The sequence below is a fragment of the Erpetoichthys calabaricus genome, chromosome 4 (genome assembly GCF_900747795.2).
Source record: "Erpetoichthys calabaricus chromosome 4, fErpCal1.3, whole genome shotgun sequence".
Lineage (NCBI taxonomy): Eukaryota > Metazoa > Chordata > Cladistia > Polypteriformes > Polypteridae > Erpetoichthys > Erpetoichthys calabaricus.
In genome coordinates, this window is record NC_041397.2 from 122303845 (window position 1) to 122448023 (window position 144179).

General features: G+C 38.7%; 3 protein-coding genes and 1 pseudogene across 6 annotated transcripts in view; 2 read left to right on the forward strand and 2 right to left on the reverse strand.

Annotated features, from left to right (window-relative positions):
* Positions 1-12528: 12528 nt before the first annotated feature.
* On the reverse strand, positions 12529-80552 carry atg3 (autophagy related 3). The gene is made up of 12 exons (XM_028799743.2): positions 80311-80552; positions 60259-60300; positions 50061-50110; positions 49728-49798; positions 32813-32920; positions 27356-27405; positions 24125-24203; positions 21855-21889; positions 20173-20328; positions 19662-19789; positions 16770-16838; positions 12529-14276 (listed from the first exon to the last, which is right to left on the reverse strand). Exons 1-12 carry the CDS (start codon positions 80380-80382, stop codon positions 14195-14197), a joined length of 942 nt encoding a protein of 313 aa, XP_028655576.1. The 5' UTR covers positions 80383-80552; the 3' UTR covers positions 12529-14194.
* A 12550-nt stretch (positions 80553-93102) lies between these two features.
* slc35a5 (solute carrier family 35 member A5) lies at positions 93103-115638 on the forward strand. 4 transcript variants are annotated; one of them, XM_028799745.2, is made up of 8 exons: positions 93103-93160; positions 95839-95926; positions 98080-98239; positions 99393-99491; positions 100958-101091; positions 106659-106726; positions 110231-111002; positions 113759-115637. In XM_028799745.2, the coding sequence occupies exons 3-8, from the start codon at positions 98110-98112 to the stop codon at positions 113819-113821; spliced, it is 1266 nt and encodes a 421-aa protein (XP_028655578.2). In that variant the 5' UTR covers positions 93103-93160; positions 95839-95926; positions 98080-98109; the 3' UTR covers positions 113822-115637. The 4 variants fall into 4 exon arrangements, with proteins under 4 accessions (XP_028655578.2, XP_028655577.2, XP_051782088.1 ...); XM_028799744.2 differs by having other exon boundaries at positions 93112-93260; XM_051926128.1 differs by having other exon boundaries at positions 93118-93260; positions 100961-101091; positions 113759-115638.
* Positions 96123-96269, forward strand: LOC114651493 (uncharacterized; annotated as a pseudogene).
* Positions 115639-143551: 27913 nt separating the features above from the next.
* The window catches only part of ccdc80 (coiled-coil domain containing 80), a 63018-nt gene continuing 62390 nt past the window's right edge, over positions 143552-144179 (reverse strand). Inside the window, exon 7 of the mRNA XM_028799748.2 lies at positions 143552-144179. This exon is cut by the window's right edge and continues 148 nt beyond it. Coding sequence (XP_028655581.1) covers positions 143984-144179 — 196 coding nt within the window. The 3' untranslated portion in view covers positions 143552-143983.

Consider the following 144179-nt stretch of genomic DNA (forward strand, 5'->3'; position numbering starts at 1 on the left):
TACAGGTCCTTGAAATTGATGCTGTGTAGATGTGTTGTGGGTTATTGGTACACACACTGATACAGAATAGCACAAACTGATCTTCACAACTTAGGTGACTGCACGCCTGGTCTTTGTAAAGCTATAGTATGTTAATAAACTACTGGATCATGCTGCCTCTGAATAACTTTTTGCCAATGTTGAGTCGCCTAAGCTAGTGTTTCTCAATCACAGGTCCGTGATCCAGGTTGCCACTGGTGGGTCATGGGTTGCCATTATTGGTTTACGTGTCGGTCACTTAAGTGGTCTGGAGCACTGCACAATATGATTCCCCGTATCTAAGTGTACTGATTCACCAAGGGAGATTCTCAATCACACTCCAAGAGGGTAGTTAGCAATTTTTGCTAGTGGGTCATCAAAGAATTTAAAATGGCAAAACTGGGGTGAGGGACCATAAAGCTTGAGAAACACTGGTGTAAGGAAATGTGATAGAAACTAGGGCATCAGTGAGCCCCAAACCCCTAACAGGAACACACCAGAGTCTCAGGTTCAAATACTGATATTTATTCAACACAATGCCTCCAAAAGTAACAAAAGCACAATAACTTCTCTCTCTCTATATATATAAATCTTCTCACAACCCCACTACCCTCATCCAGCTGAGTGTTGCTCCATGTCCTCCCAGCTCCGACTTGCCTGGGTAATAATAATAATAATTCTTTGCATTTATATAGCTCTTTTCTCACTAATCAAAGCACTCAGCAATTGCAGGTTAAGGGCCTTGCTTAAGGGCCCAACAGAGCAGAGTCCCTTTTGGCATTTACGGGATTCGAACCAGCAACCTTCCGATTGCCAGTGCAGATCCCTAGCCTCAGAGCCACCACTCCACCGATAAGGGGGTAAGGGAGCGAGGTCCCTTTTATTGAGAACCCAGGAGTACTGATGGAAGTACTTCCGGATCATACAGAAGTCCAATGAATTGGGGAGTGCATCTCCCTGCAGCGCCTCCTTGCATCACCCATGGACCCCAGCAGGGCTGTGCTGCCGGACTATAATTCCTAGCATTCCCTGCTGGTTCCTGAATGGGTGGAGATATAAAAGGCTGCTGCCATCTAACACTTGGGGAATTAAATACCCATCTGCAACAATCCTCCACTGTTTCTCTCCTGGTCAGGAAGGTATTATGTACATGTCCGGTCGGGATGCCTGTCCACTTGTTTGGAACTTCCAACCCAGACAGGGAATCTTGTCCATCCATCCCTTAGGATAATCTTGGCCGGGACACCTTTCTGTTTATTCGGGCCCTCCTGTCCAGGTAAGGGACCTTCCCGACTTCTTGCCAGGATGCCTTTCCATCCCATGTTGCTCCTACAGAAGGCAGTGCAAGCCAAATGCATAACAATTAGCTATATGGAGCAGCACAATCAAATCAAACCTTTACGAGCCTTCCAAGAATCAGAAAACATGAGACTCTGTGAAATAATAATAAAAGACTGATTACTTCGGCAGGTTTTGTCAGTTTCTAAAACATTTTTCCCTTATTGTTTTCCTATGACCCACAGGCCATAATTACAAATTGCCTCAACTCGGTTGGCCATAAATTGGCGCATGACTGCACTGTTATGTTATCAGTGTAAATTTGCATGTATTTCATATTATATTTTTATTTTTGTTCATTTCAAGTTATTACTTTTCATGTCTTTTTTATTTCTTATGATTTAATTTGTAATTCTATAATTATGTCCTGTCTCTTTAAATGTACAGCTTTTCCTTGTTTTTGTGTGTGAAGCCACAGAGGGCAGGGCCACTCAGTCATCACCACTCCCGAGCCATTGTGCCTCTCTTTGCATTTTTGAGCTCTTACTTATGTTTTCTATTTTTTGCAAACAAAATCCTCGACTTCTAAAAGATATTTTTGTCTCAAATTTATCACAGGCTGAGTGTTTACAGTTATCTCTCGTCTTGTGAAGTTTTTGTTATTGAAATCAGGTGAGCCTCTGCTAGACAGACTAGGAAGGATTCTGGCCTGATCCCAGTCTTATTTTTAGAAGTCTCACACCCTTTTTGCCTTGGGGAAAACTGCACATCATAACGTGTACTTGTAAAAAATCTACAGAGATATGGGAATAATATATGAGCTCAAGCTCTAAACAAAAAGTGGCCAGGTCAGGATTTGAACTTCGTTTTCATGGAGATACACAATGGAAGCCACTGTGTTACCTTTGTGAGTGTGTCATTTTATACTGCAAGCATCAGTGACAACGTAAGAATCTTAAATTATTTATTTTATTTAAATACTAACACTAATAATAAAAAACAGACTAGATGGTTATATGGCCATTGTGGTGGTGGGTTGGGGTTAATACGGTATATTGTTGTGATTGATCTGTAAAATTTACCCAAGAGGCTTCAATACGTTTTTATTTAAAAAAAAGCATGGTATTCAATATAAACAGTGCAATTTTTATATCATTTCACTCCCTGGAGTAGCCTATAAGTATGTCCACAAACAGCTTATAATTGAGAATTAAACAACTATCTTTTGAAACAATGCCTTGCTAATTGTCTTCTACAAGTTTTCTGACTCTCCTTTATCATGTGCCTTAAAATCAAAATGAGTCTAAACTGTAGAAGTTATGCTTGAGATGCTGAAATAATATCAAACCTCAACGTGTTATTGAATGGAGTTTCCCCCAAGGCAAAATGGTGGGAAAGTCTTCTAAAGCAAGCAAGCAAGGAAGGAAGTAGGCCATAATCCTAACTAGTCTGCCCAGCAGAGTCTAACTTGAACTTAGCCAGGGCTCAAATACACCAGCTGGCTTTAGCGGCAGCAGGCCCAAAAGCAGGCCCAAAAATTGGGAGTTGGCAGAACAACTATAAATATCACTAAAAACGTAACAAACGCCACAGAATAGGTCCTTGGCTTGTATTAAAAAAAGCAAATGAATAATCTTTATGAGTGAAACAACTCAAATACAAAGAAAGACTCAAACAGAAAGAGTTGCCTAAAAGGCAATCCACAGCAAACAAGTCTCAATACAATATCCAAAGATTAATTTTCACAGCTTTGGGAAGCTTGCAGAGTGACAACACAACTTTGTTCATCCTGATTGCTCCATCCAGGTAGTCCCAGTGATGCTACTGGGTTGATTAGTGTTTTAGTGTTTGAATTCTTTATACCCCTGTTCACCTTTGAAATTGACATTTTAATTGCATGGATTGCCCTCTCAGGGTTGGGAGCGAGATCCTGCCCCAAGTGGAAGAGTTCAAGTATCTTGGGGTCTTGTTCACGAGTGAGGGAAGAATGGAGCGGGAGATCAACAGGCAGATCGGTGCGGCGTACGCAGTGATGCAGACTCTGCATAGGTCTGTCGTGGTGAAAAAGGAGCTGAGCCGAAAGGCAAAGCTCTCAATTTACCGGTCGATCTACATTCCTACCCTCACCTATGGTCATGAGCTGTGGGCAGTGACCGAAAGAACGAGATCGCGAATACAAGAGGCTGAAATGAATTTCATCCGCAGGGTGTCTTGGCTTTCCCTTAAAGATAGGGTGAGAAGCTCGGTCATCCGGGAGGATCTGATCAGGATGCCTCCTGGACGCCTCCCTGGTGAGGTGTTCCAGGCATGTCTAACTGGGAGGAGGCCCCAGGGAAGACCCAGGACATGCTGAAGGGAGTATGTCTCTCAGCTGGAATTCCCCCGGAAGAGCTAGTAGAAGTGGCCAGGGAGAGGATGGATGGATGGATTGCTACAACTTTATTAAATTTTACCAATGCAGGGTACTCCGATTAACTTCCAGCATCAAAAATGTTTACATTAATAAGAGCCACATCACTGCAGTTAACCATCTACCGGCAGAGGCCAACCTCACATAACTGATTTTCATGAGCAGGGCTGCTTTTCTTTTTTGTTCTTATCATTTTGCATCAGTCTTTTAGGGTGTACCCACACTGGTTATTTGTTCCGTGCCTGACCATGTTTGTCTGTGTGTAACCCCGACAAGTCTAGTTAGTTTGACTAGTGTGATCGCTCTGTGCCGGGCCAACCACACCGTGCCCTGGCCCGCTTGGAACAGGTGGGCCCAAACTTTCAGGAACAGTGTGATTACTAAATGTGCCCAAGCAGGGAAAACAACAACAACATTTATTTATATAGCACATTTTCATACAAAAACGTAGCTCAAAGTGCTTTACATAATGAAGAAAAGAAAAATAAAAGACAAAATAAGAAATTAAAATAAGACAACATTAGTTAACATAGAGAAAGAGTAAGGTCCGATGGCCAGGGGGGACAGAAAAAAACAAAAAAAAAAACTCCAGACGGCTGGAGAAAAAAATAAAATCTGCAGGTGTTCCAGGCCACGAGACCGCCCAGTCCCCTCTGGGCATTCTACCTAACATAAATGAAATAGTCCTCTTTGTATTTAGGGTTCTCACGGAAGGACTTGATGATGATGGTCATACAGACTTCTGGCTTTTAATCATTCAATGTAGGGACATCACGATGCTTTGAGTAGATGGTGGTGGCTTGTGCCACCACCAAAAGAACACCGGAAAAGGAAACAGAAGAAAGAGTAGGGGTTAGTACAGATTTTAGAGCCACCATAAATAGTTATTATAATGAATTGGCTATACAGAGTATCAGGATTAAATTACAGTGAAGTTATTAGAAGGCTATGTTAAAGTAATGTGTTTTCAGCAGTTTTTTAAAGTGTTCCGCTGTATTAGCCTGGCGAATTCCTATTGGCAGGCTATTCCAGATTTTAGGTGCATAACAGCAGAAGGCCGCCTCACCACTTCTTTTAAGTTTTGCTCTTGGAATTCTAAGGAGACACTCATTTGAGGATCTGAGGTTACGATTTGGAATATAAGGTGTCAGACATTCCGATATACAGTATAAGATGGGGAGAGATTATTTAAGGCTTTATAAACCATAAGCAGAATTTTAAAGTCAATCCTGAATGACACAGGTAACCAGTGTAGTGACATCAAAACTGAAGAGATGTGCTCGGATTTTCTTTTCCTGGTTAGGATTCTAGCAGCTGCATTCTGCACTAGTTGCAAACGATTTATGTCTTTTTTGGGTATTCCTCAGAGGATTGTGTTACAGTAATCTAGCTGACTGAAAACAAACGCATGAACTAATTTCTCAGCATCTTTCAATGATATAAGAGGTCTAACTTTTGCTATGTTTCTTAAGTGAAAAAATGCTGTCCTAGTGATCTGATTAATATGTGATTTAAAATTCAGATTACAGTCAACAGTTACCCCTAAGCTTTTTACCTCCGTCTTGACTTTTAATCCTAATGTATCCAGTTTATTTCTAATAGCCTCATTGTATCCATTATTGCCAATCACTAAGATTTCAGTTTTCTCTTTATTTAGCTTGAGAAAGTTACTATTCATTCATTCAGAAATACAAGTCAGACATTGTGTTAGTGAATCAAGAGAATCGGGGTCATCAGGAGCTATTGATAAATACAGCTGTGTGTCATCAGCATAGCTGTGGTAGCTCACGTTGTGCCCTGAGATAATCTGACCTAATGGAAGTGTGTAGATTGAGAAAAGCGCGGACCCAGGATAAAGCCTTGTGGAACACCATATAGGATATCATGTGTCTTTGAGTTGTAATTACCACAACTTAACAAAGAATTTTCTCCCTGCTAGGTAGGATTCAAACCAATTTAAGACACTGTCAGAGAGGCCCACTCATTGACTAAGGCGAATTCTAAGAATATTATGATCAATGGTGTCAAATGCGGCACTCAGATCTAAGAGGATGAGAACAGATAAATGACCTCTGTCTGCATTTACCCGCAAGTCATTTACTACTTTAACGAGTGCAGTTTCTGTGCTGTGATTTGTTCTAAAACCTGACTGAAATTTATCAAGAATAGCATGTTTATTGAGGTGGTCATTTAACTGCATAATGACTGCCTTCTCCAGAATTTTACTTAAGAAAGGCAGGTTAGAGATGGGTCTAAAATTTTCAAGAGCAGAGGGGTCAAGATTATTTTTCTTAAGTAGGGGTTTAACTACAGCAGTCTTAAGACAATCTGGGAAGACCCCCGTATCTAATGACGAATTTACTAATGTCAAGAATATTATCAATTAGCACACCCGATACTTCTTTGAAAAAATTTGTTGGTATTGGGTCAAGGACGCAGGTGGAGGGTTTCAGTTGAGAAATTATTTTATGTAAATCAGGTAAATCTATCCTAGTGAAAGAGTTTAATTTGTTTATAACGGAGTACTGGGGTTTAGGAGGATCCTTAGTGTTGGGGAGATATACTAGGTTATTTCTAATATCATTAATTTTTTGATTGAAAAATACAGCAATAGCCTCCCAGGTCAATGATGCGACAAGTCAGATAGTGCAATTCTCATTTCATTCAATACTATTCCTGTTAAAAATGGCGGATGGAGGGGGATGAACTGGCGGCAAGGAAGGGAATGGACTATATATTGGTGTGGTGTTGGTGGTTTGTGCACTTTTAATTATAAATAAACACAGGTGTTGAATTGTGTCCTGCCTGTCTGTGTCGGGGGTTAGGGTGGTGGTATGCCCCCTAGTGGCTTACACATCAAAACGCTGCGCTGCGCACTCAATAAATCTGTAAGAGGGTAGAGCGTTATCCTTCCCTACACGTCTCCAAAACAACTACAAAATAAGTAAAATCATTTTGGTATGCATGTTCTCACAGTGTTTGGATCTTGTTTCGGCTTTACACAAAGTCACATGGTCATGATGAAACCTTGCCCGGGCCCGGAATGTTAAGCACAATGTGAGTGCAGGCCAATGAGGGAATAGGAAAGGGGAACAATTGCACTTTGGCATTGTACAGAACAAATGTGCCTAGTGTGATTGCACCCTTATATAACATTTTCAGAGAAATTGCGTTTTACAGCTGCAGGACACACTTACATATACAATATAACTATTTAACATACAACCAAATTAGAGACAGAGAAAATTAATGTAACACATTTCTTTGGGATGTAGGAAGAAAACCAGAGTACTCCCGAGAAAAAATGGAAAGAATGTGCTTTAGATCTCTAGATATGTGTTGAAGGAGCTCCAACAATGTGTTATTGTGCCTCAGGGTTATATTGCATTTAGCACTCAAGGAAAAACAGTCAAATTTGGGGTCATCCGATCCTGAGATATGGCTCCATATAATCTGAATCCTTGATTAACTGAAATGCATCCTCTTCCTCTTGTCTCCATTTGCATAACAAGTGTGGAAGATAGATGTTGCTATAATGTGCTAACCCGACACAGACAGACACTAGAGGCACAAGCCCAAAAAGCACCCGTGAATTTATTTATATACAGTGTCCCCAATAGCCCAATCACACACTTTTCTTTCTTTACTTCACTTTCTTTATCTCTCAGTTTTTTTCTTTTTTCCTCCACTCCTCCTCAGGAAGCCTTGTCCTCCTCCTCCCGACTCTGGCTCCTGGTGTAATGACTGCTGGTTCCTTTTATTACACCCACCGGAAGTGCTCCAGTTGCTCGTTGACCTACTTCCGGGTGTGGAGGAAAACCCGCCCAAGAGGGCTCAGCAGCCGTTGAAGCACCCCCTGGCGGCACCCCCAGATCCCAGCAGGGCTGTAGATAACTCTAACTCCCATGAAGCCCTGTGGGAGTCCGAGGCACCGCAGCATCCTAGGGGAGCTACCATCTAGCGTTCCGGGGAAGGTAATGTTCTGACCACATTTGCTCCACCTCCAGCATGGAGGTGTCCCGGCTGTCCGCCAGACAAGGGTCCGTCACCCCAAATAAGCCCTAACACAGTTTCATGTTTCTTCTCTTGGGACGTTTGATTCAGTGGTAAATACTCTACCAGTTATCGAAAACAATGGGATAATCTCAAGACAAAAGCTTCCTTCTGTGTTCAAATCCTAAACAGAAACAACTCCTCCTGGGTTTTCATGGCTTTCCCGCTGATAAACCACAGTGAGGAAAATTTAGGCTTGAACAACTTTGGTGTACTTATGGACAAAGGAATCAGCTTTCGGAAGGGCAGATGTGTAACTGATGGAGAACAGCAGGCCAGGTCCCCTCTCAATGGAATATGACTATATTATACGTAAACGAGATTTAAGCTTTTTTCAGACTAATAATATTCACATAAATCTGTGTATGTTCACGTTACAGGGTTAGGATCACTAACCTAGGAAATAAACTCTTTTAGGGCTGATTATTTTTCCCAAAAATTCAATATTCTGAAAAGCGCATAAAGCAATAGTTTTTCACGTGTCAATATAAAACGTCTGTTGCTGCATGCAGTGCCTTATTTCAGCACGTTAGCCATCTCTGGCAACAGTGTCAGCAGCTGCATGAAGGTGGTGTCAGCAGAACGGAGCACAGCTGATACCGGTACCTCACTTTTGTTTTAGTTCTCGATCTCCAGACCACCTCCACCAAAACAGGAGTCCGACAAGTCAGAGTCCAATTCAAAATAATAAAATATGCGTAAAACATCACCCACTGAGTATTTTGCTTTGCGCATTCACTTTGCTCTCTCGAAAGATGTTGATGCCATTCTAAGGATTGTTTATGCTACTCACACACATGCAGGGATTAAACATTCCTCCTAGCAAGGACGGTCTACTTAGAAAGCAATGGTGAGTTTTAAAGATAAATCATCATTAGGAAAACAGTCAATTTCTAAAATTACAGCAAACGTATTACAACTTATTATTGTATTATAGATCTGTGAAAACCAAGGTGGTCAACATGAATAATAACAAACTGGTCAGCTGAAACTATTACCATACTGGAACAAGAAAGTTTAACTTACTTTGGTAATTATGAAGAAATTCATCCACGTAAACATGTATAGCCTTTGTCCAGTTTTGTTGCTTTTCAGCTACACTTCTTACATCGCTGAAATTAATTTTGGAAGTGAAGGAAAAGAGATGGAATAAACACAATCTATTGCTGGCTAACTGGAAGTAGGTTTAATCCTTAATACGTCACTTCTGAATTTTGTGAAATGGGCTTTTCTGCCTGGTTTAGGTGCTCCTGAAAGTGCTTTTTCCTCCACTCACCAATATCCCCAGTAATGATCAACATTTGCTAAAAACTGTGTGAATGATAGTCTGACTACCCTTCCTGTACCATCATACAGTTTCAGTTTAATTCTGGCTTTCCTGGTGAGTGTTATAACACGAGAACAATTTTAAAAAGAACAGGCCATTCAGCCCAACAATCGTATACACCTCACTTCTCCAAAATAAAATTCAGTCACTTTTTGAAGGTCCTTGAAGTCCTGCTATCTATCCCAATACTTTATAACGTATCTTTATATGCGGATGGTGCCCATGATTAGTTGGCTAACACCCTGTCAAGTTGTTGAAGTCTTTTTGTTACCTGTGAACTGGACAGGCCTGGTCACACTTGGATTTTCCATTGGAACAGGTGGGATTTTTCCTAGTGAAGGCTGCATGAGCTGTAAACTGTACGATTATGCACACGGTAGCAGCTTTTATTTGGGCTGCATATTGTCATCAAGCCCATAGAGGTATATATTTTTCTTTTTACTTATTTAACCGTTTATTCGTAATGTGTATGGTTGAAATTATGTCACCACTTGTGTGAACTGACTTCTCACCACATGTATGAGTTTTCATGGTATTTGGTTTGTCAAACATGTTGTCCATGTCGACTGTTTGTGTGTCATGGTACATGGACAGATATCGATTTCTGCACATGCAGCTTAGAATATGCCAGGAGTCCACCAGAATGCTTAAATTCCTGGTAAAATATAGCATCCCAGTTTGATTCTGGACCAGGTCACCATACCCTCAGAAGTTTTTTTTTTTTAAGCTCTAGTTTCAAGTTCAGAGATCTAAACTCTCCAGCAGATCCTGCAAACCAGTTACATGTCTAAACCAAACCACAGAAGTGGCAGATGTACACTAAAATCCTTCTGTATTGCTTTCTTAACCCTGTCACGGCAAGTGAGACCAACAACCCTTCAAAGGAATTTCATTCATTACATGCTATCTTTTTTATGTACAGTAGATGGCCAGATAAAATGAAAATTTCAACCAGGAACTTATCTTTTAGGATGTTTGTGGAATATGTGGTCTTGATAGAGTTGCCCACACTACAATTCAAAAAACACAACTTTCATGATAGTTCTATGTGAATGCTCAACAGATCAACCCAATAACATGCTCCACAGAGCCACCAGGAAGCCTCACCATCTACCACACAGAAAATGAGTGTCAAGTGCAATGCTAGTCTGGTAAACAGACAAGAGTGGGACAGATCCAGTTGTAGTAGAACATAAGATGTTCGATACACTTAAGAGGAAACCATGCAGAGCACCATGCCCTTTTGTTCAGCTAATAGCTGAGATGTCCTGATACTTTTTATAACTTGTCAATGTTTCCACTATGGCCACATCACTCAGGAATCCAAACTGCTAAGTTTCGATAATATAGTTTGACATTTTATTTGCCTTTTGAATTGCTTCAGCACACTGCATAGACATTTTGAATGTTCTGTCAAGTTAAAACCATATGTTTTACAAAGACTGGATCCTGTAGAACAGCATCATTCATCTTGTGTTTATATTAGGGTTCATTTTGCTTTTGTGAAGTGCTTTGTACCTTTACATTAAAGTGCACAAATTTTGTAGTTTTTTTTTATTCTTTTCACTGTCCACTTTGTATCTCTCTCCAGTTCTTGGCATTGTTTGCAAAATTCACAATTTACTAATTATTCCAGGACCTGTATAATTAATATGAAGAATAGTCGTAAAAGGATAAACCCCCAAGAGAACTCCACTAATGACTTCTTCTCCAGGGTTGGCTCTAGCTTTTTTCCTGCCCAAGGTAAAAGTGAAGGATGGTGTGGTATTCACCTTTGGGGATTTGCACAAGCTGCACACAGATGTCAGAATGAAGAGCGGGTTCACGGCAGTCATACATGGACGTCAGACCAAAGAGTGGTTGCTTGTCATCCCATTTATGGTTTCACGTAAGTTGAACATCAATGTCGGATCAAAGAGGTGGGGTGGGTCGGGGTTTTCAACATTTTGAGATTCATGCGAGTCAAAGAATAATGCAGGTTGACAAACAGTTATTTACTGCATTTTTTTTTCTAACAAGTGGTTTCATTATTTATTTTAGATTACAGATGGCACAATATTACATATGACACAAGTAAATATTGTATTTACTACGTTCCATTATCAAGTACTTCTTCCATATCTTAAATGATCATCTGGAATGTGCTTAGCAGGTTTATAAAAAAACGTCTTATTTCTTTCAACACTACTGCTAAAATCCCAACAGTGCAAAAGTTTATTTAATGTTTAATTGAGAAGAGAATAAAGCACATTTGACCGTTCTGTTCTGAAAAATGCAATATCTGAGCTTGCTTTTGTTTAACACCGAGGTCTACCATTCATTTTTTTTTTTACAATTGCAACAATATATATTTGTATAGCACATTTTGATACAAGGCACGTATTTCAAAGTACTTTAGAAGAAGTTAAAGAAAATGCATGTAACAAAAGAAATACAGTAGGTATATAATGAATGAAACATCAAAAATAGTAAGAATACAACAATAATTCACTTAAATATCAATGTAATAGAACTCTTAATTACAAATTAATTTGTAATTTAAAAATGCATTGGTGAAATAGTTTCATTCATTTGCTATCTACAGCTCATTTTTGATGATTATTCCTTCCACCTCCAAGGCCCCCTGAACTCTTTTACTTCTGTTTTACCGGAGTAAATAGTTGCCTAAGCTTCAGTATCAACTCTTTTTTTCAGTTTCTTCCTTTTATCGTTCAAATGTTTTGTTTTTTTTTAACCATTGTTACAGTTTCAATTATGTTTTCAAGTCGGAATTTGTTTTGGCTTTAGTACAGAATTATTTTTCTTGGCTAATAATTTTTGTCAATTTAGGCCACTTGACTGGTATTTTTCTTGGTTTCTGAAATAGACCGATTTTGACAATGTAAATCAAGTGATACCATCTATGGTTTATAACTGCATTGTTTTCGTTTTGCTACTTCAGATTTTATATTTCCTCATCCCCCTAAAAATTGTACTACTTCTGCAATTCATGCAAGTCTTTATATTTGCTTTGAGTTGTGTTTTCAAAGGAAATGTCAAACGTACCCATGCTGTGATACCATCTGCTTCTTTTGTTGCCCTCTGTTGGGCTTCGAGTGAATTGAGTTTGGATTTCCTACGGGCACCCTTTCAACATTCTCATCCATTTTTCCCCAAGAAGAGGTTTCCCAATCACTGATTGAAAAGTTGAAAATCCCCATAATCTTATTTGACAAACCTCTTAAATAACATTCCACTTTAGAGCGTACCAAACTGCCTCCACTAAATTGATGGACTTCTTCCTTAGTAATTACAGAATCACCACTCATGTCAGTGACCGTGACATGTTCCCTCCTTAAGTGCAGGTCTTTTGTGTCTGAAAAGGACTTTGATAAATGTCACAACGTCTAGAGAGCAGCAGCAGAAATTATAAAGTATCAAAATGAGAAATAAAAAGGAGAGTCATTTTTATTTTTATTGTGATGTTTAAACACATTCAAAATTTAAGACAATGTTACAGATTCCGTCAAAGTAATAGTCATGTATTAGGTAAAGATTGATTTGTTAAAACCAGAACTGCAGATTACCTTTTGACAGCTAGATGAATATGGAAACTGTTCCTCTTTAATTTCAAAGATGCCTTGGATGATATAATCATCACCACAAAAAACTGTTTCACTCCAATCTTCATCAAATGCACTATGCAAGATGTTGTTTTGTATGATAGCCAAATTAATACATTGTCAAGCTATGAAGCAGCTTTCTCTGTTCCAATAAATTCAATTTTTCTTTGGTTTTAACTGGTGATAAAACCTGTGGTAGGTACCATCAATTACAGGAACTCATGTGCTGGAAAGCCTAGAACAGGTTTAAAAGCTGGCTAAACCCTACCTTGAAAGTAATAAGATCATATTTCAAATCAGGTTTTGTACCATATCTATCATAAGTTAGTTTACACCACTTACTTATTGTGTACCAAACATTATTAGTGGTGTTACTGTCACTGATTAAAAAGATACTTTAGATCTGAAACTGTACAGTATTTTAAAATGGCTCAATTTAAAGTGTTTAAAACACTTACAAAAATAGCATTTTACTTTATAGATATGTTAACAAAATGGACAGATAAACAACCATGCAAAAACCAACTGTTCACAGATTAGGTTTCTCCAATCATTTTAATAGAATCCATATTTCATCTGCCTGAGAAGTCTAGAGGAGTGCTGGTTTCAGCAGGTATCTTTCATTTTATTTCTATTGACTTATTGCTTAGCATCTTGCTTTTGCTAAACTGTATGAGACAGTCCTGACTTGCTGATGGACTATAATTTACATCGGTCTCCAAGTCCTTTCTATTAACGCTTAAATTTGTAATTGATGGCTAAAATTCCTATAGGGGTAAATCTCGAACTGTCAAAATAACTATCATATGAATAACATATTCATCCAGTAAGCTTAACCCAGAATATGAACATTGCACTAAAGATTGGCCAAAGGTTTGGATTCGACCATCAAACAAAAGTTCAACACTGGTAAGCACACATAGGACCTAAAGATACTTACATTAAACAAAATGCTCCACTGTACAATTTTCAGATTTGGATATTTTATACATTATATAATTAGGGATATTACTGAATAAAAAAAACTTGATTAAGAACAGTCTTTCAATTTAATGAATGTTTAAACAAAACAATTGTAATAAAGCAAAGACAACCGACAGTTACACAGTTTAGAAAAAGTATAAATGGCTTTTAATTCATGTTGATCAATTTATGATGAAGTATGGTTCTTTACCTAGAACATTAACTGGTCATTCCATGTTTTAACCTGATTATCCTCCTGTTTTAGGGACAAAGAAGATTTAACAAACATCTAATAATTCTTTGCAAGTGCTGAAGCTGCAGTACAGGTAAGCCTGTCCTGGGAAATGAAATAAGAAAACAAACAGTTGTGCAGATACTTGGATTATTTAAAGATGAGTTTGTTAGTGAAGTCTTATTTACTGAATGAGACAGAATAGAAGTCCTGACCACAATAATACACCACGCAGCCAGCCAGCCAGCCATGAATATTCCAGCTCAGTAAAAGTCTTAAAGGGTTTTTGTACCCTGTGTAGTCACTTGAAATTACATGGTGAAGTGCCTTGTATAGTCATATTCTATAGTTGGAATGACAGCCTGCACAAATTTCAAGAAAATAAGAAGGTACCTGAAAGTAAAAAATTAAGGAAAATGTATCGATTATCATAGAAGAATATAAAATGTATGTCTTAAGCGTAATTTGAAACAATACAAGGTAACTATAATCTTGAAAAAGGCTGCAAACAATACTACAACTAGAATATGTTAAACATTATGCTGTAGGCGGAGAAGAGGGTTGGGAATATATGCTGATACAGTGGGTTGCTGCACCCACCACACGACAAACCACCTCGCCTGGGACCCGAGTGCAGCTGTGCAACAGGTGACACCTCAGCACCACACTGGAACAGTGTAAGAGGGTTTTTGTTTTTTTACGGTGGAAATTGCTTTTACACTGAAGAACAGGAGCAAATGAACTTTTTACATAATAAGATGGAATGTTGTTTTATAAAACCAGAAATACTCTACATTCTAAATACTCTGAAACATATTTAAAAGATGTGAATCCTACTACACAGGAGTATGTTCTCATTTTTTTATTCTTAATGAACAACTTTATTTGGGTATGTCCAATAATTAACCATTGAATTTAATAAACTGATAAAAACAAGCATTATGTACAGTAGCAAGTAATACACTTGACAAATAATTTGTTAACTTGCACTCTTTTGTGTTTCACATCAATCAGTTAATGTTACACTGGATGTATCCAAGAGAATGGTGAATACTGTAATAAAAAACATTTATTTTTGGATTTTAAAGCCGTTTAATCCAAATCAGGGTAGCAGAGGCTGGAGGCTAACCTGGTAGCATTGTGACAGGCATCCTGCCAAGAACAGTATCCACTCAAACTCATAGCCTTTCATGCACTCAGGAGTCCAATTTGGAAATGCCAATTAACATAACACTTGTGGCTTTGGGGATGTAAGAGGAACCCAGAGAAAATCCCATGCAGATATGAGGAGAACGTGCAAACTCAATACAGAATGACCAGGTATCAGGTACAAACCCAGGCTGCTGGATCCGTAAGGCAACAGAGATAACCACTATACCACCCTGCTCAAGATTATGTTAAACAAACATGGAAGCCTTATTTTAATTTTTTTTTTTTTTTTTTTTTTTTACAGAGATTGAACCTTTTTTTCCCTCTATGCTATGCAGAAGCTTAGTTACACCATGTTATTTCATATTAAGATTGCATTTTTTTTTTTCCATCGTCATAACTCTTTGCAACTGGTAATACAGTGGTACCTCTGGTCACAACCGTAATTTGTTCCAAAACTCTGGATGCGACCCGAACGTAATTTCCCCATAAAATTATATGTAAATACAATTAATCTGTTCCTGACCGTACGAACTGTATGTAAATATATATATATTTTTTTAAGTACAAAACTAGTTAATTATACCATAGAATCCACAGTGTAATAGTACACTAAACGTAAAAAACATTGAATAACACTGAGAAAACCTTGAACACCACAGAAAACTAACATTGTAAGAGTTCACGCTACACCCTTTACAAACCGCTCACTGTAAACACTTTTTTTTTTTTTTTTTTTTTTTTTTTTTAATGAGTTTTAAGCACAGGGAAAAAAAAATTAAATGCCACTTCTCTTATGAAACTTTTCAAACCATCCTCTACTGGCTTTAAACTCCTCACCTTCGCACTCGAAGGATTTTTTTTTTCAGCAAATCGCCATGAATCTTCCTGGCTTTCTCACATATGATCGGCTCACTTACGCTATCCCCTGCAAGTTGCTTCTCGTTCAACCACACTAGCAACAGTTTTTCCACCTCTTCTAGCAATTGAGGCCTCTGCTTGGTTAACATTATAACTCCTTTTGCGAAATCAGCTGCTTTGTTAGGCCTTGTATACGCAAACAAAAGAAAATGGGAAACGGAGAATGGGAAATCATTGGCGCACGTAGGGAAACTGGCCGCCAGTGTTTTTGTTCGCCACCAGAGCATGTGGTCCTGAACAGATGCAAAATTTTGGTAAACATTTTGATCGTAACCCGATTTGTACGTGTTCGGAAACGTTCGTGACCAGAGGTTCTACTGTACTGTGTTTTGATATGCATTTCTCTACTAGGGAGGAGCAAAAAAAGATTTAACAAGGATGTTGTGGCCAATACAGAAACATAAATTTGTATATAAAGTATTTGTTGAAGTTGTATTTACTATTTTAATTCAAATGTCAACATAATATGGCTACTAGTGTCTAAACTTTTACCTGGGACACAAATCTTATCAAACATCAAAGAAAGTAAGATCTATAGAGAAACAACTTGCAGATTCTTTCTAACACACACTAGTTTAAATTAATTTGTTACATCACACTCTGCAATTATCGTCTTAGAAAAGATTAATCAACCCTTCTCTGTCCTGCACGCAATGTAACCCTTTTTCAGGAAATATACAGCTTTGACTTTTCACAGTGTTAAAGAGAACACAAGAATGCAGGTTTCAGGTAAGCACAATTTGTGTGTCTCATGACAGACTGCCAAAAATCTTAGGTCATTTTTTTGAATTTTAAAGTATGTTTTGTAAAGGATACATGTGAACTCCCAGTTCTCCGCCACCTTCTGCTACAGTTTCAATGATCTTTTTCATTACTTCAGCATGTCTGCAAATACAAAGAAAAAATGACCAAACAATGGACAGAAAAAGAAAAATGCTTATGCAAAGAAAGACATTAGTAATTTGTATGAATACAGACTAAAAAAAATACTACTGTAACTGGTAAGATAGCCAATCTTTCACTAAGTTGCAATGCAATGATTTTAGATAATTTGAAAAATGACTTTCAGGTATATAAACTCTCTTTTAGCACTAAACACACTCTAGAATTACAAAAATCATTTAAAGCCTTGTAATTGTTACACTATATAATACAGTACTTGGTAAGTTATCTGTTTTAAAATATTTTATTATGAATCTAAAATTGCTAGTTATCTGTTAGTCAATCCCAACATGACTTCTACAAAGGGTGAAACATGAATATAGTAACCTTCCTCTTGAAAACATCTCTAAAATATTGTTTTTCTGCAATTCCAAGGAATGCACACCAAGTATCTAAAAAAAGCAGCCTTCATCTGAATCAAAGATACATTTGCCTGTTGGAAGCAGAGGCAAGTACTTCCAAGGTAAATCAAAATATGGAACAGAAGGAACAATCACATCGGTAACAGATAAAAATAATGAAGTGTGTTGTGTATCAAATATAACTGTAACCTGCTTATTATCAATTCTGATTTCCTTTAATAACTAAGCCCAGGAGGAGGCATGTTCCTACCTCAGGCTTAAGCTAAAATCGTTCCAGCAAAATGGAAAAACTTGACGTGCAACCATGGGCAGAGAAGCTATAGCAACAGTCTAGCAGTCTGAACAAATTTACTCTTCACATCTGTGAGGGACGCCACATGAAGACTGGCACCTCAGCCATAGCTGTACTGAGATCCTTACCTGCTCGGGGCACCCATGGCCTGGAAGGACAGGGGAAGACAATTTGCGTGGAGCTTTGACACAATACCCCCACCCCCGACAATGGTAGGTGGCAGCCCTCCTTAGTTACAGTACCACCACTGATTCCCACAGGGCAGTTGGAAACTGGTGTTCATTGGCTCAGCCCAGACGGGTTCCATAGATGCCGCCAGGGATGCTTAGGAGACTAGCGTAGAAGCGTAGTACTCCCAAAACCACAGTCTCTATAGAAACCAGAAGAACTTCTGGGTTTTGGATAAAAGGAATTGCCTGCCTCAGCTCGGAGAGCCAAAGTCGGAAGGAGGAGGAAAAGGCTTGTTGAAAGGAGTGGAGGAAGAAATGACAGTTATTTGGAGCAACAGAGAATTGCTGAGAGTTAGTGTTTCGCACACCACAACCACTACTCCAAGTGTTTCCTACAATAAAGATCTTTTGTTATAGCGAGCTTGTGTCTTAGCCTATGTGTCAGGAGCTGCAGCGCCCCCTAGGGACCAAACAGCAATACAAGAAAATGTATTTGACTTTGGAAAGGATAGGGGGCTCCTCATCTGCCTGGGTTATCTTGGTTACAGTACAGAGGGTGGCAGGTTCAAGAGGCTCCCAGAAGAGTCAGATAGCACGGATCCATCCCGTACAGTCACAGTATGCTTAAAATGAAAAGGTTCAATTGCATCAGTCTTTGCACACAGCTTACATATTACATTCCTGGAATGTTCTGGTTGATCTTCTCTAGACACTCTTTAATGCTGTTACGTCTACTTTGTAATATAGAGATCAAAACTGCAAACAGTATTATAGAAAATGTTTCACAAGTGTGTTACACAACTTAACTAAGCATAACCTCCCTTCATTCACAATCCACACATCTGGGTATTTAACCCAGCATCCTATTTGCCTTTTTAAATCACTTCTGTTCACTGCCAGGATGAACAGTAGATAGTGAAGACATCACAGAGACTCCCAGGTTTTTCCCATAATGCATATTTTATGTTTCAAACATTCCATTATATATTGAAATACTAACACTCTTAGTTCCTATGTGTAACCGTATACATTTACTTCCATTAAATTTCATCTTTCAAAAAAATCTTTACCTAGAAACAGAATTGTTTCAGATGGATGTTTCAGATGATCTGAAATTCCACTTAGTTTATCTTCTGCTACATTATTACAGTATGTATTAAGATCATTTACAGTATGTACATTAAAATGAAAAGCGGACCCAATATTGATGACCAAGGGTCACCATTTTCAACATCGCCCAATTCTGAAAATATTCCTCTCACCATAACCCTTTGTTCCTAGTATTCAGGCTGATTTTGCACCCATCTACACACTACATCATGAATTTCAACTTCTTTTAGTTTGATCAGTAGCTTATTATGTCAGACCTTCTTAAAAGCTGAAAAAAATAATAACCGCAATTGCTTTTGTTGTTTCCATATAAAATTCGAGGAAATGTTTAAATCAAGGGCAAACCTATCAAAGCCAACTCTCCTTTGTTTCTGTAAGCTAACCAGTTACAGCAGTAAGAAGCAATGGCAATCTTACAAAGCTCCTCACCAGCCACACACACTTTTCTGATCATATACTTCTCGTTCCTTCCTCATGTAATTCCAGCATATTAATAAAATAAAAATCCTTTTGTGATCAGTGATCATTTCATCTTTTGCTCTCTTAACTATTTAAAGTAACAGACATTTTAAGCAATGGTGTCCAAACTTTTGCATACTGATGTAAGTAAAGAAGTACATTAAGTAAAGAAATATGTCATTACCACAGAAAAATATTTATACTTCTATACTTTAAAGTAGTCAGATGATTATACATATAAATGGAAAGTGGGCAGAGCACAGTAAAAATACTCCTGAAAATGATGACTACCCTGCTACATCCTAGACTGAACTGACTGATTTTATATATTAATTTCAAATTTGGAGTTAAACTGAACTCAGTATCAGGATACCTGCATGGATGCACTGAACACATAGCTGGAGGTGGAAGATGAGGATGGTTCTCAATTGTCACAGTTTTTTTGACGTGGTCCTGGCTAATATCTTCATACATCTGATCTACTGTCAGAGGATGTCTATTCTGGAAAAGAATATAAAAAAAAAAAAAAAAAAGTAACCTGACGATGAAATTACATTAACTGTACATACAAATTTAAAGTATCATTTTTATCAACAATGTGCAGTTTCTTTCTTAAGTAAAACTGTTGGATATTGTGCTAAATAAAAATTAACAATTAACAGTATAGAGTGTAAACATTTCATAGCTGCATCAAACAAACTATAAATATAAGCAATAAAATAATCCAAAACAAGGTCAGGGTACTTTTCCTTAAAGAGCAAACATCATCTGTACTTGTTTGAAACGTCACTGCTTTTTAAGAGTACTGAACAAAGTTAATATTCTTACATTAAACATTAGAATAATTTCAGCAATTAGAAGCAAACAGATTTTCATACGTTTACCTCATCATAGCCAAATAACCAAAGCCGTGGAGTTTGATAATACTTGTCATAGGTAATGTACAAGTCATAAGTTCGAGTTTGCAAAATGGCATCTTCTCCTCCAGCATCTGCTTTAGGTTTGCAGGCCTCTACAATTTTACTTGTGTCTACTGCATCCTGAAATAACAAGAATTTACTATTTTACAGTGTAATTGATATTTCCTAAATTCAAAATTTTAATTCCAGTTGATATAACATATGCAAAAAGTTTTGTATTAATAATAAATCATATGTAAATACTGAAAATTCTTAGTAAAGTACTTACTAACAAGCTCTGTTTATGTCATGGTTTAAAAACGTCTACTGTCTTAAGATTTTTTGCAATGGGCATTTTAGAACATAATACACTAATTTATATTATCAGAAATAAAATGACAATAACATGAATTTCATTACCCAAACACTATATATTTTAAAAAGATGTGAAAGGTTTGCTGTACCCAAAAGAACAAGGTCTTAAATACTGTAAATTATTGTGTAATGCCCATATATAGTGCAATTTGGAAATTAAATTTTAGAAAAAACAATCTTTAAAAAAATTCCCTAAATAAACATATTTTTAATTATTTAATTAATAATAGCAGACTTATAATCTAAGCACATAATAAAAATGAACTACTTTTTCTAAAGACACAATTCTCACTTTACATGTTGATGTACATCCCCGTCCTCAACTATGGTCATGAGCTGTGGGTAAGTTGGGCTGATGCTCTGTGATATGGTGAGAAGCTAAGCGATTCGTGAGAGCCTCAGAGTAGAGTTGCTGCTCCTTCAGATCAACAGGAGCCACTGGGGGTGGTTTCGGCATTTTGTAAGGATGCTCCTGGGTGACTCCTCCTAGAGCTGCTCCTGGAGCATTATACTAGAGCTGTACTAAATTAGGATACAAGTTAGGTCCTGTATCTCAGTGGTCTTAAAAGATCATTGGGCATCCTTGTTAAAGAGTAGGGTGTATCCCAAAGTCCATGCTAAATTGTCCATCACGGCCTAATCATTCTGGCCCCCTAATCATCACCTGTCACTAATTGGATCTCTCTCTTACCACCAAACAGCTAATAAGTGGTGAGCATAATGGCGCAAAAATGGCTGCCATTGCATCATCCAGGTGGTTGCTATATATTAGTGGTGGTTGAAGTGGTTCCCCACTCACTGAAGCACTTTGAGTATTGAGAAAAGCGCTATATAAATGTAAAGAATCACTATAATTATTGTTATTTTTTAAAAAAATGATGTTTATGAATTCTGAATTAACGGTTTTTTCTTTTAAACTGCTTGCAGATAGTTGCAGTACTTGTATACCAGAGATGATCAATGTCTAGTGCTTTGTTGTTAACTATGCTAATGACACTATATCGATGGATAAGATGAAAGCAATTATTTTAAAGTATTTATCAAAGGACTGTTTCAAAATAATGTAAATTTGTTTTCCTTTATAAATGTTTTTGTCTATATGGATACAGTTGAGAATATAAAATTACAAGAATCCTTTTGTAAAAATGACTGCATAAAAAAAAAAAAAAAAAAAAAAAAAACCAAGAAACTCTTAAATTTGTATATTGCAACAAAAGTGAATCTTTTCTTTTGTTGGCAAACCGTCACAATAATATGTCATACACAACAGAGCACCTCAAAAATTAACATACCTCATCAGTTTCCAATAGCCCACTCTCTTCATATTCTGAAAAAAATATAATTTAAAAACTCAGTAGGTATAATTCCTGCGCTAATTAAACATATAGTAATTGAAGTCTGGATCATTAAAGCCTAAATGTCTAACCAGTAAGGCACATTAGATACTTTTAACCACTTTATATTAAAGATATAGATATAACTACAACAGTAAAAAGTATGCTCATTTGTCATTTTAATATCAGGCATACAGTACCATCTGTATTGAATATGATTTATTTCTACATATGAATATATACTGCTCCACAGTAACTGAAACTTGTTTGTTAAATCTACAGGTGCTGGTCATAAAATTAGAATATCATGACAAAGTTGATTTATTTCAGTAATTCCATTCAAAAAGTGAAACTTGTATATTAGATTCATTCATTACACACAGACTGATGTATTTCTAAATTTATTTCTTTTAATGTTGATGATTATAACTGACAACTAATGAAAGTCCCAAATTCAGTATCTCGGAAAATTAGAATATTGTGAAAAGGTTCAATATTGAAGACACCTGGTGCCACACTCTAATCAGCTAATTAACTCAAAACATCTGCAAAAGCATTTAAATGGTCTCTCAGTCTAGTTCTGTAGGCTACACAATCATGGGGAAGACTGCTGACTTGACAGTTGTCCAAAAGACGACCATTGACACCTTGCACAAGGAGGGCAAGACACAAAAGGTCATTGCTAAAGAGGCTGGCTGTTCACAGAGCTCTGTGTCCAAGCACATTAATATAGAGGCGAAGGGAAGGACAAGACGTGGTAGAAAAAAGTGTACAAGCAATAGGGATAACCGCACCCTGGAGAGGATTGTGAAACAAAACCCATTCAAAAATGTGGGGGAGATTCACAAAGATTGGACTGCAGCTGGAGTCAGTGCTTCAAGAACCACCACACACAGAAGTATGCAAGACATGGGTTTCAGCTGTCGCATTCCTTGTGTCAAGACACTCTTGAACAAGAGACAGCGTCAGAAGCGTCTCGCCTGAGCTAAAGACAAAAAGGACTGGACTGCTGCTCAGTGGTCCAAAGTTATGTTCTCTGATGAAAGTAAATTTTGCATTTCCTTTGGAAATCAAGGTCCCAGAGTCTGCAGGAAGAGAGGAGAGGCACAGAGTCCACGTTGCGTGAGGTCCAGTGTAAAGTTTCCACAGTCAGTGATGGTTTGGGGTGCCATGTCATCTGCTGGTATTGGTCCATTGTGTTTTCTGAGGTCCAAGGTCAAAGCAGCCGTCTACCAGGAAGTTTTACAGCACTTCATAAAGTTCCTCAGCAGCAGGAAGCATGGAGATGCAGATTTCATTTTCCAACAAGACCTGGCACCTGCACACAGTGCCAAAGCTACCAGTACCTGGTTTAAGGACCATGGTATTCCTATTCTTGATTGGCCAGCAAACTCGCCTGACCTTAACCTCATAGAAAATCTATGGGGTATTGTGAAGAGGAAGATGCAATACGCCAGACCCAACATTTCAGAAGAGCTGAAGGCCACTACCAGAGTAACATGGGCTCTCATAACACCTGAGCAGTGCCACAGACTGATCGACTCCATGCCATGCCGCATAGCTGCAGTAATCCAGGCCAAAGGAGCCCCAACTAAATATTGAGTGCTGTACATGCTCATACTTTTCATGTTCATACCTTTCAGTTGGCCAACATTTCTAAAAATCCTTTTTTTGCATTGGTCTTAATCGATATTCTAATTTTCCAAGATACTGAATTTGGGACTTTCATTAGTTGTCAGTTATATTCATCAACATTAAAAGAAATAAACATTTGAAATACATCAGTCTGTGTGTAATGAATGATTCTAATATACAAGTTTCACTTTTTGAATGGAATTACTGAAATAAATAAACTTTGTCATGATATTCTAATTTTATGACCAGCACCTGTATGTAAAATTCTTACAAAAAACAAAATTCTATCATACATTATTCTTTGTACTTAGAGGATAGAATTAAAACATAACTACATTATAAGGAAAAATTTTTGCCTTGGATGAAACACACTATATATAGTTTGTGAAAACAGAAAGAAAAATTGCAAACTGCAGCAGAATACAAAACTCTTGTTCTGCTTGGCTAATTCAATTCTATAAAAATATTGAGATAACAATTGTCATTTAATGAAGTGTCATTTAAATGAACTCTCTCTGCAGGCCAAAAATGTTCATGCATGACAGGTTGTGTGTAACCAACGATCTAAAAATCTAATACATACAAACACTTACCTTCCATATCAGCTGCTTCACCCTCTTCCTCATCATCTTCATCATCTAGACAAGCTGTAGAACTAACTTTGAGATTATCCTGAAAATGAATAAAACGCAACAACAAAAGAGTATAATCCTTGCATTAGATGAATAAAATTATGCAGTGCAAAAACCAACAATTATTCTACGTTGGCATTACAATGATTTCAAGAAGAATAAGAAGAAGAAGAAGAAAAAGACTGACTAGATACACTGCCTGGCCAAAAAAAAAAAAAGTCGCCACCTGGATTTAATTAGGCAAATAGGTACGAGCCTCCTATTGGATAATTACTGCATGGGCGATTATCTTTCAGTTGGCAACAAGTTATTTAACCCCAACTGGTGCAATGAGTTTCTTCTCATTTCTTAAACAACCATGTCGAAAGACACATCTCGTGGTCGTGGAAAAGATGTTAGTCTGTTTGAGAAGGGTCATATCATTGGCATGCGTCAAGCAGAGAAAACATCTAAGGAGATTGCAGAAACTACTAAAATTGGGTTAAGAACTGTCCAACGCATTATTAAAAACTGGAAAAATAGTGGGGACCCATTGTCTTTGAGGAAGAAATGTGGCCGGAAAAAAATCCTGAATGATCGTGATCGGCGATCACTTAAACGTTTGGTGAAATCAAATCGAAGAAAAACAACAGTAGAACTCAGGTCTATGTTTAATAGTGAAAGTAAGAGCATTTCCACAAGCACAATGTGAAGGGAACTCAAGGGATTGGGACTGAACAGCTGTGTAGCCGTACGAAAACCACTAATCAGTGAGGCAAACTGGAAAAAAAGGCTTCAATTTGCTAGGGAGCATAAAGATTGGACTCTGGAGCAATGGAAGAAGGTCATGTGGTCTGATGAGTCCAGATTTAACCTGTTCCAGAGTGATGGGCGCATTAGGGTAAGAAGAGAGGCAGATGAAGTGATGCACCCATCATGCAAGATCTTGGTGAAAAATTAATGCAACACTGGATGGAACTAAATCTTGTGACATTGCAGAAGCTTATCGAAACAACGCCACAGCGAATGCGTGCCGTAATCAAAGCTAAAGGCGGTCCAACGAAATATTAGAGTGTGAGAGCTTTTTTTTTGGTGGCGACTTTTTTTTTGGCCAGGCAGTGTATTTCAAAGCGGAGAGAATGTACATTGCACTGATGTATGTGTGAACTAGAACAGTTATTAACCTAATAATTGCAAAATGCAAAGAGATGAATGGGGAAAGCTGGGGACTAAATAAATTTAGTGTGTTATTGGTTAGGATAATTAAAAACAGACCTTCAAAGTTTCTTTATAAAGAAAACCAGAAGTAAATAAACAATATTTTACTTTACATTTCTGCCAAATTTAAATCATAAGTACTTTTCACTGATTTTGAGACACTAAAGATGTTTAATACTATTTCAATGTTTCTCCAAAGTCATCTTAATAAATACAGTAACTAGAGAGTGAGTGAGAATGAGAAGAGAGGAAAAAGGTAAGGAATATACACTATTCACTTTGCATTCTCATACAAAGCAAATGAAATGTGGAGCTGTACCTTTATAGATGCAGATAAAGGATTTTTTATAGTCTCATTTTATGTGAAAGTAAAAGGTTGTACTTCCATGTTAAGGAGTGAGGATACATGCTCTATGCAGTTACTTACATATTGATCTAGCTCTAGGTAATGTGGTTTATGTGCAGAACAAAGTAACAGAAAACACTGCTTCTCACATTATTGAATTTCCTCTTTTATCTGTATTGTTTGCCGTTTTACACACTACTTGTGATTTTCAAAATCACATAACTTGCCTGATCCAACAGGACTATACTACATCAGGCAATTTATACCAGTACTACTACAAAATTTTTGGCACTAACAAATTCTTTAAACTGATTGTTTTTCTTTTTAAATTCCTGATCAAGGGCATTTTATATTCAATTTCTACAGTATTTTTGATCATGTCGTTTTTCTGAAATACTAGGGGTTAACATTCATAGCATGCACTCATAAAGCAGTTTCCCAGACCCCAATTATAACTTTAGAAAATGGAGCAGGACACGTTGTAGTCCTGCATCATTAAAAGCAAGTAAAAAACAACTCTTGCACCCACTGCTTCCTGTAAGGTCCAATATTAGACCATTACTCTATATTAAATCTAAGATATGACACCAACAAAGAAGAGGGCTGCGGAAAACTCTGTTTAATCTCACTTCTTCTCAGTTTCAAAAGATTTCAATCCACTGCTGCATAGAACCAACTTCGGTTTCACCTACAGCACTGTGTTGATGATGCATCTGATGCTAAGCTAGGGAACGTCATCAGTAGTGTTACCTGGGGTCACTGAGCATTTCCGATCTTTCGAACATCAGACACTCTCACTTATGTGATTAAGTTAAGGGTAATCAAGCCTGAGCTTGTGCCTTAGCTGCAATCTCCAACGGATCTGCTCCCATTTCCATGGTCACAGTAAGGTCATCCATGAAGGTGCAGATGTGTGGTTGGCACATCCCAGATTTGGTCTTGGGGATTCAGACTTTGGTTTAACTGAATTTATTACCAAGTAAATTGCAAGTGCAAACGAGATCAGTGAAATGGTGTAGCCCATGATGATTTCTACATCCAATCTTTGCCACTCTGATGTTTCAGGCCTATGCCACAAACAATTAATTCTGGGCTACTACTGTAATGTACAGGTTTCCATCACACTTTACCTAAAGTAAAGGTTCACATAGTTGACAGTATAAGAAAGCAGTAATTACCATGAAAAGTAGAAATGAGTGAGTTTGAGATTATATTTAAATGGCCAGTGACTTCTTGATAAATCTAAAGTGTTCAAACAAATGTGCCTATCCTGTGATAAGCTACAGTATTACATGACATGGTAAAGCAGAAAAGGTAAAACACTTTTTATTGCATGTTAGAGATTGAAAGTGATCCCCCCCGAACTGAACTGATGGCTGGTTCTTCAGCTTGCTTGAAAGTAAATATATTCAGTAAAACAATCAAAGAAAAAAAATATAGATTTTTTTTTCTTAATTTTGACATGATCTACAACTATTACAGTTATTACACAGACAGAAAAATTACAATGAGCAACAGAACTGGGTGGTCAACTAGCCCCTATTGAGAATTACATTATACCCAATATCATGGGCACCCAGTTCTAAACTGCATTGTGTACTCTGAATAGTACTGAACATCATAAAAGATAACCAAAATATTAAACATACTTTACTGTCCAGTGTTATCTCTCGCACTGCTTCTGTCACTCCAGACACCCCTGAAAAAATAACAAACAATTAAATATTTAATTACAATTAAACGATTAAATATAATGCGTTGTACCTGGGCACTTACTGGTGAAATCCTAAAACCAGGATTAATTCTGTTAAACTACACAGTACTTCAAATATCTGAACAACTGCATTAAACTGGTTAATATGTAATATATAACCCCAATTCCAAAAAAGTTGGGATGCTGTGTAAAATGTAAATAAACACAGAAAACAATGACTTGCAAATCTCACAAACCCATATTTTATTCACAATAGAACATAGAAAACATTAAATGCTAAAAACAGACATTTAACTAGAGTATTTTATGAAAAAACATTAGCTCATTTTAAATTTTATGGCAGCAACACATCTCAAAAATGTTGGGGCAGAGCAACAAAAGGCTGGAAAAGTTAAGTGGTACTTAAAAGAAACATCTGAAAGAACATTTTGCAACTAATTAGTCTAACATGGTAACAGGTCAGTAACATGACTGGGTATAAAATGAGCACCTTAGAGAGACAGAGTCTCTCTGAGGTAAAGATATAAAGAGGTTCACCAATCTGCAAAAAAAAGGTTTACAAAGTGCAGAACAATTTCAGAATAATGTTCCTTAACAAAAAATTGTGAAGACTTTGAATATCTCTTCATCTACAAAATATATCTTCATCAAAAGATTCAAAGAGACAAGGCCGAAAATCAATATTGAATGCCCGTGATTTTAGGGCCCTCAGGCGACTCGCATTAAAAATAGGAATTATTCTGTCATGGAAATTACTGCATAGGCTCAGGAACACTTCTAGAAATCACGGTCTGTGAATACAGTTCACTGTGCTATCCACAAATGCAGGCTACAGCTTTATTATGCAAAGAAGAAGCCATATGTGAACATGATCCAGAAATGCCGCCATCTTCTCTGGCTCAAAGCTCATTTAAAATGAACAGAGGCAAAGTGGAAAACTGTTCTATGGTCAGATGAATCAACATTTGAAATTCTTTTTTGGAAAACATGGATGCTACATCCTCAAGACTAAAGAGGAGGGGCACCATCCAGATTGCATCAGTGCTCAGTTCAAAAGCCTGCATCTCTCATGGTATAGGGGTACATTAGTGCTTATGGATTTGGCAGCTTGTACATCTGGAAAGGCACCATCAATGCTGAAAGGGAAATACAGGTTTTAGAGCAACATATGCTCCCATAAAGATAATGTCTTTTTCAGGGAAGGCCAGGCATATTTCAGCAAGACAATGCTAAACAGCATACTGCACCTATGACAACAGCATGGCTTCGTAGGAGGAAGAGTCCAGGTGCTGGACTGGCTGTAGTCCACACCTCTCACCTATTGAAAACATTTGGTGCATCATGAAATACAATATATGACAAATATAGGACTGTTAGAATTCTATATCAGACAAGAATGGGACAACATTCCTCTCCCAAAAGTCCAGCAACTGGTCTCCTCAGTTCTCAGATGTTTATGGACTGTTGTTAAAACAAGAGGGGCTGCTACACAGTGGTAAACATGACCCTCTCCCAACTTTTTTGAGATATGTTACTGCCATCAAATTAAAAATTACCTTATTCTTTTCTTAAAATGGTACATTTTCTCAGTTTAAACATTTGATATGTTTTCTGTGTTCTATAATGATTAACATATGGGTTTATGAGATTTGCACATCATTGCATTCTGTTTATACTTACTATAAACAATACATGTTTATATACAATAAAACAAACTTCCCTTATGAATTGTAATAAATTATAAAAAATACCTATGCACACTAAAAAGAATAAAATGAAATTGTACACCCTACAAAAATGCAGAGACAGGGCTGAAAAGATGTGCTTACAAAGGGTAGATGTACTCAGTGGTCATATTGTTAGGTAAATCTGGATGATAATGCAAAAAGCCTCCTCTTCCAAACAGCCAATCATGTGACTGTATTTCAATACAGTATATGGTTAATAGTTCAAGTTCTGGTTGTGTCCCCGATTATTGTAAAAAAAAAAGTGACGGCAAATCATCTTTTATCAGTTGTAAAGAAAAATAAAATTTCTGAGAGGGAAGAAAAAAAAAAAAACGATTTTCAAACTCACAATAGTTCAGAAACCACACTACTAAGGAGTAACAAAAAGATATGCTTTTAAGTGCAGATGTTGGTGACTGTTTTGTGTTAGTACTGTTTGATTTAAGCATAGGTTTTGATATTATTTAATAGATCAAATGGGATGGTATATCTGGATTGGCACTAAAATGATTAATCCCTAATCTGTGAAAAAGAAAATGGCTGGTTGTGATTGGGAACTATATCAGTCATCATTACAACTGAGCACTGGTGTCGTGCCTGAGGGTTCTATTCTGGGGCCAATTTGTTTTTCATTATATACAGAATGCTGTCACTCCTCCATATCATATACATTTCTACTATTATATCTTTCTAAGGCTAAAAGCTTTTTGGGAATTTTTGACTTAGATGTAAATTTTGATCAAAGTGAGGGGAAAAAAAAATAACTGGTAGTCTTTTTTATCATCTTACAACAGACCAATGGTTCTCCCTTTTGGGCACACATACAAGATTACAAATGAGATTATATGATTGTACCTGTCTAGATTAGAATATGGACTTGACTTCAGCTGGTTCAATTCTGCTGCTAGAATACTTACTAAAACAAAACTATTGCCTCTTTACCTATATTGGTTGGCAATGACTTAGAATCAATTTTATGATGTTCTTAATTACACACAAGGCTTTAAATGGCTTAGCTCCAAATTACCTTTCAAGGTTGTTGGGAAAGTCTTTGATTTTAAATCATGTTAATAATTGTATATTTTTTCATTTTATTTTCAGTCTTTTATTTGCTGTTCTTTTTTGTTTTATCATATGTGTTTACTGTTCCATTTATGTTTTATTATTGTTTAGTTTTTCTTCCTGTTTTAAACTGTGAAACACTGCGTATTTTACTGAAAGGTGTCATACAAATAAAGCTCTTACTACTGTTATATATAACAACAATAACAATAATATATTTATTATATATTATTAGATACAAATGCAAGCATGTTCTAGAGGTTTAGTTATAATTCAAACAAATATTAGAATAGAAAAACCATAGTAATTTTGCTGATGCTAAATGTCATAGCAGGTAATCTCCTAGGATTTTTCACAAACTACCCTACAGAATGGTGCAACATACACAACACATTGTTAGTGCCAGTTTGGTGGACAAAGCTCCTTGGGAATGAGAGATGGCACAGAAGAATGAAAAAACTCAAACAGTACTTTGACACTGGTGTAAACTGGGTAACTCTGAACAAAACATACAAAGTTCAAGACTGAAATGGAAGACTACAGCAGAAGACAACCACTTTAGTCAGATACATACAAAAAGATAAGGCCACAGTGATCACAAAAACTGGGCAGCTGAAGATCGGACAAATGTGACCTGGTCAGACAAATCCCTTATGTATCCTTGTGAAACAGTGAGTGATGAAGATTGTGGTGTGTGAAAGTTTTAATAATTCAAGAGTGCTCAGGCTGCAGACTGGCGCTGGTGCATGTGGTAGCGTGGTGGAGAGGCTACAAAGTTTTGATGGGGAGACGGTTAAGACAGGCATTCAATTCACAAACGTGCGGTGGCCAATTTTCTCGTTAGTGCTCAGAAGTTCAAGATGGCAGCAACTGCACCTGACTGAAGTACAAGAGATGAGCCTGAGCAGAGAATAGGGAGGAAATAAAAAGCATTCAGAGGTTAAAACGAAAACAAAATAATGGCAGGATCAGAAGGGAGCCAGTGCAATTGTGGAGCGAAGACAGGCGGTCCGGGAAGTGTGACCTGCAGATGAGTGTGTGGCCAGTGCTTGAGAGGGCAGAGAGGTTTCTCCTGCTGAGCACACCAGGGAGTGGGAGCGACCTACCACTCCAAGTGGCTCTACACAGAAGTCTGTTGGACTGTGGTTTATGGGAGAAAAGAATAAGGCTTGGTGCAATGCCTCGCAAATGTCGAAGGACTGGTGGCGAAGACCTGAGCCTGATTTGAAGATGGACTGCATCTGTTAGTGGACGACCCCCCCATGCTGGGATAATGGGAGACAGTAAGCAGAGGAGACATCCGATTTAGAGAGAAGCACTGAGGCCCATGTATGTTTTTAATGATTAGTAAGATTCTGCCTGGGATTTTAACCTTGTTTTTACTGTGACCTAACCTCCATGAGAAAACCTGTTTTCACTGGATTATTTATTTATAATTATAAAGGATGGAACACGGCATGCCTGCACTTTAAGAATTTGAACCCCTGGCTTTTTTGTTTAACTGTATTTTTGAATAAAAGAACAAATGCAGCTTGCATCAACCATTGTCTGTTAAGTGTCCTCATTGCATAACTCATCCTGGTCATGTCATTGGCAGTTCTGGGAGCAAGTAGTCTCAGGACTGCCAGAGCCAACCCTGTCATCAAAATACTGCAATATGCAAGCAACTGTGTTAGAATCCAGTACTAACAACATTAATCCAGCCTGCCTTCTGTCAGTGGCAGAGGCTGATGGTGGTATTACAATGGGGAATGTATTTTAGACATCTTAATATTAACTCAACTCAAGGCTATACATATGTCTGCCTTTTAGGGCTGTGCAATATTTTTGAAGTTCACATTGTTTCACATATGTCTGCAACTAAGCACATGTAGCAGTATTTGATAATATTATTATGATTCAAAGGTGATTTATTCCAAGTTTATTTAAAACTGCTACAAATGACAATGCCATATTGGCAAAAAAAAAAACTCTAAAATTTGATCTCCCTCATCATAAAATGGATTTGAATCACAGTCTACAACAGAAAACTAGAAGCTTTTTTTTTTTTTTTTAGGAAACAAGTTACAAATTACTTTTATTCTCTCAAAACACACTGTTCTCTGTATACCACTTTCTAAACAAAAACAGTGACTCAGCATGCTCTATAGAAAAAAAAATTGTTCTCTTTTGTGTTTGGTTGTGGCGTTGCTATAGAAAGGTATATTTTCTCTTTTCTTATGTGTGCAAACAACATGCTGCAAAAAGAACAAAGTTGATTGGTATTGCAAGTTTGCAATGTATGTGATGCAATGGGCATGCGTTAATATTATTGCCTTATCTTAATTATTTTTGTGTAAATAAATGTGGTTGTTGTAATCAGTGTGCTCTGGAGGCATAGGTAATAAAGTGGCCACTGAGTGTATGAATATGCAGCATAAAGTCATTTAACCCTTATGCACCATTTAAACAAAAATAAAGCGTACTGTAAAAATGACTTAAAAGTCATTTATACAAATTGAACATGATTATATGCATAGCTATAAAAGCTACTTTCACAATAATATCAAATGTTACACAAAAATGTGACAGAATATTTTATATTTGAGAAAAAAAAATGTCACCTGCATTATGGAAGGTGTCCACCCAGCCCCCATCTCCATCATCTTCTTCTATAATTGCTTCCTGCTCATCTGAATATTCCATTTGTTTACAACGCTTATAACATGGAACTTTAAAGAGATAAAATAAATAGGATATTCTTTCAAACATCAGTAATAGGGAAGTGGATATATTTTGTAAACCACACATCATTTACAGTGTCCACAGAAAGTAATGCTTGCAACAATAAGGAAACAAGTCAGGATTAGTTTAAAAATGTTGGCACATTCTTTACCAATTACTCCAAAAATTTAGAAGTATGGTTACTTCCTATACAATTGTGCTTAAATTAATGCTTTGTGGTATTTATATTTGCATTATTACAATTAATGTACAATTAATCTAGTTTGAAAATTAAAATGGCATAGAGGCATATTAGATTGTGTCACTTAGGTAGGTATAACTTGTTTTAGATTTGAAAGAAAAAAATCCCTTTCTTTTGGGTAAAAGATGAGGAGATAAACTTATCAGCTTCCATATGTATTTCATGACAGAATAAAATAAGAGGCATCTATCTGCATGTGGAGCTTAACAGCGCACATTCTCTATCACAGCCCGGACTGCTCACAAGCCCTAAGACATCATTAGGAACGAACATCACTGCAAATTCAGTGAAGTACAGAAGCTCTGAACCGAACAGTGAAAAAAAAAAATGGGATAACTCTTATCTCGTATAATGGAATCAATCCTTTTACATACACATGAGATATTTTCACATACATAAGGGATACTTTTACATACATGTGAGATACTTTCATTTGCGTACAAGATAAAGTCAGATTAAAAAAAAAAAATTACAAAAGTGTGTTTTGGGGCTATCCAATTATGAATTTACCAAGGCTATTGCGCTTCAGTTTGATGTCACTTCCATCTCTTATAACGCAGTGATATAAAAAGATAACGGGTGGGTTTTTATTTTTTAAAGGAGTGTGGAATGGTTTAGGTACATAGTTTATTTTTACAGTTATCAGTTTGCACACACGTACGATGAGGGGACATGGTGTATTATTTTTTTTTCTGGAAAACAATTTGGTACGTACAACTTACTATCTCATGCTCAACTCACACTAGTTCATGCCCACCATTTATATATCTTGTGCCCAGCATTACATATCCCATGCGCAGCACATAACTATCTTGTGCTTACCACTTACCATAGCCTGTGCACCAATTACTTTAAGGTCGCACCAGATAATATTGCATGTGTGCCGCATACATTCAGATTGCATTCGACACACATTTTCTGGAAACAAGGAATATCGCTTAACAGTTTGGTGTTTTACTTGCACAGTTACATTCCACCAAAATGGATATTGGCAAGTTTATAAAAGCAAGCTATACATTTAAGCCCAGGTCATTGGATCCGTGAAGCACCAGCGCTAACCACTACACTTCATGTATAGTGAAAGGAAAATACATTAGTTACAGTGCAAGTGTGTGTCTATTTTATTAATAGAACTTATTTATTAATATCTGTTTTACTGCATGTTTTAAGTTGTTATATACAAACTGTACTTTGTGTAATCCACTGTAGGAACCAAAAGTAATGGTACACCTGAAAAAAGCATGCACATGGTACCAATACCATCTTAATCTGTTTCAGTCTGCTGTGGTCCTCCCTAGAATTCTGACAATGGAGGAGGACAAGATCCTTCATTCAATGGAAACTTAAAAACACACTGGGTTTTATAGTGAAGAAGAGACGGATGACATTGAAAAACTGAAATAAAAAGGGATAGGTAATGTTAAAGACATGCATCTGTTCTTAGAAAACACATCTGACAAAAGGTTAATTGTAAATTGTAGTTTACTGTAAACAGCTAAATAAATTGTGTCCGTTGACATTCTGTTATGTCTGAATAATAAAGTTTTTCTTTTGCCATTTTAATTGAGTCAAACTATTTTTATTGAAAAGAGCATATTTGGACATATCTGCCAACTAAAATTTTTATAGAAATTTAAAATATTATCATAGATTCCTTAGAAAAAATTATGGTTTACACAGTAAAAACAGTATATTATATTTGGTCAGTATCAAAGTATGTTTTTTGTTATTAACTGGCAAAACAATTTAAATTAAGCAATTGTAGGACTATTGTTTCTTGTTATCACTATAATTATTTATATTACTAGGGGGCAACGCCCCCAGCTCACTTCGCTCACCAACCCCGGGGGCCACCTCTCACCTGCGCTGCTCGAAGGGCGTCTGGCGCTCCTCAGTTAGAGAAAGCAATTGTATTTACAGAGATGGTATATAGAAGAGTGGCACGAGACGAACACAGTTTGGTTCTTAGTTATTACAGAGAGAAAATCAGTTTTCTTGAGTATTTCACTACAACTCTCTATTTTAAATACCAATGAATAATAAAAAGTAAAAAAGCAAAAGTAGAAGTAAATAATAAAAATAAAAAAAAAATTAAATTACATTAATGTCTTGTCAAAAACAATATTGTAATGTCCCTTTCCAAGCAGGAGGAATAAACCACATAGGCAAGAGTTTGTAGCAGTCCAAAACAAAGGTTTTATCGCTCTTCCGCATTAACTGGACAATGCAAACTCAAGGGGAGGAAAAACAGTGCCCAAAAAAACAAAGCACAACCACATGTCAAACACCTCTCAAACTCGTTTTTAACCCCCTCCGTATCTTTTTTTTTTTTTTTTGCAAAAATAAACTAGCAGGACTTCCATAACTATTTCCCGCCCCCCAGCCTCCAAGTGGCTGCTTTACTTAAGAGTGGCAGATGTGGCTCCTCTGCCCAGCCCTCTCCACAATACTCTGAGCAACCCCAGAAACTTCTTTCCCAGACTGTTGCAAAACTATACTTATACGAATATTCTATAAACAATGCTTTTTCTCATTTCTGTTCGCATATTGTTTGGGATATTTTTCTCTTTTTCATTTATTGGAGGATTCTCTTTGTTCTTGATTTTTATTATATGCAGCACTTTTTTGTTCACTTTTTTTTTTCAACATTCATTTTCAACTCTTGCTGCTTTTTTTCTATCGTGATCTAAAATTTGATGTACTTAAATAGATAAGTTTCTTTTCTGCCTTGCCATTATATCCGACTGCGCTGAAGGTCGAATTAGCACTGAGAGTGTCACGGGGTGGTACGGAGAGAGGATGTGCGCAGTAGGAGTGATGATTGGGCGAGAGGTGTGAAGGGGAGTGGTCAATGCTGAATATCATGGACACGATGGAAAACTTTAATATTTATTTGACACAGCTTTAAAAGGTGATTAAAGCTAAACACGTGCTATGTTTTTATTGGTTAAAACATAAATATGTCTTATTATACTTATATAATTACGAGGTTTCATATCAGTATACTATAATACAAGGTAATAAAGTCCAAAATGGCTCTAACAGATTTATTTTGGTAAACTATAGGTCTATTTTGTTACTCAAAAATGAATGAATACTTCATATATTTTATCTTGGGAAGAAATGTACACATTTTATTAATAGCTAGGCAACGCACAATTTTTTCAAATTAATTTTAATAATATTCTAACTTAACAGTCTCCATACAAATGTTTAAATGTGGGTACTGGGGGTGGGCGGTATGACCAAAATTCTATATCACGGTATTTTACTAAATTATCCTGGTTTCACGGTATTTGACGGTGTTTTTTTCCCATGCATGAGTGGATGTTAAACACATTTTCCACTGCAATTACTGGCTAAGAATAACCTATTCCACTGTCAAGAGCATTGTACATTGTACAAAAAAAACATTTTAATGTGCACACAAGTATTAATACAGGTTTGCATTGCCCCATAAAGTGATACTTTTCAAGGGGGGTGGCACTAATGAAGAGAAGGAAATCACATTGCATGACAGATGCAGTCAAAATATAGATCCTTTTTATTTAACAAATTTTGCAAAAACTTAAATTATAATTTTGACAACATATTTTCAACCATCCAAAGAGGTATTTAGACTTAGGAAAATATCCAGAAGTGCTTGTCAAAAGTTGTATTGCACTGAACATGTCTTAGAAAAGGAATAAATAAATATTTTTTGTAAAACAACTACACTTTCTGTTAATGTTAACAATCTCTGTCCACTGACACGTTAAAGTGACTTTTTAAACAACTTTACCATCATTAAACTGCATAATATTTAAACTAATAAATAATAACAATAAAATAAATAATTGTATTATTACTGATAGTTGCACTATTACTTCAAGGCTTCAAAAGCCCAGGTGCATTACACAGTATTCACCAAATTAAAATAAAATAAAACAAGTGCAATCTTGGTGATGACATCTTTACCAACTGAACTATCATTTAGGCAAACTGCATTAATATGGACCTTGCTTCAAGCTAAGCTATATACATAAATACAGTAATCCCTCACTTATCGCGGGAGATAGGTTCCAAGGCCGACAGCGATAACTGAATTTCCGCGAAGTAGGGACACCATATTTATTTAATTATTTAACGTGTATTTGGACGTTTTTAAACCCTCCCTGTATTGTTTACAACCCACCCTTTACTCTATTAATAACAGGGACAACTGCTAAGCAATATGAAATCGGTAGATAAGTTTACACTTACTGTATAGCAGAGTACACGTAGCTATATATGACGTGATGATGGTGATGAATATGCTGCGCAGTAAAAATGATGACGATTGAAGGTGATAATCCCCTGAATGCAGTAGCAAGAGCACGTTAATGTTGAATGAGTGAGATGAGACTTCCTGGTTAATGCAGCACTCCGTCGCTGAGCCAATCAGCAGCACACAGGAACTTAACTGCGTGCTCTGATTGGGTAGCTTCTCAGCCATCCGCCAATAGCATCTCTTGTATGAAATCAACTGGGCAAACCAACTGAGGAAGCAAATACCAGAAGTAAAAAGACGCATTGTCTGCAGAAACCCGGGAAGCAGCGAAAAATCCGCGTTATATATTTAGATATGCTTACATATAAAATCCTCGAAGACGTGAATCCGCGAAAAGTGAACCGCGAAGTAGCGAGGGATTACTGTAATACAACTGCAACTTGCATTTATAATTGTATTTGTGGTATAGCCCTACGGAATCGTATTAGGGCCACGGTGAAGAAGAAAAAATACGGATACAGGGAAGAAAAAAAAACTATACGTCGAGAATAAAGTCGACATTTCCACTTTATTCTCATAGTTTACTTTATAATTAAAGTAGAATGTCGTAAACTAAACTTCATCCTAAAATCATTGTTTAATTTACTAGATGTTCTCAAACCCCGTCATAAGTTAATGCAGCACATTAAATGCTTTGTATTTTGTTCCCCGACCCAGATGTTAATCACTACGCTTCTTAAACTGACTTCCTCCGCACTAAGAGAAGACAGCGATTACCATACAGAATCCATTCACTGTATTATATTCCTGCTCTCTGAAAATTTAGAATGCTAAGATAAATACTTGATATCATTTTCATGATGAAATGCATTAAAGCAGGTATTAAACATGCACGGTAGTGTGGCGGTAGTGCTGCTCCCTCGCAGTAAGGGGTCCCCGGTGTACGTTCAGTGTAGAGAACTTTACGGAAGGTGTGATGAGGCTCCGAAAAACTAGATGTATGAATGGGTATCGCACAGGTTTAACTTAAATATTGTGTAAATGTTGGGTTTGTGATCTGGTGGTCGGAGAGACGAACACAGAATTCAATGGATGTTATTCTGAGCAGGCTTTCTTTATTGCATGCTTGCTGTCTCTATCTGACGTACCAAAACCCCAATTTCTATCCTTCCTTTTTCTTTCTCCACATAACTAATTACCACACGATAAATGTCTTTGTGAAATTAAAACTAGTTATAAACTTAGCCCACGGAGTGTTCAGAACTTTAACAATATCTTCGTTATACATGTTTAATTATGCCATCCATTCAGGGTTGTGTCCATCCCTGAACGAGTTGCCAGTACATCGCAGGATGAATACGAGCAAAACACACACTAGCAAGGTCAATATAGCATAACAAAACCCCACATCCTACATGACTTTGAAAGGAAACTGAAGCATGCCAAGTAAACCCACCAGAAAAACATGCAAATGCAAGGCAGGGTACACCCGGGACACCCTTGCTGCGAGGCAGCAGTGCAACCTCCACGCCGCCGTGCCCCCACATGATTAATACATGCTTTAATGCATTTCACCATGAAAATTATATCAAGTATTTATCTTGGCATTCTAAATGTTCAGAGAGCATGAATATCATGTGAATGGATTCTGTGTGGCGATTGCTGCCGGTGCCTCCTCTTAGTGCAGAGGAAGTCAGTTTAAGAAGCTCGGGGAACACTTAACACAAAGCATTTAATGTGCTATATAACTTATGACGAGGTTTGAGAAAATCTAGTAAATTAAATATTCATTTTACGATGAAGTTTAGTTTATGATGTTCTACTTTAATGACAAAGTACGAGAATAAAGTCAACATGTCGTCACAATATTACACAGTACCCAGGTACATTACACTGTATTGAAAACAAATAAAACAAGTACAACTTGGCTTGCAGTATTACCCAGTAGTATAGAAACAGTATTTACACATCTGACCTTTTAAAACTAAAGCATCTCCAGGCGACAGACGTGACTCCTTTTTTCCGTCTCTCTGTCCATTTTCACCGCGCGGCATACCTATGCTACCGCCCACTATTTGGTGGTGTAGCAGTGAAAAAGAGCCCTAGTGCAACAAATCTGTGTTTAGCGGTGTAGCAGTGAAAAAGGTCCCCACTTGAACAGTTTCCCACTGCGCCACGTTCCGAACGTCATTTAGGCAATTTAAACCGGTGTTGCGGTATAAGAAAAATCCATATCATAAAAAAAATAAAAAACGGTTTTCGGTATGAACCGGTATACCGCCCAGCACTAGTGGGTACCGTTGAACTATAATATTTATATAAATACAGGACAAGAAAATTAATTAAAATATACATTGGCTACAGTCTAATGCCCCACAGTAATGCCACATAACATTGTATTTACAAATTTAATTGAATTACAGTATTTTTCTGACGTATGATTCAGTCAAGGTCATAACTGACAGTAAAAACATGGCTACATCTTGAGCAGGTGACAAATACACATTATTATTTAATCATGAAGTACAGTATCAGAATAATGGCATGACAGATACAAAACAAGATTGCTTTTAGACAGTAAAAAACACAGAAAGAAGTCAAAAAGGCAGTACCAATTGCACTTACAAAATTCGAAAAAAAACATCAGACAGGTATTCCTGAGAAATGCATTATGAATATTTTCAAAAACCTCACAATTATATTACAAAAATAAACAACACAGCATCAAAAGTCTTGTGGCTTTGATGTTCGCTCTTAATGATGTCTTTGGGCTTGTGAGTGGACCAGGCACTGGGAGAGAACAAGCGCCATCAGGCCCCTCCTGCATCCAGGAACTCGTGGAAAAAATATGTATTGCAAACTAAATAGAGTGGGAAGACGGATTGAACAAACTACTGTTTTTTATACAGAATGTGCTTATTAAATATAAACAATGTTTCAAAAGTACAATTAGCTAAAGTATTCTTTTCAAGTGGGATATTTAGATTACCATTACCAAGGCCTTAAAAAGTATTCCATTCATAAATAACGATCAGAAAAAGTGTTCTTTCAGTCATTCAGTTTTTAAATTCAATCTTTTTTGCACAATTCAATCAGTTTTGCACAAATTAATATATTAATATTCAGAGGTAACCCCCATTCCCCTATATAAAAACTACTGGCATTCTTTTGTACACATTTGTCTCAAATATTCACAACTCACCATCTCATACCAAAAATTAGGCTTTGATCAACAAATGTTTGTAGGTTGTACTCTGATGTTTTAAGCCCAGCGTTGCTTCTGTGCTAGCTTTCATGTGCTTAGTAGCTTCTTCATATTCATGCACATGAGCGGCTTCCACATGTTTTAAGAGGGTAGTGGCGGTTTGACATTTAGCTAACACAGCATGACAACATAATTTAAAAATATTGTTTGTTGATAAAGTTGGAAACTCTGAAATGTGGCCAACTCCAAATAACCAAGGACCCATGTTACGAAAAAATAATACCTTGCCTTTTTAAAAAACAATTCTGCATCGTTCCTAGCCTCAGTTTTGCTTTTTTACTTTTTACTTTTGTTTACTATTCTAACCAATGAAAGGATTTATTGTGTTGTTCCCTGGTGTGCCTGAAGGAGAAAAGTGTGCTCAAAGCTTCAGCGTATAAGTGCTTTGTTCACATACCGATTTTCATTCAGCTGTAGTATTATACATGCTGAAAGGAAAAATGTGCACTCCAAACTCTGTTTATGCAGATGCAAAAACATGTCAATCGGTTAACTTTAATATTTTCTATTGTTGATAAAACAATTTATTGAAGTAATGATTTTGCAAACCTGACATGATTTCACCAATTGAAAACCTGTAACTGATTTCAGTGCAGATATAAAATTTGTTCAACTGTCCTAGTATTTTAAGGTTTATCCTAATGTGATAAAGCATTGTAAAAGAAAGAGGGAGGTATCAGGTAGAAGATTGAAGGGACAATTAAATGGAGGCAGCAAAAAAGTGATGATCAGGGCCTCATGTACAAACAGTGTGTACGCACAAAAATGTTGCGGAAGAATGTTTCCATGTTCAAATCACGATATATAAAACCTAAACTTGGCGTAAAGCCACGCATATTTCCACAGTAGCTCATACCCTGGCGTACGCAAGTTCTGTGCTCAGTTTTGCAGACTGGCGGCATCCAGCGTCAAAGCAGTGCTACTGTTCCTGTGTGGGTACCCTTTCTTTTTTAGATCCACATCCCTGACATAGCTTTATAAATACACTGAAATTAACCGCATATTGTTTATTAATTTAATGCATCTGATTGTAATTAACATGTAACAATATAATGGTCCACAGAATGGTCAAACTATTCTAAATACAATAGCTGCTTTAGTGTTGTTACTCTCACTGCACCTTCTTCTTCTTTCAGCTGTTCCCAATAGGGGTTTCCACAGCGGATCATCTTTTTCCATATTACTCTCACTGCACCACTAGGAGTATTTATATCACTGTATCAGAGTGAGGAATCACAGATCTACAACAGCTGATCAGAAAGAGAATTATACAGCATCTAGCACATGCTGCCTCAGCCATGCTGTCTATTGACCTGCTCTCATACGGCTAACGCTTCAGAGCCTTTCCCGTATTGACCTCGCAGTTCAGAAATAGTTTCATTCCAAGAACTTTAAACACAGTCAATCAGTCCATCAAGTGCTCCTTGTAGAACTGTTTATACCTATAAGTACAATTACCTCACTGTAAACTTGCGATACATTTATAGTATTGCACAACCAGAGCCACTTTATAAATCGCGTATTTACAGTACATATGATGACGATATCATTTTTAAGATGAAATGCAGCAAAGTATGTTTATTATATTATACAGATAAAACTTTAACTTCATTTAAATAATCTATATTGTTAATAATTAAACATGTGAGGACACGGTGCCACTGGCGCTCTGTTCATGGATTGTTCCTGCCTCGTGCTGTATTCTTGCTGGTGCTGGAAGGATAGATGGATAGAATAATTAAACACGTACTAGAAAGATATTTCAATTTTCCTTAAAAGTTTTGAAGAATCAGCATTCTAAGCTTACAGATGGCTTAACGTCTATTACAGAGCTGATTGTGTGGCGATTGGGTATTTGGAGAAAGAAAAGTAAGGACAGGAATTGGGGGTTAGTACGTTTGAAAGAGACCGTACTGCTGCAATAAATTATTTCATCGAAGGTCGTGCATGGTGCAGCAAGCATCTTGCGTGAGACATGAACAATCACTGCGCCACCGTGTTCCCATGTTTAATAACATGCTTTAACTCCTATCATCATGAAAATTATATCACGTATACATCTCAGTATTTTAATTATTCAGAGAGCTGTAATATTACGAATGTAATGGATTCTGTGTCCTGTCGGAGGAAGAGAAAGCCCAGAAGCACGTAGTGATTCACACACATAGAGTACATAGAAGATCAAATACAAAACAAAACATTTAACATGCTACTTTAGTTACGATGGGATTTGAGAACCTAGTAAATTAAACGATTTTATGATGAAGTTTATGATGTTCTACTTTAATGACAAAATAAATAAGTGATTAAAGTGGAAATTTCAAGATTAAAGTTGACATTTCATGCTTTTTTTCCCCCCCACCGTGTGCCTATTTTATTTCTCTGTACCCGAATAAGCTTTCATATGACACTCAGACAGTGGGCTACGACTCACCTTTTCACGGCGACTTTGATATATGACTTCTTTTTTTATTTTGGGCAATGTGCGACTTTGTGAACTTCAGCTTTCGAGTTTCTCCGACATGCTTTGTCACTCGATCAACTTCCTTTTGTTGTTTATACCACTGTTTAAACTAACAAATAGTACGTTTTTCCTTGCCTCCACTTGGTATTCGCTGAAATCTTTCTATTCCCCCCCATGCTTTTGCCATTGTCTTTTCACAGAAGGCTGATCTTAATGGCTATTTATATTGATTTACATATTCAAAGAGGCGTAATTCTGGGAGAAGTTGGGGCAGGACAGCAGGTGCGTGCACGTGCGTTACTTTTCACGCTGACTGGGATTTATGGAGCGGAAGAACGTGGAAGTTGGCGTTCGCACAGATTTATGCATCTGGATTTTTTTGTGCGTAAGCACATTTCCACTTTTGTGCTTACGTCATGTTATAGTGCAAATTCTACGCACGCCGTTATGCATGAGGCCCCAGGAGAGGCATCTGATTCAGACTCACTAATGGAATAAAACTGGCTGCTAGATTCTGGTTCAGGGCCATGCAAGACCAAAGCCTAAGGAACAAGTCACTGCAGATTCCTGAGAACTGGACACCACCAAAGTAAAAGAAGACACAGACTTGGTAAAGATATTTCATGTGTCATTTACTGCACCATTTGCATTTGCTATTGTTGCTGGTGCCTTCAATTAAGCATACATTACAGCAACATGAAATTAACTGGACTTGTTGTTGCTGTTTCTACAAACATTATGTATGTATAATTAGTTCTATGAGTAGTGCATATTTCGGTTTTGGATGCAACGCCACTGTGGGATAGAAGTTTATAAAATGATTTGCGTTTACAGAGGCACCTGTCTTGCGTGTTTTGTTTATATTCATCTTTTGTCAACATAATTTAACTCCACAATCTTCCAGTATATTACTGGCATTCAATGTGGATTTCTGTTTAAGTAGGGTAGTGCAATCTCCAAACTCAAAAAGTGCTGCCTCTCATTTTTGCTAATGGATCTTGTGCAGTGCTCCGTTCAACATAGGCAACTCAAAAGAGTGGCTTGAGTGTTGTGTGTGATATTTTTTTTTCCTTGTTGTTAGAGGATTTCTTTCTAGACATTACTTTAACACAAAAAAAGGGGTCACGGAAATATGGAACAAGCTACTGATTTACATACATTAAAAGGGTTAAGATTTCTGCTTAAAAGTATTAGAGAGAGAGAGAGAGAGAAAGAGAGATTGGAGCAACTAGCACTATACTGAATCAAACAAGAATGGTGGTCTGAATGGTGTCTCTTTTTTTGGCAAATCTATGATCTTAAGTGTTGATCATCATCATCATCATCATCATTATTATTATGACTATCCTCCTCCATTCTCAGAAACTCGTGATACTTTTTTTTTCCCCTAAGCCCTGCTTCTATTCTACAAAATGTTTTCATATTTCTCCGCTGACTTGACTGTTCTATGTGAATAGAAAAAGCATTTGTGTTAAAGGTATCTATTGCTGATGGAAATACTCCATTGTGGAATCAAAAAAAAATGAAGTAGCATTATTAACTTAGTTATAAAACAAATGTCTAATTCTGTACTTACTTTTGATTTTATTTTCAGAAATATTTAATATTATGCTTAATTTAAAAACTGAGTAGTGAGCAGCTTTTATTGTTATCAAAATATCTGAAGTGACAAATTCTGCATTTGAGTAACTACTAGTTATTATTTATGCCTACTTGTTTTATAACATGATTAAGAAATTCTGCAATTAGGTAAAATCCATCCATCCATCCATTGTCTCCCGCTTATCCGAGGTCGGGTCGCGGGGGCAGCAGCTTGAGCAGAGATGCCCAGACTTCCCTCTCCCCGGCCACTTCTTCTAGCTCTTCCGGGAGAATCCCAAGGCGTTCCCAGGCCAGTCGAGAGTCATAGTCCCTCCAGCGTGTCCTGGGTCTTCCCCGGGCCTTCCTCCCGGTTGGACGTGCCCGGAACACCTCACCAGGGAGGCGTCCAGGAGGCATCCTGATCAGATGCCCGAGCCACCTCATCTGACTCCTCTCGATGCGGAGGAGCAGTGGCTCTACTCTGAGCCCCTCCCGGATGACTGAGCTTCTCACCCTATCTTTAAGGGAAAGCCCAGACACCCTGCGGAGGAAACTCATTTCAGCCGCTTGTATTCGCGATCTCGTTCTTTCGGTCACAACCCATAGCTCATGACCATAGGTGAGGGTAGGAACATAGATCGACTGGTAAATTGAGAGCTTCGCCTTGCGGCTCAGCTCCTTTTTCACCACGACAGACTGATGCAGAGCCCGCATTACTGCGGATGCCGCACCGATCCGCCTGTCGATCTCACGCTCCATTCTTTCCTCACTCGTGAACAAGACCCCGAGATACTTGAACTCCTCCACTTGGGGCAGGATCTCGCCACCAACCCTGAGAGGGCACTCCACCCTTTTCCGGCTGAGGACCATGGTCTCGGATTTGGAGGTGCTGATTCTCATCCCAGCCGCTTCACACTCGGCTGCGAACCGATCCAGAGAGAGCTGAAGATCACGGCCTGATGAAGCAAACAGGACAACATCATCTGCAAAAAGCAGTGACCCAATCCTGAGCCCACCAAACCGGACCCTCTCAACGCCCTGGCTGCGCCTAGAAATTCTGTCCATAAAAGTTATGAACAGAATCGGTGACAAAGGGCAGCCCTGGCGGAGTCCAACTCTCACTGGAAACGGGTTCGACTTACTGCCGGCAATGCGGACCAGGCTCTGGCAACGATCGTACAGGGACCGAACAGCCCTTATCAGGGGGGCCGGTACCCCATACTCTCGGAGTACCCCCCACAGGATTCCCCGAGGGACACGGTCGAATGCCTTTTCCAAGTCCAGAAAACACATGTAGACTGGTTGGGCAAACTCCCATGCACCATCCAGGACCCTGCTAAGGGTATAGAGCTGGTCCACTGTTCCGCGACCAGGACGAAAACCACACTGTTCCTCCTGAATCCGAGGCTCGACTATCCGACGGACCCTCCTCTCCAGGACCCCTGAATAGACTTTTCCAGGGAGGCTGAGGAGTGTGATCCCTCTGTAGTTGGAACACACCCTCCGATCCCCCTTCTTAAAGAGGGGGACCACCACCCCGGTCTGCCAATCCAGAGGCACTGTCCCTGATGTCCATGCGATGTTGCAGAGGCGTGTCAGCCAAGACAGTCCTACAACATCCAGAGCCTTGAGGAACTCCGGGCATATCTCATCCACCCCCGGGGCCCTGCCACCAAGGAGCTTTTTGACCACCTCGGTGACCTCAGTCCCAGAGATGGGGGAGCCCACCTCTGAGTCCCCAGGCTCTGCTTCCTCATTGGAAGGCATGTTAATGGGATTGAGGAGGTCTTCGAAGTACTCCCCCCACCGACCCACAATGTCCCGAGTCGAGGTCAGCAGCGCACCATCCCCACCATATACAGTGTTGACACTGCACTGCTTCCCCTTCCTGAGACGCCGGATGGTGGACCAGAATCTCCTCGAAGCCGTCCGAAAGTCATTCTCCATGGCCTCCCCAAACTCCTCCCACGCCCGAGTTTTTGCCTCAGCAACCACCAAAGCCACATTCCGCTTGGCCTGCCGGTACCTATCAGCTGCCTCCAGGGTCCCACAGGACAAAAGGGTCCTGTAGGACTCCTTCTTCAGCTTGACGGCATCCTTCACCGCCGGTGTCCACCAACGGGTTCGGGGATTGCCGCCACGACAGGCACCGACCACCTTACGGCCACAGCTCCGGTCAGCTGCCTCAACAATAGAGGCACGGAACATGGCCCATTCGGACTCAATGTCCCCCACCTCCCTCGGGATCTGGTCGAAGTGCTGCCGGAGGTGGGAGTTGAAGCTACTTCTGACAGGGGGCTCTGCCAGACGTTCTCAGCAGACCCTCACAACACGTTTGGGCCTACCACGCCTGACCGGCATCCTCCCCCACCATCGAAGCCAACTCACCACCAGGTGGTGATCAGTTGACAGCTCCGCCCCTCTCTTCACCCGAGTGTCCAAGACATGTGGCCGCAAGTCCGACGACACGACCACAAAGTCGATCATCGAACTGAGGCCTAGGGTGTCCTGGTGCCAAGTGCACATATGAACACCCCCTATGCTTGAACAAGGTGTTCGTTATGGACAATCCGTGACGAGCACAGAAGTCCAATAACAAAACAGCGCTCGGGTTCAGATCGGGGGGGCCATTCCTCCCAATCACGCCCTTCCAGGTCTCACTGTCATTGCCCAAGTGAGCACTGAAGTCTCCCAGCAGAACGAGGGAGTCCCCAGAAGGTATGCCCTCTAGCACACCCTCCAGGGACTCCAAAAAGGGTGGGTACTCTGAACTGCTGTTCGGTGCATACGCACAAACAACAGTTAGGACCCGTCCCCCCACCCGAAGGCGAAGGGAGGCTACCCTCTCGTCCACCGGGGTAAACCCCAATGTACAGGCTCCAAGTTTGGGGGCAATAAGTATACCCACACCTGCTCGGCGCCTCTCACCGGGGGCAACTCCAGAGTGGTACAGAGTCCAGCCCCTCTCAAGGAGATTGGTTCCAGAGTCCAAGCTGTGCGTCGAGGTGAGTCCGACTATATCTAGCCGGAACCTCTCAACTTCGCGCACTAGCTCAGGCTCCTTCCCCTTCAGAGAGGTGACATTCCACGTCCCAAGAGCCAGCTTCTGTAGCCGAGGATCGGACCGCCAAGGTCCCCGCCTTCGGCCACCACCCAACTCACACTGCACCCGACCTCCTTGGCCCCTCCCATAGGTGGTGAGCCCATGGGAAGGGGGACCCACGTTGCCTCTTCGGGCTGTGCCCGGCCGAGCCCCATGGGTGCAGGCCCGGCCACCAGGCGCTCGCCATCGAGCCCCACCTCCAGGCCTGGCTCCAGAGTGGGGGCCCCGGTGACCCGCGTCCGGGCAAGGGAAAACGCCGTCCAAAATTGGTTTTTCTTCATAGGAGGTTTGTTTGACCGCTCTTTGTCTCATCCCTCACCTAGGACCAGTTTGCCTTGGGTGGCCCTACCAGGGGCATAAAGCCCCAGACAACAGAGCTCCTAGGATCATTGGGACACGCAAACCCCTCCACCACGATAAGGTGGCGGTTAAAGGAGGGGATTAGGTAAAATAATTTAATAAAAACATATACAGTGATCCCTCGCTATATCGCGCTTCGCCTTTCGCGGCTTCACTCCATCGCGGATTTTATATGTAAGCATATTTAAATATATATCGCGGATTTTTCGCTGCTTCGCGGGTTTCTGCGGACAATAGGTCTTTTAATTTCTGGTACATGCTTCCTCAGTTGGTTTGCCCAGTTGATTTCATACAAGGGACGCTGTTGGCAGATGGCTGAGAAGCTATCCAGCTTACTTTCTCTCTCTCTCTCCCTCTCTCTCTCTCTCTCTCTCTCTTGCCCTGACGTAGGGGGGTGTGAGCAGGGGGGCTGTGTGCAGCTGCTTCCTGAAGGACATGCTGAACGGAGCTTCGCATACTTAAAAGCTCAAAGGGCACCTATTGATTTTTTTTTTGATTGCTTGCTTTGCACTCCTTTGAAAAGGAAGATATGTTTGCATTCTTTTAATTGTGAGACAGAACTGTCATCTCTGTCTTGTCATGGAGCACAGTTTAAACTTTTGAAAAAGAGACAAATGTTTGTTTGCAGTGTTTGAATAACGTTCCTGTCTCTCTACAACCTCCTGTGTTTCTGCGCAAATCTGTGACCCAAGCATGACATTCTAAAAATAACCATATAAACATATGGTTTCTACTTCGCGGATTTTCCTATTTCGCGGGTGGCTCTGGAACGCAACCCCCGCGATGGAGGAGGGATTACTGTAGATTGTATTTTAGTAAATTAGGTAAAATAATTTAATAAAAACATATAGATTGTATTTGAAATGTCCTATTAATTTTTCCTATGCTTAATAAACAACATAGCCAGTGTGGCAGCCAAAGGAGCACATATGTTTTTGTTAATAAATGCAAGTTCATAAACAATAACTTTTATCAAGACTGCAGCAAAAGTACAAGAAAATAAATGTTTAGAGGGCCCTCACATATTTATGTGTCACACTGGGGTACCTTGGAGGAATAAAGGTTGAGAACAACTAATTTATGAGATATAAGAATGCTACTTAGTCTTGGGCACAAGGTAGAAACCATCCCAACACCAATACTGGCACAGGCTCCCTGTGACTCTGACATGGATACTGTATGTGGGTTAGATAATGGATGGATAATCAGACACTACATTTTTGCATTTTGTTTTATTCATTTCAACAGTTATGGTCTCTTCAGCAATATATCCTGTTCCATTTTTGAAGCTGACACCAGTTTCCCTGACTGCACAATTAAACTCTCATACTGTTTTTGCCTATAATTCACTCTTTTAAAAGAATACAGTGTCAAAAATAGGCAGGAAGTAAATACTGAAAAATACAAAGTAATAACATATGGTGTTACGCTGATTTACATGGAAAACAAGTAAAATGTGAAGTGTGCAGTGAAGCATGCATGTACACATATAAATGAAAGGCAAACTACAACAATACATAAATTAACTTACCATTGCGGGTCAGCAAAAACTGCTTATCCTTTGGTAAATATGCCTTGACTTTTGCTTCTTCACCAGTGGCCCTGCAATAACACATCCCAGGTCTATAACATTTTCATGATTGAATCAAACAAAATATAAATTACTTATAATGAAAAAGCTGAAATACATCAGAAAAGCACTTTACAAAGTGAAAATTTAAAACAGGATTGTTTCCTAATAAGGTGTATATTTTACAAAAATAATTTTACTGAACCAAGTACTTCTGGATTAATAAACATAATAACTCCTCATTTCTGGCTGTCTCCTAACAGTTCAGAGCTTGTCATTAAATAAAGAATTTACCATTTCCATGTAGGACAGTGATGAACCATATGATCGCCAGCTGCTACAAACTGAAAGTGAGGGAAAAAATATGTTTTAATAAGAACATTCTGGTGAAATATAAAAACATACAAGGGTTGAATAATAGACATTTCAACAGGTAAGCATTATAATCCAGAACTGAAGATATAATTCAGCTACAACACAATGTCTTGAACCTGTGGTAAAAGTGCATGCTAATTTAATTCTACACTTGCATGTGTCGCTAGTTTTCTTTTCACACTTTTTGGTCTTATTAAGAAAAAACAAATTATTACAATTGTTTTAATAGTTGGCTTATAGTATACATTTTACAGCACCTGCCTTACAATATCATGGCAGGCAAAATTTATGGGATGAATTCCTACAGCCAAATATTTTATTGTTTATAGATACAGTATCTATATTGTATAAGCAGATAAGCAGACAAATAACTGAAGCTTACTAATAGCAGTGAACAGAACAGGCCAGAGATGACAACTTTTCTTGATTAATAAGACAAGTACAAAGACATCCCAGTTAATGTTATTTGTACTAACTCAAGTTTCAGAACTCAATGATAGTAGTTTAATTGCAGCAATGTTCTGTGCGATGAATCCAAACTTTGGAAACTCTTGCAAAATTCTTTCCTACATCTAGGGATAACAGAACTAATGAGTGCTCTCACTAGGGATGGGTATCATTAGGATGTTATTGATACCGATATTGATACTGATGCTGCTTATCAATACCAAAACTTATTAATATTCTTATCAATACTACTCTCCAAAATGTGGTGAGATAATGTGTCTCTTGATGGTGGGTGGTAACTAGGCTTAAAGGATGTCGTCATCTTCATAGAGTTGAAAAAAATTAAAACTTTTTTACATCTGAGAGAACTAATTTAGTTTTTTTGCATTGCTTATGTAGCAACCCTTGGCTTTTACTGAGGGAGCTGACCCGAGTTCAGTTTTTTTTCCCCAAATAATAAATCTAAACATGACCTTCTCATTATACTCAGCACTATTTTTTAATGAACACACCTATGTTAATAATCTAATGAACTAATTAATAATTTAACTCTTATAATCTGCTCAACTCACACTATGAAAAAAAGGAAAACTAATGTTTTAACCAGTTAACTCAATAATTTACATAACTTTACCATGAATTGCACCCCATGTTACTAAACCACATTTAATAATACTTCAGCCACATGCTAAATCACTGCCCTCTCTTTCCCTTTATGGCTAAGCCAGTTATTATAAAAAACACACAAGAACTCAATTGTTTAGTTTACTACTATTCACAGTGTACACCCCACATCCCATACAAAAATCATAAATTCAATAGATTTAAGTCTAGAAAAACAATTTTAGTGTTTACTCAATAGTTCATAAAGTAAAAAAAAATAAAGTCCCCTTATTAAACCTAAACATGTTGCCTGCCTGGTACTTGCTTGAGATTACAGCTTAACTTGGTGAATGACTTCTTCGCTCCAACAGAGCATACGGAAACTGCTTGTTTCCAGCAGAAGTAAGCCAATTCTCTAATCAGTCATGGAAAGTGTCAAGTTGGGTGTAATAGTTGGTCAGCTGCAACAACAGTGACAATGAACTCCAATGCCCACCGAAATCTCCTTTGTTCAGCCTTTCATGGACAGCGCCCCAAACCTCACCAGTTTGCCGTTCTCAACACAGTACGTTCAACCACCAGCAAATCCATATTCCCTCCTGACAGTTAACACTGTGCGTGAATCAGTTCTTTGTTAAATAATCAGCCTGTGTGCATCATCCTCCACTCTTGTACGTAACCCTATGTTCCTCCCTCTTCTTAAAATATGTATTCACCACAGCCATGTCCATCCTTTTGGCAAACTCCACTATCATCTGACCTTCTTCATTCCTTTCCTTGACACCATACCTACCCATCACCTCCTCGTCTCCTGTGTTCCCTTCACCAACATGTCCATTGAAATCTGCTCCAATCACCACTTTCTGTCCCTTGGGTACACTGCTCATCACTTCATCCAACTCACTCCAAAAATCTCCTTTCTCCTCCATCACACATCCAACTTGCGGGGCATATGTGCTAACAACATTCATAATCACACCTCCAACTTCCAGCTTCATAATCATTACTCTGTCTGACACTCTTCATCTCCAAAACACTTTTGACATACTGTTCCTTCAGAATAACCCCTACTCCATTTCTCCTTCCATCCATACCATGATAGAACAATCTGAATTAGGTTTATTATTTTACAAAAATATGAACATAACTACGATACACATGAAATACCCGCAGCACTGACGAGAAAAATAATTTTGAGTCCTAAAGTATGCATAATATTAACAACAAAGTATGTTCTGTTTATGAAAAATGCACCCTGACAATGTGTTTATGCAACTTTATTATAAAGGAGTTTAAGATAAACATAAAGAAATGTGGTTCACGGAACAATGATTGCTTTTGGTAATTTTTTTTAAATTATGAGAATATGAGAATTTTCCACAGTTTATTAATTTTATAATAAGCAATTTCATTAACTGTTACTGCTTAATCCAAAGGGATTATAAAATCATTTTAGTGTTTTGGAATATTACATTTGCTAAGAAAATGATTTATTTGAATTGGATTTTTGTGATTCAAAATTAAGACAATGGCCTTGACATATTGTATTTATTTTGGCTTAGTTCTTTAATCATTTGTGTTATTAATTTTGGAAATGTAATTACACATTTTCATCATAACATATGGTGTACTAAAACTTTACTTACATCTGACCATATTCACAGCAAATAACATACATTATTGAAATAGAAATAACTTTTCCTCTTTAATAGATCAAAGTTTAAATTCAATCTGGACAGCAAGATGCTTAATGAAATACTGGATATATAGGATATATAGGCAATCTTACACATTCTTCAGATATGAAGAATACAACAGTGGACACATTTGTTGGTACCTTTTCACGAAAAAAAACAAAACAAAACAATTGTCTCTGAAATAACTTGAAAAGTAATTGACATCCACAATTGGATACTGTATTCCGTATTTAACCAAAAAAAAAAAAAAAAAAATCAGACTTTGGTTTAGAGTTTTGATTCAAAAGAATATTTTAATGGTAACACAAATGGAAAAGCATGGACAAAAATGACAGACCCTTAAACTAATATTCTGTTGCACAGCCTTTAGAGGCAATTACTGCAAACAAGTGATTCCTGTACCTCTTGATGAGAATTCTACACCTGTCAACTGATAGTCTGGCCCACCATTCATGAGCAAACTACACCAGCTATGTTAGGTTTGAAGGGTGGCTTCTCCAGGCTGCATGTTTCAGTTCTTTCCATACATGTTCGATAGGATTCAAATCAGGGCTCTGTGAAGGCCACTTCAGAATAGTCTAATATTTTGTTCTTACCCATTCTTGGGTGACTTTAGCAGTGCATTTTGTGTCATTATGTTGGAGAATCCATGATGTGTAACTCATACAGAGCTTTCCAGTATGTGTCATTCCAGAAAGTGTCGATAGTCTTCAGATTTCACTGTTCCCTGCAGGGACTCATGGCACCCCATGCCAGATGCAGCAAAGCTGTCCCAAAACGTAACTGAGCTTCCTCCATGTTTCACAGCAGGCATGGTGTTCATTCATTTAAAACTTCATTTGTATGTTGATGTAATTTGCCAAAAAACTAGTTTTGTCTCATCTGTACAAAGGACATTCTCCCAGAAGCATTGCAGCTTGGCTGCAGTATGGCTTTATGTTTTTCTTTCCACATTGGAGTTCTTCGGGGTCTTTTTCCATTGTTCCCATTGTCACTCAAAACGCAACTAATGGTGCAGTCAGACACTGATGGACCTTGATCTTGTTCAGCTAGTACAGTCAAAGTAAAAAGTATGTGAACCCCTAGGAATTATCTATATTTATGTCTAATTCCCATATAAAACATGGTCATATCTTCATATTGAATAAATCATTCAAACTGTGAAACTGAAGGTTGGAAAAAGTAAGTGAATCCTAAGCTAATGACTTTTTAAAAAGCTCATTGCAGTCAGAATTTAGCACACCTGGAGTCCATTTAATAAACAAGTTCAGAGGTGTGGCCTAGAATTACTTTGATTGATAAAAAACACTATAAAGTTTGAAATTGAGCTTTTGACAAGAAGCATATCCAGATGGGGATCATGCCTCGCACAAAATAGCTGTCTGAAGAACTACAATTAAGAATTGTTAATCTACATAAGGCTAGAAGGGTTACAAAGTCATCTCAAAGATTTTAGATATTCATCAGTCTACTGTTAGGCAATTTGTCTATAAATGGAGCCAATTTGGTATTGTGGCTACTCTGCCTAGAAGTGGGCTCCCTGTCAAGATGACCCCAAGAGCACAATGAAAAGTCAGCAATGAGGTAAAGAAGAACCCTAGAGTGACAGCAAAGGACTTGAAGAAGTCATTAAAACTGGCTAACATCTCTGTTCATGAGTCAACTATATGCAAAACATTGAACAAGAAAGGAGTCCATGGCAGGACACCAAGAAGGAAGCTATCAAAACAGAACATTGCTGAACTCCTGAAGTTTGCAAAAGAGCACTTGGACACTCCACAACGGTACTGGGAAAATGTTTTGTGGAGTGAGGAAACCAAAACTGAACTATTTGGGAGGAACAAGCAGAACTTCATTTCGCATAAAAAGGACACTGCGTATCAACATCATCCCTACAGTAAAGTATCATGGAAGGAACATCATGATTTGGGCCTGTTTTGCTGCATCAGGGCCTAGGCCGCTTGCCATCATTGAGGGGAAAATGAATTCACAAGGTTATCAGCAAATTCTCCAGGATAATGTGAGGGTGTCTGTCCGTCAACTTAAGCTCAGAAGAGGCTGGTTGATGCAACATGACAATGACCCCAAACATTGCAGCAAATCCACAGCACAATGGCTTCAGAAGAACAAACTCCACCTTTTGGAGTGGCCCAGTCAGAACCCAGATCTCAATCCTATTGAGATGCTGTGGAATGACTTGAAAGGAGCCATACACAGAAGACAACCAACGAATATGGAAGAGTTAAGGCAGTTCTGCAGGGAAGAATTGGCTAAAATTCTCCCCGCACGATGTGCAGGTCTGATCTGCAGATACACAAAGCGCCTGGTTGAGCTCATTGCTGCCAAAGGAGGTTCAACCAGTTATTAAATCCTAAGGTTCACTTACTTTTTCCACTACCACTGTGAACGTTGAATGCGTTTGTAAAATAAAGACCTGAAAGAGTAGAATTTTGTGTGTGTCATTGGCTAAAGATCATTTTGTATATCAGTACCTGTGACTTAGATGAAGATCAGATCACTTTTTATGACCAAATCATGCAGTAAACTAGATAATTCCAAAGGGTTCACATACTTTTTACTTTGACTGTATCTATTTGGAAGTTGTCCTTGTCTTTCTCTCTACCATTCTTACTACCCTTCTGTCCTTTCTGGGGTCGACAATCCTCTTCTGGTTTCATCCACACTTAACTTCTTAATATTTGCAGCTGTAGTTACAGGAACATCAAGCTGCTGGCAGATGGTCATATACCCTTTGCCTTTAACATGCTTGACTATAGTTTTCTTTCTGATATCCTCAGATCTATGTTCAGTGTGGGAAACATGATAATACCAAACAGCAGACTGACTACTTTTCTTCTGAATGACTGACTTCATGTTTTGAGTCATGTGTGATAATAATTAAAGAAAATAGCTAGTTTGAAAAAAAAAAAGACTAATCCAATTAAGTACAAACTTTTCTAGGGGTACCAACAAATGTATCCTGGCCATTTTAGTATATCTTTGTAGAATAGGCAATACTTTCTCACTTTCCATACTTGCTTTGCTTTACTCAATGTCATATCAAAGGCATGCAGGTATACATGGGACAATGGCTTTTCAATAAATCGCTTCTCACAAGGCACACAACACTTTTTCAATTAGCTATAAGGGTACCAACAAATCTGTCCATGTCTGTTACTATGTTACTCTTCCTACATTCTGTGTTCAGTGAAAAATATTTTAAATACTCAAGTATTCCTTGATAGAGATGTACAGGATGACATCAGAGGTGAACTATAAAAGAAGGAAAATGTCTGCAAAAAGAACAGAAATTATCATCTGGCATGAGGAATGAATAAAGGTTCCAATAGTCTTGATGATGAGATAGTTCATTACCAATAACTTCATCATAAGGTGTACTTGTAAAGTATGCTTGAATTCCAGATTACATGGCTGAAGAGAGGAAAGCAAATTATTATCAATAGAGTAACAAATATTTCAGATTTGACTGTTACATAATGAATGGAAAGGACCTCCATAAGTCAGACACCCCAATGTGAAAAGGTGTTTGTCCCAAGTCCGATTTGTTTTTTGGCATTATTTTATGTTTTTCCCAATGAATTTATTTGTTTTTGTGGGATGTAATAGTGTATAAAACAGAGTCTGGTTAAGGGAATCAAAAATTAAACTTAAATGTAAGAAAGGTATTTCCATTGTCAGTATTTCCCCTTAGCTGAGCCTGTAGTAGAGAAACAGCTGATGGGGAAAGTCTCCAACCACCTTATATCTCAGGTTTGCTTAAGGCAAAACAAATACAGTGGTGTGAAAAACTATTTGCCCCCTTCCTGATTTCTTATTCTTTTGCATGTTTGTCACACAAAATGTTTCTGATCATCAAACACATTTAACCATTAGTCAAATATAACACAAGTAAACACAAAATGCAGTTTTTAAATGATGGTTTTTATTATTTAGGGAGAAAAAAAATCCAAACCTACATGGCCCTGTGTGAAAAAGTAATTGCCCCCTTGTTAAAAAATAACCTAACTGTGGTGTATCACACCTGAGTTCAATTTTCGTAGCCACCCCCAGGCCTGATTACTGCCACACCTGTTTCAATCAAGAAATCACTTAAATAGGAGCTGCCTGACACAGAGAAGTAGACCAAAAGCACCTCAAAAGCTAGACATCATGCCAAGATCCAAAGAAATTCAGGAACAAATGAGAACAGAAGTAATTGAGATCTATCAGTCTGGTAAAGGTTATAAAGCCATTTCTAAAGCTTTGGGACTCCAGCGAACCACAGTGAGAGCCATTATCCACAAATGGCAAAAACATGGAACAGTGGTGAACCTTCCCAGGAGTGGCCGGCCGACCAAAATTACCCCAAGAGCGCAGAGACAACTCATCCAAGAGGTCACAAAAGACCCCAGGACAACGTCTAAAGAACTGCAGGCCTCACTTGCCTCAATTAAGGTCAGTGTTCACGACTCCACCATAAGAAAGAGACTGGGCAAAAACGGCCTGCATGGTAGATTTCCAAGACGCAAACCACTGTTAAGCAAAAAGAACATTAGGGCTCGTCTCAATTTTGCTAAGAAACATCTCAATGATTGCCAAGACTTTTGGGAAAATACCTTGTGGACTGATGAGACAAAAGTTGAACTTTTTGGAAGGCAAATGTCCTGTTACATCTGGCGTAAAAGGAACACAGCATTTCAGAAAAAGAACATCATACCAACAGTAAAATATGGTGGTGGTAGTGTGATGGTCTGGGGTTGTTTTGCTGCTTCAGGACCTGGAAGGCTTGCTGTGATAGATGGAACCATGAATTCTACTGTCTACCAAAATATCCTGAAGGAGAATGTCCGGCCATCTGTTCGTCAACTCAAGCTGAAGCGATCTTGGGTGCTGCAACAGGACAATGACCCAAAACACACCAGCAAATCCACCTCTGAATGGCTGAAGAAAAACAAAATGAAGACTTTGGAGTGGCCTAGTCAAAGTCCTGACCTGAATCCAATTGAGATGCTATGACATGACCTTAAAAAGGCGGTTCATGCTAGAAAACCCTCAAATAAAGCTGAATTACAACAATTTTGCAAAGATGAGTGGGCCAAAATTCCTCCAGAGCGCTGTAATAGACTCATTGCAAGTTATCGCAAATGCTTGATTGCAGTTATTGCTGCTAAGGGTGGCCCAACCAGTTATTAGGTTCAGGGGGCAATTACTTTTTCACACAGGGCCATGTAGGTTTGGATTTTTTTTTCTCCCTAAATAATAAAAACCACCATTTACAAACTGCATTTTGTGTTTACTTGTGTTATATTTGACTAATGGTTAAATGTGTTTGATGATCAGAAACATTTTGTGTGACAAACATGCAAAAGAATAAGAAATCAGGAAGGGGGCAAATAGTTTTTCACACCACTGTATATTTGAGAGTTCCTGTAAGGCTAAAACGAATCATGATAAATTTATGCATGCTGATGGGAGTTGAGCAGTAAAACATAACTAGCAGACAATACTTAGGGGAACTTCTAGGTATCTCCCGTCTCTCCAAAAAAATGTGAATAAGACAGGAATGCTAATCACCTACAATGCCATTTGAAATACACTTCCTCTTTATCTAATGAAACCAGAGTTCTCCAAAACAGCAACTAACAAACAACCAAAAGATACATTTTATCCTTCTGTGGAGCTCAAAATCTGGAAATCCCTTTATAACCGCTGCATATTTCTACACATTCTCCCCAATTAATATCCTTACTTATAATGCTGACGTAAAGCACCCAATTGCAGAAAAGAGTTACTTTCACCACTTTAAATATCTTAAAGAATATTCCTTCATCAGGCATAATTACATTTATAGATCTTACTAAAAATCTAACGTGTAACTTAAAATAACCAACACAGTATGTTACAGGTTGACAATCTTTAATTTTCCTCTTTCTGTCTTTTGCTACAAATAAAATATATTAATATAAGCACACTGTGCTAAAAACAAACAGACAATCCTGAAAATCACTAAGGAAGAAAAATGATCAGTCTTGAAAAGGAGTTCAAAGTTATTTTTCAGGTTCTTGGGCTCCACTAAGCTACAATAAAATCAATACTGTCCAAATTGAACCTGAATTCACTTTATAATGAATTACGTGATCATTGTGGACCACCCGTTTTATTTTAACATGCACAAATTTTTCTTACTGGCATCTTCTGCAAATAAATAACTGCTTAAATCAACGCTAACAAAATCAAAATTCAAGTATAGTTATGATATAACAGCAGCACATGCAATCATAAATAATAAACATATTCAGGATGCTTTCATTGACAGCACTTCATTTAAAAAAAACACATTAAAGCTGTTTTTGCAGTATCAGGTTTGTGAACAAGTGCCTTTCCTAGGTTTGTGACACTTGCTATAGTCAGATTAGTTTGCAACCGTACATGTAAGTAACATTAGCCATTTAATAGCAATGACTGAAAAGTAACCATTAAGTGGAAAGTCAAATGAATTCAAATTTCCACTGTCACAAAGTACTGATGCTTTATTCTTTTGCATTCGTCTACATGTTAAGCCTGGATATCTGAAATTTATCTTCAACTGAAGGCTGCAACTGAAGTTGTTAATCACATTTTAACTGTAATAATAAAACCCAAGGACCATCACAAACTTAGTGTGTGCAACATAATTTTTAGTAATGAAGTGTGTTGTTTTAGCAGACTCATGGATCTACACTTGTGCAACTATGCACTAGATCTTGTATTGAAACGGAAGTCTTCCAGTTTACCACACATTACACTGACTGACACTTAAAACCTCACATTTTCATGCTTTCTTTACCATGGTAAAAACACACCGTTAAAGTGAAAGCTTTATGTTCCCCATTGCAGAACTATGGGGCAAGCAGAAAAACAAGGCAGCACTAGTTGTGATTTTTGAAGAAGTGGATTGCAAGGTGTATAAAACATGCACAGCTATGGCAAACTGTAAACACCTTTCTGAATGTTTGGCTTAAGGAAGTGTGCTGTTATTAAGAATATCTATTTCTTTAATTCTTTGATGTTTGATAGAATTGATTTGCACAGGTAAATTTTGTCAATTTCATATGCATATTGTATTCACTGACCATAAACATTTCTTTGATTTTATTCAAATACCTTATGCCTTTTTGCTAAATTGTTATTGAATGCTCAATTTACATAAGGGATAAACAAAACTTAATATCTGACGAAGTGTTTTTACTAACACTTAGAGAAGAAAAAAAAACTGACCCATTTAGAACCGTTTCCACTTCTTATACAATCTTTGACAGTACACATTATTCTTCTTCTCTCCAATAGTTGCTGCTATTTAAAGCATACAGTATATACACAAAACGTCTTACCTCTTCTGGGGTTATGACACCTGTTTCTTTAAACTTGGATTCCTAGAAGGACAACAAAGAGGGAATAATATTTATATGATCTTACATTCTTAATATTTACCTCTGTGTTTGAGGTAAAGGCAATTAATGAAAAACAATAAAAGGCTACAATGCAAAAAACATCTATTAAATACTGGAAGCAGGATCTCAGATTGTCCAAGTAATTCTGGTTATGCTCAAATAAAACATTTCCTAAATGTATAATTTTGAAAATCTCTAGTTAGCCATTGAGATTAAAACTTATGCTTTTTATTAAATTAATCTGTTGATACTATGTAAGATTACTAAAATGATGAATTGAAGATCTTTATCATCATCCCATTTAAGACGGAGTTTCAAAAAGAATCACTTACCCTGTAGAAAGGTATTATAGTGCTCTTCTCTAGACTGCCTGTGTCATGATTTGACTCTGTGATAAGAGGTGTAACATAGAAAGCTGCTTATGTCAATCAAGACACAGATTTAACCAAGCTAATGTTTTTTATACTGATATAATAAACTGCTGAGGAACCTTTAGTTACAGCAGTGCACAAAAAATATTTGGGAGATCATGCTGGATGAATATTAAAATCTTACTCTGGTGCTATGCAATATTAAATGTATAAAATAAAATGAGATAGTGAGAGTGTTACCAGTTAGGATATGCATGTCTTAGATATGGATACACAGTCTGCAAACAAAAACCACACCAGCATTACACTGAAAAGTCACTTTACATGACATATACAGTGGTGTGAAAAACTATTTGCCCCCTTCCTGATTTCTTATTCTTTTGCATGTTTGTCACACAAAATGTTTCTGATCATCAAACACATTTAACCATTAGTCAAATATAACACAAGTAAACACAAAATGCAGTTTTTAAATGATGGTTTTTATTATTTAGGGAGAAAAAAAATCCAAACCTACATGGCCCTGTGTGAAAAAGTAATTGCCCCCTTGTTAAAAAATAACCTAACTGTGGTGTATCACACCTGAGTTCAATTTCCGTAGCCACCCCCAGGCCTGATTACTGCCACACCTGTTTCAATCAAGAAATCACTTAAATAGGAGCTGCCTGACACAGAGATGTAGACCAAAAGCACCTCAAAAAACTAGACATCATGCCAAGATCCAAAGAAATTCAGGAACAAATGAGAACAGAAGTAATTGAGATCTATCAGTCTGGTAAAGGTTATAAAGCCATTTCTAAAGCTTTGGGACTCCAGCGAACCACAGTGAGAGCCAGTATCCACAAATGGCAAAAACATGAACAGTGGTGAACCTTCCCAGGAGTGGCCGGCCGACCAAAATTACCCCAAGAGCGCAGAGACAACTCATCCAAGAGGTCACAAAAGACCCCAGGACAACGTCTAAAGAACTGCAGGCCTCACTTGCCTCAATTAAGGTCAGTGTTCACGACTCCACCATAAGAAAGAGACTGGGCAAAAACGGCCTGCATGGCAGATGTCCAAGACGCAAACCACTGTTAAGCAAAAAGAACATTAGGGCTTGTCTCAATTTTGCTAAGAAACATCTCAATGATTGCCAAGACTTTTGGGAAAATACCTTGTGGACTGATGAGACAAAAGTTGAACTTTTTGGAAGGCAAATGTCCTGTTATATCTGGCGTAAAAGGAACACAGCATTTCAGAAAAAGAACATCATACCAACAGTAAAATATGGTGGCGGTAGTGTGATGGTCTGGGGTTGTTTTGCTGCTTCAGGATCTGGAAGGCTTGCTGTGATAGATGGAACCATGAATTCTACTGTCTACCAAAAAATCCTGAAGGAGAATGTCTGGCCATCTGTTTGTCAACTCAAGCTGAAGCGATCTTGGGTGCTGCAATAGGACAATGACCCAAAACACACCAGCAAATCCACCTCTGAATGGCTGAAGAAAAACAAAATGAAGACTTTGGAGTGGCCTAGTCAAAGTCCTGACCTGAATCCAATTGAGATGCTATGGCATGACCTTAAAAAGGCGGTTCATGCTAGAAAACCCTCAAATAAAGCTGAATTACAACAATTTTGCAAAGATGAGTGGGCCAAAATTCCTCCAGAGCGCTGTAAAAGACTCATTGCAAGTTATCGCAAACGCTTGATTGCAGTTATTGCTGCTAAGGGTGGCCCAACCAGTTATTAGGTTCAGGGGGGCAATTACTTTTTCACACAGGGCCATGTAGGTTTGGATTTTTTTTTCTCCCTAAATAATAAAAACCACCATTTACAAACTGCATTTTTGTGTTTACTTGTGTTATATTTGACTAATGGTTAAATGTGTTTGATGATCAGAAACATTTTGTGTGACAAACATGCAAAAGAATAAGAAATCAGGAAGGGGGCAAATAGTTTTTCACACCACTGTACAAACTTAATATGCTGTCTGTCAACAGATCTCAACAGCTTCTCTCCAATGATTTCCTTCTAAATACCAACTTCCTTTAAAGCGTACACCAATGTCCCACTTGCCCCTTCAACCTCCAGATGACTGCTTGTAAAAGAAGTCCTCTTGGTAGCACTTGGAAAGTTTCATCCCAATAATGGGCTTGTTTACTGAAAAACAATATGCAGCCAAACTGTACTTTAAGAGCCTAACAAGATCAATTATTTCACTTTCCCATTTTTATGGGTTACAGGAAATGCCTCCAAAATTGATATGACCCTTAAACAAGATGCAGCTGGCTTACACGTTATACCACAGTATTAGCAAACACTGTTACGCTATTCAACATCACTGAGATGATCCCCGATACAAACAAGCACTTATGTCTGTGTGGAATTCCAACTTGTTTCCTAAGAAAGTCTGCCCTATTTATTAAACCTTCCTGATTTAAGGAATTCACTCTAGTTCTTTACTAGCAGGCTGGTGCCAGTCAAAAATCCAGCCATGCCATGGCATGGCATGATTGAAAAGTCTTCAGGACTCTGAACAAATCCAAATCGTATTTTATAATACCATCTACTGCTGAATTCTGCTCTGTACTTGTAATATTTCTATTGCACTATTATACAGTGATCCCCTGCCTATCACAGAAGTTACGTTCCCGACCCATCAGCGATAAGTGAAAATCCACGATATAGAAAGACCATATAAATAAACATTTTTTTTTATAGTTTAAGCCTTAAAATACCCCTCCCACACGCTTTAAACACAGGTAAACTTATTAAAAACACACTTTGTAAACAAATATGATGTGGATGTCGGGCTAAGGATATGAGTAACACCTCTCTATTATAAAAAAAAATCTTGGCAGGGAGACGAGGAGTTATCTTTTCAGAAGACAATTTGACATCCTGCGAGGGACATTTTAACGTAATGCAAGACAAGGCAGTGAGACAGAAGGACAGCTGCTGTACAGGCTTTTAAATGATCGACGCACAGAGCAACAAGCATAACAGGTATATTGGCAGAAGCAGCACAAAGCCAGTAGCTGATCAGTCCACTTCTGCTTAGCATGCGTTCAGCGCTCCCCCCACCCCCCCCCCCCCCCTTCACAACGCAAGCGGGAGAGAGGTGAAATGGCAAGAGCGCCTCCAGGGAGGTTGAGCGAAGCTATCGAGACCAGATCATCTCAGAGAGACACTTTGACGATGCGCAAGATGACATTACAACTTTAGGAAGCAAAACCTGTGAGACGGTGACTTTTGCACGTCACGCCCTATTTACAAACAATTTAAAAGAAGTTCACTTACATCTAACCTAGCAGTTGTTGGAATGCTTTTGGCAGACAAACTTCAGGTGCTTCTAAGTCTTAAAACAACAACAAGCAGAACACGCAGCTTGCCAGCAGCAGCTGCAGCAAGCCATACTTCTTCTTAGTGTGCGTACAGCCCTCACCCTAGAGAAAGAGGCAAAAGGACAGCTGCTGTACAAGCTTTTAAGTGATTGACGCAAAGTGCGACAAGCAGAACACACAGCTGACCAGCAGCAGCAAGACAGCAGCTGAACCGATCGCATCTCTTTAGCATGCGTTTAGACCCCCCCCCCCCCCCCTTCACAACGCGAGCAGCGTTATACGTCCCACGAGAAAGATTTAACCACACCCAGGGCAGGAAATAAAAGACAAACATTGTTTTCACAAAAGTTTTAAAGTAAAAATGAAAATAATGCATATGCAACAATTTCCATTAAAATAACTATCTCTTTAAATTGTTTATCCGGTAAACCAAACCTGGGGGTTGGGCGAGCGAATCGAGCAGGGGACTGAGCCCCCTAGTAATAATAATAATAATAATAATAAATCCGCGATGTAGCAGGGGCACGATAGCTGAACCGCGATATACCGGTAGATCACTGTATTGAGGATTTGTTCTGTTCTGTGTATTGCATTGACCCCCTTTTTTTGACACCCATTGCGTGCCCAATCTACCTGGAAAGGGGTCTCTCTTTGAACTGCCTTTCCCAAGATTTCTTCCATTTTTTCCCTACAAGGGTTTTTTTGGGAGTTTTTCCTTGTCTTCTTAGAGAGTCAAGGCTGGGGGGCTGTCAAAAGGCAGGGTCTGTTAAAGCCCATTGCAGCACTTCTTGTGTGATTCTCGGCTATACAAAAATAAAAATTGTACTGCACTGTATGCCCAGCCTGCTGCCACACACTCACCTCTCCCCAACCAACCTGTGAAATGAGTGCAGACAGCTTTTCAGTCATGCCAATAAAGAGCTCTCTGCACTTTATTATAACATACGCAAGAAATTGAGATAACAAAAGTGGGTTAAATACATTGGGACGTATCGCTACTTTTGACCTGAAGCATTGTGTGGGTGTTATTCTTTTATCTGAATTCGTGTGTTTCATATTATACAACCATCCTGTTTCTCCAACAGGGAACAGCAAAGGAAAGAGTAAAGGATCGAAATGAGGTGATTTATTAGATATACAGTTAGGTCCATAAATATTTGGACAGAGACAACTTTTTTCTAATTTTTGTTCTGTACATTACCACAATGAATTTTAAATGAAACAACTCAGATGCAGTTGAAGTGCACACTTTCAGCTTTAATTCAGTGGGGTGAACAAAATGATTGCATAAACAAAACCCTTTGCTGGCAATGGGTTATATATTTATATAACTATATTTATATACCTATATTTATTTATTCTTTTTGTATGGGCGCATTTATGGACGAACCTCACAAGCCCAATCGACTCTGAGTGGCTTCTGTCGAAGTTTACCTTTCACTAGTACGAGTGAAATGACAAGCACGGAAATTTTATATATTCGGGAATGATTCTATGTATTCTAACGCTGACTTTATATATTCAAAAATGAGTTTATATATACCGACGCTGACTTTATATAATCAGGTTTTGATGTTATATATAATCGGGAATGATTTTATATACAGTGCATCCGGAAAGTATTCACAGCGCATCACTTTTTCCACACTTTGTTATGTTACAGCCTTATTCCAAAATGGATTAAATTCATTTTTTTCCTCAGAATGCACTGTATTCTGACTTTATATAAAGTAATCCCTCGCTATATTGCACTTCGACTTTTGCGGCTTCACTCTATCGCGGATTTTATATGTAACCATATTTAAATATATATCGCGGATTTTTGGCTGGTTTGTGGGTTTCAGTGGACAATGGGTCTTTTAATTTCTGGTACATGCTTCCTCAGTTGGTTTGCCCGGTTGATTTCATACAAGGGACGCTATTGGCAGATGGTTGAGAAGCTACCCAATCAGAGCGCATATTACGTATTAAATAAAACTCAAATATATTGTGATCAGGGGGGCTGTTCGCACCACTAGAGGATACAGATGCTTGTCTAAAAAATGCTGAAAGACTACCTTCACATTGCTCCCTTCCTTGCTGGGCTTACTTGTGGCTGCGTTGTCAAGCGATATGCTTCCCGCAAGGTGCTTTGCATACTTAAAAGCTCGAACAGCACCAATCGGTTTTTGATTGTTTGCTTTTCTTTCTCTCTCTCTCTTTCATTCTCTGCTCCTGACGTGCAGTCCTTTGAAGAGGAAGATATGTTTGCATTCTTTTAATTGTGAGACGAACTGTCATCTCTGTCTTGTCATGGAGCACGTTTAAACTTTTGATAAAGAGACAAAATGTTTGTTTGCAGTGTTTGAATAAAGTTCCTGTCTCTCTACAACCTCCTGTGTTTCTGTGCAAATCTGTGACCCAAGCATGACAATATAAAAATAACCATATAAACATATGGTTTTTTACTTTGCGGATTTTCACCTTTCGTGGTGGGGTTCTGGAACGTAACCCCTGTGATGGAGGAGGGATCACTGTATTCAAGTTTTGACTTTATATATTCCGACGCTGACTTTATATATTCAGGAATTAATATGTTTCAGCAAGCACCTGGAGCATGAGAGTGGCAGCGTTTTCAGCAGGTCCATGTACAACTTTATTTTTCTACCTTTTATTTTTCTCTTTTTTATTATTTTTTATTGATCACTCCTATCACTTTCTTTTATGTGGATTCGTTCCCTGGACACTCTTACTTTTACAATATGAACATAGATTTTTACACGCTGAGACTCGTCTATTCAAGTACAGTGGAACCTCGGTGCACAAACGCCTCGGTACACGTACAACTCGGTTTACGACCAAAAAGCTCGCCAAACTTTTGCCTCGGTTCACAACCACACACTCGGTATACGAACAAGCCAGTTTCCCTTTCAGTTTGTGCGCGCTGATGATTTCTGCACGTGTTGCATTGTTCTCGGTCAGACGTGAACTGCTGAACTGCTGGAATGTGAGAGAGAGAGAGTGAGAGCAGGCAAGGCTCGTGTGCTGATGAGAGAGAGAGAGAGAGCAGGCAGGCTCGTGTGCTGATGAGAGAGAGAGAGCAGGCAGGCTCGTGTGCTGATATGAGAGAGAGAGAGAGAGCGCAAGCAGGCTCGTGTGCTGATGAGAGAGAGAGAGAGAGAGCGCGAGCAGGCAGGCTTGTGTGCTGATGAGAGAGAGAGAGAGAGAGAGAGAGAGAGAGAGAGAGAGAGAAAGCAGGCAGGCTCGTGTGCTGATGAGAGAGAGAGAGAGAGAGAGAGAGAGAGCAGGCAGGCTCGTGTGCTGGAGGGAGGGAGAGGGAGAGAGAGAGAGAGAGAGAGAGAGAGAGAGAGAGAGAGAGAGAGAGAGAGAGAGAGAGAGAGAGAGAGAGCAAGCAGGCTCGTGTTCTGATGAGAGAGAGAGAGAGAGAGAGAGAGAGAGAGAGCAAGCAGGCTCCTGTGCTGATGAGAGAGAGAGAGAGAGAGCAAGCAGGCTCGTGTGCTGGAGGGAGAGAGAGAGTGAGAGAGAGCAGGCAGGCAGGCTCACGTGCTAGAGAGAGAGAGAGAGAGAGAGAGAGAGAGAGAGCGTGCAGCTGAGAGCGAGCCTGTACGTGCAGCTGAGCAGGGAGCCTGGGTGTTTGTCAGTGTTATTCAATGTTTTTATATTAGTTTACTATTACACTGTGCATTCTATGGTGTAATTAACTATATTTGTGCATAAAAATATTTTAAAAAATATATTTACATACAGTTTGTACGGTCTGGAACGGATTAATTGTATTTACATACAATCCTATGGGGCAAATTGCTTCAGTTCACGACCAATTCAGTTTATGACCAGAGGTTTGGAACGAATTATGGTCATGAACCGAGGTTCCACTGTACTCAACTTTGAGCGTTGAGAACAAATGCCAGTGTCGGTGTGGTTTCCTATTTGCCTGACGAGGTAAGAAGGCGGTATCGTGGCAGCAGAGCCGGCACTAAGCTAAAAATTAAGCGGCTTGCGAGAAAGTGGTGTTTTAAGCCTTCGGTGCCTTCTGTGATCCTGGGAAATGTGAACTCAATATCAAATAAGATCGACGAACTGGCTGCACTGGTGAAAAATGTCAGAACCTACAGAGAATGCAGTTTGTTGTGCTTTTGCGAAATGTGGCCAACTACCACCATCCCAGATGCTAACGTGGAGCTACCCGGGTTTAGCACAGTTAGAGCGGATAGAGACACAAGTACCTGCGGGAAGCACAAAGGAAGAGGTCTAGCTCTCTATGTCAATACAAGGTGGTGTAACTCTGGACATGTTAACGTCAAAGTCTCCACTTGCTGCAGGGACATCAAACTGTTGGCCGTAAGTTTGCGTCCCTATTATTTGCCCAGAGAGTTTGGACAAGTCATTGTTGTTATTGTTTACATCCCTCCTCGGGCGGACATGAAGATAGTGAGTGACATCATCCATTCTGCTGTTGTTAAGTTACAAACGCAGCACCCTGAGGCGCTTGTGCTAATCGCTGGAGATTTTAACCATGTGATGCTGGACAAAACATTACCTGCCTTCTCCCAGTATGTGCACTGTAACACACGGGGAAATAAGACTATTGACTTACTGTATGCAAACGTTAAAGACACATACAGCGCCACCCCGCTGCCTGCGCTTGGGAAAGCAGATCATAACCTGATTCTGCTTCAGCCTCACTACAAACCAAGAGCGAGAGTCCTACCTACAACCACACGCTCATTCAGGAAGTGGTCCCCTGAGGCAGAGCAGGCACTGAGAGACTGCTTTGGAACTACAGACTGGGATATCCTGCAGGGATCACATAGTGAGAACATTGAGGAGGTTGTTGACTGCACCACTGACTGCATCTACTTCTGTATGGACATTGTAGTTCCAGTAAGAACTGTACACTGCTATGCTAACAACAAGCCATGGATTACAAGTGACATCAAGGGCCTTTTGAACCAGAATAAAAGGGCTTTTAAAGGCGGTGATCAGCATGAGCTCAAGCGCGTGCAGAAGGAACTCCGAGTCCAGCTCAGGGCGGAGAAGGAGCAGTACAGGAGAAAGCTGGAGCAGAAGTTGCAGAATAACAGCATGAAGGAAGTGTGGGATGGGATGAAGATCATCACTGGCTGCAGCTCGAAGTGGGGTGCCACCATCAAGAGAGACGTGAAGAGAGCAAACCAAATGAACAACTTCTTTAATAGGTTTGACCACCCTAACCTCGGACAACTGCACCCTCCACCCATCCATAGGAGAGACATTCCCCCACAATCTAACACCAACCCCCCAATTACAGCAGCGCACGTGAGCAGAGAGCTGAAGAGACTTCATGCCAGCAAAGCAGCGGGTCCAGATGGAGTATCACCACGACTGCTGAAGGTCTGTGCGTCGGAGCTGAGGAGTCCTCTACAGTGTATCTTCAACCTGAGCCTGGAACAGGGGAGAGTCCCGAGGCTTTGGAAAACATCTTGCATCACCCTAGTCCCAAAGGTATCACATCCTAGTGAGCTGAAAGACTTCCGGCCTGTCGCTCTGATGTCACATGTGATGAAGACCATGGAGAGGCCGCTGCTTCACCACCTGAGGCCACAGGTCCAACACGCCCTCAACCCTCTGCAGTTCGCATACCAGGAGAAGGTGGGAGCGGAGGATGCCATCATCTATATAATACACCGATCACTCTCCCACTTGGACAGAGGCAGCGGTGCTGTAAGAATTATGTTTCTAGACTTCTCTAGCGCCTTCAACACCATCCAACCTCTGCTCCTTAGGGACAAGCTGACAGAGATGGGAGTAGATTCATACCTAGTGGCATGGATCGTGGACTATCTTACAAACAGACCTCAGTATGTGCGTCTTGGGAACTGCAGGTCTGACATTGTGGTCAGCAACACAGGAGCGCCGCAGGCGACTGTACTTTCTCCGTTCCTGTTCAGCCTATATACATCGGACTTCCAATACAACTCGGACTCCTGCTACGTGCAAAAGTTCGCTGACGACACTGCTATCATGGGCTGCATCAGGAGTGGGCAGGAGGAGGAATATAGGAACCTAATCAAGGACTTTGTTAAATGGTGCGACTCAAACCACCTACACCTGAATACCAGCAAAACCAAGGAGTTGGTGGTGGATTTTAGGAGGCCCAGACCCCTTATGGCCCCCGTGATCGTCAGAGGTGACTGTGTGCGGAGGGTGCAGACCTATAAATATCTGGGAGTGCAGCTGGATGATAAATTGGACTGGACTGCCAATACTGATTCTCTGTGCAAGAGAGGACAGAGCCGGCTATACTTCCTTAGAAGACTGGCGTCTTTCAACATCTGCAATAAGATGCTGCAGATGTTCTATCAGACGGTTGTGGCGAGCGCCCTATTCTACACGGTGGTGTGCTGGGGAGGCAGCATTAAGAAGAAGGACGCCTCACGCCTGGACAAACTGGTGAGGAAGGCAGGCTCTATTGTAGTCATGGAGCTGGACAGTTTGACATCTGTGACAGAGCGATGGGCGCTGAGCAGGCTCCTATCAATTATGGAGAATCCACTGCATCCACTAAACAGTATCATCTCCAGACAGAGGAGCAGCTTCAGCGACAGACTGCTGTCACTGTCCTGCTTCACTGACAGACTGAGGAGATCGCTCCTCCCTCAAAACTATGCGACTCTTCAATTCCACCCAGGGGGGTAAACGTTAACATTATTCAAAGTTATTGTCCGTTTTTACCTGCATTTTTATTACTCTTTAATTTAATATTGTTTTTTATCAGTATGCTGCTGCTGGAGTATGTGAATTTCCCCTTGGGATTAATAAGCTAGCTATCTATCTATCTATCTATCTAAAAAGAGCAACCACCACTCAGGGCCAGGCAGCACAGCAGCGCGAGGTACGCGTCTGCACGAGTGGCAGGGAGCCACAGGAGAGACGCCCTGCGACAACTCCGAAGGACACCGCACTTGATGGAGGAAAAAGAAGACCGGGCGGGCTCGTATACAGGCGGCCAGGCGCGGCCACGCCGTTCAGAGCCACGGGATCTACAAGGAGGTCGGTGATGGACCCAGGGATGATCCGCCCTGGGAGAGGTATGCCTTTGTTCCGTCTGCCTGATCCCGGATCCCTGTAGGTGGCCTGCAGACGACCGTCTGTGGCGTAACGGTGAGGTGAGCTCTCCCTATTCGACTTTGGACAACGGTCGGGGGATGAGACCCTGGATGACGTTCCCAGTGTGGTTTTCCCGGTGGAGGAGCAGGAGTCCCTCCCTGTGACATGTGGGGGGTGTGGGGTTTGGGGGGGAGGGGAGGGTATGTGTCGGCTGCCCATCGACAATGGTTTCCAGACGGGGGTGACAAATCTCCACCCCGCTCCCGAAGACATCCTGGAGGCACCTGTGGAGAAAGCACAGGGCCTCGGTGACTCACGGTCGATGCTGTTATAATATGTGTTAAGTTTAATGTCACTGTTCTCTGTGCCCACTGTTATGGACTCATTCATACAGGCAGACCAAGTATGGTACACAGGGGCACAGCATCAGCATTTAAAATTGCCGAGCCAAGCACAGGACTAGAGAGCCAAAGACAACTGGACAATTGAATAGTCAGCCTAAAGTCAGATTAGTATATTTCTGTCTTCTGTCAGTACACCATCCTCTTTCCTTGTTGGGAGAATGAGAACTGTATGTAGGCATTGTGCTATTCCTGTATTTTGAAGGTGGGGTTTGAGTCCTTTCCTGTCCTTGTTTGGATCCGGAGCCAAGAGCCTGCACATGGAGCGACCAGTATATAAGAATGGACCTACGGCCAACGCTTTGAAGCTTCCGGGCGGAAGATTATGTCTTCCGTCCGAGGCAGGGCGGAAGATTATGTCTTCCGTCTGGTTAAAATCCTTTCAGCATGGTGACGAAAGATGGCAGACTGCGTAGGTCAAGATACTCACATTGCTTGATATGTCTGTCATAAGCTTCCCGTTTGTAATACCGCGTGAACCCGTCAATAAAGAGCTAGATTATCCTTTTTACTTTTCGTGTAATCTTGTAACCGTCTTATTGCATGCTAGAGGGGGGATAATGCCTTTTTTATTTATAATTATTTAAATTCAGGTTAATTAAAACGCCGCAATTGAAAAGAACACATTTCCAGAGAGCTAATGCCTCTTAAGGAAACAGGTGCAAGACGAGGTGAGTCCAAGTCTGCCACCGACTGGTGTAACTGACTTCTTCCGGTTTCGTCAGGTTTGCTGCGATTTCGGACATCTCGCAAAGTTTTGTTGAGAACGGTGTTTTCAGTTACAACCCAGGGCAACTTTCCGAGTCTGTGGTTATAAAGCTTATGGAGCCGTTTTTGGACAAAAGCAGAACTGTAACAACAGACAGCTTCTTCCTAGCGCTTTCACTGGCTAAAAGACTGCTGCATCAAACAACTCTGCTTGGCAACATAAGTAAAATAGGACTTCCACCTGCATTTAAAGTCACTTCAGTACGCAAGCAACTCTCCACACTAGTGCTTATCATTAGATCTGGCAGTGCCATGCAGATGGTGCATGTGCCAAAAAAGAAGTATGTCTGCATTTTCAGTACCATGCGGAGAGTAGTACGGAAGATCGAAAAAAAAAAAAACATGTTCAAATGACAACTCATGTTCAAATGACATAGCGTTTTCAAATAGTGATATTTTCATGTATGAATGTGTGTGTGCATGCGCGAGAGAGGCAGAAGACATATTTGACGGTGCATGTGCCCAAAAAGAAGAAGTCTTTGATTTCAGACTACTGTATAACAGCCGGTGTAAACTTTTGCTACCTGTAAAAGATGTCACTGAAGGGATTTAAACAGATACACAAATGCTGGTGAATCATGTCTTCTTGGTATCTTGTTGTCACTTGAATTTTTTGTTGTTCAGTTTTATTCTTGAATAAAAGCACACTTGTTTCATTATACCTTTACAAAAGTGTTTATTTTATTTTCTAGTAATCCCTTGAATGACATCAAGTCTGTCGCTGCCTCTGTCATGTTATAACAGCAGCTTGGTGATATCAATTACTACATGAGCTATCATTTAGCAAGTTTGGCTGCATTTCCCTACTTGATTGAGGGTTTTGTCAGTTCCTGGTTTCTCCGAAATCTTGTGTATGGATGGGTCAGAGTTGTCTCAAATATACTAACATTCTCCCTTCAACTTTTGTTTTGTAAATCCTAACTTCTGTGTGAAAAGTTGTATACACACAAAAAAGATAAAAAAATTAATCTTAGCCAGAAAAAAAAAACAAGAATAAATGCCAAAGTGTTTGGACTGCTGACTATATTAAATTATATCAAAACGCTTAAGAACAGGCATTGCAAGACTCATTATTACCCTTCACTGTAAAATCTCACTGGGAAAATATTGAATATGGACTTTAATACTGTATTAGTACTTTAAGTTAATTACCATGAACTAGTTGATCCAAAACTTTGTATTGTTGCTTCATTGAAAGAGGCACCATTATCAGAAAATCATTATCTTTAGTAAGTGCAGAAATCACAGAAAGAAAACATGAATATTTGAAGAGTAATGGGTGTATGATAATTTGAAATTAGTTACACATTACTAGAATGGAATCTACAACATTATCATCTCTTTTGTTTAATTCTTTTTCCAGTTTGGTAGATAATAAAGTAAAGCTGCTGAATTAATCAGTTTGCAAATCTATAATAATAAAAGGCAAAGCCCTCACTGACTGACTGACTCACTGACTGACTGACTGACTCACTCATCACTAATTCTCCAACTTCCCGTGTAGGTGGAAGGCTGAAATTTGGCAGGCTCATTCCTTACAGCTTACTTACAAAAGTTAGGCAGGTTTCATTTCGAAATTCAAAGCGTAATGGTCATAACTGGAACATATTTTTTGTTCATACACTGTAATGGAGGAGGCGGAGTCACGTATCGCGTCATCACGCCTCCTACGTAATCACGTGAACTAAAAACAAGGAAGACATTTACAGCACGAGTCACACGCGGGAACGAAGGTAAATGACGTTAATTTTTGACTGTCTTTTAATACTGTGTAAGCATACATATTAACACATGTGCAATTAAACGTGTGCATTTACGGTGTGATTTCTCAGGCTTAAAAGCTCACCTTTTATCAAACGCGGGAACAAAGGTAACTGACGTTGTTCACTGTCTTTTAATACTGTGTAACCATACATATTAACACATGTCCAATTAAACGTGTGCATTTACGGGTGATTTCTCAGGCTTAAAAGCTCGCCTTTTACTAAAAAGGTAAATGCAAAACTATTTTCAATCAGTTTATTGAAACGCTCCCGTTAAGGATTGCAATAACATATTCGCGAGATAAAAGAACGAAGTAGGGGGAAATGGAGGAAGAGCCGCAAACAGCGAAGAGCAAAAAATTAATTAAACAATTGAGAACGGAGCGAGTTAAGCATACAAGCATGTTCATAAGGGAAACAAAGCACGGTGTAAAACGTAAGTTTAAATTAAGTTTATAGAAACGCTCCCGCTGCGGATTGCAATAACATATTCGCGAGATAAAAGTTTAATGAGAAGACACGAGGTATAAACGAACCACACGCCGTGGCGCAACGTTAGGGGCAACAGTTTCAACCATTCTATGATCTGCTTCTCGCAACTGAAACACGGCACATGGCGGATGTTAGCCGACTTGCTGACCGCAACGTTAGGGGCTTCAACTATGGCGCTGACGCCACATCTCAGTGCCAACACTTTGCAGACTCTACTTAAAAGACACGCCCTCCTCACTGGACAGTTAAAAACACTAATCAAACTAACGATGACATCAAGTATTACCCAATCAAAAGTAGGAAAGGAGGCATCTTCATAAAATGCGTGTGGGATGATTTGCATGAGACGCTGCTTTAAAAAAAAAATGATAAAAAAAATACGGGATAAATCCCATCCAGTATTGATTCAAAACAGGACGCGCAATTTCATTCTCAAACGCGGCACGATTCCGTATTTTAAAGGACGGGTGGCAACCCTACAGTGGCAGGTAACCACCCATACAATCAGATTGTGATTCAGACTAGGAATGCAATGAATGTAATTACCCCGATCTACATACAAGGCGAAAGTCTTGCAACATTCAAAGATGATGGTTTGGGATAAGTACACCATACAACATAAAAGAGCTTATGAAGCCTTGAACCGAAAAAAGCAAGATTTCAGAGATCGTAAAAAAAAAAATAGGAGGTAATGTCGTTTTACTCGCTGTAGATTTTAGTCAAACATTACCAGTTATTCCACGAGGGAGACCAGCAGATGAACTCAACGCGTGTTTTAAATCCATGCTTCTCCCACGCTCGGTTCTATGTCGCGTGTTCTCGGGTAGGTGCACCAAAAAATGTATACATTTAAGCATGTAATGGGCAAACAAAAAATGAGGTATACCCGAAGGCACTGCAGTAGTACTTAATGTAACTTTACTTCTTAAATGTTAATGTTTTACTGTTTAATAATTTATACGCTTCTTATATGTTGTTCAAATTCTTTTATCAAAATACCACTGACAGCGCAATGCACGATAACATGGAGTGAATACACCATACGCATCCGCCCACGGCTGCCCTGCTGTGCGCAGATACGAGTTGATTCTACAATAAAATAAAATAAAGATAAAAAGAGTAAAACAATCATCACCCATAAAGCGTGTGTGTGTGTATATATGTGTATATATATATGTTGATATGTGGATGTGTATATGTATATATATATATATATATATATATATATATATATATGTAGATATGTATATATATGTGTATATGTATATGTATATATATGTTTATATGTGTGTGTGTGTATTTTATATATATATAACACAGCAACACTTATAACAATGACAACACAATTACATTGACAATCATGTTACGTTATTTTTTAAAATGTTTCCTTTTTTTTTCATAACCTCTTTAACACACTACTTCTCCGCTGCGAAGCGCGGGTATTTTGCTAGTCCTTTATAAATCTGAAACTATTTAGCTATTATGCGCAACAATTACTATAATAATGTTAATGACCTCCTGCGGTGGGTTGGCACCCTGCCCAGGATTGTTTCCTGCCTTGTGCCCTGTGTTGGCTGGGATTGGCTCCAGCGGACCCCCATGACCCTGTGTTCGGATTCAGCGGGTTGGAAAATGGATGGATGGATGGATGTTAATGACCTCCACTTCATCAAAATGTACTGTATTATAGTATAATGCAAGATGCGGGATAATAGTTATAAAGAATCCCTAACTACAGACTTAGTTACACAATACAGCACAAGTTCATTATATTAATTTAATATTAGAATCATAGAATACCCACAGAGATACTTCAGTAGTACTTTGAAATAATACAGCATAGAAGAATCACATCATTTTATTGAATCAATTAGTAGTAAATATTGAATGACTTGATTCATTACTGTTGTATACAAATCAGGGCAGATACTGTATATATGCATTTTATGGTTTACCGCTCTTGTAATTACTGAAAAATACGTTTGTGTTTTTTCATACTCGTAAAAGTTTATATGTGCATGTGGGTAATCACTAAATTACATTGCTTTGCCCAAATTAGAAATAAAGACATACAAAACATTTATCAAGTTATATGTAAAACCTCACATCACAACAGCATCCTTCTCCCAATATACCCAGCATCTCTCCTCTGCACATGTCCAAACCAACGCAATCTCACCTCTCTGACTTTGTCTCTCAACCGTCCAATGTGAACTGACCCTCTAATGTACTCATTTCTAATGCTATCCATCCTCGTCACACCCAGTGCAAATCTTAGCATCTTTAACTCTGCTAACTCCAGCTTGGTCTCCTGCTTTCTGGTCAGTGCCACAGTCTCCAACCCATATAACATAGCTGGTCTCACTACCGTCCTGTAGACCTTCCCTTTCACTCTTGCTGATACCCGTCTGTCACAAATTACTCCCGACACTCTTCTCCACCCATTCCACCCTCCCTGCACTCTCTTTTTCACCTCTCTTCCACAATCCCCATTACTCTGTACTGTTGATCCCAAGTATTTAAACTCATCCACCTTCGCCAGCTCTACTCCCTGCATCCTCACCATTCCACTGACCTCCCTCTCATTTACACACATGTATTCTGTCTTGTTCCTACTGACCTTTATTCCTCTCCTCTCTAGAGCATATCTCCACCTCTCCAGGGTCTCCTCTACCTGCTCCCTACTATCGCTACAGATCACAATGTCATTAGCAAACATCATAGTTCACGGGGACACTGTCTAATCTCGTCTGTCAACCTGTCCATCACCACTGCAAATAAGAAATGGCTCAGAGCCGATCCCTGATGTAATCCCACCTCCAACTTGAATGCATCCATCACTCCTACTGCAGACCTCACCACAGTCACACTTCCCTCGTACATATCCTGTACAACTCTTATGTACTCCTCTGCCACTCCCGACTTCCTCATACAATACCACAGCTCCTCTTGAGGCACCCTGTCATATGCTTTCTCCAGGTCCACAAAGACGCAATGCAACTCCTTCTGGCCTTCTCTAAACTTCTCCATCAACATCCTCAGAGCAAACATTGCATCTGTGGTGATCTTTCTTGGCATGAAACCATACTGCTGCTCACTAATCAACACCTCACTTCTTAACCTAGCTTCCACTACTCTTTTTCATAACTTCATGCTATGGCTCATCAATTTTATTCCCCTGTAGTTACTGCAGTCTTGCACATCTTCCTTATTCTGAAATTTTGGCACCAGTACACTTCTTCTCCACTCCTCAGGCATCCTCTCACTTTCCAAGATTCCATTAAACAATCTGGTTAAAAACTCCACTGCCATCTCTCCTAAACACCTCCATGCTTCCATAGGTATGTGATCTGGGCCAACGGCCTTTCCATTTTTCATCTTCTTCATATCTGTCCTTACTTCCTCCTTGCTAATCTGTTGCACTTCCCGATTCACTATCACCACATCATCCAACCTCTTCTCTCTCTCGTTCTCTTCATTCATCAGCTTCTCAAAGTACTCTTCCATCTGCTCAACACACTCTCCTCGCTTGTGAGTATGTTTCTATCTTTATCACCCTAACCTGCTGCACATCTTTCCCAATGTTGGGTTGGGAAACCTTGGATCCTGCCACCCATTATGTTATTTTGACACATACCACATACTGAAACTTTGTTGCAGATCACGTACACCACTTCATGCCAAGGGTTGGCTGACTGGTGTGTCAACAAGTTGATGGATGCCGTTGATTAGTAATTAGCACTGTCTGAAAGAGGTGGGGTTTACACCCTTGCTACCCGCAAAGTAGCTTTTGAGAAGAAGAGTGCAAAAAAGCCTCTCGGTTGCCATTGGGGGTAAGGAAGCTTTTTGGTTACCATTGAGGATAAGGACTCAAACTTGTTTAATCGATTTCACAGCCCTATTTCAAACTATCCTGGCAGCACTGGGCATGAAGCATGAAACAACCATAGACAAGGCATACAGGACTTACCCACACTCACCAGTACTTGGACCAATTATACTAACCTGTACATTTTTAAGATAGACAAAATATCCAGAGGCCATGACACACTGACACAGGGAAAACATTGAAACTCAACAAAGACAAAAAATAGGTCTGTTATTTTAGCCCATTATGATGATAAATGCAACAACACTAACCACTTTTTTAACTAATCCAGAGAGACAAAACAGGAAGGTTACATTATATTTACGAAAATGGTTTTGTTAAAATAACTTCACTGTTTTTCTAACAGTGAACTAAAAAAATTAAGGAAAATTAATCAATGATATTTTTTAAATAAGATGCCTTTCTAAGTGAATAACGCCATAAACAATAGATAATAAAATGGGTAAAAAGAGGAGATATGAACATTTTGAATTATGTGAATATGAAACTGAGGCAAAAATTGTAATAAGAATATAGGAAAAATACTTTAGATCATTTTAAAGCGTGTATACTACATATTCAAGAACAAATAAAACCCACTGCATATAAACGATCACTGCCCATACACCTTTATAGTAGAAGCTATTCAATGACAAGTATAATGCTCCTCAAGTGAGAAAGGTGTGACCACCTTCTTAATAATCTGCCTTCACTGCCCAAAATATTAAATTACAATACAATTTATATCTTCTTCTGCTACTTCTAAACATTGTGTACACCATCGACAAAAAAGATTTCTCTGAAAATGATTAATGCATTGTTTTCTTATTGCACATTAATCGGACAACTAAACTGTACAATTTTATTCAAAAATTAAAGTGTATGCGTGTCAGTCCGGTTGCTGTGGCTCTGTCATTTCAAAAGATGGCATTTTGCAATTAAGAGTTGGTCATTTCAGATGAAAATGAGATCATTTAATTTTCCATAAGCAAGAGGAAAAATGTAATGGCAACTCATAAGGTGTATAAAGCAGCATTTATTATTAGCAAATTTAGAAAACAGGATATTGCAGTGTAATTTCTTCTGCACAAGTGGCAGATTCATAATGGACATCTCCAAATACCCAAGAAAATAATGCATCCACATAGTGCACACGACTGCACAGATTAATGTAACTGCATGAAAGAGGTTATTTAAAGGTTAAAAAAGCACCTTCAAGTTTAATTAATAAAACATTAGCAGGTGAAGAATATTATGCTGTTTGCTGTACTCTACTTTCTTCAGTCTCTTTTTTATTATTACTGGAGGGTGGTGTTGCATGTTGATCAGACATGCAAGTAAGAATTTCACTGTGCAACTTCTACTACTATGTGCATATTTCAATTTCTGTATGGAAAGTCGATTTTGAAGCACCAGCTAACCCAACATACGTTTCAAAACCGCATATCATAGAAACAAGCCTCCGATTCGATGTGTTAGAGCAGCTAACTATATACGCTGCTATACTCGACTCTGTATTTTCAGCAACCACAGCTGTTAAGGGAGATACCGTTTATTGTAAAAGTTTCTGAATATACACTGACCCACAGACATTAGCTAAAGATGCATGACAATTTTAATTTCAGTCTGATATAACAACAAAGTTCATAATTTTACTCCACACACTAGTCTATCCATGCACATACTTTATACACAAATATGCATTATATGTATTTATAAAAAAAATATTACTGAAGACATATTCAAGAATTTGCCAATTTGATAATACGTCCTATGACTAAATGTCTGGACAAAACTAGTGGTGTAGGAACCATGGTGCAAAACGGGTAAAAGTACATTTGTGACATTTCTGGACAGCGATCCACGAACTAGCCTTATTTCAACATTGTTCTTTTCAGCATGTTTCCACTTACCCTGAGCACTGGAGTGAGAAACTCGGCCACCCCTAGAGCAGTCCCTTTCACGGAATTAATGACATTCTGCATCGTGCTTTCCTGAACTGAAGACTCTTCAAACCAACCCGGCAGTGGTGATTAATTTTCCTGTTACAGCCAACCCTAACGAACAGAAGGTACAACGTTTCTTCTTTACCTCTCACCCGCAGACTACTCTCTTACGACACTACCAGTGGGTCACATGACATAAGCCACCTGATTTCTAGTTTAGTCAGGCGCCTGCGCAACCCGCCTCATCCGTTCGTCTGGTTGAAGTGTTTGTCGGGTAATGACAGTGTTTCGCGCAGGGCAAGTACACGTGGATTTAGGTGGGGCATATGCTAATCAGTTTCTGACGACCATTCATTCAATTGCTAGTCACTTGTCAATCTGTTGTAGTGCGGAAAATCACTTTCCATTCTTGCGTCTTGCCGATCTAGGCCGAAAAGAAATGGATAATTCCTACTTTAACATTTGGTTATCTGTGTACGTGTGTTCTGCATGAGTTTTCGTACTTTCGAATTGCTAAGAAACTAACATCATCTTATCCGTTACTCAAAACAGCACTCTCCAAATTTAGAGCCGCAGGGTGTAAAAAAAAAACATAATTATAATAATAAACAGATGTCTGTAAAATTCAGAGTCATATTTGTTTAACAGCCCTTAAAGTTAAACTTGCTTAGTGGGGAGTGTGCGTCCACTGTACGCATATTCACTGCATAAGTTACTGCAAATCAACTTATCTTTGTTGTTTAACATCGAAGTAATCACAAAGAAAATTACAAGGAGAAAAAACAACACAAAGAAAACAATAACAAAGTATATTACTAAATGCTACTAAAAAAGAACACACTGCCCGCGTTCATAACTGTAATAACTTGGGATCTAATAAAAATTTTATTTCAAACTTCTTTAACGGAGTTTTCCGGAATACTGAGAGTAGAACACTGCAAAGTTTAAGCAAAACAAGTATATCCAAAGAAAGAGCATATGGTAAATAGCGCAAGAACGGTAACAGTCTTTAAAGTCGTTTATTAGGGCATGACTAGTTCACAATACACTTGTTTTAGTTTATTATGTTTTTTTTCCAATTGGATTACAATACATAGTGTCAGTAGCAAGATACCGCACAACCCTAGAGTTTGAGGTCCACATTGCTTATAAGTGTATCCAAGAATAGGATTTCATCTACAGTATATTTTTGTGATTGTGAGTATAAACAGCCATATAAAGACAAAGCTTCAACAGAAGAGGGTGCATGAATAAATTATATAATGATGTAGTAGTCCATAGTGAGAAAAACACCGGGTTATATAGAGATATAGAGAGATGGAATATAAAAAAATAGGAATATGAAATTGACAGGATGGACATAAATCCATTTCAGCTCTAATTAATAATATGTTTTTTTTTTTTGCTTTTTTTATTTTTCTTCCAGAATATTTTTCATATAGAATAAACTTTAACAGCAAATTAAAATACTTTTTCACCTTTATTGTTTTGCTTTCATATTATTTTATCTTCACTTTCCCAGTCCATTTCCTATATTACGAATGGTGAGAGTCACAGCATGTCTTAGCAGTGTCAGGCACAAGGCAGCACTTGTACTCCAGGTTGATAGAACATCTGTCTCATGCTGCAGCTGCAAGTGACTTAATTCCAGTGTTTGGCTCACATCTGATTTTTTGTTTGACTATTCAAATTAAGTTTAAGAATCTAATATAAGTGTGAAAAAAATATATCCAATCTGAATGTTCTCTTTTTGTGCAAGTTTAATAAAAACAAATTAATCAGACAAAGACGAGACTGATAGAAGAGCACCCTGAATCTGATCAGCATGACGGCCGCTGCTGTCCAAGTTTGCGATGTAGGATGTCTGTGAATTTGTCAGCTCAATTTGGCATAAAAAACAAATAAAAATGATGAATCATAACGACTGCTTAGCTGAACTGCAATTACCACTTTTGTATCTGTATGTTGCGGACTGTTCAGGTTTGCTAAAGAACACTTGGAGGTTCCACAGCACTATAGGAACAATAACCAGGGACAGGTTTTGGGGGACAGGGGCCCCGGACTTGAACCATCATTTACCCAAAGGTGTTTTGAGGGAACCACAGAAAAACTTGTCAAAGCTTAGGATTCACCTAAACATACATAGGCACTCCACAAAAACAGCAAATAATCTGGAAAATGGAAGGAACATTTTAAAAACATTATTCTGGCAACAATTATTTTCACAATATTAGGTATTTTCAGCTATTATAGTAAAACTAAGAAAAAAAATGAAATTCAAAAATAAAAATACATCAGCAGGCATAGTTTTTTTTTTTTTTGCCACTTTGCAGACTCTTTTGTCAAGCCACCAAAGAACTTTACCTGCTGTTCAACACAGATACATCTATGCATGATCTTTATATCAATTCATTGCCAAATGGTTTTTCCAAACTATATATGATTTGTCAACAACATTCTGTTCAAGTATGTAGTGTTTTTAGTGAATCTCTCTATCAGTGCATCAAAGAAAATTTTTATGTTCAGTATAGATTTCTTAATTTCTTCGAAGCTGACATGTAATCTGACATGCTTTTCACCTGTAAAATGCTGTCCATAAGGCAGTTCAAATGACAGTTTCATTAATCGGTTTCTCTCAACCTCTGCCTTTTAAATTACTGCATATATACTGAGTGCAAAGAAAGCCAGCAACTTGTCACACCCTACATCAGAACATAATTGCAGCTATATTTTGCTTTCCGGGAGTGCCGCTGGATCATATGCTGAACCTGTCTGTTGGGTTCAGTCTTAATTTTAATATTCCATCAGTTATAAACAGACTGAAATTCTGTGAGGGGTTGTCTACAACTAATATGTAAGATGTACCTTTTGGTTAGGAGTACACTAATGGGAATAACTTGGTTTACCTGCTTGCCTCTTACTGACTAGTAACACAATTATTACACAAACAATAGACAATGAATACAACACTGTACATTGAATGCAACGTCAAACTACAGATATCAAAAACACACATCAGAAATGCTTGTGTAGTTTTCAAAGAGATGGCAGCTGAGTAGTCTAATCACATGAGAATGAGAACTATTCTTGAAACACAGTAGCATGAATGCTAATTGTTATCTGCTTTTTGAAAGAACGGTTGGGGGGAAATGTGAATGTGCAGCATGACTAAGGTATATAATAATACTGTTTGTGTTAAGTCATTATATGTTATATGTTGCATGTAATTAACAGAAAGAAGCTGTGTGCCATCTTCAGAACCCTTGGGATGCTTTGTAATCCAGGGTTGAGAAGGTGCCATTCCAGGATATTGTAGAGTCAGGGAATGTAGACTCTACTGTGCACCTATGAAGTTAGTGATTAAGAATAGATGGGGCCATCTACAGTTAGGTCCATAAATATTTGGACAGAGACAACTTTTTTCTAATTTTGATTCTGTACATTACCACAATAAATTTTAAATGAAACAACTCAGATGCAGTTGAAGTGCAGACTTTCAGCTTTAATTCAGTGGGGTGAACAAAACGATTGCATAAAAATGTGAGGCAACTAAAGCATTTTTTTAACACAATCCCTTCATTTCAGGGGCTCAAAAGTAATTGGACAAATTAAATAACTGGAAATAAAATGTTCATTTTAATTACTTGGTTGAAAACCCTTTGCTGGCAATGACAGCCTGAAGTCTTGAACTCATGGACATCACCAGATGCTGGGTTTCCTCCTTTTTAATGCTCTGCCAGACCTTTACTGCAGCGGCTTTCAGTTGCTGTTTGTTTGTGGGCCTTTCTGTCTGAAGTTTAGTCTTCAACAAGTGAAATGCATGCTCAATTGGGTTAAGATCAGGTGACCGACTTGGCCATTCAAGAATTTTCCACTTCTTTGCTTTAATAAACTCCTGGGTTGCTTTGGCTGTATGTTTTGAGTCATTGTCCATCTGTATCATGAAACGCCGCTCAATCAATTTGACTGCATTTAGCTGGATTTGAGCAGACAGTATGTCTCTGAACACCTCAGAATTCATTCTGCTGCTTCTGTCCTGTGTCACATCATCAATAGATAGATAGATAGATAGATAGATAGATAGATAGATAGATAGATAGATAGATAGATAGATAGATAGATAGATAGATAGATAGATAGATAGATAGATAGATAGATAGATAGATAGATAGATAGATAGATAGATACTTTATTAATCCCAAGGGGAAATTCACTAAATACTAGTGTCCCAGTGCCACTGGCAGCCATGCACGCCCAAGCCATCACACTGCCTCCACCGTGTTTTACAGATGATGTGGTATGCTTTGGATAATGAGCTGTTCCACGCCTTCTCCATACTTTTTTCTTGCCATCATTCTGGAAGAGGTTGATCTTGGTTTTATCTGTCCAAAGAATGTTTTTCCAGAACTGTGCTGGCTTTTTTAGATGTTCTTTAGAAAAGTCCAGTCTAGCCTTTCTATTCTTGAGGCTTATGAGTGGCTTGCACCTTGCAGTGCACCCTCTGTATTTACTTTCATGCAGTCTTCTCCTTATGGTAGACTTGGATATTGATACGCCTACCCCCTGGAGAGTGTTGTTCACTTGGTTGGCTGTTGTGAAGGGGTTTCTCTTCACCATGGAAATGATTCTGCGATCATCCACACTGTTGTCTTCCATGGACGTCCAGGTCTTTTTGTGTTGCTGAGTTCACCAGTGCTTGCTTTCTTTCTCAGGATGTACCAAACTGTAGATTTTGCCATTCGTAATATTGTAGCAATTTCTCGGATGGGTTTTTTCTGTTTTCGCAGCTTAAGGATGGCTTCTTTCACCTGCATGGAGAGCTCCTATGACCGCATGTTGTTTGTTCACAGCAAAATCTTCCACATGCAAGCACCACACCTCAAATCAACTCAAGACCTTTTATCTGCTTAATTGATAATGACACAACGACGGACTTCCCAGACCTGCCCATGAAATAGCCTTTGAGTCAATTGTCCAATTACTTTTGAGCCCCTGAAATGAAGGGATAGTGTTAAAAAATGCTTTAGTTGCCTCACATTTTTATGCAATCGTTTTGTTCACCTCACTGAATTAAAGCTGAAAGTCTGCACTTCAACTGCATCTGAGTTGTTTCATTTAAAATTCATTGTGGTAATGTACAGAACCAAAATTAGAAAAATGTTGTCTCTGTCCAAATATTTATGGACCTAACTGCAGATTTTCTGCAGAAGTAGAGGCATTACCCTGTATATATAATCACTGCATTCACAGCCATATAGTCCTGAATCCAAATCTTGGCTATGGTGCTGACCCTGGGAATTTTGCTCAGTCCCTATAAGCCTGTGTGAGATTCTCTCCTGAATAGTCCGATTTATTCCTACATGCCAAAAACATTCATATTTGGTTGAGTGGCAATGCTAAATTATCTAGGTATCAATAAGTGTGGGTATGTGCTTGAGTAAGTGTCCCCTGCAGAGTTGGAGAAAGTAAACAACAAATCTAGAGGTATTATTACATAGATAAAAATTTCCTCAAGTAAAAGTATCTGACATGGAAACTATACTTAAGTAAAAGTAAAAATATATGTGTATATTACATGAAATGCAAAAAAAAAAAAGAAATCTAAGAAAATCTAAACAAAACAAACAGCAGCCTTCTTGATTTCAACTTGTAGTTTTTATTGTAAGCTTCTACAAAAATTAAGTCATTATCAATTGCAAAGCACATCATTCTACCCTTCACTGGAATAAAATTTAAAGATTTGGAAGCAGACCACTTATTTTTATTTCTAGTAGTTCACAATAATAATTAAAACATATTTCAATGCCTTTATTACGATTTTATATTTAAAAATGTTTTAATGTACTGTAGACAAACCAATAAGAAACCTTTTGTGCAAAACTTCAACTGCCAATTTTTCTATTAAATGTCAAAAATTGACTGATTAAGAAATGAAATTCCAAACAAAGACCAAATACGATTTAAGGATCCAGTGTTAACTGTTTCTTTGTGATTTTCTACTAGATTTCAACATATAAAAATTTTCATCATTTGCCCAGAATCTAAATAAACTGTACAGCAGTGACACAGCATTGATTTCAAACAGTCTACTGTCTACTTCTAGCAAACTGAGTCGTTTATCAACTGCAAAGTGCCTCATACTCTCTTATGAAAACAAGTCAACATATTTTTATTATTACATGTGCACTATACTAATTACAGTTTGAAATCAATAAGACTGCTACATTATTTAGTTTATAATTAAAAAGTTATTGACCACAGTCATCTCAGCCTATTACAATATAATGAAAATCAATGAAGTAAACAGTATATTTGAAATACTAAAATATGCAAACAATGACATGATGAATTGGTATAAAAGTAAGCAATTCTAATGTTCAAAACTGAATCAATTTATAAAATAAGATTAGAAAACTTGCACCTTTTGTCTTTTTTGATTGGAGCCTCCTTGGACTCTTTTATTCTATGTTAAACACAATCTATATTTTTTTAATCAACTGCTATATATTGATTTTAAATTTTGTATCTTTCACAAAAGCAGAGGACAGGAAGCTTTGGGGAAAGATGATCTGCTATGGTGACCCCTAGCAGGAGCAGCCAAAAGAAGAAGATCTTTACTGACATGAACCTTTTAGATCATTCTTTTTGAATCTTAAAGAGATTGTTAATTTATTAGACCTGGAGTAATTAGGATTGGAATGTACAAGCAGCCTGAGAAAGGCAAACACTGCTTGATTATTCTTGTAATCATTGTTACTTCCAAATTCGAAGTGAAGTTAAGCTTTTAAGTTTGGGTGCATGCTGGGCAGGGAAGGAAGGAAGGCAGGGAGAGCAAAGCAGGAGAAGGAAAAGCAAGAAGAGCAGAGAAGAAGAAAGAACAAGGTTGGGAGCATGGGTTATAGCACGTTGTCACACCCACCACATGACAAACCATGTGGAGTGGGACCTGAGTGTAGCGGGTGACACCTCACCTCCACACTGGAACAGTGTGAGGTTTTTTACAGTGACTGGAGTGTCAATCCTGCCACCAACCACCAAGTTTTCCCTGTAAATTGGAGGATCTGCTTGCTTGCAGATCTGAATACAGATTAATATCACACACAGGATGAAGCAATTGCAGGTTAAGGGCCTTACTCAAGGGCCCAGTAGAGTAGAGTCACTTCTGTCATTAACAGGATTTGAACAGACAACCTTCCAATTGCCAGTGCAGATCCCTAGCCTTAGAGCCACCACTCCACCCAAAGAAGAGCCTAAAGAAATTGATACGGACCTTTGCAGACTGAACACCAATCTGCATGCAGACTTTAAAAAATTCATCTTACATCACTTTTACTTTCGGAATAAGTATTTTCAATAAAACTCTTTATCAAATACATTTCCTAACCTTTAAAGTCTCCTTTCAAATATATTTCCTAATTTTGCTACCATCAGTTTTACTGTTGATTTTTATTAATGTTGCTTTATAATAATATTAATTATATACTGTTTGATTGGGTCAAGGTATATTGTTAAGAGCATCCAGTATGGGTTATTGCCATATTCCTACAGAGATTAGCAGCTGAGAAGAGACATCTTCAATACAAAACAGCATGGTGAGTGGGCACCTGCTTTGGTGATTGGAACGGGTGTAGCTGAACCATTTGGTCTGCTTATGCTAAGCTAGCAAGTCTCTTTGCTTAAAGCAGCTGTCCATGTGCAGGTAAGACTGTACACGTGGGATGCTATAAAGCAGCTATATTAAGGTAAAATTCCTTGATAATACACATGATAAGTAATCAAAATCATCTCTAAATACAGTAGCCCACAATGCAAAATGTACTTATCATTATAAAGTATAATTTGAAACGAGGCCTCCAGTAAAGAAAAACAGTTTTCAAATGAAGTGCATTAGCAGACAAAACGCTTTTGAATGAAGTACAATCTGTATATAACCAGCATAAAGAATTAACTTTTAAAAACTCAAACCATGCTTAATATGTTATCTCTAAGTATCAAAGTAGGATGTCAATACATCAATAAACCAGCTACAGTTAAACTGTTGTGGTTGTGATGCACAGCCTTAAATACTGTTGAAAAAATGTGTAGGGAGGTGTTGCAGAAGTTATTGGGTGTTGAAAAAAACTACTCATATTTTATCAGCTGTTCAGCTGAAATGTGCTTAGACAAATACAGAAGCCTTTCGTTTGACCAATTTTTGGGTGTCATATGCACCGTGAAAAGCAGACACTAGGGATTAGTTTTTACGATTCAAGCCCCCTTATTTTTATACAGAAATTACTGCTAAATATTACAAACTAACTAATGCACACTACGCATGTTTAATGAATGGCATATGTGCTAACTGCTCCTCACATTACGCACAGAAGTGGAACATCTTTTTAAAAATTATGCCACCTGTTATTTTGCTTATTCTTTTGGTCAACTGGGCATTGCTTCATTCGTAACAACAAGTGGTTATCAGAAATTTACCGTGGCAATTTTCAGTGCAACTATCTATGCTTTTGTAATCATTTATACTGCATTTTAGGCGCCCCCCCATGTTTCAAAATCAGGTTTTTGTAAATCTGATGAAGAGTTTTGTATAGAGAGGTAACTTCACAGTTTTTGGGGTGCAGTTTACACTGCACAATGAAGCTGTTTAGTTTTATGCACTTGGGACCGAACAGCACTTCTAAATATGACCAAACCTGTACTTTCTTTCTTTCTTTCTTTCTTTCTTTCTTTCTTTCTTTCTTTCTTTCTTTCTTTCTTTGATTCTATTCTAAAGAAGAGTGTCACTGCTGCCACTACGGATCTCCACGTGAAGAAAAAAACTATAATCACAGCTGACGAGAGGGGGAATCGGGGCAACGGTGCCCAATAAACTGCTCTATTACACCGTGACATACTGAAATATGTTACTCTGCTGGAGGAAACGCATTAACTTCATGATTAGAATATCGTTGACTAAAATTATTCGAGCTTGCAAATCAAGACCTACGACCCACAAATTTTTTGTTTGTAGTTTTTGCATGTAGCCAGTTAATTGTTGTTTGTAATGAACTTGACTTGAAAATGTAACGAAGTACAATCGGTACTAAATATACTTTTTAGGGAGTAAAGGTATTTAGATGAAAAAAAATGAAAGTAAATGTATTTCGTTACTTTCTACCTCTGACTTCCTGAGATATTGGCTGTCATCCTGTCTAGAGATGATTTCTGCCCTCCAGTCAACACTACCAAATGCTTTCCTGTGCCCAAGTGCGTTTGGAAAATCAAGTATTTCCATTTGTGCATTTTGTAACCTATCTCTAGTTCAGAATCCATATACATGAATTTATGCTATGAAGGAGATATAGTCAGGCAAATACAGAAGAACAAGGAAGAACACTGTAGGTTATTGGCACTTTTGTAGCATGTATATTTGCTGTAGACATGACTTTTAATAATCTACATTTCAAAATGAAAAACATAATTAATTTATATTGTATATTTTGTAGTTATTCCCGTAAAATTAACCTTTGTGTGCATGAATGCTGTTTAAGGGTGCTGCATAAGTAGTGATTAATGGGATTTACAAATAAACATGTTGCATATAACAACTAACACCATTCCAGCGCAGATTACAAATACATTATATCACCATTTACACAGAGCACAAGCGAGTTAGTTGACATTCTCACAGTCCCACTGTGGGTCTTTGGTATGATTTGGCCTTCTAGTGTTATAAGTGGGAATACAGATTACCATAGCAACACTGTCTGCCTAAACAGGATGTAAGTAAATATTTTATTTCTGCATTTTTAAATCCATGGAGCGTTTTGCTACTATTATATGTTTGTTTCTTGCATAACTTCCTCAAATTTGTTATTTCAATTAAGAGATTTTTAAATGTCATTGTTAAACTCCACCTATTTTTATTTTTGGAACCATTCACAGTCAACAAGATTTTACGATGTTTTATATGCATAGCAGAGGAGATTGTATATGTTAGAACAGGTAGTAGATAATATAAGGAAAGGATTGATTCTGATTCATACTTCTGAATGAGGAAGTTCTTGTAGTTAACTTGTGCAAGAGACAGGATGAGATTGTAGCAATAAGGGATGTGGTTATTTGTTTTTTGGTATATTACTGAAAGTTCAGATTAACAAATACAATGCAGAAATAAAATCACAGAGCCAGTCCTACTTATTCAAAATTATAAATAATAGTTCAGGAAATCCAGGACTCTTACTTTCAACTGTTGTATACTGTAACGCCTTTCTCTAGCAACACCATCCCAGTGCAGATTACAAATACATTGTATCACTATTGTGAAGTGTGAATAAGCAAATTTAAATAATTCCTGGTCAATTAACTCATTAATGACCTTGGTTGCAAGCATAAATATATTTAGTATTCCTTGTTGAAAGTGTAACAAGAAGCAAGAATAGGTGTACTAAAAAGCCTTTTCTTTTTCTACTTCTAGCTATTTGTCAGAGTTACAATACTGTCTTACTCACATTTTACATCAATTCCCCGAGGTATAATATGACTGATTATTCAAATCATCTAGTTAAACAAATTGTCGTGTATCACACCTTACACTTTCCTTCTCTTCATTTTGATTCTACCTGTTCCGATTATGCTTATGGTAGTAACATGCTATTAATGTGGCAACCAGAACACACTATATCCTATGCACGTTTCCCCCCCTCTCCTTGAGAATCACTTAACACTCCCAGGCCAGGAAAATTAATTTAATTTAATTAATTAATTTATTTAATTAATTAAATGTATTAATTTATTTTTACCTCTCACAGGTGCTTATTAGGAAAAAAGAATAAAAATAATCCAACAGTTAAAAAACCAAATAAATATTGAACACTGTTAATTAAATTTAAAATTTTAACAATAAAGCAGAAGGAAAATAATTTAAAAAATACTAAATTTAATAACACAAAACAAATTAAAGAAACATATTAAATGCAAATAAAAACAATAGAAAACATTATTTAAACTATACAAAATCAATTAAAAGCAAGGGTCAACAAGTATATTTTAACTGCTATATAAAAATATCAACAGTGCTAACTTCTCTAACTATTACACAGGTTTGGTGCATAGTGACAAAAAGCTTTTTCTCCAGGCATCCTAGCTTAACTTTAGCAACATTCAGTAAATCTTACCAAAGTCACAATTGAACAAAGGATATTATATTTGTGGAAATGTGTTTTGCAATTCTCCATTATCATTATCTAATTTCCCATATTTTTTAAAACTCTTATTAATCATAACCTTCAGAACATCACTTTCTAAGACTGATTTAGTTTTGAATAACAACATTTTCTGTTACTTGTCCTTTGCTGTCTAAGTTTAATTTAATTGTAATTATTTTTGTGGTTTTAAAATAACTTGTAAAATGTGGCCTCACTAGTAAGATATGAGGTCTTTTAACATTAACCACATGTCAGTTCTGCAGTGAATGAAGACATTTTTTCCTCCAAGTAAACTGTTTACATTGGGGAATATGATCTCAGGAAATGATTTACACTAAGGGTTGGAAATCTATATGGTAACATTGGGTCTTGAGATCTATCTAAACTTCACTGAAATAACTTCCAAGTATGTTTACTGATGGATATAAGTTTATAAAATATTTTATGGCATACTCAGTTTCTTCATAGCACTAGAACAACTGTTGGTTATTTATTAAGGACAGTTAACTAAGCATATCAAATTCCTTGGAACAGTGTCAAATAACTAGTGCATAGCTTGTACATATGCTATGTCCAAAAATAAGTAAAAATGTGGTATATGTACCTAAGCATTAAAATTTCACAGTATCAAAAAAGACATGCTTACAAATTCAAAATTTTGTTTTCTTTAATTGGAAGCACGAATTATATACATCAGCGTGGCATTGTTTCTGTCCTCTTAGGGGGTATTGCAACTGTACCAGTGGCATGGCTGTGATATTTGTACCCTTATAATACAGTATAGATTTTTGGTGTACAGTTGCCATACGCCATGAAAATAAACACAGCACGACAATCTGCACATCTTAACCCCCCAGATCTTATCCCCCTGCAGATTTCTCAAGTCCTTACAGGCTGCGTACTTTTGCGGCATTCCGTCAAAATCACGTTAAGACTGATGCACCCTGTTGTTGTTGACCTGTCCAAGAAGATAGCTCTGTCGAGATTGCAAGCTTATGTAGTTGTATACTGTATTTCAATAAATCAGTGTGTACACAGATAGTAAATGAGGTCAACCTTTTGGAGAGTATCGTCTTTGTATATACACATTTAGACAGTTTAATAAGTATGCTCATTATATTGTATTCACCTGAGCTAAAGGAAGCTTTATCAAAACTTAAAAGTATATAGCATCTTTCAATGGATAACTTTCAACCAATTCTTTTCTTGAAGTCTAAGAAGAGATCTAACCAAAAGGAGCCGACAAATTCACAATGAAAAATAGACATTCAATATCCCCATTACAGAACACACAGGCATCAATTCGATCACGGAACTTAAAACGTGTCTTCTTAAAATATCCGTGCAATATTTTAAACACAGGTTATCTGATTTTGTTATTGAGAGAAAAAAAAACTTTCAACAAATGGTCCATTTTTCGAAGCAGAATTACATTACACATGCAGTTGTCGCGAGCACATATTTCAAGACGACGTTTTCGCTTGACCAATCACACGTAAGTCACGAGGGCACATTTTTCAGTGAATCCTCACTCGTCTGACCAATCAAAGGTGGACCTGTCATTAATGCCGGAAGTATGCTGTGCTGCCTTCGGCACTACAGTTGTGGGGAATGTATTCGAGCATCATTTTCAATAGGTAAACTTTGTCTCCTTTCGAAATCTAAAAGTAGTTTAAGTATGCCGTGCAAAGAGGTTTAGATTAAAATGTCCTTCACTGGAATGCGTTGGCACAAAAGGTAAGGTGTAATTTAAGACTTTAATTTCAGAAGATGTCACCACTTTTAAATTTGTTTTTGCGTTTTTGAACATATGGCAAGTTTATGTTTTTCATTCCTTCATTTGTACGCCTGAATCTGAATGCAGTGGCGTCACTGGTGTTGTATCATTGATTTATATTCTTTTGTAGCAGTTTAGAAGTTTGTACTAAAACAAATGGTGTTGTTTTGTGTATTTATGAAACAGTCGAGATATTGTTTAAAAGTACACTTTTCAGTTGCAAGGTTGTCCTTTTAATTTTACTCCTGGATCCATGCTTGACTCTGAAGAAATAATAATTATTTAGTAATGCAATTCGACCGTGCCTTTTATATATATATATATATATATATATATATATATATATATATATTCTCCTGTTATAACTCTCCTGTTATGCTAAAAAAGTGGACTCACACAGTTTTTATAAAGGCATAAACCGGTAGGAATCGCATTAAAACAACGAACCCTTTATTAAAGATTTTTAGAACATTCAGAAAGATGACATATAATATGTGGAAAATACTAATTTTGATAACACTGTTTAGTTGATGTAATGCAAAGACATTTACTCCCCACCGGATGAGCACAATGTTAAGTGTGTTAATTTTGCAGATATACTTATTGCACTGTACACAAATTATGCTGTCTTTTTGAGAGGGGCAGACCTGACGTCTTCGTATATTGCTGTTACGTGAACCCGTGAGTCTGGAAATACAAGCTTGTACTTTCATCATAACAGCTGCAGCTTCAGGAGATCAAAGTGGCATGTTTCTCCTGTGGATCATTGTAGTGATAAGTGCTTTGCCAAGCTGATCCAGGAAAACCCAGCATCACTGCAGTTTGCCTATATGTCTCTGCTGGTTGGTCTCGGTCCACATGATTTATGCTTTGTAAGCAGACACATCCAAAATATTGAAAAATTAAACCAAGACAATAGGCTATCATGCACTGGCAGCTGCATGTAGCTGTAACTTTGTCCAAGTTGTCAACCCCTCCTTTACTGCAATGGTAGTCTAGGATTATTTGTGGCTTCATGCCCACTCTTTAACACAGACTTGCATCTTTATGCATTGTGATTATTCTAAGAACATTCTTTGGTTAAATTATGTATTATAAGTTAGCAGAAGATGGTGACTTGGTGCAATAGAGAAAACACACATCTCTAAACCAAGGGACTGGATTATGTCTCCATCCCTGTCTGCTACATACAATACAGACTAATCAGCCATTCTTCTACTTATCATAACAATTCACAATTCTTTTCACATGAGTCAGATGACTATATGCCACTGTCAACTTCTTTCGGCTGCTCCCGTTTGGGGTTGCCACAGTGGATCATCTTCTTCCATATCTTTCTGTCCTCTGTATCTTGTTCTGTTACACACATCACCTGCATGTCCTCTCTCTCTCCACATCCATAAACCTTCTCTTAGGCCTTCTTCTTTTCCTCTTCCCTGGCAGCTCTATCCTTAGCATCCTTCTCCCAATATACCCAGCATCTCTCTTCTGCACATGTCAACAACCCAGGCAAATGTTTTTGTTTTGGGTCTGGGCACCCTTCCCTGTACATTAAACTATCTGGGTGAAAATGACCCGCAACAACATGTTTGTATAAATTGCTTTACGGTATTTTCCCAACACATTAGGGTGATCACACGTCATATATAAAATCATGTCCCTAAATGACAAAAAGGCAAACAATTTAAGGGAGAGAAAATTACAGTAACCTGATTCTTAGGCATATCAAAAATGGGAATGCGTGACATTGACCATCAACATAAAAGAACTGAAACAATTTTACCTTGCCTCTTTAACTGTTAAACATTATTGGATATAAAGACACTACTGTATATAAAGTAAAGATTGTTTGATCTTGTGCAGTTTGTCACTATCCCTGAAACCTTGAGCTTAATGCTAAAATAGTGACTTTGGATACTCAAGGCACTGATGATACTCTCTGTTTATCCATTTTCCTTATCTGGCAGTTTCAATATTGGTTGGTCACTATATAAAGAATAAGTTAACAAATGTAAATAACAAACTGATAATAATTGATAACCACAGCCAGGAGACAAAATGTGGAAAAAAGAAGTTTCCTTCTTTTGAAGCTTTAATAAACCACTGGATTTTATTAGCACCTTCCACTAGGTACCCACTACACATGCTTGTATGTCTGTAACCACAGACAAGTCTTACAGACTGCCCCTTCAACTATTAATGAAAGGAGAAAAGTGACTGTTTTATTGAACTTTCTCAATATGAAATTTAATTACCAGCAAATTTTCCTTTCTAGCATTAGAATATATATTCCTGAAAAACACAGTGAGTAGTAATAGTAAATGATAATGACACAATTGCTAAAATAATGCAGAAAAGGGTTTGTGTATGCCATATGGGTGCATGTACCACTGGTCCAGAATGCTGTTCAGAGTTGTTTTTTTCCGATATACTTGAGACTGCTTTGTTTGACTTTTAAAGTAGATCCTGAAAATGTCTGATGGAGATACAAGTATACTATGTAATTTTCCTGGTCTTTAAAGAGTATCTTAATTGCAGGTCTTAATGTCATTTGAAGATACAATCTACCTGCTCTGGTGGCATTAACAGTTGAACAAGCTGATATCTACAGTCTTTGTGCTTTAAGGTAGGTTCATGAAATTGAGCAGCATTTCTTTTACACTCTGGTTTAGTCACTTTTATATAGCAATGAGAAAAAATGTAAGTCATAAGTCTTCCTTCCCCACCACATTTTGTTTTCAATATTTAATACTGTCCATTGGAAAAAAAAACTTGTGTTTTATTTGTTAACTTTTTATAACGGTGCAGTAGTAGGTTTGAGACTGGCTTATTAAGAGAAATAGTGTAGTATCTGTTCTTTTCAATTTAATATCTGATACGTCCCCTATCTGGGGACCACATATTAAATTGATATTTGGAACAGGGAGATGGAATAGGGGCTTGCTCTTTTATTTTTATTTAAAAAAAAAAGAGAGAGAGAAATAGTAGTTCGATCAAATAAGCTTTATTTTTTTTAGCATTATTTCCATCAACACTAATACAGTGGTTATTCCATTCTCTAATATGTCCTAGGCCACTCAAAATGATTTGTATTGCCTATGCAGCCATTCTTTTGTAGCTAACTTTATATCTTTATCATTGGGAGGGTGCATCCTATAGCTGTAGCCCTCAGATTGGAGAACAAATGGTAGTTGCACAAGTTCTGGAGAATTAAGTGGGCATGGTATCCCTTTAGTCTAAAGTTTCACACAGCAGCCTTTACAACCTATGCAGCTTGAATATAGGCATTGTTGTGAAGCAAAAGATGAATGGGTTGTTAGCATTCCTTATCAATTTTCTCTTATCGACTGCCACAATTGTCAAAATATATCCGCATAATACTAACCAGTTATGTTAATTCATCCATCCATCCATTATCCAACCCGCTATATCCTAACTACAGGGTCACAGGGGTCTGCTGGAGCCAATCCCAGCCAACACAGGGCGCAAGGCAGGAAACAAACCCCAGGCCGGGTGCCAGCCCACTGAAGGTTATGTTAATTATATTGCTAGTTTGTATTGGTCTACACTGTCAAAAATAAAAAAAAAAAAGCTCACAATCGTACTTGAAGTGATTTAGACCTTGAATTTCTTTGGAATTGGAGACTTGCCAAGTTTATACTGTTTTGATTGTTTGTGCTCTGAGTCTTAATGATGCATATGAGATTCATCCCCATTTCTGAAATGATTTTTGAATTTTTCCATGTCTGAAATTATTACCTGAAGACTTTCCTTGGAACAATGGATGAAGTGATGTTTCATTTCAGGAGTCAACCTTATGTGCGTGGTCCATGCAAGCGGAGTGCCCAGATTAGTTGTACATGAAGAATGGATTTATCTAACCCCAGACTAATTCCTATAGTGTCCTATAGACTCTTTGGTTCTTCATTACAGTTAACCCCAAGGTAGCAACTTTTTTTTTTTTTTTTTTTTTTTTGTAGCTGTTAAAGTCAAAGATCATACTTTGGGTCATCTTTGAGAAATGTCTTGCTGTGATGAAACTTCTCAATCGATATCATGGGTGTGGCAAATGAAGAGGACTGGTCCTGGTACACTTTGACTAGGCAACACTGCATAATAAATGGTTTAATAATCTCTAGCATTAGAAATTCATTGATAGCATTCTTGATTTAATTATTTTCAGCATCTGTGTTGACTTGGTTGAGAAACAAGAAATGGGACCATATGAAACAAAAATAACAAACTTTTCTTTGACATACAGTATTCTAGTACGATATGGCTATTCCTTGGCCTTTTCCAAACCTGGCACAGTAGAAGGTTTTGACAACCACTTGTATTTAGGTTTGGACAATGTATCGAATATTTGATTCGATATTTTAAGAGAAATCAAAATAAAAACACCAATATTGCGATGTTCAGTGTTTTTCCCCTGACAATTAAATAAAATCTGCAAAGTCTCCACTCCCCTTTTTAAGCATGTACATGCGTTGACTCCACCCATATCACTTGTTGTTAATGAGCATGAGAAAAAAAAATGAAGTGACGATCAGAAGAAGAAGATAAATGCTAAATGGTTTGGGTAAACTTAATGGGTGTGAGGTGTTAAAAGCAGACAAATTTAAAATTCTTAGTATTGTATCTTGTTGCTGCGCAAGACAAAAGGGAGAAGCCTGTCTTCGTTTTATAAGAATTTAGCTACTTAATGCTGTCTTAAAGGTATATTTCTTCCTTTAGAAAATATTTTGATTAGTTTATGAATTTAATGTGTTTTTGTTACAGGTGACAAGTTTCCTGGCAAAACATTGAGCCATGGCCATTTACTGTTGTCGACGCACTTGGCATTGTTCACGGTCTACCATGTGTACACTAGTGCTGGGTTGTGGATTTGTGACACTGGGCAGCAGCCGAATTCTTTTGGTCAAATTTTCTGAAAATTCAGGTATGTTGTGGTACTGAAAACCAGTGAATTCTTCCCAGCATGCTATCAGTTATTATCTGCTTTAAACAAGCACACGACTAAGGAAAGTTTATTTTAAGTTTTTCTTTTTTTAGTGTGAAAAGATATATCCTTTAATAGAAAAGTGTCAGGTATTATTTATGTTGTGTCCAAATACCCACCCAAAATCTTCTAAAACAAAAGACTTAACTTGGTTCGCATTACTAGAACATATCTAATTGCCTCCTACTTAAAAATTTCATCTGAATGACTGTTATTTAACCTGTAAATGTATTTAAATTTGGTTCACTTTAGTGTTTTTTCCATGAGTCCATAATATGCTAGTTTTGAAAACATAAATGTAAAACAAATGAACCGATTTTAATAATCCCTCTTTGAAATGGTACATTAAATTGTAAAATGTAAATAAACAGGTATGGAATTATATATGCTGAAATGGTTTGGGGTAATTTTGAAATCAATGACTGTTTGTTTGATGCTAATGAGCAAATTTGCAAGGGACAGATGTTACTTATGAGCAATTTTTTCTTTTAATGTGTTTTCCTAAACCCCTTTTATTCAGCCACTTTAAGTGTGAGCATAATGTATAACTTTGGTAACCTGCGCCTGAAATCACCAACTAAAAAATGTCATAGGTTGATTTTTAAAAGGATCATTTCATTATATATCCGTTTTTGGTTCTTTGGTGGGATGAAATAAAGTTTCTAAAAGTAACGTGAAGTAAATATGACATTATGATTAAAGAACTAAACAAGACAAAGCAGATACATTAAACAGATAATTAAATATTGATTCTGGACCTGATTTTTCCATGCTTTTGGGGCTCTATAGAAGCATTATTCCAATTATATGAATTGCATTTTCACATTTGTAATTTTTTTTTGCATGTATTTTATTATCTGTGTAACCTAAGCTTTTTTTGTTACTATTTAACACCAATGAATGGTTAATATTTACCTGTGGTTATATGTTTTGATTGTGCAATCTGTAACATCTTGGGTAATATTTGAAAGTGTTTACTGGAAATGAAATAGTGAAAAATTTCTGGCCCTGTGAATTATTTTGTTAAATATAAACTGATGTTTAAAATATATTGATAATTAACATCTAATTTTTTTCCCTCCTCCTACTGTAGAAGATAGGTATGACTACATACCTGCCACTGTGAACATATGTGCAGAAGGCCTCAAACTGTTATTTTGCTTGTTGATGTCAGTGAGAGTGATAGTACAAGGTAATTTTAAATAAATTAATCGGCACTGCCTGAGCTGTTACTAATTAGAAAAAATGTGACTGGTATATTTTAATTAAGTAAATAATTATATTATTTATAAAAATGCTTAAATACTGTGGGTACCCCCACCTTGAATAGACTAACAAAGTAGTACCATGGAACCAGTTTGTGAGTAACTGTTAACACACACCTGCAAAGATAAGGCAAGGCATTGCAGCTAGCATGTAGTGCTGAATCTGGATGCGATGGAGAACCATTTTTTTTTAATTACAGTATCTCTAGATAAAGAGCTACAGTATGTTCAGGGTTTTTGCAGATGTTAAATACATCTCATATCAATAGTTAATGTCTTGCATTTAACAGAACTTTTTTTGTATGTCATCTTCCAATACAAACAGTTAATTTACTTTTCTGTAGCTCACTACTTATTAACAAATTATGCTTAAATACTGTAAATTAGACGATCAGTAGAGCTTTTGTTAATTTTTTTTACACAAAGATATAGTGAAGGTATTGATCAGTTATAATGTTGCATTGTCTCAAATAATTTGTTGCTTGAGACCACAACTTCAAAATATTTAACTCAGCATCTGCTAGGGTACTTGTGTGCGTGCGTGCGTGCGTGCGTGCGTGTGTGTGTGTGTGTGTGTGTGTGTGTGTGTGTGTGTGTGTGTGTGTGTGTGTGTGTATGTTTTTTTGCCAACTCAAATGTGTGTGTATTAGGTTAAGATAGTACTGCTTTAAAACAATAATAAAAATTATATATATTTTCCTACCTTCAACACTGCAAAAAATGAAATCTTAACAAACCAGACAATCTTGAAAAGAAATAATAGATCTTGTTTTTTTTTATTTTAAGAATAACTGACTTGAGTAGATTTGTATGTGTAAGATATATAATCTCATTTTTAGAAAATTTAACAAGTTAAACTTTCTCACTATATTGGCAGATAATTTTGCTTGATTCTAATACCTTTTTCTTGTAATACCTTTTTCTACAAGGTATTAGTAATACCTTTTTCTTGTATTAGGTAATACAAGAAAAAGGTATTAGAATCAAGCAAAATTATCTGCCAATATAGTGAGAAAGTTTAACTTATTAACTTGTTAAATTTTCTAAAAATGAGATTATATATCTTACACATACAAATCTACTCAAGTCAGTTATTCTTAAAATTAAAAAAAAACAAGATCTATTATTTCTTTTCAAGATTGTCTGGTTTGTTAAGATTTCATTTTTTGCAGTGAAAAAGAGAAGTATTTTAGAAATATTCATTCTGGTCCAAAAACTGGATGATAAAATTAATATTGTACCTGCTAGTTGGTTTTGATTTTGATACTGATGTACTAAATAACCCGACATCACGATTTCATAGTTACTGGGGCATGTGTGTGTGTGGGTTTTTTTTATGTATTTATATTTCTTTTGATTAAAAAGTCTAATTTCTGATCTATCATTATTTCAGAAGAACGCTCCTATAGAGATTTATGTTTCTCTTCCTGGAAAGATGTGATACATTTTATGAAATGGTCTGTTCCTGCATTCCTATATTTCTTGGATAATTTAATCATCTTTTATGTAATCACCTACCTCCAGCCGGTAAGTGTCCCTTTTCTTTTTTTCTAATATAAAAATAGCTGGAAGTTTAGAAACAGAAATTGTTAAAATATTTATACATTAAACTTTTTTGCCCTGTTGGGCAAAGGTAGCATATTGAAATACTGTACAGTGGAATCAGAAAATATTCATATACCTTCTCTTTTTTCTCATTTTGCCACTTTATATACAGCCTTGTGCTAAAATCATTTAAATGAACCCCCAACATCAATCAAAACTGAAGACTCCAGAATGACAAAGCAAAAACAGGATTTTAGAATTTTTTGAAAATTTATTAAAATGAAAAAATTGAAATATCATACAGGCACAAGTATTCAGACCCGTTGCTGTAACACCTGATATTTGACTCTTGTGCATCCTATTATATTGATCATCATTGAGGAGTCTCAACACCTTGTTTAGAATCCACCTGTGGTTAATTCAGTTAATTGGAAATAATTAGGAAAGGCAAACACCGGTCAACATACAGATTGCCAACTGTGGAATTTTATCGGAGAAAAAGCCAATTCATGAGGTTGAAGGAATTGTTTATAGAGCTTAGAGACAGAATTGTGTTGAGGCACAGATCTGGGAAAGGCTACAAATAAATCCCTTAATAATTGAAGGTTTGCTAAAACACAGATGCCTGTATAAATCTTAAATAAAAGAAATTTGAAACAAACCTATTTGGGTGGGCTTCAGAAACTCAGTCTGATGAGCGATAACATTGGAGGCACTGTTGCATCTGGATTTTCTGTCTAGCCATAGTCAGAACAAAAGGGACGAGAGAGCCAAAAAAGGTTTGAGGTAGCCACCCTGTATATTGTGGTTTGCTCCTGTTCAGGCAAAGAAAACTAATTTTAACCGAGTTCGGAATGGAACTGGGGTATAGGTGACAAAATGGCGGTTTTATAGTTAGTCAGAGGAAATGAGGTCACCGGAGGTGACGTTGTCTGGGCCAGGTGGGATTTCCCATGACTGGTCTGCAGGAGAAAAAGAGAAAGGATTAATGCGCACTGCCCTCCCCTCATCTGGCATGGAATTACCCTCATTCAAGCCCTTCAGCTGCCTTGGTATCCATCAATAAGGGCGCGCACAAAAAAGGCGACCTTCAAAAGGGCGACCTCAATTGGGCGCGGCAAATAAAAGCGCACATAAATAAAAGCGATCTTCAAAAGGGCGACCTCAATTGAGCGCCGAATAAAGGCGCGCGTAAATAAAGGCGAGCTTCAAAAGGGCGACCTTAATTGAGCGCCGAATAAATGCGTGCATAAATAAAGGAGTGCTTCAAAAGGGTGACGTCAATTGGGCGCAGCGAGTAAAGGCAAACGCAACAAAATTATTACAGAAAATTTATTAGATAAAGGCAATGATTGAACGTATAAAAAGGTGAAAGCAAGAATATTAAAACATCCAATTAATTAATGCATGAACTTCTAACGAACTACTTCTAACGAACTATTTCTAAAGCTCTCTATATTTCGTTGTTTTCAAAATTACAGAAAATTAGATTAAGGCAATGACATTTTTGGTATGACAGCGAGACGAACATTTTCCAATCCTATATTCAGTGCATTTCCAGATGTGTTTCCCGTTGATAGTTTTCTCCTTTCTGAATGTATAGCCTTCGACTACGAGTAGATCTGCACCTTTGTTGCTCTTCACATATTCCAGAGCCATTTCAACTAAATTATCTACGAACGCCTTTATTTGCCGTGCTCAATTGAGGTCACCTTTTTGAAGCACTGCTTTATTTGTGCGCACATTTATTCGGCACTCAATTGAGGTCGCCCCTTTGAAGATCGCTTTTATTTATGTGCGCTTTTATTCTCCGCGCCCAATTGAGGTCGCCCTTTTGAAGGTCGCCTTTTTGTGCGTGCCCTTATTGAATAGAACCAGCTGCCTTCCATGTGCACGTACTGTATGTGACACCATTTACTGTGTATTGTATTGTAAGTGTTGTTGACATTTGTGAGTGCAAGGACATCTCATGCAGCAGTTTTACTGTATTTGCATAGTTTAACTGGCACAAACATTTTTAACCAGCATTTTTCTTATATACTGATGCGTAATTTTTTTTGTTGTTGTTGATTTGTTGAAGTTTGGCAGTGCTTTGAGATATTGAGTGGCATTTTCGAGTGTGTCAGATTCTTTTTCCATTATTTTCTTTTAGTGATTCGCAGCCTGTGGACTATCAAACTCGAATGTGTGACCTTCACAAGCACCTTTTTCTTTTTAACACTGTATTATTATTTTATTATTATTATTTTTTTGATGGGTGTTTTTCAGTGATTTATACATTTAAACATCCTGTTGTGTACTGCAGTGGTCAGAAGGTGTAAATGAAAGACAGAGGTAGTATGCATTAAAGAGAAGGAGAGCAAAGATTTACAGGTGACATGTACAGAATCATAAGATAATGTGCATGCAAATAAAAAGGAAGAAAATTATCATGTTTGCAGAAATGTTTTTTTTTCATCCCATAGTGTTGCTAAATTTATGCTTACTTCCCTCCAGCCAATTTCTGCATATGCTAGCATGATTATCATTAACCCTTTTTAGCTGCGTTACAGTGGGGGGGTGTTCCTAACGTAAAGTAACATTTGGTAGCCATTTTTATAAGACCCAGTTGCATCTTGGTTGTCTAAGCTCTTTATAGTTGGCAAAATATATACTGCTTCTTTGTTTTATATCCAAACTACAGTATATACACCATAATCTAGCTACTTTATTGGTGATTTTCATCATACCCATGTGTATAGTGTGAGAAGTTATAATGACAATGGATTTTGTGCCTTTCTGACAGTTTAAATATTGCACCATTGAGGTATTGTCCAACTGTATAAATGCCATTTTTCCCCTTTACTACTTTCCAAAATAATACTGAAATATGGCTATTCGAGTAGCTCTATTCAGCTACTGGTTGTATATATCTCTTGATTTCATTATTTTTATTTATACTGTATACTTGTAGTATTTATGTTGTTTGGACTTCTTTCTTTCTTGTAGGTAATGCATATAAAAAAATTATTTTGCATTGTTTGTTATAACTTGTGAGATCTATATTTTATTAGTTAAAGAGTAACGCTTCCACTATTTTTATAAATTTTGTTGTGTTTTAAGTTCTTGATTTTTTCACAAGATGGTTCAAATATGGTATGATAGGCCCCAGCTTTTTTGCGACCTAGCTCTGAAAAAGCAGGCTTGGAAAATGTATGAGTGGTTCAGATATGAAGGCAATGAATACTTTGTCCTTGTTTTAATGTCCCACTAGCTAGCATAAGCTTTGCACCAAATGCTTCTCCTTCTAGACTAAAGTAGTCTTGGACATCGCACACTACTGTTACTCTGTTTAGAGGAAACTGTAATATGCATAATAACAAGAAGTACTTGCTGTCTGAAGATGCTCTTTGCTGTGCTGTGAAGCAGTGGTTAGTGCAAGACTTTACAAAATGAAAGTTTACTTGCATGTAAATAAATATCTTTCTCATTGGAATTCACTCCATTTACCTTTAATTATTTTTTAATCTATGATAATGTGTACAGTACATTAAAATATACAGGTTCATCACATGATTATTTATTGTCATATAATTCAGCAACTTTATTCTTCATTCTTTGATTTTTTATGGTGCAGACAGGAAATAATGAAGTTAGAATTGTTGGCCAATATGGCATCTGACCATTGCTTAAAATTATCTTATTTTAAACATATCTTTCCTTAAAAAACAAAAAATTTCCCTGTAGTGGAAAATTGGTGGATGCATGGATGATTGAAATGAATGGCTTCTGAAGCTGTAATTGCATTGTGCAATTTAAATATACTGTTTGTAATCCAAATTTAAAAATAACCGGAAAATGTCTAAATATGAGAGCTCCATTGCAAACATCCTTGATGTTCCAGTAGTAATTCTGTCATTTTTTTATGTGCTTAATGAGGAAAAAATTAAATAAGTAATGTCTCATTTAAAGCAGAATGTATATCATTTGCCTTTTGAGTGTCATAATTACTTCATCCATCCTTTGTGTAACCTTTGCAAAATCTAATGCCAATCCTGGCAGCATCCTCTCCTGATACTTCATCATAAAACACTTTCACCCATTCTTGCCTCACACCTGGCCAGTCTGAAGTTGCCAGCTAACTTAAACACAGATCTTTTTAATGTGGGAGTGGAGGTTGGATGAGGTGTCATATGAGCATGAAATATCAGTAGAAAGAAAACTAGCATTTGAAACCATTCTTCTGGAGCTGTGAGAAAACAGTGCTTATCTCTATACTCATATTTAGCTACCATGATTATTTAGAATATGTAATAAAACAGATGGATAACAATGAATAACTTGATTTACCTATGGTTTGTGTATGAAGTTAATTATTGTATAAAAAGGAGCTTTAATAGTTATTGTAAAAATATTTTTTTGTTTGAAGGAGAGGAAGCAACAGTGGTATGGTTGGCAGATTTATTTGGTTACTCCGATTTTTCTTAAAATTAGGGACGTGTGACCTTTCTGGCATTGCTGCTGTTATATTTTTATAATCTTATAAATGCAAGCATATGCACTCTTGCTGAATTTCAAACAGAAAACCATTGTCTGCTAACTTCATTTTCTTCAATTATATATAAACCTAGGCACACATACCATCTGTGAAGTCAGTTCTAGTGGTTGGGATTAATTTTAATATTGTGGATTTGGAGCTGCTTTGTGGCTGGCCTGTCAGTTGCAGATCTCTGTTCTTTAGAATTCTTTCTTCCTTTCACCATGGTTGGGAAGCCGCTCATGGCAAAAGCACAAAACTATCTGAACTAATCAACGTTCAGAATATATTCTGTGATTTTTTTTTTTTTTTTTTTGAATAATATATTTATAGTTTTGTTGATTTGTTCATTCCACTTACCTTGGCAGTGACATTTGTGTCTCTGGTGACTCTTCCTATGAAGTCAATAGACAGATTAGGAGAGCATGGGGGGGTCATGAGGTCACTGGAAAGGGTGTGTGGCGCTCCCGATATCTATGCAAAAGGACGAAGGTCCAAGTCTTTAGAGTCCAGGTGCTTCCTGTCTTGCTATATGGTTGCGAGACATGGATGCTATCCAGTGACCTGAGACGAAGACTGGACTCCTTTGGTACTGTGTCTCTCTGTAAAAATCCTTGGGTACTGTTGGTTTGACTTTGTGTCGAATGAGTGGTTGCTCATGGAGTCCCGAATGAGACACATTACCTGCATTGTGAAGGAGCGTCAGTTATGACACTACGGCCATGTGGCGCGTTACCCAGAGGGTGATCCAGCTTGTAAGATCCTCTTTGCTGGGGACCCGAGTGGCTGGACCAGGCCAAGGGGTCACCCACGTAACACCTGGCTGCAGCAGATAGAGGGTCATTTCCGGAGGGTGGGATTGGACCGATTGTCTGCCTAGGGGATCTCGAATTGTTTCGTCATGTAGTGGGTACGGTAACGAACTGTATCAGTGCATGCTCCCCAACTTGACTTAACTTGAGTTAACTATGAGTTAGAAATTTGAAGTGTATCATATTTTATAGCAATTAATGCATATATTAATTTTTAACAGGCTATGGCTGTGTTGTTTTCGAATTTTGTCATCATTACAACTGCAGTCCTCTTCCGAGTTGTTCTAAAGTAAGTACAATGATTTATTTTCCTTGAATAAATACAAACAAAAGTGCATCATTGGAAAGTCTAATTTATTTACATGGTAAGATCAAAAATATCTTTACGGGTTATTGGTTGGTGTATTGTTAATATAAGTGTTTTTTGGCCAAATTCTTCAGTTTACTTATAATCAGTAATAATACTGTTAGCTTAAATAAAATGTTTCTTTAACTGATAAAAACATTAGGCTGAAAGAAGTGTTAAGAAGGACAACGCTTTTGTGATGGGCCTATTCTTGCTTGTTTTCACATAAAAAGTGATGTGTGAAGAGGAGTGGGGCATAATATGAATGCATGAAGATTCTTGCAAATCCAATATAACCAAACTACATCTAAGTCTTCAATGCAATGCATTACATTATGGATTGAGTGTGAACAGCTTTATCTCATTGCATAATGATAATATATTGTAATAGGTCGCAGAGGGATGCAGATGTATGTTTGCTGAGTTGTTATTTTTGGGCAGACCCATATGTTTATGTGGGGCATGTGTAGATTTTACTGCAAATTTAAAAAGAGAGAAAGGTTGTGATTGTAAGATGTTTACAGGGAAGATTGGAAATGTCCTTTCAAACAAATTTCTAGCATCATGAGCTTTTAAGTATTTACATGTTTACAATGGAACAGTCCCACTCACACTTGTGCTGCAAGTGAAGTCACAGACAAGGCTTGTAAAATATTTATTTCTTTCCCCATGGTAGATGCATACATACTTTTAATGATAGAAACCTTAAATGCATTTTCAAAATATTTTTATAAAGACATTTGTCAGTGGATATTTGTAGAGTTGTGAGTATTCATGTGTTTGAGGAAGGCAGTCCTCAATGAATCCTGAAAGGGCATTCACAAATGATCACACAAAAAGCTGCAAAAACAAAATTATGATCACACAAAAGCTGCAAACAAAAAAGTTAGCAATGTATTTTCATTTTGGTTTCATAAAGGCAGCAACTGGTACCATTTGCATGGTTTTAAATTAAATATAATTAGTACAGTAATCCCTCCTCCATCGCGGGGGTTGTGTTCCAGAGCCACCCGCGAAATAAGAAAATCCGCGAAGTAGAAACCATATGTTTATATGGTTATTTTTATATTGTCATGCTTGGGTCACAGATTTGCGCAGAAACACAGGAGGTTGTAGAGAGACAGGAACGTTATTCAAACACTGCAAACAAACATTTGTCTCTTTTTCAAAAGTTTAAACTGTGCTCCATGACAAGACAGAGATGACAGTTCTGTCTCACAATTAAAAGAATGCAAACATATCTTCCTCTTCAAAGGAAACAGAGAGTAAAGCAAACAAATCAATAGGGCTGTTTGGCTTTTAAGTATGCAAAGCACCGCCGGTGCAAAGCTGTTGAAGGTGGCAGCTCACACCCCCTCCGTCAGGAAGAGAGAGAGAGGGACAAAGTCAAAAATCAATACGTGCCCTTTGAGCTTTTAAGTATGCGAAGCACCGTGCAGCATACGTAAAAGCTGCACACAGAAGGTAGCAACGTGAAGATAATCTTTCAGCATTTTTAGATGAGCGTCCGTATCGTCTAGGTGTGCGAACAGCCCCCCTGCTCACACCCCCTACGTCAGGATCACAGATAGTCAGCGAAAGAGAGAGAGAAAGAAAAGTAAGTTGGGTAGCTTCTCAGCCATCTGCCAATAGCGTCCCTTGTATGAAATCAACTGGGCAAACCAACTGAGGAAGCATGTACCAGAAATTAAAAGACCCATTGTCCTCAGAAATCCGCGAACCAGCAAAAAATCCGCGATATATATTTAAATATGCTTACATATAAAATCCGCGATAGAGTGAAGCCGCGAAAGGCGAAGCGCGATATAGCGAGGGATCACTGTACTAATATTATTTTATATGCAATGTGAGAAACGTTATTCAGGATATCTTAAAATTTTAATGTATTAATACAGTATATATTAGTATTGGTGTATATTTTGTTGGGTAAGAGCTGCTTCTGAGTATGTAAGTTTCACTGTAGGTTAAAAATGCATAAAGGTAATATGGACTACCAAACTACAATAGAACTCTTATTTTTGAGCACTGAGAAAGGAAAACTCGGATCCAGAACATTTTTCCCCTTTACTAATTAAGATAAAAGAACACTATCCCAAATTCTACTCACTTCAGTCACATCCTACCTAACTGTGGCTTCTGGCTCTATTATCCGGCATGACACAGGCATCTCAGTCTTCTTCAGGATGTCAATTAATCTGACATCCACAGTAGTTCTAATGCAGATTCTATCAGAAGTCAAAGTGATATGGCAGAAAATGAATTGCGTGAGCACAAGAAACTAAGAGTCAGGAGTTTGTTAGTGAGCCGCAAAATGAGAAATAAAAGAGGGATTTGTTCAATATCTCAAAGCAGGTGGCAAATGGAAGGTGTGAATTGTTCAAAAAGTGCTGTTGCAAACACTGTCTTTTATAAAATTATATTAAGGATATCTGACAAAAATACCCAAAGAAGTCGTTGAATAAGGAGAACAAATGTGGTAATGATGTTCATTGTGAGAAAATAGAAGGATCAACCTTTTAAGTTTTTGAAAGAAGTGATCACATAAGCACTACAAAAAAATAAAGACAACTAAAGCATCAGGCTCAACAATGAAAGTAGCAGAAGGTCGTGGAACTGAATAGTGGACAGACCTGTGCAACATCAGTAAGTAATGAAGGTGATTGAGAAAGAGCTAGACACAAGAACTGGTGAAAAGGCGAAATTAACAAAATGTGAATTGGTTTTTTGCTTGGGAAGAAAATATCGGACGTTGTCTTTACTGTCAGGCGATGCAGGAAAAGCATCAGGCAAAGAGAAGAAAGTAGTATTATGTATTTTTAGATCTAGAGAAATTGTTTTAACAGTGTGTCATTAGAGGTTGAGGAAGTTGTTGGTAGTGAGGTGAACGTTTAGAAAGTTAGCTGCTAAGGAACAGGTTGTTTCTCCTTAAGAATCAGTGAATAAGGAATCATGAATGGTATAGTAGAAGTTCTGAGGTGAACGTTGGGCTACACTTGGGATCTGTGCTCTTAGTCTGTTACGTTTCATGGTAGTGATGGATAGTGTAACCAGAGAAGTGATGAAAGGATTGCCATGAATGCTTATATACTGATGATCCTGCACTGGGGACTAAGAAGTGAAATGCAATTGAAAGAGAAGAAGTGCAGTGCTAGTTTGGAAGCAAAGGTCTCAAGGTAAATGCAAAAAAAAAAACAAGGTGATGGTTAAAGATGTAGGGTTAGGGAGTCTAAATGAAGATATTCAATTCTTTGCAAATTTATAGGGTATAGATAGCATTTCCAGAGAAATATAGCCATTATAGACACAATATGTTTATCTTATGTAAGGCAAAACAGTACATATTTTATGAATATTGTTAAGACACTCCTGTTAGAGATAATGTAGGACCTTGTTGTATACATGGTATGATATTAAACAGCCTTGTAACCTAAGTCACTGTCATTGCAGGAGGCACTTATCTCGGGTGCAGTGGGCAGCGCTGTTCATCCTTTTTCTCTCCATTGTGGCTTTAACTAGAACTGGAGGAGACCAACACAATTCTGTCCATGCTGCTCAGAATATTTCCTTTATTCTACCCTCCAACAGTTGCCTTGCTTTTACACCTCAAGAAAGTGCTGCCTTGAATTACAAAGGCTTTAATTTTAAAATGTTTTCAAGTGTCTCATGGAATGAGGCTGCTGTAAAAGTGGGAAATTTAGGACTGGGACATTTTCTTATATTGTTGCAGTGCTTTATCTCTTCTTTGGCCAACATCTACAATGAGAAGATTTTGAAGGAAGGTGATCAGCTTTTGGAGAGCATCTTTATTCAGAACAGCAAGCTTTATATTTTTGGAGTACTTTTTAATGCCCTGACCTTGGCACTTCACTTAAACTCCAGACTGCAAATACAGCACTGTGGTTTCTTCTACGGGCACAATGCATTTTCATTGTGCCTCATTTTTGTAACAGCTGCAATGGGACTTTCTGTGGCCTTCATCTTGAAGTTCAGGGATAATATGTTCCATGTTCTTACAGGACAGATAACAACTGTCCTCATTACTGCAGCATCTCTTTTCGTCTTTGACTTTAAGCCCTCCATAGACTTCTTTTTACAGGCTCCAGTTGTGTTGCTAGCAATTTTTATATACAGTGTAAGCAAGGCAGAAGACCCAGACTCTGTATTACAACAAGAGAAGCTAAAGGTCATCAATGGTGAAATATATGAACGATCCAGGGGGGTAAGTATAAGTATGTTAAGGGTATATAGTGTTAGATATGTGCTTCATTTTCATTTTATATAGATGGAAAAGGTACAAATTATTTATATTATATGTAATATGGAATTGTAATGAGTAATAAATTAGGTAAAACAAAATGTGATTTTTCTAAGGATTTTGGAAAAGTGTAGCAAGTGCCCAGCAGAGGGCAATATTGAATTAGATTTTCCTTCCCCAAATAATTTAGATATTTGAAAGAGTTTCAAGCAAAACTTGGAAGTTTCTGTAGCTGTAATTCTTTTTAACATGTTTAGTACTGCAGTATACTTGAATAATGTGATTTTCCATAAGTATTCAGTAGTAGGCGAAGTTTAGACTACATTACACTACATTAGCACATAGATAGGCATAATTAATATTTTGCTTTTTACAACATTTCTATTAATATATTATCAAGAATAAAATAAATTTAGTATAAATCTATTATAAACTGAATAAATGAAATCTGATTCGAGTGTAAAACATAAGCTAGGTTTATTAAAGATTTCAGAATAAAAAAAAAAACTTAATCCTTAACATTTAACTGTGTGATTAGCAGTGTCTTTTTTGTAAACAAAAAAGTGATGGTATATTGCGTTTGGATCAAGTTTGTTTTGTTTATTTGGTGAAAAAACACTAAGTATTTCAATGTTTATAAATAATAATTGTTTACATTTATAATAGCGCTTTACTCACTACTCAAAGCACTTTGCAAACTCCAGAGAGTACCCGGGATTTGAGCCCATGATCTTCGTACTGTGAGGCATTGGTGCTACTACTGCGCCAACTGCGTAGGTGTACTGTACTATACAATGTTGGACTTGAAATAGTTTAAAATTATAAACACAGAAATTCAGAAATTGAAGAATATCAACCACAGGTTAATAACATGCTGTACATTCTACAAAAAAGTTATAATGTAGTCCTGCAACGCATGGGTGCTTAATTTGTTTTGAGTTTAAAGAAAATTCCAAACATTTTGTATGTTTTCATCATTTTTTGCTTTGAGTGTCAATGGCTGATTGTCGTCCTCATAACAGCCATGAATCTGCAGGATCAAAGCATGTGAGTGTAGTGGCAACCATTAGTATGAAGAGAAGTGCAGCTCCCATTGGAGTAACAATTATTCATTTGCGAAAACCCATGTTTACACTGACAATGGAATACAGCTAAGACACGGCACACAATTGATTATAGAATCGTTTAATATGAAGTTGTTGCCATGACCAGCCTTTGCAGCCGAGGTACGGTCACCAAAAAAAGAAAAGAATCACTCTATCGTAGACTATTACTACCACTTAGACACGCAACAACATGCCGTATTGTGGTTTAAATGTTGCTAGGATTATGGTCTGTTCTACTGTAAGAGTTAATGTAGGAATTTCTGAAGACTCGCAACATGTGCATTCCTGTTTTTTTTTTCACTGTTTCTGGTGGGACCATTTTTACATTGTTTACACCTGTTCATTCAGCTAGGAGTATATGGTTCACATCCAGGGAGAGGGCAAATAAATCTGGATTCATAACATAATTAATTAAATAACTACCACAGTGTTGTCACAGCAAAGTATTGTGACACATGGCATATGATATGTTAAGGTCAAAATGGTGTCGTAGCTGCTTCAAAGACAAAAGAATAAGGGTAGTATGTCTTATTATTTAAACGTGTTAATTGCACATTTCAAGGGCATTTTTAAACTCTTTAGCAAACTCATGGTGTTATATGTGATTTGTAACCATTTATATGAACATAAGAATAAAAAGCCATTCAGCACAACATGGTTCATTAATCTCTATTAATCAGACTTTTGTGATTTAAGTGTCCCTAATGTACAGCAGTCACTAATTTCTAACTAACGACTTGTTTCTGAAGTTCTTTGTAAGTAGACACTATAATGCTTGTTGTAGTATAATTTTAGATATTATAAATTCACCTCCTGAAAATATATAATAAATATCTTTTTGTGGTATAGTAATTAGCTTACTGCCTCTCAGTTCCTGTATCCTGGGTTTAAATCCCACATCAAAGATAAGCAGGTTAGGCTAATTGGCAATATCAAATTGACTCATGTGTGAGTGTAAAAATGGCAGTTTGGTGCTGTGCAGTTGCCAAGAAAATTCTAAACTACACTCTTCAATAACTATCGTGATTTCATCTCGCCACACTGGCAGATATGCAAATCACTTATAACTGACTTGAGGACCAACAAAAATGCCTTTGTTAAACATTGCTTCCACAAATAACTGATGCCCTTGTCTCAAATATCGAAATCCTTCCCTGTTCCATTGCTTTCACAAAGTTTTTTATCAGTCCAAGTTTTATATGAAGAGGATGGAAAAATTACTTTATTGGGTTGACATGTGGTTTATGTGCTCCCCTTTTCTGCTTATGGAGTGGTGAGTTCTTTTTAATGTAATGAGACTCTTTAGACTCTGTCCCACAGTACCTGGTATACCTGAGGTACATTCCTAGTAGAAGTGCCACTACTTTTAAGACCAACATAGGTGTTCCAGTTGTAGTCATCATATTTATAATATGAAAGGAAATCACAAAAATAGGCAATTACAGTAAAACGGGATGTGATATGAGAATTTAAAGGCAATTTTTGCAATCAGCAGGCTAATATCCATAAGATATACCTGAAAGTTTTTAGAAATGAAAATCTTTGTTGTCCAGTGTTGTTTTTGCTTGTCAGAGCTGTTTGAAAAGTTTTGTTTTTTTATCCCTGTTTTTGTAGGATGGAGAGGAGCTGGAACTGCTGACCAAGACAGACACTGACACTGATGAAGACTCCATTTAGCATAATACATTTTTCTATTGTTATATGAACACTGATTTCTGTGAAGCAGAAATACAATTAACAGTCCAAGCAAAACAAAAAAAATAATGTTTTTGGGTAACTTGATATTCAAGGATTGCCATGCTGGCATTATTTTAGGACACCTTGGCTCACTCAGGTAAAGACCAATGGCTGGTTAAATCAAACTGGAAACTCTTCAGAGGAAATGTATATAAAAGGCTTTTGTATATTCTGCCTGTGTGTATACCATTGGGGAAAAAAATAATTTTTTCCACTCTGTATTATTTAAGTTGTTTCCAAAGGTATTTTTTAATTTGTTAGTTAATATTCAAATCTATGTGTTGAAGCACTACAACCAAAAAAGCACAATCAATCAATCAATCAATCAATTCAATTTTATTTGTCATTTAGCAGAACATCCAAGATGTGCTGCAGAACGAAAATACGATGCACAAGACATTAATAAAAACACATGGTTAAAATCAGCCTACAATAAAATACTAAAATGCTTCATTTAAAAGACGAACGGCAGTAGGAAAAAAACTGTTTTTAAACCTGGTAGTTCTACATTTCAGGCTGCGGTACCTTCTGCTTGAGGGCATGAGGGAAAAGAGTTCAGAGGCAGGATAAGTAGGGTCTCTAGAAATCCGCACAGCTCTGGCCAGACAGCGTTGTTTTGCCAAGTCTTGTACATTAGGCAACGGGGCTCCAATGATCCTCTCCGCAGCCCTCACCACTTTCCTCAGTGCTTTCCAGTCCGAAGCGCTGCAGCTCTCCTGCCACAGAGAGCTGCTGCTGGTTAGCACGCTCTCTATGGTCCCTCTGTAAAAAGTGGTGAGGACTGACTTACTGAGATGGGCCCTCTTTAGCCTCCGCAGAAAGATCAAGCGCTGGTGAGCTTTCTTGATGACGGAGGAGGTGTGCAGGGACCAGGTGAGGTTGTTCGTCACATTAACTCCCAGGAACTTAGTAGACTGCACAATTTCCACAGCAGTGTTCTTAATGTAGACCGGGATGTGTATCAGCTGTTTCTTCCTGAAGTCGATCACCAGTTCTTTTGTTTTTTCGACATTCAGTATCAGATTGTTTTTATCACACCATTCCACAAATGACTTCACCTCCTCTCTGTAATCCCCTTCCCCGTCACCTCGAATGAGACCCACCACTGTTGTGTCGTCCGCATACTTAATAATTTGGTTTGTGCTGAACTTGGCACAACAATCGTGGGTCATGAGCGTGAAGAGGAGGGGACTTAGAACACACCCCTGTGGAGAACCTGTGCTCAAGGAGATGGTATCTGATTTATTCTTTCCTACCCGTACGTACTGTGGCCTATCCATTAGAAAGTCCAATATCCAGTTTTGCAGAGGTATGCCCAGTCCCAATGAGCCCAGTTTGCTGATCAAATTCTGAGGGATGATGGTATTAAAAGCCGAACTAAAATCAACAAACCGCATGCGGACCATAGCGTCTCTATTCTCCAGATGTTCCAATGAAAAATGGAGTGCAATAGATATGGCATCCTCTGTGGCACGGTTGGAGCGGTAGGCGAATTGGAGTGGGTCAAAAGAGAAGGGTAGGACAGAAGTAATGTGGTCCTTGATCAGCCTCTCGAAACATTTCATCACTATTGATGTTAAGGCTACAGGGCGATAGTCATTCATGGTTGTGACTATGGGTTTTTTCGGAACTGGGATGATTTCTGAGGTTTTAAAGCAAGATGGCACAACAGCTTGACACAGAGAGATGTTAAATATATCCGTAAGGACATGTGTCAGCTGCTCCGCACATCCTTTGAGTACACAACCTGGTATCTGGTCTGGTCCCGCAGCTTTCCTTGGATTAATTCTCCTCAAAGTCCGTAGAACATCATCCGGTTCCAGACACAGTGCCTTCTCATCAGGATGAGGGGTGGCCTTCACTGGTGATGTATCATTCAATGCTTCAAACCGTCCAAAGTACTTATTTAGGTCATTCAGGAAGTTGAAGCTATCATCACAGGGGTAAGAAACTGTTTTGTAATCTGTCACAGATTTAATCCCCTGCCACAATCTTCTGCACAAAATACGTGCTTCATGGTTTGCTTGGTGCACATTATTATATGTTTACTTCCAAATGTATTACATATTCTTTTGTATACAATTTACCATGGTAAAGTGTTAGACACATACAGAAGGATGTTACTGACAGGGTAAACCCTTCAGTTTTCTCATTGACTTTGGAAGCACCCATCACCATCATTCATTATGGTTCTTAAAGAAAAGTAATCTTTTAAATCGGAAATTATAGTGCAGAAATTATTGACCAGTGTTGCCTTATCTTACATTTTTGTTAATCCACTATCAAGTTACGATAGATTTTTTGTGAGCCAGTTACTGGATGTGTAAACATGTTTTAAGCTATCTTTTTAGACTCCATAAACAAAGCACAATGAGAGTATGAAAGAAGATAACTTGTTATTTTATAGACTTCAGGTACATACTATAGCAGCTATGGTATAACTTTAATTTAGAATCAAATACATTTGGCAAATACTGTAATATTTGTAAAACAGTTTACACATTTTTCACTGACATTCTGTATTACAAGATCATGTTTGTTTTAACTGCAATATGTGATTCCTGACTGGATAAACTATTGGAAGTTTAAAATTATTTCTTCTGCTTGAAAAGTGTACAAGATTTGCAGCACAATATAAACATTATGTCCATTAAGTTTTCTGGAAAATGTATTTTATTTAATCACCTATTTGTCAGATCAGACTTTTTTTTTTTTTTTCTTTTGTTTATGTTATATTTGAAGTTTTTTTTAGGGAATTCCTAGAGCCGTGTTTAAATAACATGATGAGACTTATGTAAATAGTAGTATCAACATTCTTTTTTTTTATTTTGTCTACATGTTTTTATAAAAACGTTATTCCTTCAGAATAGTAACTAAAGCAAGCCATAATATACATTTTTGTTGATTTTTGATTACCACCTTGAACCAGGCTTTCTACTCCATTACATTTGTTCTAAAGGATTCTCAAACCTTCTGTAAAATTGCATAGCTCATTTAGATCCTGTTTTGTATGTTGAGTCCACACCAGTGATATTGTGGTCATTGTTGCATCAGAAAGCTGGTTAAACTAGATTTGAAAAAAAAAATGTCATCTGCATGCTGTTTTTTTAAATACTTGCTTTAGACAGTTACATTAGCATTATATTTAGCAAAATGGCATCACAGGTGTGTACTGGATTGCTGATAATGTGCAAGCATTTAATTTGAGTATTCACTAACAATAATGTTAAATGCAAGTTGGAAACTTTAATATATAACATTGCACTTATAGATGTATCAAAAAGTTAGAAAAATGGATGTCATATGGAGTGTTTAGATGTGGCAAAACAAAACAAGGGTATAAAAATGCAACAAAAAAGAACAATGGATGTAGCAGTAAAGTCCTTTATGTGTTCCATAGTCATCAATATGCACAAGTATGTAATCACTGACAATCCTATATTATTCTTTCTTGAAATGGGCACATATCAGCAGCCTGCTTCTGGTTCCCTGTATAGTGTTTGCTTACATAACACCAGAAGAAAAAAAGTTGATTGTTGAATAATGAATTTTAGTTAATAATACAGGCTTGGATTAGAAGTGCTTATTCCTAATCCTCTGTTAATGAACAAATTCTGTCAGTGTCAGGTACAGAGTTCATGATGCTGGAATGTGGCAATATGATGCATGTTGGTTAGTATGGCAAGTTGAATTACTATTCCATCTCAAAGTGAATTTTAGATAAATTAAAATACAGTTCACCTTTTAGGATATCTGAAACACTTATCCAGCTGTCTTAAATATGTCCCTTTACTTTATCAGATACCTGCAACACATTTTGATATATGTATCTCAAATACATTTCAAATAGCTCAAATACATTTTCATATACAGTATCTAAAATTCATATTTTAAGGTATCTGAAATTCCTTTTGAGATGTTTCCAAATCACTTCCTGTAAAATTCTCTATCTTTTAATAATAATAATAATAATTCATTACATTTATATAGCGCTTTACTCAAAGCGCTGGGACTTCCTGTCTGTTTAAAGATATCTTGAAACACATTTCTGATAATCTGAAAATCCACACTAAGCTGTTTTTGAAATATGTTTAATTGCGTTGTAGATATCTGAAAGTAATATTCACATATCTAGAAATAAGTTAATGTCTTTCTAAGGACATTCTAAAATATTTTTGAGATGTCTTGAAATGACGCAGAGAATCCTCTTAAGATATCATAAAATATCATGAGTTGGATTTCAGATATCTCAAAATGCCCACAGACTTATTATAAGATACTTCAAAATGTATTTGAGATAACTTAAAATGCACTCTAATAGACCCATTTTCAGATATTTGTATTTTTAAGATATATACAGTATTTCTAGATAGTGTAAAAAAAAAAAAAAAAAGATGTGTCTAGTTAATTTGACTTGCCATACATTAGACATGCAGTAATTTCACTGTGCTCTGTATATATGACAACAGACTTGAACTTAATTTTGTGCTTTCTGGTATTAGTAGAAGTTCGCCTTTGTATTTTCCCAGTCTGACTAGCAAGACATTTATTCTTGCTCTGAATTTTAAATATGTATGCATGAATGCAAAAGCCACTTATTCTGTGGTTCGGGTGTTTTTATTTCTTAGCCCACTCCATCTTTACCACCTTTTTGTTTCCAACAGTAGGCAATTGTTAGACATACCTATTCCATGATAATGTAAGAAGTTGTCATGGAATGAGCAGTCAGCAGTGTAAAATAAGCAAATTTCCCCAAGACTGTGACCACGTAGCACAATATATTTATTCCATTGTGGGGAACAGTCCGGACACAGACAGGTAGACATGATTGATTTCAACCCACTCATGTTTATTTACACAACAGTGAAGCACACAACCCAGTGCTGCAGCACCAATCACCCCAAAGTTCAGGCCTCTTCACAATGCCTTTCCCTTCTTCTGACTGCCTCCACTCCTCTCCTCCGAGCTCCGTCCTCTTCCACCCGACTCCAGCCATCGAACGGAGGGAGGCGGCCCCTTTTATACACACCCGGATGTACTCCAGGTGCCTCCCGATTAGCTTCTGCTGGTATTCCCCAGTGTGGTGGAAGTACCGGCTGCGCACCCGGAAGCACTCCGGGTGTCCCTGGTCTTCTTCCCCCCAGCACTTCCGCCAGGCCAGGGCTCTATAGGCATTGGGTTGCCCCCTAGCGGTGACCACGGGCCCGTATAGGGTTGAGCTTCAAAGCTCTGTACCCATGGTCCCCATAGCCACCAGGGCGGTCGCCCCCACGTGGTCTGAGGGAGGCGTAAGCCCTCCTCCGGTCCTTCTGGGCATCCCGGCTGGGTACCACTCCCAGCCTCCTGTGACACTGCCCCATCGCCAGCGAAGACCCGTCAGGCAGAGTGGCATGTCTCGCGAGGGCAGATTTCCCACGAAGCGGGTCCTACTGCATATCCAGGGTCTGGTCCTGCAACACAAACAGAAACAGGGGCGGAGACGCTGCCTGGACACCATCACCTGGCGTCCTTTAGTGCCTCGCATAGGCAGCGCTCCAACCAGCACCCCGGGATTTGCCTCTTCGGCACTCCCTCTGCAGGTTCCGTGCCCCCCTAGTTGGGACATCAGATGGGACCGCTCGCACCTCAGCCGGCTTTGGGGTTTCCCTCTGCCTCCACAGAGGGCGGCCCTTCTCTGGACGTGAGCATCCTGCCACACGTCCACCTTTATTGGAGGAACCGGCTCTCTTCCCTCGATTCCTCCTTTTTCTCTGGGATGCCATGATGGTTTGGGTCTCCCTATGGGAAATGCATAGACCCTGTCCCATCTGCGTCCCTGTGGATCGGCGTGAGATTGATGCTGGCTCGGGACGTAGCGCGCTAGGACCTGTGGCACTCATCAGCCTGCGTCCTGCCTGCCCTCTCGCGCTCTCTCCCGTCACCATGTGATCAGCTTTCACCGCGTCCACTGTCGGAGGCCCCCCTCCGATCATTTACATCACGGTTCTTTTCGGTGGGATCTCCCTTATCCTTTACGGGGCGGTTTCCACTTACCTGCCCCGTCGCGTCCCTCTGGCTGAAGACTCCAGTGTAGTGCCGATCCGCCCACTGTCGCAGCGTCATCAGAGACACGACTGCCTTCACCTCCAGCTCCTTCAATCCTCTACGGAGGACACGTATCACCTGCAATAGCAACTCTGCGGGCTGAAGCATTCCACCAGCTTGCGCAGAGCCGCCAGCAAGCACAGAAAGTCAACCGACGGTGGATCTACTTGTTGATCAGTCTCACACGCCGGCTGCTTCCTGTGGGGCCTCTCCTTCAGCCCAATCGGGTCCTTCCCCAGCTCGGGATGGACATTCCTTGGTCCCGCCTCCATCCAATCATCGGCGGGCACGCAAGACACACTGTCCAATCCCTTGCCTGTCTCGGGGAGGGACTTCCGGTCTGCTGCTATCTTATCTCCCCTCCTCCTGGTGCGGTGACACGCTTCTGGGCAGCCTCGCAGCTGCCGTGGTCTCTCGAGCTGCAGTGGCTCCTTCTCCGCAGCTCCTCCTGCTGCTGCCGTGCTGACGAAGCCCTGCAGACCGCCACGCATCTGCCACCAACACGGATCGAAGCAGTCCCTGCCTGCAACAGAGAACATAACTCCAACCCCGCAGGGCTGACCGTCGTTGGGCAGGGCACTTACCTCCCGGGTCCTGTCTGTCTGAGGCGTCTGCCTCAGCATGGCCTTCCTAGACACAATGCCGTCCCAGATGTCCTCAGCCACGGCGCGCTTGTAGGAGCCTGATGCACTCCAGCAATGCCCATTGTTCTCCTTCCGCACCAGGGGGAAACAGCCCTTCCGTGGAATGGTGATGGCCCGTGGGGTGAATCGTTCCCACGGGGTTGTGCATGTGCCACTCCTGCATCGCATGTGTGGGCTTAACATGCTGGGTCCCTGCCTTGTACCAGGCAGAGAGTCCCATCTGGGATGCCATTGTGGGGAACAGCCCGGACACAGGTAGACATGGTTGATTTCAACCCACACACGTTTACACAATATTTACACAACACACAACTCCCCAGTTTGGCGGAAGTACCGGCTGTGCAACCGGAAGCACTCCGGGTGTCCCTGGTCTTCTTCCCCCCTGCACTTCCGGGTGTGGTGGAAGTGCTGAGGGCCAGGGCTCCATAGACATTGAGGCACCTCCTGGTGGTGACCACTGCCCCTATAGGGTTGAGCTTCAAAGTTCTGTACCCATGGTCCCCAAAGCCACCAGGGCAGTCGGCCCCACGTGGTCTGAGGGAGGCATAAGCCCTCCTCTGGTCCTCCTGGGCATCCCGGCTGGGTACCACCCCCAGCCTCCTGTGACACCATGTTAACATTTTTAAATGCTATTTTTGTCCTAGTGTTATCTTGATCATCACATTTTTTGAGTGCTATATTAGCATGAAATGTATTTGCACCTTCCTGATTTCCTCTGTTACGGCAAATGTTTGCCACTAAATCTTAATAGGTCTTATACCCAAAATCAGATTATTACATAAGGGGCACTTAAGTGAATAAATAAAATATTTTTACACCCGTTTCTGAAATAAACGTATCTAATAAAAAACATTAACGAATACCAACTGTCAGTATGTGAAAAAGTACTTATGATGCATATGTCCTACAAATTTCCCAAAGGAAAGCCTGGGCAGTCTTTTGGCCTTGCAACCACTAGAAGTATATTTTTCCCAATATCCTCTCACCATAGTACCATACTCTGAAATTTACAATTACAACTATTAGATACTTAAATCTGTATATATTTAATAGTAATTTAAGTTATGCTTATTTTAATTCCATTGTTATTTATTTTTAATCAAATTCTTTGTTTTGTATGAAATTATGCTATGTAAATGCATGTTGTTATTTGCTACTTAAATTTAATAACTGCTTTCACTGCAAAAACAAATTGTTGTAGTAACTACACCAAAGCACTTTCAGTTTTTCACATCAACTTGGAGAAATTTTAGCTCACCTTTCACTGCAAAACTGCTTTTATTTGGAACATCTGGCATGTTTGTGAAAATGAACTACTCTTTTCAAGTCCTGTTACATCATCTTTACTGGTTTTAGCACTTGACTAGGCCAGTCCAAAGCTTTAATTGTACAATTTTAAAATTCTAGAGATGTCCCTTTGTGAAAATTTAAATCTTCATAAGTGTTTCCAATTATACTGCTTAAAAATATGTGTTAAAAACAACATACTGTATAATTCTATAGTATCTCTCTCGTCACATGTACAGAGTACAGTGAAATTTTTTACTTCTATGTCCTAAACAACATGTAGCATGCAGCCAATCATTGGTGCCATGATTACTGAGTATAACTACCGTTCCCCAAAAAAACTAAAACAAGTAGAACACAATTTACAGGATTAAGCAGACCTGAAAAATGATATGGTATGGTGCAATTTACAACACTGTGTACCATTAAGAGCCATTAAGTTAAATACACAAGCACATATATACTGTGTTACGCAAAATTCTCCTCTATTAGTGTATCAAGTAGAAAAGAGCATATTTTATAGTTCCGGGCATTCTTTTTGCAAAAACTGAAGTAATACAATAAGATTTTGTCCTTGAAATAAGCAAACATCATAATATACTATTTTTAAGTTAAAAAAAAAAGTGAAATCATATAGCCCATTGTTTGATTAAGCAGATATATGAAACACGTGCCTATGATCAATGATATAATGTGTGGGTTAAAATAAAGTGATTAACTGACACAGAAAACAGCTGTACAGAGGGAATATTTCTGGACAAGAGACAGCCATACTAAAATAGATGAGGTTACAGTAGATGCAGCAATTTAAGCTGTATATTTTACACCATGGCAAAAGTGGGAATGGGGACAAGATGCAAGGTGGTCATTCTGCTTCCTCAGGGTCTCTCCCAAGCCAATATTTCACTTTAGTCATATGTTGCGAAATATGCTGTCCATGCTCTTTTGCAGAAGTATAAACAGGCAAGGATAAGGACCAGAAATGCAGTAGTAAGCCATAGAAACTGAATGCATCAAATAAGAAATACATCAAGCTTACTTCCATTTGTAACTGGAATATTTTCAGCACTGTTGCTGGCTAAGTACTGTCAGAAATGAATGGGACCCTGGTACATCAATACATCAATCTACTGTTCTTCTTACCAGAAGTGGTCTTCATGGAAATGTTGCAACCAGAAAGCCACACCTCCAAGGTGGAAATCAATGAGCCATGAAGCCTGGTGAATTTGAACAACCCGTCCAGAGTGGTGAATGCAGCCTCCTCTAGGGGCACCTGCCAGTACCTCTTTGTGAGAGTCAGGGTGGAAACATACGAGGCTTGCCGGAGTTTCTACAAAAGTCATCAATACGTGACATTGGGTAGACATCAGACTTGGAGATTTATTCAAGCATCTAAAATGTATACAGAACTGAACCAAGCCATCCGGTTTTGGGACCAGAATAAATGGGCTTCACCACTCACTTTTACTTTCACGGATTACACACAGCTCAAGCATCTTTTACACTTCATCACTTATTACCATCCTCGCTATTACCGGAAGATGATATAGGTGCATCTAAATTTTAATGCCAAGTTCTGTTACGATTTTGTGTTCCACAATTTCCATCTGGCCAAGCACAGCGGAAAAGACATTTCAAACAATGACAGCAACTCAGCCTTTTGGGTGTCCGTCAAATCATCACTAACAGCAACCTCTTTCTGAAAGAGTTCTGCTGACGTAGCCAATACCTCCTGGGGTTCATGCCACTCCTTCAAAAGATTCACATGCAAGATTTGTACAGGCATTCTTTGGCTGGGAATCCTGACCTTATAATTTACCGAAGACATATGTTCTTAACTACTTCCGGACCCAGCCACTTTGCCTGAACTTTATATGGGTCAGACAGGATCAAAACCAGTACCCAATCATCCTTTTGGAATTTGCAAAGTCTGCTTTTCTTGTCATAATTATGTTTTTGTGCCTCCTGTTCATGCTGCTGATGCTCCACCATGATAGAGGACAATTTAGAAATCTGTTCTTGGAGTGAAACAACCCAATTGACAAATCTCACTCCATGAGTATGAGTATGTGCAAACCATTCCATTCCTCCCAAAAACATATCCAACATCACTTATTGTTGGAGGCCAAATAACACTTTGAATAGAGTCAAGCCAGTGGATGCCTGGGGGAACTCCTGAACAGCAAACAGGAGGAAGGGCAACATAGTGTCCCAGGAGTTTGGGCTGTCATGTGCAACCCACCGAATGATCTGTTTTAAAGTCCTGTTAAATCGCTCAGTCAGGCAATTTGTCTGCGAGTGATAAACAGTGGTGCAAAGTTGTTTAATTGCAAGGTTCTCACACAACTACTTCATGATGTGAGAAGTGAAGGGCGTACCCTGGTCAGTTAAAATCTTGTGAGGAATGCCAATATGCATGACTACTTCTGATAAAGCAACAGCTTGGGTGTTGGCCTTCCGGAGAGCGGCCACCTTGGGGTACCTTGTTGCATAATCGACTAACACGAGCATGTACTAATAACTATTCTTACTCTTGAGAAGTGGGCCAACAATATCTAACCCCAACCTCTTGAAAGGGGCAGTTAAAATAGGCATTGGTGAGAGGAGAGCCCTAGAGGGTCAATGAGTGGGAACAATTTGACAGTCAGGGCAGGGTCTACAAAACTGCTCTACATCTTGGCTCATATTCAGCCAATAAAAGTGTTTTGAAATGTGAAGTCTTGTCTTCCATGTGTCAAGATGACCCCACCATGACATGGGTGTGAGCAATTTTTAAAACTGTCTAACTATGCCTGCTTGGGACCACCAACTCTTCAATCAGTCCTTCCACTATACAATCAGAATTCACCCAATATATGAAATCATCCTTAATCAAAAAGTGTGGTGTTTTGAAATTTGGGCCCTCCCATTCCATATAGTGAGCATTGTTTGCAACGTGTGCTTGTTTAAATGCAAAGTCTAGGCTGCTGTCTCCCATTGCAGGTGTGCAGACTCTTGGGGTGTCAGTCCCCACTTCCCCAGGGCCCAAAGTAGCACCCCTCTCTTCTCTAGCCATTTTTCTCCAGGGCCCATAGCTACTCTCTGGCTTGTGGAGGTTGAAGGTGCGAGTGCCTGATACGAAGAGCTCTCCAATTGTCCCAGACTCTCAGGTGAGGGGTCGTCTCCTACTTCACTGGACAAATCAGGTTCAATCCCTAAGCCGGTTTCTTGACCGAACTTGTCAGCGGTGAGCCCCTCTACAGAAAGCCCAACTACAGAAAGAAGTGCTCTGCAGGTGGCTAGGATATGTGGACATTCCTCTTTATTACTAAAAGAGGCCAGGTTGATGTATCTGATATGGCAGTCCAAACTTTAAAGTCCCTCCCTTAAATTTCAGAAGAAGTAAAATAATCTCATATTCTTTAACGTCTCCGTGGACAAATATTCACCTGGTCCATCTTTGTGTGGGAAATTGGCCAGAGCAAGTCAGGGCCAGGATTTCATGTCCGGGCAACTTAATAGAGACCTTAAAATTGTCTTTCTTCAACACCCTGGGGGGAAAATGTGACATGGAGCATTTCATCACAAAGGTCTTTGTTTATCCCTAACAAGACTGCATCAATAGTGAGATTTTCCACAATATGCTTGAAGGTGGCTTGACAAAACCAGCTATGAATCAGGTCTACTAAGACCTGGACCTGTGATGAGGTGATTTGGGGCAATCGGCCACAGCCGAAACTGATGTCCCTTGGCCAAGGTGGCACATAGCTGTATGGAGGAGGATCTGATGCTTCAGTAAGTCATAATCATCAAGCCTTTCAGGAGGAAGATTTCACATGATCTGTAGAGTCTCCCCAGCCAAAAAGGGGGCCAAAATAACTGCCCAGCCTCTCTTGTCCCACCACATCACCGTTGTTGTGCATTCAAAACAAAATAGGAAACACTCTGGGTCGTCCGAGGGAGCCATCTTTACCAGCACGTCTCTAGGACAAGGGCACCTGAAGAAGCCTCATCCGTCTCCGGTGGGAGTGAAGCGTCACATGCTTATTGAGGATCCATCAGTGGAAGACCCCACTTCTGGTACTATGTGATACTTAAGTCACTGTCTTGCACCAGAGAAAAGAGTCCGAGTCCAAAGGTTTCAGGAAAACCAACTTTATTCCAGTCAAAACAGGAATAGTCGGGGTGTTTATTCAAACGGGAGCTACCACTTCAAAATACACAAACACAACAAACAAACAGTTACGGGGCCAGGTCAGTGGCCGGGTTAGAATGTTCCCTGCATCAACCATTGGGCAGCAGACATGTTATGCAGGGAGGCTGCGAACTTGCAGTTGCCTGAGTGGCACCACAAATCTGCGGTGACAGACAAGCAACTCTCAACAGATGTGATAACCATGTTTGTGAAGCACAGTTTGGGAGGGTCTCAGAAAAGCTCAGAAATCTTACATATAAACAATGTATTCAGAAAGTATTCAGAAACCTTCACTATTTGCACAGTTTATTGTATTGTAGACTTAATGTTAAATGGATAAAATTTTCCCATCAGTCTATACTCAATAATACATAATGACAAAGTGAAAACACGTTTTCAGAAAGGTTTGCAAATGTGTTAAAAATCAAAAAGTGAACTCTGTCATTCATACAAGTTTTCAGTACCTTTGCTGTGGCACTCTAAATTCTGGTTAGGTGCACCCTGTTTGATTTAATTACACTGGTTGGCAAAAAATATTTTGTTCCTCCTGTCAAACATTTCTGGGACTCTTTATGGATGTAAAGGGGCTAAATCCAAAAATGACAAAATAATTTATTATTTCACATCCAGTTTTGAGAGATAATGGTTTAAAATGAAAAAAAAACACTTTTAGTAAAAATAATATTTTTTAAAATTAATTTACACATGAAAAAAATATAAATTATACATATAATTTTTTAAAAATATAATTAATACCTACTAATAAGTACGCACTTTGTAGTTTTTTTCTCTTACAATCCTCTGAAGGTGTTTCACAGTGGACTGACCAACACATGTCTGCTAACATAGACTTGCCCAACTTTCCACTATAATGTCTCACAATTTGTGCAATGTCCTGGTGAAATCACTCCCCATGTTCTTTAAAGAAAAAAATAAAAGTAAGAAATGAAACTGTAAAGACTTTGCCATCAGCTGCTGCGTAGGAAGAGATGAGCTTCTCATCTAGTTCCTCATAGGTTTATGCATTTGTATTGTTTTTCCTCAGTAAAAGAAGGGTATGTACTGTATTCTTTTACTATTTGCTTACCTGTTATCTGTAAAGACAACGGAGGTCTGTAGAAACAAAAACATTTAAATAACAACTTTCTCTCTTCTGGGCGGTATAAAGGCATATTTCTATCTATAAAATGTTGCCTGGTCTGATGAGTCTCGATTTCTAGTGTGACATTCAGATGGTAGGGTCAGAATTTGGTGTCAACAACATGAAAGTATGGATCAATTCTCCATCCATCCATCCATCCATCCATCCATCCATCCATCCATTGTCTCCCGCTTATCCGAGGTCGGGTCGCGGGGGCAGCAGCTTGAGCAGAGATGCCCAGACTTCCCTCTCCCCGGCCACTTCTTCTAGCTCTTCTGGGAGAATCCCAAGGCGTTCCCAGGCCAGTCGAGAGACATAGTCCCTCCAGCGTGTCCTGGGTCTTCCCCGGGGCCTCCTCCCGGTTGGACGTGCCTGGAACACCTCACCAGGGAGGTGTCCAGGAGGCATCCTGATCAGATGCCCGAGCCACCTCATCTGACTCCTCTCGATGCGGAGGAGCAGCGGCTCTACTCTGAGCCCCTCCCGGATGACTGAGCTTCTCACCCTATCTTTAAGGGAAAGCCCAGACACCCTGCGGAGGAAACTCATTTCAGCCGCTTGTATTTGCGATCTCGTTCTTTCGGTCACTACCCATAGCTCATGACCATAGGTGAGGGTAGGAACATAGATCGACTGGTAAATTGAGAGCTTCGCCTTGCGGCTCAGCTCCTTTTTCACCACGACAGACCGATGCAACGCCCGCATTACTGCGGATGCCGCACCGATCCGCCTGTCGATCTCACGCTCCATTCTTCCCTCACTCGTGAACAAGACCCCGAGATACTTGAACTCCTCCACTTGGGGCAGGATCTCGCTACCAACCCTGAGAGGGCACTCCACCCTTTTCCGGTTGAGGACCATGGTCTCGGATTTGGAGGTGCTGATTCTCATCCCAGCCGCTTCACACTCGGCTGCGAACCGATCCAGAGAGAGCTGAAGATCACGGCCTGATGAAGCAAACAGGACAACATCATCTGCAAAAAGCAGTGACCCAATCCTGAGCCCACCAAACCGGACCCCCTCAACACCCTGGCTGCGCCTAGAAATTCTGTCCATAAAAGTTATGAACAGAATCGGTGACAAAGGGCAGCCCTGGCGGAGTCCAACTCTCACTGGAAACGGGTTCGACTTACTGCCGGCAATGCGGACCAAGCTCTGGCACTGATCGTACAGGGACTGAACAGCCCTTATCAGGGGGGCCGGTACCCCATACTCTCGGAGTACCCCCCACAGGATTCCCCGAGGGACACGGTCGAATGCCTTTTCTAAGTCCACAAAACACATGCAGACTGGTTGGGCAAACTCCCATGCACCCTCCAGGACCCTGCTAAGGGTATAGAGCTGGTCCACTGTTCCGCGACCAGGACGAAAACCACACTGTTCCTCCTGAATCCGAGGCTCGACTATCCGACGGACCCTCCTCTCCAGGACCCCTGAATAGACTTTTCCAGGGAGGCTGAGGAGTGTGATCCCTCTGTAGTTGGAACACACCCTCCGATCCCCCTTCTTAAAGAGGGGGACCACCACCCCGGTCTGCCAATCCAGAGGCACTGTCCCTGATGTCCATGCGATGTTGCAGAGGCGTGTCAGCCAAGACAGTCCTACAACATCCAGAGCCTTGAGGAACTCCGGGCGTATCTCATCCACCCCCGGGGCCCTGCCACCAAGGAGTTTTTTGACCACCTCGGTGACCTCAGTCCCAGAGATGGGGGAGCCCGCCTCTGAGTCCCCAGGCTCTGCTTCCTCATTGGAAGGCATGTTAATGGGATTGAGGAGGTCTTCGAAGTATTCCCCCCACCGACCCACAACGTCCCGAGTCGAGGTCAGCAGCGCACCATCCCCACCATATACAGTGTTGACACTGCACTGCTTCCCCTTCCTGAGACGCCAGATGGTGGACCAGAATCTCCTCGAAGCCATCCGAAAGTCATTCTCCATGGCCTCCCCAAACTCCTCCCACACCCGAGTTTTTGCCTCAGCAACCACCAAAGCCGCATTCCACTTGGCCTGCCGGTACCTATCAGCTGCCTCCGGGGTCCCACAGGACAAAAGGGTCCTGTAGGACTCCTTCTTCAGCTTGACGGCATCCTTCACCGCCGGTGTCCACCAGCGGGTTCGGGGATTGCCGCCACGACAGGCACCGACCACCTTACGGCCACAGCTCCGGTCAGCTGCCTCAACAATAGAGGCACGGAACATGGCCCATTCGGACTCAATGTCCCCCACCTCCCTCGGGATGTGGTCGAAGTTCTGCCGGAGGTGAGAGTTGAAGCTACTTCTGACAGGGGGCTCTGCCAGACGTTCCCAGCAGACCCTCACAACACGTTTGGGCCTACCACGCCTGACCGGCATCCTCCCCCACCATCGAAGCCAACTCACCACCAGGTGGTGATCAGTTGACAGCTCCGCCCCTCTCTTCACCCGAGTGTCCAAGACATGTGGCCGCAAGTCCGACGACACGACCACAAAGTCGATCATCGAACTGAGGCCTAGGGTGTCCTGGTGCCAAGTGCACATATGAACACCCCTATGCTTGAACATGGTGTTCGTTATGGACAATCCGTGACGAGCACAGAAGTCCAATAACAAAACACCGCTCGGGTTCAGATCAGGGGGGCCATTCCTCCCAATCACGCCCTTCCAGGTCTCACTGTCATTGCCCACGTGAGCATTGAAGTCTCCCAGCAGAACGAGGGAGTCCCCAGAAGGTATGCCCTCTAGCACCCCATGGTTTGGGCTGGTGGTGGTAGTGTAATGGTGTGGGGGATATTTTCTTGGCACACTTAGGGCCCCTTAGTACCAACTGAGTATTTTTTAAATGCCACAGCCTACGTGAGTATTGTTGCTGACCATGTCCATCCCTTTATGACTGCAGTGTGCCTATCTCCTGATGGCTACTTCCAGCAGGGTAACGTGCCATGTCACAAAGCTCAGATCATCTCAAACTGGTGTCTTGAGCATGACAATGAGTTCACTGTACTCAAATGGCCTCCACAGTCACCAGATCTCAATCCAATAGTGCACCTTTGGGATGTGGTGGAATGGGAGATTCATATTATGGTGTTGCAGTTGACAAATCTGCAGCAACTGTGTGATGCTATCATGTCAATATGGACCAAAATCTCTGAGCGCCTTGTTGAATATATGCCACGAAGAATTATGGCAGTTCTGAAGACAAAAGCGGGTGCAACCTGAAACTAGAAGTGTACCTAATAAAGTGGCCAGTGAGTATACATTCCTGGCTATTTTGAAATAGCAAGAAGAGAAAAAAATACTGATTGAGAGCAAAAAATGTGTAGCAAATATATGGTTTTAGGTTGTTTCTATTTCAACTAACATTTAGAACGAGGAAGACCAACATTTACTTATACCATGAAACAAATGTATATTATTTTTAAAAACTTAATACTTTTTTAAAACAGCATTTTTCACTGAAACCAAAAAACAGTTCACGGTAGAGAAATTCCAGTTTTCAAAAATGGATTCAATATACCCAAAATCTATAAAAGTACACCCTTTTTGGCATGGGAGAGTTTTGTTGTAAACCAGTTTTATCCTTGACAACTGACTATAACTTGATTATAGTCAACCTGTGACAAATTGAATTGACTGGACAAAGTTTAGAAAAGCTCACAACTGTGTGTGTAAGACCACGCAATTCACAATACATGCTGGGACAAAAACCAAGCCACAAAGTCCAACAATCGCTCTGTAGACCTCCACGATCAAACTGTGGTGAGCCATAGATCGGGGCAAGGGTATAAACCATTTGTAAAGCATGGGTGTACCCGACTGGCAAAAAGTGGCAAACTTATCAATTTTAAATTAAGCCTTCAACCCAATAAAGTGTACAAGAAGTGAAAGGGTCTGAATACGCTTTGAATCCACTGTACGTACAGTAGGTATGTGTGAAATAAGAATTCAAGAAATTAAAAATAATTATAAGTGAAAAATGTCCAGTCATTTTAATTGTACAAGTTTTTACATACCTCTTTTTTATTGGAATGAGGTCCTAAATTTCTTAATTAAGGCATGTAATCAGTTCATTTGAGCTAGTCTGCCTGCAGTCAAAGTGATTGCAATTTTCCAAATACTCCTGGATGAAGAGTCGAGCTTTTTCTGTTGGATGAATTTAAAAGAAAGGTCAAAAAAAAAAATGAAAAGAAAAAACTTACACATATACACAAGACCTGCATCCTTCAGGAAAGGTAACTTTATATGAAAAGCTCTTCACATGAAAGTGGTGCTCATTGATTGCAGTTTGTCTCTTTTGGGATGGAAGTTCTTTTTCCAGTATTTTGCCATTGTACTTGAAATTGCCTAACTTTGAATAGTTGAACATTTTTTTCTCCTTAAAACTTCACAGCCTACACAAGTCCATTTTTGTCTTTTGGCAAAGGGTTAAAATAAGCCCAGTGAAGCAGGACGTCATTTCAAATGGCCAACCTTGCAGAACAAAGAACTGCCAAGATTAAGTAAAGGAAAAGTTCAGTTTAGGATGAGGCCACAAAAAGTGGAACAATCAATACAGTCAGAAAGAATTAATTAATCAATCAATTAATTAATTAACTAATTAATCAATTAATTAACAAGCTAATTAATTGATTAATTAATAATTGAATTTGATGAATCATACTGGTTTAGGGGTAGCATCCTGGATTCAGATTCAAACATGTTACTGTCTGTGTGAAATTTATATATTCTTCTTGTGTCTGTATGATTTTTTCTTCCACATCTTAACAACTTGCATATTTTGTATGTTGTTTGTATGTGAATGAGTCTTTTGATGAACTGTTGCCATTGCCTGGGTTGGTTCACCCAAAGCTGCAAGGATAGGCATCAGTCCCTTATGTTGGATTAAGTGGATTTGAGAATGTTGTGTGATGTTGAGAGAGCATTTCTGTTCATTTGTTTGTGTTCACTAGACTAAATTGGCTGTCAAAGTGCTGCAGATTCTGTGGCCTGTTTTTTTTTTAACCTGATTTTTAAATACAATCGAGTAACGATCAAAAAAGCAGATTTCACACTAACTCCTAGAAATAGCGTATCCATTAGTCACGTAAAGTAACACTAGCCTTATCTCTCCTGCTGAAATGAAGGAAAGCTAATTTTTTTAAGCAAAACTAGAAACATTACAAAAAATAAATAAGATACACAACTGCCTGTTTCTTTTGCACATTGACAAAGTGCTCCTCATGTAGGATGTTTTGAACAAGGAAAACTTTGCATCTGTTTTAGGGTGTTTTGCAAACTTTGATTCACAAGTGCCTGCTGCGTAGTTGGCGTCTTCCATGTTTCTACTACCAAACAGCTGTTGCTGTAATTTAGTGTGTGTCCTCCTAAATTTTTAAATAACATGAATACTTCCTTTAGCTTGTAATTGCTTGTGCTGTAGCCCAGTCATTCTTGGAGAAATTTGCCATATGCTCACATTTCTCACTGTTATTCAAAATTCCCATTGACAAACAAACGACTTACTCTGGCATATTAATTAAAAACAAAAAAAAATTCTGATGTGCTTTTTTCATAGCCATTTTAAAATATTCCTTCTTTGCTGTGATTAAAGCCACACTGCAAATAGTTGTTCTTCTGGGTGGTAAATAAGCTAATCAGAGAAAAGTAAACCTATTCTTGCAAATCTATTGCCAAATTAATCCAACAGCAGGCTGTTTCCAGAAGACTGAGGATGTCTCAGTTGCAGCGTTTTACTAAATGTTACTATGCATCATTCTAGTGTTCATATTGTTCATTATAATTTCTTTATTCAAGTGTCAAGGTTTCTGCATTCTCAAAAGAATTAAAAGTATTTAAAATATTAAATACTTAAGAAATCAAAGTTAGGCAGCACTGCCTACTTTTAAAACAGTATCTGAAATTCTGTATAAGTATGCTTATCTCTATATATATAAAATCCAACGTCTGTCTGTCTGTCCGCAATTCACGAGAGAACTACTTAATGGATTTAGATCTGTTTTTTTTCTATAATTAGCTTGAACATTCTGGTTGATTTTGCGACTTCTCTCATCGCGCTAAGAGTCATAGTTCGTTTGTAGAAGTGATATATTTGTGCTAATCCGAGACAGAGGCTGCAGGCCGAGAGAAGAAGGAAGCATGACGTCAGGAGTAGGGAGCCGGGCTGGACCCTCCACACTGTCCTGTTTCACTACGTGGGCGCAGCCACAGGGGATGGCTAGTATATACTAAAAACCTTAAAAATGCCCTTTACAGTATGTTTAAAAGCACACTCAGATGATTGATTCACAGCTTCTGAACACAGTGCTTGAATCTCATACCTTTTCCTTGTATTTATCCTGGCTACTCCAGTCTTCCTGTTTTAATCCCAAAACTGAGCATTTTAAGTTGATTGGCAGCTCTTCATTGGCTCTTTATGTATGAGTGTGCCATGTGACAGGCTCATGCCTTGTGCCCAATACAGCTAGAACATGGTATGAACCTGACAACTACAAATTAAGTTTGGAAAATTGCTTCAGTGGCTTCAACCAGACGTAATGTATATCCAATTGAACAGGAATGCCTCCAGTCCACCTTAACGAAAAGATAAGTGTCTCTCTGGTTGCTAGGTCTCTGCCATTCCAAAAGATGGTGCATCACAAACACTTTAGTAATAAAATGCATTGCATTTGTCATTCCAATAGACAGCGCATCACAAATATTAACTTGGCGATTACGAAATTCCATATCAAATGGCATATAACAGAGACGTATGTATTGCATGGTGCACTGCAAACGTCAAAGCAGAGGTCTACAATAATTATTTAGATTTCAACCTGTCTTTGATGGATAGCTCAGCTAGTCACTAATAATTGAACAGCACATACTGAAATCTTTACATTCTACGTTTCAGAACATCAAAGTATGACTTGCAGGGAGTCGAAAGAGAACGTTTTTTTAAAAACTATGTAATGTGTTTTGTTGTTGAATTAGGTTTAATCAGAAATAAGTTTGTTTGGAATATTCTCAGATTTGCTTTAACCAATTCGGGGCTGCAGAGGGACTGGATTCTATCCTGGCAGCATCAGACACGAGATGGGAAACACTCACAGGTGGGGTACCATTACATTGCAGGTCTCACTCCCACACAGGGTCAAGTTAGAATCACAAATTAATTTAACGTGTCCTTGGACTGTGAGAGAAAAACAGAGTAAAAAAGTGAATGGGTTTATCCTAACCTTATTTTATGCAAACACTAGTAATTTGGTGGAGTGGTGGCTCTGAGGCAAGGGATATGCACCAGCAATGGGAAGGTTGCTGGTTTTAATCCTGTAAATGCCATTCTGTTGTACCCTTGAGCAAAACCCTTAACCTGCAATTGCTCCATACTGGGTATGACATTAACTTGCTTCCAGCTCTGTAAGCAGGTCCTCCAACTTGCAAAGCAAACTCAGCGGTTGGTGGCAGGATTGGCACTCCAGTCATTGTAAATAAAAAAGATTACACTGCGCTTGGGTCCTAACTTGGGATCCTGAGATGGTTTGTCGTGTGGTGGGTGCAGCAACATGCTCTATCAGTGCATGCTCCCAACTTCAGTCAGTCAGTCATTTCCCAACCCGCTATATCCTAACAAAGGGTCACAGGGTCTGCTGGAGCCAATCCCAGCCAACACAGGGCACAAGGCAGGAACACATCCCTTGTGATTTGACATACTGTATGTTCCTTTACAAGTGTTGTGGTGTGCATTTTAATGAGCCTATAAGTTAAAAAGGGTGAACTTCCACTTTAAAGTAACTACTTATCATACATATGCTTCATGACAATAGTCAAGAAAAATCAAACATTTCCAATCACCCACTTAAAAAGTATTCAGAGAGCAGAAGCAAACACATAACTTGTGATCTTGTACAATACTGTACAGCTCTGTTTCTGGTTTTGGAATGCACTGGTGTTGAAACAGTCTGTGAAGATGCAACTCCCTTCACTTCACAACAATGTAGTGCTATATTTGCCCCCGCCAGCTTTTTGCAGGACAATACAATTTCTCCTGGAGGCGTCCTGCTGACTATAATTAACTGTATAGTATTCTGTCAGGTGTCAGTATTATAAATAAAAATTAGACCAGGGGTCTCCAACATGTCACTCGCGAGCTACCGGTAGCGCGCCACCGCTTTCCAAGTAGCCAAAGGTTTAATGAATCCAACATAAATATGAAAACTTGATTAGTCAAATTAGTGGTGGACAATCTTTCCAAAAAATCATATCACGATCCTTTTAACACAAAATCACGATCCACAATCTGAATTGCAATCTATCTTTTCTTTCTTTTTTTTAAAATTTTATTTATTAATTTTATTGTAATCATTCCCTACAAATAGATCCATTTATACAAAAAAGGATTGAAGACAAATCAAACCCCACCCTTGAGAAGGAGAGCATGGCCAAAGGAGAATTGCTAAGGGCTTTTTAATAGGGCAAAAGTAAACAAGGAAAAAAAAAATATATAAATAAATAAATAAATAAATAAATGGAGAAGGAAAAGAAGTGCGGAAATAATTATTTCTTCTTATTCTAAAATATTATTGATTAGATCCTGCCAGGTTTTGAAAAAATTCTGTACAGATCCTCTAACTGAGAATTTGATTTTTTCCAATTTCAAATAATATAAAACATCGGTTTCCCACTGAGCTATCAGAGGAGATTTATAATTCTTCCAATTTAACAAAATAAGTCTGCGTGCCAAACATGTAGTGAATGTTTGCTTGTCCTTCTCCACTTCAAGGCCATCTGGAAGAACACAAAACACAGCTGTTAATGGGTTAGGAGGGATTTTGGCCCCAAGGCTGTCTGAAAGGCACTTAAAAATTTTGGTCCAAAATGATGTTAGTTTGGTGCAGGCCCAAAACATGTGACCCAGTGAGGCAGGAGCTTGGTTACAGTGTTCGCAGGTTGGATTTTGCCCTGGAAACATTTTGGACAGTTTTAAGTGAGACAGATGAGCTCGATATATAATTTTTAGTTGAATAATTCTATGCTTTGCGCATATGGAGCTTGAGTGAATTCTCTGCAATGCTACCTTCCACTCCTTTTCTGATATATTAATTAAGAGATCTTTTTCCCATTGTCCTCTTGGATCTTTGAAAGGAAGGGACTCTAACAAAATTTTATATAATACGGAAAAGGTGTCTAATTCCTCGAAATTGAGCAGTATTTTTTCCAGCATGGTGGAGGGTACGAGATGAGGAAAATCGGGCAGTTTCTATTTAACAAAGTTTCTAATTTGAAGACAGTGAAAGAAATGTGTATCTGGAAGGTTAAATTTGAAATGTAATTGTTCAAAGGATGCAAAGATATTGTCTATATAAAGATCTCTGAGCAATTTAATCCCAAATCTTTTCCAGGTATTAAAAACTGGGTATGTTTGCAAGGGTTGAAAGAGGTGGTTCTCCTGCAGGGGTGCCACAGATAAAAGATTTTCCATCTTAAATTGCTTTCTAAATTGGTTCCATATTCTGAGTGAGTAAAGCACAATTGGGTTATTAGTATATTTGCAATAACTTGCAATTATTGGAGCGCAGAGCAGGGAGTATAAAGAAGTACTACAGGATTTTACTTCTATTGCGGACCAAGCCTGTGTATGTTCATTTATTTGAGTCCAGGTTTTTATGGCTTGTATGTTTGCTGCCCAGTAATAAAACTGAAAATTAGGTAGAGCCATGCCACCTTCTGCCTGATATTTACCCCTAGGTATTTAAACTGATCTGCTATGGTAAAAGGTAGGATGTCCAGTCTAATATTATAAGCTTGTGAATTCACTGGAAAGAGTATACTTTTACTCAGATTAATTCTGAGACCGGATATCTTTTGAAATTCTGTAAGTGCTGTTAAAACTGCAGGCACAGTGTTTTCTGGGTCTGAAATATATAAAACCATATCATCTGCATATAGAGAAATTTTCTGTTCCAGTCCTTCTCTGACAATCCCCTTTATCTGATAAGAATTTTGACAGTGGACCGCCAGTGGTTCAATGGCGATTGCAAACAGCAGTGGTGAAAAGGGGCATCCTTGTCTGATACCACGTTCTAGCTTAAAGTAGTCTGAACAAATGTTGTTAATACAAACTGAAGCTTCTGGATTGGTATACAGTAGTTTGATCCATGCACAAATATTCGGCCAAACCCAAATTTCTCCAATGCAGTGAAAAAGTAGTTCCATTCAATCATATCAAATGCTTTTTCTGCGTCTAATGATAGTAATATCTCTGGGGTGTTTGACTTTGCTGGTGAATATATTACATTAAACAGGCGTCGGAGATTGGAAGATAAGTGTCAGCCTTTAATAAATCCACTTTGATCCTGTGATATTACCGAAGGCAGCACTTTCTCCATCCTTCTAGCTATAATTTTTGAGAGTATCTTAACATCATTATTCAGGAGTGAAATTGGTCTGTATGATGCACATTGTAACAAGTCCTTATTTTGTTTAGGAAAGACGGTGATTAATGCTTGACGAAAAGTTTGAGTAGAATTTGATTGTCTCTAGCTTCTGTAAATGTTGCCAATAAGAGGGGAGCTAGCTGAGTGGAAAATTTCTTATAAAATTCTACAGGGTAGCCATCAGGGCCTGCTGATTTCCCGCTTTGAAGTGACTTTATAGCATCTAGTAATTCTGATAGGGTCAGAGGTTTATCCAGTTCCTCAGCACTTAAAGTATCTATTTGTGGTGTCTGTAATGTATCCAGAAATGCATTAGATTGTGTGTTGTCTTCTTTGAACTCAGAAGAATATAAGATTTTATAGTTATCTCTAAATGTGTGCATTATATTTTTATGGTCAATGATTTCTTCTCCATTTGTGTTGGTGATTACTGGGATTGCATTGCAAACTTCTTGCTTGTGGATTTGTTGAGCTAAAAGCTTATTAGCTTTCTCTCCGTGTTCATAGTAATGATGTCTTGACTTATAAATAAGTTGTTCAGTTTCTTTAGTTGTCAAGATGTTGAGTTCTGTATGCAGAGCCTGCCTTTTCCTATCAAAAGCCTCACTTGGACGCCTGGCTTGTTCTTCATCTATTCTAGTAATTTCGCCTCTTAGCTCTGACGCTTTCTTGGTTTCAAATTTATTTCTGTGGGAAAGATATGAAATAATCTGTCCTCTTAAGAAGGCCTTTAGAGTTTCCCAGAGTGTTCCTGCAGAAACCTCTGAGGGTGTGTTTGTCTCTATGAAGAAGCTGATTTGTTTGGATATAAATTCTGTGCAGTTCTCATCTGTTAATAGAAGAGGGTTAAGACACCATCTGCGAGGTGAGTGTGAGGGGCTTAATGATTTTAGCTCCAAGACTAGAAGGGCATGGTTGGAGATAACAATTGTGTCATATTTGTACGATTTAATCATAGGCAAGAAATTATTATCTATAAAAAAATAATCAATTCTTGAGTAGCTATGATGTACTGGTGAGTAGAACGAATATGTTCTTGAGTTTGGGTTAAGAAACCTCCAGGGGTCTGATAAGTTGTGGTCAGTTACAAACTGTATAATTGTCTTTGCAGTGTTAGATGTTGTGCCCCCTGTGACGGGAGTCCTATCTAAAAGTGGATTTAAAACACAATTAAAGTCCCCAGCCATTATAATTTTATGAGTGTTCACATTGGGAATGGATGCAAATAGATTTTGCATGAATTCCTTATCATCGACATTGGGTGCATAAACATTTATCAAAATCATTTTACTGTTAAATAAATTGCCCATGACCATCACATATCTGTCTCCCTTCAGGGTCCAATACTACATCTGATGCTACAAATGGGACTGTTCTGTGTAAGAGAATTACCACACCTCTAATTTTCTTTGTAAAGTTGGAATGGAACATTTGGCCAGTCCAGTCTTTTTGTAGTCTGGACTGATCCTTGCTTAGTAAGTGGGTCTCCTGTAAAAATACTATTTTAGCGTTTAAACCTGTTAGGTGAGAGCATACTTTCTTTCTCTTTAATTTGTGATTCAGGCCTTTAACATTCCAGCTCACAAAGTTAACTGTCCCATCATGGAGACATTGATTCTGAGTTTTTAATGTCATTTTATAGTCTTAACTGGTAGTGAGGCAGTTTTAATCTTAATTTCAAATTACCCCAAGAGTTATTGCCATATAGCCTATTGTTGCGTTGTAATTTATAGTTATAAGGATTAGAAGAATAGATCTGATATAGTCTGCTCTCCTTCTCTCCCCCCTTTATCCCCCCACCCCCCCATTTTGCCTCCCTGCATAAGGCTAGATCCAACTTTGCAATATCCCAGTCCTCTGACATTCAAAGAGACAGAACACGTCCAAAATAAAACAAGCCCCCCCACAGCGGCGTTTGAGAATTAAAACAAAGTAGAGATATCTATTGCAGCTAAAGTCTAAATACTATCTGCAATCTATCTTTTCAAAGTGGCATACACTTGAGAGAATATCCGAACTCAATCTCATCAAGACCTAAGTAACACTTTATTTTAAATATCAAACAAAGTTGAATTCAATTGTTCTCTCGTTCGTTAGCTAAGCGGAGTTAAGTAACACGCCCCGAAGCTAGTGAGTGAGTGAGGAAGGCCCCTCTCTTTGGCCCGCTGCGTGTTTCTTGGATTCGCGCAAATAAATCAGTACCACAAGCGAACTATGATACATAGCGAAATGAGAGAAGTCGCAATAACAACCGGAATGTTAAAGCAAATTATAGAAAAAAATCCGACCTAAATCCGTTAAGTAGTTCTCTCGTGAAAAGCGGGCAGACATACATACAGACAGACATTGGATTTTATATATTATATATTAGTAAACCTTCAAAATAATGTGCAGTTAAAGTGTCAACAGCATTCTCAGCATTTCTGGAGCTTAGTGGAGCCTGATAACTATAAGAATCTTCACCATGCAGCTCTGAAAATGTCTGCTTTGTTTGCGTCTACATACCTCGGTGAGTCTGCCTATTCTCACATGAATGTCATGAAATTAAAGTTCAGAACAAGACTGACAGATGAGCATTTAAATGACTCCATAAGAGTGAACCTAAGTGGCTACACTCCACCATACACCTCCTCTTGTTGACTCCATGCAGTGCTAGTCATCAGACTAACTAAACAACACACCACACATGCAACTGGACATGTGAAGTGAAACAGTGACATGTAACAAAATGACAAATGAATAAGGAATATCTGTGTATTTGTAATTGCATTGTTTTGTTCTGACAGCATTCATGTTTTAATACAATAGTGTGAGATAGCGTGAGATAAATTAAAAAATGCATACAGACATACAAAATGCACTTGCAGGTGAACTAAATATTTCTTGTGATGTTTAAATGCAAATTGTGAGTTGTGGATACCAACATTTTGTAAATGTTCAGGCAAAACAAGCTTATTTAGTTTGTTTGGGTTGAAATAAGTTATGAGAATAAACGTTAGAAAACATGAGTAACTCTCGGCCATTTTCATTTTGTAAAAGTAGCTCTCAGGGGAAAAAAGGTTGGAAACCCTGGAGTAATGGCACGAACCTGCATGCTTTCAGGTGCACATGAAGGGGTGTAAAAAAGGCTCGTTTATACTTCACGCTCAGAACGCGTATGCGCCCGCATCATGGCTGCCACGCGTTCTGAGCATTCATTTGATGCATCCTCTGAGCAGGTCCTCAGAAATTTACGCGACGTCAACGTGACTTGCAGTACCAGCAAAAAGTCGGGGGGCGCAGTGTGCTAAAAGTCGAACTGTGACGTCAGAGTCTCTGTTTACTATCTACATGTGACAGAAAGCCGCTTTGCGGATCCTACAAGATTGGTGTGCGCGCTTCAATATTTGATAAATGGTTCGATGTGGTGAAGCAAAATGCCTACATACAGATGTATTCGTGATGGTTTTATATTCAAGCGTCGCATATTCCCGATCTTAATGACATGATACGTTTTAAAAATCTCACATGCCGTGTTTTTTTCTAGGGCTTTCTCTGCTCCTGACAGCAGCGGATCGCCAGCAATAGATCACCACACTGAGCACATCAAATATCAAAATATCAAATGTATGATATTCCAACTCTCTGCACATTTAGAATCCTTAGATTTATATTTGATATCATTTTCATGATGAAAAGCATTAAAGTATGTATATTACATTTTACAGATAAATTGGTAATTTCGTTTAAATAATGAATACTGTTAATAATTACACACATGGGGGTGACACAGTGGCAGGGTGTTAGTGCTGCTGTCTTGCAGGGAGTCACGTCGTTGATATTCCCTGCCTGGAGTTTACATGTTTTCCTGCTGGGTTTCCTCAGTGTGCTCCAGTTTCCTTCCAAAGATATGCAGAGTTGGGGATTTGGTGCCGCTAAAATGACATGAGTATATGTGTGTGCTTGTATTCACCTTGCGATGAGCCGAGGCCTCGTCCAGGGATTGTTTCTCCCTCGTGCCCAATGCTTGCTGGAATGGACACAATGGATTTAATCAATAAACATCCTTTTCAGAGATATTGCGGTAAGGTATCATCGGAATTTAATGGGTGTTCCAGGCAATTCACAACACAGCGAAGATAATTATCTCACCGTGATAATATCTTGCACTGCCACCTGATGGATTCCTCCAGATGTACGCAAAGTACGCGCGCAAGTATAAACACTACAACGCTTGCGTAGCAGGAGCATCTGCTGCAGCATGCGTCGCGTCGCGTGAAGTATAAACCCGGAGGATTTTGTACCGCATTGTGGGCATCTCTGATTGAAAAGCCCTCGTTGAGTTGTATCAGCCACCACTAGTCTGTTTCTGCCGGAAGCGCTTACTTGCGGCCGTTGGTTTGGAAACGATGATAAAGTTTTTAAGAAATGTTTTGTTTTTTTTTTCCGGCTTTTGTTGCCGCCTGAGGAGGTGCGTTTGGAAGCAATGCGCAGGAGTCAGGAGGTGACTGTGAGTGCGAACTGGCGCCATCTGGTGAGCAGATAAGCGCCTGGCGTGCTGTTAACTCACTTGTTTAAAGGGGCATGGGACGAGTGACAGGGGAAAGGGTGGCCTGGTCCCTTGTCCTCTGATTGAGGAAGAAACTTATAAAACCGTGCTGGGAATGTAGATATGGGAGAAATAAAAAGTTGAGTTAATTGTAGGACGTCCAGGGTTGTGCATATGAGCCATAAACGTGTTTACTGTGGTGATGGGCTGGGATTTTGTTTTGACAGAAATTTTCGTTAATCGCTGAATTTTAGTAAGAGGGATGGCAAAACACAACCAAGAGAAGAACTAAAAGAGAGCTTGATACAGACTGAATGTGCTGGGAGTGAAGTGTCCAGACTGCATGGACATTTGGGTGGGTGCAATTTTCACAATAGTTTTGTCTTTTTTTTTTGCTTGAGATATTTATTATGCATTTTTAGGACATTTTAAAAGCTACTTGATTTTTAAACACCTTTTGGGACTTTTTTTTAGGTATTTATTGCACAAGAATTTGTACATTTTTTTGTTAAAATGCACCTCTGTGTCCACTGCTTTTACTGTTCCACTAGCATTGGTCACTCTATCAAGGACCTGGGGTGTGTCAGATTTATTTGTTGAGGACCCAAGGGCCTGACACAGTCCACTTAAGGTTTTTAATTTTTAGCTTCTCTTGCAGTACTTTCTTGTCCAGTTTCATTTGAGATTTGGGCTTAAATATCCAAGTTTATATCTCAGCAGCCAGGAGCTGTGGAGTAGAAGGGGCAATGTCAAGTGGGAGGCGACATACTTGACGGGCAGGATGAAGTTTTCAAAATAAATGTTTGTCACACATGAAGTTGTCAAAATAAAAGATTGTCATGAATACGCTGATGGAAGTTTTCACCGCTTATGCTACACGTAATAGGAAAAATATACAACTTAAATATACACTTTGACAGGATACTCTACAAGAAGGGTTAAGCTGCGTTCCCAAAACACAGACCTAGACCAAGAACAGCCAGCCTAAGTGTATGTTGCTTTCAAGCTGCCATTTTTTAAACTTAACTTCATGCTGAGAGTTTTTTCATTCTCCATTGCATGCTGCATCAACATTTAATGCTGATTTCAAGTGAACACTCTAGTGTCAAGTTCACAAGCTCAGATTTTATTCTTAAATTCATGCTATCAAAACCCCCAGCAGTGGCTACCTGTCACACAGCGATCGTAGCCGCCTGCCATTCAAGAGCAGTGGGTCTGCTTCCTGGTCCATCATTTTTCAATTTTCATATCACATTCTGGATTTTTAATGTGGATTCTTCACTTCACATCCTGCATTTTTAATGTCACTCTCAGGCTGTCACATTCTCCTCATTCCACACTCTCAACTTTTAGTGCTCATTTCATGCCTTCACTTTCTCTTCATTTTACCGTCTCACTTTCTATTGTTCATTTCACTCTCTGCATTTTAATCTTCAGCATTATTTTTTTTATTAATCTTATAACAAATGTTACATAAATAAGAGGAAAGGTTATGAACTTTCATAGAGTACATTAAAATTCTGTATGCTTATGAAAATTGATTTGCTATATCCAGTTTAACAGCCTACACACTACAATCTGTTAGGCAGTGAAGTGATATCCAATAAATACAGAAAGAAGCTGAAAATAGTTATAGTATCTATACAGTCTTTTTATCTACAGTCAAATGAATTTTCTTATTTTCCTTCCCCATTGTTTGGGAAATGTTAATCACTTGCATTATAGATTTCAGTTTCAGGGTTTGCTTAAACAAACGAGTGGGATTAAAAGATGCACTGGCAGTATCACAAAGAAGCATTTACAGAAATTTAAACCCTGCAAAATATATTTAGTGAAACGTGCAATGGTTGTCCTTTCTAATAATGGTATCCATGGTGATATCCACTCCTATGATAGTCATCCTGATACCCTTCTTGATATCCTTGGTGATATCCATGATAACCATATCCACCATATTCGTCTTCAGGACACCTCATGCCTAAGGACTGTTGAATAGCCATTTCCTGGCGTCGAAGCTGCATGGAGTCGATCAGATCATAGATAATAGCCATA

Bases quoted from the DNA above. Each gene is read 5' to 3' on its own strand.
- atg3 (XM_028799743.2), bottom strand. From the start codon at position 80,382: ATGCAGAATGTCATTAATTCCGTGAAAGGGACTGCTCTAGGGGTGGCC. The intron at 60,301-80,310 runs GTAAGTGGAAAC...TTGTCCTTCTAG, and splicing joins TTCTCACTCCAGTGCTCAGG to GAATCCAAGTTTAAAGAAAC. The intron at 19,790-20,172 runs GTAAACGTATGA...ATTCTTTTCCAG, and splicing joins GGTTATTTGGCTATGATGAG to AATAGACATCCTCTGACAGT.
- slc35a5 (XM_028799745.2), top strand. From the start codon at position 98,110: ATGGCCATTTACTGTTGTCGACGCACTTGGCATTGTTCACGGTCTACC. The intron at 98,240-99,392 runs GTATGTTGTGGT...CTCCTACTGTAG, and splicing joins CAAATTTTCTGAAAATTCAG to AAGATAGGTATGACTACATA. The intron at 111,003-113,758 runs GTAAGTATAAGT...CTGTTTTTGTAG, and splicing joins TATATGAACGATCCAGGGGG to GATGGAGAGGAGCTGGAACT.